Raw genomic sequence first — 105,275 nt, forward strand, 5'->3', positions numbered from 1 at the left:
CACACCCAGAACCAACGAAGCCTGTGGAGTCTTCACCTTAGGTGGCCCATGTCTTACTGAAATTTGGGGTCTCTGTTACTAAAGGAAGAAAGGAGAGAATGGATATTGGAACGGCTAGCCATAGTTGTGTACTTGGTTGCAATACGTCTGAGACTCACACAAAAGTCTGCGTAACTCCAGGCTGTTCTGTACAGCCCTTGACAACTAGCTGGACTGCAACAGCTTGCCTTTAGAAAAACTTCTCAGGGTACATTCCTGTCAGAATTTAATTCCTAGATGTCTCTCCTGACCTGTATATAACTTCCTTTTACTAGAAAATAAAATTATTTAACTCAATGTATTTTTTTTTTGTCGTAGCTATTAGGAAAACTGAGCTAAATTTAAAGACGATAAGCTATAAGCTATTGTTAGTGAACAAGTTTCCAAAGCCTCTTTTAATCCTCCTCTATGACTTCGCTTTCACTTAATTCTCTCTCTCTCTTACCCTCTCCCTCTCTTCCTCCCATCCCCCTGCCTCCTCCCCACCCCACTTTGTCTGTCTCTCCCTGTTTTACCTTCACAAGTGATGGCGCCCTGGTGTTTTCTCTCCGTATCCCCACTGCCCACATTTTGAAGATAAGGACTAAGTAAAGGGGGTGGGGAGGTGGGGAGGATGAGGGCCAAGGTGAGTCACCACATCCCTTTCACTTTTTCATTTTTTTTTAAAACTTTTATTATTAGTTTTTATTACACAAGTAATACATATTCATTGTAGAAAAATTAGAAAACACAGAAAAGCAAAAAGAAAAAATAATCACCCATAATCCCACTACCTATAAATAACTACTATTAACATTTTAGTGTATGTCCTTCTAGCTTTCTTATGCATATATATATACATACATAGATATATTTATATATAATTTTCTTTTTTACAAATATTGTGTCATACTATACATACTGTTTTATAACATGTGTTTTTCATTTAATACATATTGTGAACATTGTTCTTTATTCCCTGAAAAAATTATACAGATACTACATGCTCATTGTGGAAATATCAGAAATTACAGATATGCAAAAAGAAAATATAATTGCTCCAAATCTCACCTCCCAGAGATAAATGCTGTTAACATTTTAGCAAATATCCTTTCCAACTCTAATGCACACGTGTATATATATATATATTTTAAATGAGATCACACTATAGATATTCTGTAACTTCCTTTTTCATTTAACAATATAGCTTGTTCATTTCAATAAATATACATATGGTGCTTATTCTTAACTGGTGCACAGTATTCCATTGAAAGGTTTTACTATATTTAACCAACACTATACTGTAGGCTTATTTACATTTTTTCCATTCCTCCAAATAATGCTGCTGTAAGCTTTCTTTCCTGCATATACTTTTTGAACAATGAATGAAGGTTTCTTAGTTCATTTTTTTCTGATCCGTTTAAAGAGAATTTCCCTAAAGTGGAATTACTTGGCATACACTAAAACTATATTGCCAAAATATTTTCCAGAAGGGTCAAATGAATTTACACTCTTGTTGACTTTGTGAGAGAATGTTTATTTCCACACTTCCTTGCTGTCCCTGGAAACTTTAATTCTTTATACCCTTTGCCTTTCTGATACATAAAAAGGAGTTATCATAATAATTCACATTTTTTGATTACTAGTATTTTCAAATATTTTCATACTTATTATTAGTGCATTATTTTAATTTATGGTACATTGCCAGTCTTTGTTCTTGGCTCAATTTTCTACTGGAAAGTTTGATTCTTTTTGAGTCATAAAATGTCATTTACTCATGCATTCATTACTCACTCATTCAGTAAACATGTTTTCAGTGTTTGCTTTGCATCTAGCACTGTGTTAGATTTGAGGATATGACAGTTAGCAGAATGGGCATGGTTGTGGCCTTCTTGAACTTCCAGTTTAGTGGAGATAGACTATTAAACAAGCAATAATGAAAAAAGCACAATGAGGAAAGAATGAAATGGGAACACTTGGCTGGGAAGGGGGCTGTAGATCATAGAAACTTCCCAAAGGTAATGGAGTTTAAGCTCTTGACATATATCAGAGACCTATACTCTTTGTTGCATGTATTTCAAATTTTGTTTTCTCTTAATTTGGTTTGTTATTTTTTACTGTATAGGAGTTTTGCATTTTTAATTGGTCAAATCCATCCATCTTTTCCATTGTGGTTTCTTCCTTTGGTGTCATGCTTAGAAAGCCTTTTGTCCACAGTAAAATTACATAAACATTCATTAATATTGCCTGCTAGTCCTTTTATATGTTTATTTATGTGCTTTACCATTTAAATCTTTACTTCACCTAGAATTTATTTTGATGAAAGTTATGAGGTATAGATCTAATATTTCCCCCAACAAATGGCTAACCAGTTATTCCAATATAACTTACTTAATAAGCCAGGCTTTCTCCCAGATTTGAAATGTCATCCCAATTCTTCTGTGTTCTTGGGTTTATTTCTGGACTTTATATTCAATTTTAGTGATTTATTCTAGGCTAACAGCATCACTGCTTTTTCTCATCCTATCTATATTTACCTGAAAGTTGAGCATTTTACATTTGGTGATGTTCTAGAACACAAAGAAATGATAGGCATTGCTTAGGTATGTGTATGGGGGTGGGAGTTAGTCTGGATGATATCTTTAATCCTTTCAACTTTGAGACTTCCAGAGTCTGAAATTCCATGTGGGATCATTGTTAATCTGGCATTGTTTGCTGTCTAAAAGAAATTAGATGCTTTTATCCTCTGTGTATTCGTTTTCCCATCTCACTCTAAAGCCCAGCTTTCAGTAGGTGGCAGTATTGCCAAACAGTAAGTATCCCAACTGTTATAAAAGCGCTGAGGAACAAAATGATCTGGCAGGATTTTAGAGCTTCCTCAAGAGCTTTCAGTAGAGGAGGTATCAAGGCCGTGCTAGTTCTAAAGTCCTCTTTGCACCCCTGAACAATGGTGCAACCAGAAGTGTGCAGTGAATCCGTTCCTAGATGTGTGCAAAACATTAGTGGACAGATTTTTTAAAGTGACACCTTGGCCTTGAGGCATTTCTTTACATACTTTATCCAAAAGTGCCTTTGGGCCCAGCCACTAACTGATGTAAAGCCTGGAATTGTGGTTTGAAAGAATATGATTGTGGTGGGATTCAGGTGATTTTTATTTTCTTTATATTTGGTAGTATTTTTCAGATTTCCCACAAAGAACTTATATTGCCTCTACAATCTGAAAAAAAAAATCAACGTGGGGTATTAAAAATATGGTGGTAAAATGGATGATTGTGTGCCAGAAAAAGTTCGCATCCTTTTCTGTTTCACCTCAGGGTTATTGCTAATCTGAGAGCAAACTACCAGCAGGAAGCCAAGACAGTAGAACCAAATGCCATGGAACTACACCTGAGAAAGTCCTTTGGTAGGTGAGAGGAGGGTGGGGTCAGCTCCTAAAGAGATGCATTGGCATATCAAATGGGAGACGGTGAATTACCTATTGCAACCATGAGCCAGTGTAGGTTATTAGACTTTGAGCACTAAATTTAACTTTAGGACCTGCTAGTGAAAGAAGATCTATAAATCTTGGAGTGTGTCCACAGGAACTACAAAACTGATCAAAGGCTGGGAAACAGGCACTATGAATAAAAGATAAGGTGGCTGCATTTATTTACCTTAGCTATGGAAAGCCCAGCAAGGGAATTAGACAAATTCCCATCTCCATGGATAGCTACTATAGCCCTCCCAGACACGGAGGTGAGACCTGAATTTATTAACAGTCTTCAGTTGTACAAAGGACATTGCACAGAAGGTAAGTGTTACTTTCACACTGAGACTAAGGCGAGAGTGAGCACAAATTAACCAAGCAGAAGTGATTTAGCTCAGGCATTAAGAATAACGTGCTGAACACCAAGGTTGGGCTTATCAGTTCATAACTTTGCATGGATTAGTAGGAACTAATTTGAAGCTAAGGGTTCAATATAGTGGAAGGGTGGGAGAGGGCAGAGACAGGAGCTGAGAGCGTGCCAAATTGGGCTGCTTTATAATTTCTAAAACAATGAACCTGAAGTGATTTAACCTCAGGGGATGAAAATGAACCACATTCAGGAAAGGATATTAAGCTTTAATCAAACCTGATTTACAAAAATCAGGGTTTGCAGACCAGGTAAATCTGGAAGTGGTTACCTGCCTTGCAAGGGAATATTTACCCTAGGTGTCTTTAAATAGCATATTCCCACAAACTGTTTTTACAAATATTTGATTTAGAAAATTGTTTTTTTTTTTTCATAAACTTTCAAGGGTACTTCTTATAAAAGTCAAGCATCCCTATAACCATGCATTAGTTAATTACCAGTTCATTGGAACACAACTCTGGACTCCAAGAATAAGGCTAAAAACCAGCTGGTATAATGTAAATAGAGACCTGCATAGCCTTTTGAGATCTCTTCCAACCCTTTAGTCCTTCACTTTCAATCAAAAAAGCCAGAAGACAATTCCAAGTATAATTTCCACAAACATCAGATATTAGGTTGAACTATATGAAATTGTCATTTTTGTAGGTCAAAACAGTCAAATATCAGCAATTTCATATAATTCAACCTAATACAATAATTATTCTGGTAGTTCATTTCTACCTCTCTTCATCTTCACTAAAGCTAAAAGCTTTAACATATTTACTTTTTAGGTCAAAACATTGGTGGGCATATAAACGCCTGTGCATATAAGTACTGAGAAACTATGGGGTTGGGACTAAAGATGCATCCTGGATAAACCACTTATAGGCATCTACCTCATCCTTTTATTGTCCTAGATAGTTGCGCCTCGTGTCTGACTTTAGGATTTTTCAGTTTATGGAAAACAAGAGAAGTCCAAAGGTCTGATTTCTCACCCCATGGGAAATTCTGTCTGGGAAATGGGCCAAAGGAAGAACAAGGGAAAATATAACAAAATTTGTACCATGTTACAAGTTTAGTGGAGGAAGATCACAACAAATCTGTGAGCCAAAAAACAAAGCGTGTGGTTTCCTCCTTTCTAAAATATAGTATTGCTTATGTGTCCTGCTGTCAAGATTCTAAGCATAAGACAAGACACCAAGTACACATTGGAAAAGTCATATCTGCATAGTCATCTAAAATGAGACAAGCTTAGCTTAACTAAAAAGATTTTATTAACAATGTAAAATGTTAAATATTTTTACGATCTGAGCTAATTCCAGCATGCCCTATAAGATTTAACACTACGCTGATGTGCAGACATCATGCTTCAGATTTCAATTAGAACAAAATGTGAGAATATTCAATTTTACATTTGAGGGTAATTGGATATGGTACTACACCATTTCCTAACTGGATTACTTCACTCTTCAAGAAGCTGAAAAAGACAACATTGGATCAAAAGGAAATTAGTTGCCCATATGCATGGTACGAAGGTATTAGGGTTATTGTGTATTTACAAAATTTAAATACTTTTCATATATGGTTTTGTTGCATTATAAATTAAGATATTCTTATGTTGAAGCTGTTAGATTCTGACAGAATGGAAGACTAAATGTAAATGAGTGCAGAGAAAGCAATAGGTGAAGTGGTATATGATTGATTATAATATTATTTCTAATGATATTGATAGATTGGATTTTTGAACACAGTTTTGCAGTTTTAAATAGGTTTCTATGTTTAAAGACTTATTTCATATATGATAAATTGTTAACATGAGATCAGCAAGAGCTATAGATATACTATCATACATGAAATAATTTTTCTCTGTATAATTCATTTAAAAAAAACCTCTAAGTAATTTAAAAATCATAATTCTTGCTTCTGTCATGGTATGGTTTGGAGCAGACATGCACAATGTCAGCTTTAAAAATATTTTTAAAAACAGCCTGCTTTTTGAATCTTTTTTTTTTCTTGACAGCAGCTGCTTTCAAATGTAAAATCATTTAAGAGGGCAGGGGAGGCGGATCAAAGCAATAAGGAAGCATAGAAAACATAGTCAAAACCCAATAACTGTGGTGCGGCTGACTGGAGGTCCTTGGGTTCTGTGATATTTTCAGGTCTTCCCAATGGTGGGTTTCCAGGAGGAATCGCCTAGCTTGAGACGAGACAACACAGCCCAAAGAACCTTCTCTTCCGTCTTCTACCCAGGGGGTAGGGAGTCAGATTTAGAAGGCTGCTGTCATCTGTGACGGGACAGAAAGTACAGATGAGTGAGGTACAGACAAAATCACCTGCTTTTTATGAATTGGCTTTAAAAATGCACCCTTGTTTGAATCAAGGCTTTGTTAACCTCAGCAGTATTGCCATTTTGGACCAAATAATTCTGGGTTGTTTGGGGCTGTCCTGAGCCTTGTAGGATGTTTAGCAGCATGCCTGGCCTCTAGTCACTAGATGCCAGTAGCACTTTCCCACCAGTTGTGACAACCAAGAATGTCCCCAGATGTGGCCAAATGTTCCTTGGAGGAGGGGTAAATAGCCCACAGTTGAGAACTACTGCTTAGAACTAAATTCAAACTGCTTCTGGGCAATCTTTCAGCTGAGAGAAGTATAGCTTCTTAGAAAGAGCCCACGCGTAAGAGTAAGGTGAGCTTCTTTTCTAAACTTGCCTCTGCTATTTACTAGCTCTGTGGCTTTCAACATGGAACTTAAACTCACTAAGCTTCAGTTTCCCCTTCTGTAAAACAGAATTTAATAATACCTTAGATGAGCATTAAATGAAATAATCTATGAAAAACATTTAGCTTGGGTGGTGATGTTGGAGCTTAGTATAGAGGAAGCACTCAGTGAATATAGCTATTATTAACTCTTTTCCTTTACATAGGACCATTGCCTCCACTCACCTACTTTATGCCTCAGGAAGAAGTTTCAACTATTCCTCAATGTGTCCTTCCCTAGCACTTTCCATACATTTCTTTACACAAGGGCATTCAGAGAACATTGCTAGCTGTTGAACTCATAAGTTTTGGTTTGAAATTTTCAGCATGACGACAAGTAGAGGAAGAAATAAACTGGTAAACCACATCTGGTTCAATGAGCTGGGTTTTTAAGAAACAGTACAGTCCAAAAGAGAGGGTAGGTAGAAACAACCTGTTGGAGTAGAACTGGTCAGTCTGTGTGCTAGAGGCTGGAGAAAGACCAGAAGGAAATAACCTGGAAATTGCCAAGTAGGGCAGTGCTAGGACATGGTCAGGCTGGAGCTAGGGGCGACCCTATGGCTGTTGGCTCTGGAAACTGCTGTGGACCTAAATTCTGCCTGGACTAGTTGCACTGCCCTCCTAGAGTGGAGTGAAGAGCCTCCCTCCTTTTCCATCCTAACTTTGAGGATACAAGACCTTGGGAAAGAGCTCAGTATCAGGAGTTAGAGGAAGAGATGGGTATAGAAAAGAACATGCCCCACCTCAATAAGACTGGTTTGTACATGGGGGTTGGTTTTCTTGATTCCTGAGCCTAGACACTCAGGAAACTGTCAGGAACAAAAATGAGTCCCGGCTTTCCAGTCCTCTTACATAAATTGTGTCATCCAAGTGACTGGGCTTTTCCTCCCCTTCCCCAAAGGCTCACATGTGTCATGCTTATTTGTAAATTAGCATCACCCACCAAGTTGACCACGCTCCTTGGAATGGTGCTCTATGTTATACATTCAGATGAAGCAGTGAGTCGGGGCCAGAGAAAAATCAGGTGGCACATCCAATTAATCAAACAGTCCACTCTTCTAGGCTCTACAGATTGAAATTCTCTTTTAAAACTCATATTTTGCTTACATGGAGAAAAAGAGGACTCTCTTTGTCCTTTCATAGTGAAAAGGAATTCACTATAATCTAGATGTCAACATTTTGAGACTAAAAATAGGACATCACTCTTTTATAGTTAAACTTGTCCCAAATAGTTATGACACTGAAAGCAATGTCAGATACTATATATGAGCCTGATTTCTCAGGAGAATCTTTCAGAGCTGGAGCATGATATATTTGGAACAGAAAGAAACGATTACTCACTTTCTCATCATTTTTTAGGACTCATTTGTTTAACCAGCAAATGATCAATGAACTTAACCTAACTGGATAAAAAGGCAAAGATACAGCAGACTCTGAAGTGTAAAGAATTTTACCTCTTGATATCTCTTTGGATGCTGACTACACTTCCTAAAGCCCTGGAATTCAATGCTTCCTTGGAACAGAATCATCAAAACTATGAAGATATTTATAGGAGGAGAAAAATCTTATTTCTATTTCTTTAAGACTTGGAAGATCTATTTCCTCAATTCTCATATATCCTTCTTTTTCCCCAAACATTTAAGAGACTGGGGAAGTGACCTAACTGGTATTTATATATTATAAAATGCAATTCTGATGTGTATTATTCCCACTACTGCAATGTTGTATATTCAAAGGAAGTATGTATGTGTGTGTTGTGGTATGCATATGCTGTGGTGGCATGTTTGCTCCCATTCTCTCTTTTTCGTGTATATTAAAAGCATACAGGTATTATGAGATTTGTATCAAGGCTGACCCTTGTACTTGTGCATTCATTACAGTAAATTAAAAAGTCTTTTGTGCTATTGAAATTCTCCTCACTCAGCCTTCTTTTCACATATATGTGTGTGTGTGTATATATATATATATGTTCACTTGTGAGTGCTGTATGCACACATGCATGCACACACACACAGCATTCTCAAGTGAATAGTGAGTGTTAGAATTGATGAGAAAGTGCTCATATGTTAAGCAAAGGACAGGCTGCCCATTAAGGACTACCGCTGGTTTGAGCCATGTTTGTGAGCTTTTGTGACACCTTTGCCTAGCCCAGAGCTCATCTGATCATCACCTCGGGCTGAGGCGACACAAAAGCTCAAAACTTCTCGGCATAAATTCAGAGCAGCTTTTTACACCACAGGAAGCTGACACCTGCAGTAAATGCCGAAATTCACCCAGCAGTAAATATACCCAGAATGGTTTGAAGTGAATTTTAACTCCAAGGAAAGATGTCTTTCCACATTGATTGAAATCCTTTCTCTGAAGTGATGGGCTGCTGAAAGAATAGGAGCGAAATGGAAATGCGTCCCCAGTCATTCTGAACTTTCTGGGCTAACCCACCTGAACTTGTTGGGAAATCTTTGATTTTTATCGCAAATGTTGGAGATGTTTATAGCATCTTTTCTCCAAAGTGCATACTCTCAGAGAACTGTAACCTAGGACACTTTTAAATGTGAAAATGAAAAGTGAGAAAGGGAAGAGGAGGAAGGAATGCATAGGAGAAAGAGAAAGAAGAGGAGCGTAGGAAATTAGCCATCGGTAAGTTCAAACCTCAGTGATTCCCTGTTTAATTCTTGGATGCTACTACACCCAGTGATGCTTGAGTCCCCTAAAACACAAGAATACCATTTCCCTAGTGTTCAAATTTCTTTTGCTAATAAAAGATTTCTTACATAGATGTTAATAAACAGAAGGACATGGAAATGAGGAAATGAGTTTTCAAATAATGAACAGAGTGTTTGAGTTTAAAGCTCTTCTCAGATAAACTCAAGGGAAGTGCTCATAGTGGAACAGCGGTTGCAAATTTCTATTCCAAAAAAAAAAGAAAAAGAGGAGACCTTCAGCTAACCCAGCGCTTCTCAAACATTAGCTGCATCAGCATCATCTGAGGGCTTGTTAAAGCACAGACTGCTGGCCCCACCTCCAGAGTTTCTGGATCAGTGGGTCTGAGGTGGGACCAGAGAATTTGCATTTCTTACAAGTTCCCAGACCTGTTGATGCTGCTGGTCCTGAGTCCACACTTTGAGAACCACTGAACACCAAAGGCCTGCTAAGTACAAGGCTCTGTGTCAGGTGCTGAAGGTAATACCAGATGGGTCCCAATAGAAAGATGTTTCTTGGCCTCAAGGATCTCTCCTTGAGTAACTAAGGCTTCATTAGGAACACCATAAGAGAGATACTAATACAATGCTACAAGAATTCCCAGACGGGGAAATTATTCCCATCTGGAGGAGAAGGCAGAAGATGTTCACAACAGATTCATGGAGGCCTTGGCATTCATGCTGGGCCACAAGGGTGAGGAAAACTTGGACATTTGGTGAGGAGGGGGAGAGGGGTGGGAAGGTGTTCTGGATGAACAGAGCAGTGTAAACAAAGACATGGAGGTCAAAGGCAGCCTCATTTTGGGTCCAAGTAAACAGTCCAGTCTGGCTGGAATGAAGGGCATATGAAGGAGGGGATAGTACAAAACAGAACTACTTAGAATTCTCTAAATATGGCTATATCTTCTCTTGCCTCCCTGCCTTTACACACACCATTTCTTTTTCCAGAAAAGTCCTTCCTTCTTAGACAAATGCCAGTCCCTCCTTCTTCAAGATTAGCTTAAGCATGTTTTTCCCTGCAAAGTCTTTTCTGACTGCTCCATGCATCTGCATTCCTTTGTGCTTCCATCCCTTCTATAAACAACTGCTATAGTCCTTTGCACATTATTTGGTTCCAACCCTATCTACCATCTGTAAGCAACTCTTTACAAAAGTCTTGATAAATGTACCCTTGCTGCCCCAGCTCTTCATCTCCCACTTACTCCCCAACCCTCCTAACTAGGCTTCCAGGCCCAAAATTCCAAGTAAGCTGCTTTGCCAGCACAACCAGTGACTGCCTTGTTGCCAAATCCCTTGGACAGTTTCAGTTCTTATCTAGTTTGACTGCCCTGAGCTATTAGCCATTCCTTCCTTGCAACTTTCTTTGATATATTTCATAATGCTTCTCTGGTTTTCTCCTCAGTCCCCTTTGTAAACTGCTCTCCTTTTTCCTAAAACTTTAAATTTTGGTATTCCAGGGCTCTTCTCTATGCACACTCTCCTTGGGTCATCTCAACCATTCTTAGGGTTTCAATTGCCATTATGCTGATGATGCTTAAAGCTGTATTCCCAGTCCTCCCAGCTCACATGTCTCACCTCAGCACAAGACTTATATATCCATTATTAATCACTGAGAATGCTCTTGGAGTCCCCTCATGTCCAGAGCTTCAATCATCCTCTACTTCTACTGCTCCTCCTCTGTTCTCTCTAACTTAGTGAATGACACCATGATTTGTTCTGGTTTCCAAGTCTGACCCTGGGTTTCATCTTTGATTCTGCCTTCTCTCTTATGTACTTCATCCGACTGGCCGTATGTTCTTCTCCAACTCCCTGGATTCTGGTCAGATCTTAAGCATTTCTCACCTGGATTATTACATTTGCCTCTTAACTGAATCCCTCCAATGGCTTCAGGATAAAGTCCAAACCTCTTAACATGGTTTACGGGTGCCTTAATGATATAGGGCCAGCTACCTCTCTACTCTCTCTCCTAAGCCTCTTTTCTAACCACTTTTCTAACTAATGAAGTGTTTGTAGTTCATCAAAATGCCCCACTCTTTCATCGCCCCACATGCCTTCACATATCCAGAATCTCCTGCCTAGACTATCTTTTTTCCATCTCTTTCTTTGGCTAACTCTGATTCATCCTAAAAAATCTCAGCTCAGATGCTTCCCAAAAAGCAATTCTCAATACCGCCCCCTCACCTTACAAATCAAATCTGGCTAGGTGAGAATCCAATATGCCCCTGTAGCAACCTGTGTCTAACTATTACAGCACTGTTATATTCTAAGCACTAATTTCTCCGTCTTTCCAATTGTGTATGTGTGTGTGTGTTAGTTGTTTCCAGAATTCACACACCCTACCCTGAAGACCCCATCACAATCTTTGCAAGGGGAGGCATATGTCATTTAAAAAAGCTTCCCAGGTGATTCTTTCAATTTGTTCTGTTGAGATGGAGAGCCTCTAGGGGAGAGATACCCCCAGCACCTGACACAGGACTTGGCACATCATAGGTGACCATCACATGTTGGATGATGGTGGGGACAGTGGATGCTAGGGTGAGAAGTCTATCTTTCCTTCAGTAGACAATGGGTAGACATTTAACATTTGTGAATAGGGGCTCAACATAATCAGAGTAATGCCTTAAGAAACTGGTGTGTGATCAGTGATGTGTGGATTAGACTGGAGGAGAAAGAGGGATTATGTCATAGTGAATCCTAGACAAAAGGCTGCAGAAATTACAAAGGATATGAGGTTGCTGGAGTAAAAACTGCTCAGAGTAACATTCAGACACTAGCCTGAAGCACAGAAAGTTTTATATGAGGCCCTGGGGGAAGGACCTAAAAGCTTGTCTCCAGGTTAGCAGGTGGCATAACCGCCCAGTGTTCTTCAGCCAGATATCGGAGAACTCTTCTGCCTGACGTGGCTAGGCTGGTTCTGGATACGGAGGTCCAGATAGGACCGAATTGGGGGTATGAGTCTGGGGAACTGTTCCTGAACTCAGTTTAGTCTGGAGTAGAATTGTCTACAGGAGGTGACCCATTCTAGAACAGATCCAATTCCTGACTGATCCACTTCAGACTGATGCTAATGCATGGTACAAACAACTGAATTCTAGGCAAGAGTGAATGTGCCAACAGATCCCACAGCATTCATTAAGTCAGAAGTTTGAAAGAGGTGAAACTGTCTTTCAGGCTTATTTTATTTCTGCGGATTTGATTTGTTTGATTACAGCATGCATTTAGAAGAGGCTTGTCCTTCACTTTCCAATCTCCTTTTACCCTTTGTCAGTAACCTTGCGGGCTCTCTACAGGTGGTTCCATTTGTAATCCATTTGACACAGCAAGACTATCATAATTAATGAAGCTCCCTACAGCACCACCAGTGACCCAGAATGTAGGACAGGAGAGGCGCTGGAGCAGTGGAAATAACAGTAGGCTGAGAGCCAGGAGACCCGGACATTGTCGGGAGGCTGCCATGGAGCCGTGGAAGAACAAGGGCGGCTAACTCTTCTTTTGTGCACTTCCTTGTCTCCAGTCTTAAACTGGAAAGATGGAGAAGAAAAGGCCCTGTCTAAAAATGAAAGCATAATCACTAACGATTAAAATTCCTGCTCTTGGCCACCTTCTGTTATTTGCCACTGAAAATCAATTTATAGCAAACTGTTGTTGAGTCAAGTTTTGATTGTGGTAGGAAGAGAGAAGACATGGTTAAATTTTTAAATGCTAAAATAAATGTGGGATAGTTTCTGAGTTGAGGACAAGGATGGAGCCTGGTGAATGGGGGAACATGAGCATTTCCAGTGTAGGCTTCCCCAGCACTTGCCTGGCAGGATTTTCACATGGTCAGTGTTTGAGGTAGGAAAAATGGGGACCAGGTGTGTTATCTTTTCCCTTTTTTCCTCTCTGCTTCAAACACACATGTAAATGGAATAAAAAGAGAAAGGAAATAAGAAGCCAGAAAGAAAACAGATGGCTTTCTATAATGGTTTTCATCCAGTTAGAATTATGTTTTAACTATAAGGTCCTACGGAAAAGAACTGAAATATATTTTTCAGAATTTTACCCCATATCACTTCCATATTAACACAGACCTGTATAACAGATGAGTCACCTGAAAAGAATTCCGGAAGGTCATGGGAAAGCCCTTACAGTCTATCTCAGTATACGCAGTCAGAGAGAGGAATCTGGCTGATTTGTTCATTAAAATGGTACCATACATATCTGCTAACAAATGTTCTGGGAGGGACCCCAAGACCTGCTCTCCTTCCCTCAGGCTTTCTCACACCCTAGGGCCAAGACTCACACCTCCCTGTGTCCACTGGTCAGCTCCTAGTGACATCATGCTGTGGGTACATTAAACATGTAGTGAACAGAGATGTATGGTCACATGGTAATGGTTCCCATTTTTTCCCCCACATGAAGAAACCTGAATTTCCCTCAAAACTTCACCTCAATTTTTTAATTAGTTAAAATCCTACTGCATTACTCCCTCCTGAAGAAGTCCTCGCATCTCTTAGCTTTTTCCTTTTCATTCTCCAAAGGGATTCAGAGTTCAAGTCCTGGGTATCATTTATCTGGATAACCATTCCTTTTCTGCTCATGTTTTTATTCATAGTATCTCTCTTTAATTACTACTATTATACTTTAAAAATGTTTTAAAAATTTTAATTATTTTTTCTGCTTATAGAAGTAATACAAAGTTAGACAAAATATTTTTATCATACTTCATATGATTATAAAAATGTCCTAAGTAAGTAAAATAAAATTTCTGTCTTTCCATTAATGCCTGGTTCAAAACTGTTAGATGAAGTTTCACTAAAGGGAGAGGGAACGTTTGGATGGTTTGATTTAGAATAGAGGCTATGTGGCACACATGAAATTCAGACTGGGGACCCTAGGCAGCCATCCTTCTGTGCAGATGAATGAGCAAGAGGCCCACGTGGTGCTGATGGGGGTAGAGTGTCAAACATAAGAAGCTGAGGATAGCTCCAGACATGAGCCCCAAATTGAAAATCACAGGGACCAATGTTCTTAGCTGGGGGCTCAAGGCCAGTCTTTCCTGGACACTATACACAGTCTGCTTCAGAGTGGGTGGTAGCCGGGATTGTTCTATTTGATGATGATAGGGAGTTTTCCAGAACTAGGTTGGGTGGGACAGCTGGTGAATAACAACAACAACAACAACAACAATACTAAAGCAGTTGTTAGCGTTTGCTCTCTTAAGGTCAGTAGTAGACATATGACATGTGTTGCTTCGTTTAATCCTTACAACAACCCTCTAAGGTAGGTTATACTATTATGTTTTTTTTCAGGGACGAGAAAATGCAAATTTCCCGAAGTTAACTTGTTCTGGGACATAAAGCTGGTAAGTGGCAGAGCCAGCATTTGAACGCAAGGCTAGCCTTAATCCAAAGTCCCTGGTCCTAACCACCATGCTTATTTCTTGCAACAAACTTGCATGGTGTGGTCAAATGGCTCTTGTCACCAGAATGCGCTGCAATAAAACACTGCTTTCTTAAAACACTACAAGGTCTCCAAAACACTATACCCATGGCTCAAGCCAGTTAGTCACCAGGACCTTCAGGGGGTGCCTCAAATTACCTGATGTACCACATCCCCTGCCTCTTATTTTCTGACACCCTGCCTCCATCCCATGCAGCTCAGGCCACACTACAACTCAGCCCTTTCATCTGGTGTTCTCACTTCCACCTCTCCACCTTCTGCCACGCTGCTCCCTGAGCCAAGAGGCGCCAGCTCTGCTGCCAAATCCTCTCCCTCCTCACTCAGAGGCAAACAGCACCCTGTCCTCCCTCCCACCTAGCTTTGTTCTGAGGAAACAAGAGGGGTCTCTTTCTTACTGCTAAAAACACTTTCCCCACCATCTATGTGCCACTCTCTGAAGGTGACACTCCACTTAAGTCTGCTCTGGCCATGTATGCATAGTGAAAGTGCTTATGATTAGTCCTTTGTACATATCTTCAGACCCTGTGGCTGTTACGTTGGGGTACAGTTTTAAGGAACATCTATGGTTCATGCCAGGTGTTATTCTACTAGGTTCCAGGCATTGCTCTAGGTACTAAAGACACTATAGTTCACAGAAGCACGTAAAGCCCCTTCTTTCCTGGAACTTACATTCTAGAGAATATCCCCTTTCCCTTTCTGTGTTAGGGTGGGGACTCCTGAAGGAGAGTTCTGGAGACAGACTGCCTGGGATCACAGCCCAGCCTTTCTACTCAGAGTCTGTGTGACCTCGGCCAAGTTAGTTAACTTCTCCCTGCCTCAATTTCCTGTAAATGGGAAACATTACTAGCATTTCCCTCAAAAGTGTTATTGACATTAAATAATTTAATATAGTTAATATATCCAAAGTACTTAGAATAGTGGCTCTGATATTAGGATTGTGTAATAAGAAATATTTATTTGGTCTTTGACCTCTTTCCTGGCACAGAGCTCCTAAAACTCTTGGAATTTCCTAAGGGATGAGAGGAATAAGGGCGTCTTTTGTTATGTTAAAGAGGTGGTTTTTGGAAAACACCTGAGGATGGGGGCAGGTTGCAAGGAGAACCAACCCTGTTATTAGGCGGAACTTTCAGTCTAATCTCTGGGGGGAGGGGAGAAGGGCTAGAGGTTGAATCAATCGCCAATGGCCGATGATTTAATCAACCATGCCTATGTAATGAAGCCTCCATAAAAACCCAAAAGGACGGGTTGGTGAACATGTGGAGATTTAAGGCGAGTGGGCTCAGAGAAGATGCAAGCTCCCCACCTTTTCCCCATACCCTTCCCTAAGCAGTTCCATCTGGCTGTGCCTGAGATATCCTTTAATAATTAACTGGTGATCTAGTAAGTAAAATGTTTCTGAGTTCTGTGAGCCACTCTAGTAAATTAATCAAACTGAGGGAGGGGGTCATTGGAACCTGCACTCTATGGCCAGTTGGCCAGAAGCATAGGTGACAACCTCACTTGCTGTTGGTGTCTGAGGTGGAGAGGGTGGGCAGTCTTATAGGACTGAACCTTTAACTTGTGGGACCTGATGCTATCTCCAGGTAGTATCAGAATTCAGTTGAATTGTAGGACACCTAGTTGGCATCCGAGAATTGCTTGGTGGTGTGGAAAAACCCCTACACAGTGGAATGGGAGGCAGAATCATAGTGGCACACTATAAGTTCTCAATATATGTTAATTATTACTTCCTTTAGATAACTAAACTAGATGTTAGGGATCAATCTTCCTTTGGAAGTATTCTTAAGTCTCCTCTATTAGGCTGCAAACTTCTTAAAGCCAAGGGCCAAGTCTTCAGTCCTTTTGTGTTTTCCACCCCTGGTATAGCGTTTTCCACTATAGTGTGGGCAACGACTAAATGCTCTTGATTGACAGGGCCAGTGGAGGAGGTGTCTGTTTTGAGGTCTGAGTGTATCCCAGCTCTCCTCACAGCAAAACTGTGTTCACCTGAGGGACTCCATTCTTGTTATCATATCTTCTCAGGAAAAGATAACTGTATGCTCAATGCCTTCTAGTGTTTATGTAAAAAAACTTGCCTTAATTTCTCAAGAAACAAGTCCCAAGGTTATCATGTTAAAAACATCTTCTGCCTCAAAGAGAAATGACAAGACTCACCTTGATTTTTCAATGGTAAAGGCATAGTTTCCCTGAGTTTGCTTAAAAGGTTTTTCATTTCTCGCATGTCTCTGTAAAATGGATAAAAAGAAAAAATAACCAGCTGTAAATTTTTGAAATGCAATCTCAGTCTGTTCTATGAGACAACTGAAGGACAAGAGTCTGTGCCTAATTGTACTAGCTCTAGTTTTCAATGGGCAAGTATTGAATTTATTTTGCTTTTATAAGAAAAAAAAAAAATCTGAGATGGGTTGGCTCTGGAAGGAATGCGAACTACTCTGGCAAACATTTCCGCAGGGCATTCTGCTGCAGGAGCGCTCGTCTCTGTCTTCAGTGGAACCTGACTAGATCAGAGAAGAGTCTCCAGTAATGAGGACAGTTCTTCAGATTTCCAAGGGGAGCTGAAGGACACACAACTAGGATGGCAGGGGTACTCTGGGCAAAGCTGATACCAGGCAATAGTGTTCTCAAGGCTTTCTGGTCAGCCGGCTGTCATGGCTGTGTAGGTTCACTCCCTGTTGACAGCTTGGTTTTAAAAGTTTCTCATTACCCAAATTGGAACTTGCTGTAACACAGGTGTCAAGCATTCACAAGGGCCAATAGTTATTAAACTTACGTGGAATGATGGGAGAGTACGACAAATTCTGAAACTTTCACAGAAGAGCTCTTCACAGTGGATGAAAGAAAGAGAGTGAAGCACCTGCACCAGCTGGGCCTTCCTCTAGCCACTGGCATGTATGAAAGGCACTGCATACCTCTAACATCCTCCGTTGTCTCATATGACCATAAAACCACGGAGCTGCAGAGCAGGAAGCCAGCTCAGTGGGTTTCTATCTGGGGTAAGGGGTGAGTTGGACTTTTCAAGTCCTTGGGACACTTGTTCCCTACGTGTTCAGGTGGCTCTCCACTGAAATTAGCGCTCTTGAAATCCCAGGACAGGTAGATTTCATTTAAAAGAGCAAAAATTAGATACATCTTTTAGTTAACTCTAGAATAGGCAGGCAATTGCAGATACCAAGGCTTTAAGAAAGTTTTTTGGGGAAGATAATCCTAAAGTTGAGGAAAGTCATTTCCACTAACTTATTTTTCTTCTGCTGTTTGAGGAAAGAGAGCCACCTGTATTTTAGATATAAAACCCCTCAGTCCATTTCACAAAATGCAACTGTTCTGTTGAGTATGGTTGAGGACCACTGTCTTAGTGGAGGCTGGAGACCCCATGGGGTCTCCTCCTCAAGGACTGACTAACATGTGAAAAGGAACTCTAGTCTTGGGAATAGCTGACTGGAAAAGGAGTGGAAAGCAGCCTTGTGGATCTGTAGAAATATACCTGTAAAAACACTCAGAATGCTTTCCTACAGGTGTGAGGTTGTGGGAGGTCTGTGGGGTGCTGATAAGCCCCAGAAGGTATTTCTAGAGAGGGAAGGTGAGAGGAGGGGAGGGGGAGTGAGGAGGACAGGGCTCTATAACCAGAAGGGCAGGGGGTACATTCTGTTTTCACATACAGTTCTCAAGGGCAGATGGAATGGGTGGGAGGTGGAACGGGCTAGTGATGCAGTATGTGAGACTGAGGCAAGGTCTCCCTGGAAACCACCAATTCTCAGCCTTCGCCGGGGCACAGGAGAATCACCATATACCCAGCCCACCAGAGTCTGCTTTGGTTGGTTTATGGTGGGCTCCAGGCATCAATGTTTTTTAAAAAAACTCCCCTGGTGATTTTAATGTGCAGCCCAGTTTGAGACCCACTGATCTCTTAGGGCAGAGAGGCAGGGAGAACTGAGGAAGCTGCATTCTCAAACCGGGTCTGCTGTGCCTACTTCTCTCAGTCATTCCCACCACCTCTGACCGCAGTCTGGACTTGCAGCAGAACTGAAACACTGCCAACACTGTGGGCTATGCATTCCTATTGTTATTGCAGCCATAGCTTGCTTTCTTATGAGCTTACAAGGCTTGGATATAGCTGCCGAGCAAGGTTTCTGAAGAGGAAAATGGCTTTGCTGATGGATTATGCCCTGACCAAGGCAGATATTTCTTCCTGGGAATAGAGCAAAACATTTTCTTATTTTATAAATTAAGACAAATCACTCCATCATTTATCTATAGTTCTATCAAACTGTGCCAAACAGCTTTATTGTTTGAATTGTTGGATTTCCAAGCTTATACGAAATCCAAGTTTTATTAATAGCACATAATTACCACATGCTTCAATTTTATATAAACACAGAAATTTGGTAATTAGCTTTAGAATTATATTACAATCTGAAAGTAGAACCACAATGGCTATAAATCCCATTGTGTGCTACATTTCTAAAAATAAAAAAATAAAATGTTCATTATCTTGTGAATGCCTCAACCCCAAACACGCAGAGCACTCCGTGGAAGTGCCCAGTATTCACGTAGCCGCTTCGTGCGGCCCCTGGGGACATTAGTAGCAAAGGCCAAGATGTCAGTGTGAAGGCCAATAAACAGCGTTCTCATCCTTCTGCCTCACAGAATGGCATTTTTAACATCTAGATGAGGCATGGCACTGATTATATTATTATTGCTCCCTTTTCCCAAATGAAAAGGAATCTCATCTTCTCAAGAAAGAAACTCCTCCTCCAGCAGTGAGCTTCTGGTGAAGACAAATGCCTTAACTCACTTTGACCACTAAGGGGCCATCAGCTCCATTGTGGGAGAGAAAAAGGGAGCTCTGGGAATCGCTGTTTGAACTGGACAGAATGCTCAGCCCCTGACTGGCAGCTAAGCAGGCCATTCCATACTCCTGAAATCTGAGAATCTGCTGGAGGCATCTTTGCCCGATTTCACGTTCTTCTCCCTTAAACAAAGGGAAATTTTGGGACCCAGTCCAGTGGGGGAGCTGTGATAGTAGGTAGATCCAACTTTCTCCCTTCCAAGGAAGCGCACTGTTTTCATTTCCATGGAGACACACTGTGGTGGAGGGGTCAGCAGAGGCCTGGGAGCCGGCGTCTGCTGGACGTTTTGCTATGGTTCCACCACAGGGCTTGGACTCCTTACCTTCCCTCGTCTCGGGTTTCTGAGAGTTCTATTTCTGAGTCTGAAAGAGAAAAATCTCGACTCTGTGTAGCCCCTAGGAGTATTAACTGTAGGAGAGTTGGCTGTCTATTTAGGGTAACTTTCCACTTACCTTTCACTGTTCTCAATGTCTGTGGAAACCTGCCAGGAATGTTGCTGAATGTCTACGGGGGATGTTGAGGAGTCCTCTAGAGCAGGTGTTTCAGCGCTTGCCTCAATTTTGCAATCCAAACTCTTGGTTCCCCCTCCAGGCTCCTTTCCTAATGGGGGAGACGGGGGGTGTTGGTAAAGAGAAGGGGTTAAGAAATCATTGCAAAAGTTGGCTGTGCTTTGAGTCGAATGCTCCATTAACCTTAATAACTTTGTGAATACTAAAATAATTTATATATACATGTATACGTGTGTGTGTATGCAGCATTTTCTACAACATTCTGGGAAAGACAGCTTGAGGTCAATGCAACCTGAAGTTCAAGAAAAAAGTAAGGGCCCTGTCTTTGGGTATTGGTGCTTTGTAACCCATTCTAATTTGTAAGTTAGATCAGGTTAGCTTGGGAGCGGGATTCAGCCTGTGAAACCATGCTGCTTTTTGGTCCTCAGATGCAGAGGCAGGTAAGAGGACCAGGAGCAGGTGACGTCCAGATGAAAGAATGGGAGCTCCTGCCTTTCTCTCTGATTCTGACACTGGCTCTCTTGGCCTTTGGGAAGCAAGAGAGATCCCGGACCTGCCTTCCATTTCCTTGGCTCTCCATTCTCCCTGAGTGCATCCTTCTGTGAGGAAAGAGCCTGGCATCAAGATCCAGCCTTACTCTGCTGAGACCATAAAATGCCATCAACTAAAGTGCCGTATACTGGGTAGTCATCCACAACAATACACTGCCAATCCACTAAGACTTGTATTTACCATGACTGATCTCAAGTGAATGAATCAATACTTTCTGGAAACGAATTTCCAAATTCGTTCAGCTATAAATTCATATAAATTAAACGGGAGTTACAGTCTGTGCCCCAGGTATCCTGTGTTAATGTCTTTTATTCTGCCTTGAAAATCTGCACATCTGCTGGGGGGTATCCTGGTATCATGGGAATGGCCTATGAGACCTGAGAACTGGGTTTTAAACCTCGTTTTGTCATTCACTCATTCACTCATTCATTCATTCACTTGCAAATATTTCTTGAGTATCAGCTAAGTATCAGCTACTGGGCTTGAAGCTAGAGATATAGAAATGAAAAAAAGACATAGTCTTTGTCTAATGAAGCTTAAAGTGCAGGAGATAGACAATTTTAAAAAATGATACAAATAATTACAAAGCTGTTGTATAATATTATATAGTCTGGTAAAAAGGGTAGCTATATTGTTTCTTTTACTCTTCCATCTAATTTTGTTTATATTATGTACCTACAGCTTTAGACTAGTTGTTAGGAAATTGTTACAACCCATATCATCAAATATTCATGAGACAGCAGCTACAACAGGTTACCTCTTAGCTCAGTTTCCCTAGTCCTGATGTGATCGTCTTTGCATTTTTTTATTTTTAAAAAAACAAATAAAAAATAAACACACTTGTGAAGAAGATGGATGTTTATGGTAAAATCTAATGTGAAGCTTTTCCCTTGGATTCCTGATCTGAAGGGGACCAACAAAAATCTCCCTGTAATTTCTAACCCATATGGTAGCAACACAAGGAGAAAGAGACAAGCAATTAAATGGTAATTAACTGTACATCATTCACCAGCCTGTAGTAGAAATGGACCTCTGAATGTTCAGCTGAAGCACAAACACAAGTTTGCTGATGAGAACTTTTGATCCTTTAGTGTGTACTTTATGTACATTGATCCTAGGTGATGGAATTGCTTTTCTAATTTTATGTTATGTTGTTGAGTGGAAATTAAGCACCTAATTTAGCATATTACCATTTCATAGTTGGAGGGCATTGACCTCTTAAAAGCACTTGCATTGTGCCTCCTGGTAGAGTGCAACAAACGCAGTCAGTCCATTTGCCACCCACCTCTGAGTAGGGTCAGCCCTCGGATGCGAGTCTGAGCAAGCAGCTAAGGTCTGAGACAGAAGCAAAAGTAGGGTTCCCCAAAATCAGCCTCCTGCTTTTCAAAACTCTGAAGGATAGGGCCATCTGAATGCACACATGGCTCCTATTACACTCCTGTGGGACTGAAATGCCTTGAAGAATGGAGTATAGTTTGGACAGCAGACGGGGGAGGAAGATTCACACAGGGATGGAATTCTCTGCTTTATGGGTTTTGCTCGGCTGGGGGGCACAGTAGCCCCTGACCTGTGGTCAGCGGTATACAGCGCAAAGCTTTCATTCCAATGAGAACAGTGCATGTTCCTTCTTGGAGTCCTCTGTCCACCTCATATGGACACGGTTTACATGCAAAAAAGATAGAATCCAATCCACAGTCACTTCATTTATACTTCCTGCCTGTAATAGTTCTACTGCTTATATAAGACAAATACCATTCTATAACTTTTTCAAAGTAATATAACTAGTCATATATTCCCGAAACATGGCTATGAGCTGTAATGGCAGGTAATATGCTCCTTTCCCTCTTTTTCAGTGACTTCTAGATCTAACTCTGCTAACGTGGATGAACAAGAATGAAAACCTTGGATGTTGGAGTTGGAGTTTAGTGGCTTCTATCAGTTCACAAAAATCTCTGCAGAATTTCATCATATTGTATCTTTTCTGGCTGAAATGTCTTAAAAAACAGAGGAGATCAATATGAATTTAACGGGTTTTCAATTCCAGAATATATAAGGGGGTCAAGTGTACTCTGCAAATAGATAATTGCTCTCATTTATTGATAGCACGGACTATATGCTGGGCCTCCCTTCCCGCTACAGTGCCTGTTATTGCCTTCATAGAGCTTACCACTATTAGAAATTATCTCACCTATGTATTTGCTAACTAGTTTACTATTTGCCCTGCCAAACCCCACCCTCATCTCACATCTCCAAACTAGACATTTAAAGTCTGTGAGGCCAGGAACTTTGTTTTCTTCAATTCTATAAGCCTAGTAGCAAAGACCAAGCCTTACATATAGTAGGATTTCAATAGATATTTAGCATTTAAAAAAATTAATTATATACATATACGTTGTTATACAACTCGCTTTGCCAAGTTCATATGGTTAGAGAGACTTTCATCTTAGCGCATTTTGATTTATTTCATGCTTTGTAATAAATGGGTAGTATTCCATAGTAAGAAATTTAGATGGTAACTGTTCTCTTTTCTTACAGTATGCCAGTATTTGCACAGGACAGATCCTTTGAAGTAGAAAACTGGGACACAGTGCATCTACTCACATTTTATTTCAATATATTGCTAAATTGGTCTCTGAACAGGCTATGCTAATTTACACTTCACTTCCACCAACAATGAATGAGAGGACCCATTTCCCCACCCCTTTGCCAGAACTTCCCGTCATCAATATTTGATTTTTGCTAATCTGAAGGGGGAACATAGAATCTCTCATTACAGTTTAATTTTCATTTCCTTTATTACTACTGAGATTAGATTTATTTTCATATGTTAATTGGCCACTTGTATTTCTTCTTCTCTATATTTTCTATTCATATCATTTGCTCATTTAAACAATAGGGTCGTCTTTCTTGTAGATTTGTAAGGATTCTCTTGGTAAAATGGATGTTGATCATTTGTTATGTATACGGCTTATATCTCTTAATGTATCATGTCTTTTAATTTTGTTTACAATGTATGTTTCCATAAATTAATATTTTTTTAATCAAAGCTGTTCATCTTTTCTTGTATGTCTTTTGGATTTATGTCTCATCTATTCTTATAACACTTACACAGTTTTAAAATGTTCAGCTCTTTAATTCGTCTGTAGTTTATTTTTACATATGGTGTGATGTAAAGATCTAAATTTTTAGTTCAAATGAAGAGCCAATTGCCCCAACACCATTTATTGACTTTTTCTATTGACTTTACTGTTCTTTCTATTTTGAAGTTCCAGTATAAATGTGGGTCTATTTCTGGAAAGACTATTCTACTTAATATTTATTTATTTGTCTATCCTTGTGCCAGTTCTATGATATTTTAATTATTAAGCTTTCAGTATTTGGTAAGGAAAGTTCTCCTACATGGTTCTTTTTCAAAATTTTTTTAATCTACTGCAATTGAAACTATAAATTACTACCTTCTGGGATTTGGATCTTTAATGAGGGATGAATCAATGATTACTTTCTCATTATTGTCCAGGTTTCATGGTTTATTTGAAATTTTTGCTCTTCTTGAGTTAATTTTGATAATTCATTTGTCTTATAAAACCATTTGCCAAACACATTTTTACTAGTATAAAGTAAAATATGATTTTCTCTTGTAACTGTTTCACATCCCTAATGCTGTGTACGCGTGACTTTTGCATACCACTGTTTCTTGGGTTCCATATCTTCCTCTTTCTTGGATTCTGTTTTCATTTTGTTGGAGCACATCCTTGACTGATTATTTCACAGATCTGTGGAATGCAAAATTTCTTAGCCTTTATATGATTGAAAATACTTTTTCTTTTCTCTCCCTTTCTCTCTTTGTGCTCACACTTAAATTCTAGTTGGCTGGATATAGAAATCTCTGTGCAAACTAAGTTTCTCTCAGAACTTGGGTGATATTCTTCCCTCATCTTCTCTCTAAATCCAGGGATGCTTTGTATGTAGCCTGTTTATGGCTGTCTGAAAAACTTTAAGGATGTTATCTTTAAACATTTTAGCTATGAAATGACTCCTAAATTTGCGAGAGTATATATAATTGACACTCAAATCTCTCTCTCATTTATATATATATGTTTTGCATATATTACATATATAAGTTTTTGATGAACCGTTTAAGAACAAGTTGCAGACATTAATGACACTTTATTCTAAATACTTCAGCATACATCTCTAAAGAACAAGGATGTTTTCCCACATAACCTCAAAACAATTTTCACACCAAGAAAAAATTAACTTTGATTAAATATAATTCAATGCAATTTGATACAATACTATAATTTAATATATTGTCTACATTCAAATTTCTCCAATTGTTCCAATGATGTCCCTTGTAGCTTTTTTAAAACCAAAGTTTCCAATTAAGGGTGAAGCACTGCATTTGCTTGTCATGTTTCTTTATTCTCCTTTAATCTAGAATAGCACCCTTGTCTTTTTTCATCCTTCATGTCATTGATATTTTTGAATGAAGAGGCCAGGCCAGTTGTTTCATAGAATGTCTTTCAATTTGGAGTTGTCTTACTTCCACATGTCTAGAATCAGAGTAAATATTTTTGGCAAGAATATTATGGAAGTGATATTGTGTGCTTCCTAGTGTATTATGTCAGAAAGCACACGAGTCAGTTTGTCCCATAACTAATAACATTAGTTAAATCTTATTGATTGCTTGGTTAAGGTGGTTTTGGACAGCTTTTACCAATGTAGATGCAGGCTTTTCCCTTTGTAATTAGTAAGTAATTTATGGAGTGATTCATTGAGATGTTATGGCCTTTCAATTTAAAGATTTTTCTTTAGGTTTGGTAAAGGTTTTTCCATTTTTCTTCATTATCGGCTTCTCTTTATTCTCTCTCTTCTATGAAACAGGAGAGAATTCCTATTTCATGTTGGAGTCTCTAGATCTATTATCCATGTTTCTTAACTATCCCCCAGACTTCTTCTTTTTTTTTTTAAGGAAGATTAGCCCTGAGCTAACATCTGCCGCCAATCCTCCTCTTTTTGCTGAGAAAGACTGGCCCTGAGCTAACATCCGTGTCCATCTTCCTCTACTTTATACATGGACACCTACTCCAGCATGGCTTTTGCCAAGCGGTCCCATGTCCGCACCCGGGATCCGAATCAGCGAACCCCAGGCCACTGAAGCAGAACGTGCGAATTTAACCACTGTGCCACCGGGCTGGCCCCCAGGCTTCATATTTTTGGGGCTAAATTCTAGAAGAATACCTTGACTTGATCTTTCAGTTCACTGTTTTAGGCTCTCAGTATTTCCATTGTAATTGTTAAGAACTGTGAAGGATCTGAGATTTTACTCTACTCGTGAGTTAGCTTGCCACAGTTTCATGGATACTGGAAGAAAACATGAGACTACTGGGTCAGAGACAAAGGCAGTCTATTTCTCATAGAATAGCAGTAGCCAGAGTATCACATTTGTGTTGGTTTCTTGGGTCCTGATTCCCACAGGAAGGCATAAAAAGGGCCAGATCACATCTGCATACATAGAGCGCTGTGTGACAGGAGAGAAACCCTGGGCTTGGGGATCCTGAGTCTCTTAGAAGCATGTCTGCTCTTTGCTCCAGAGGGAAACATTTTCTGAATGTTTATGCTGATACTTTATACTGAATCGTATATACTGAACAGTAAGCATGCCTTGCTTTAGAGGAAGACACTGTCTCTATTTTCCAAGGCATTTGCTGAATAAACATCCTGAAAAGATAGTATAAAACAAAGGGCAGTCAGTGCCTCATTTTGCAAGATGTGCAGAAATGCAAGGACCAATGGAGAATTGTCTCCCAACACAAAGTAACCCATATGTTGAGTTTTTCATTGATAACATTTTTATTTCCAAAAACCCTGATTACTTCCTTTTCATTTCAGACAATTATTGTTTTATGGGTATGACAGATTCATAAATCTCTCTGAGAATATTGATTACAACTACTTTAAATTCTTCATCTGTTTCCAGTTCTTCAAGTATGAATTGTTTGTTTGTTGTGTTTATCTCCCTTTCAGGGTGTTGGTTTTTCTTAAAAATCTGATCACTTCTGGATGTCTATTCAGATTTGTATTTGAGAATTTTTGTTTGCCTATCATTCTTGTTACAGTGTCCTTCTGGTGTTTGTAGAGAAGCAGGATGTGTGGCTGGACAATGTGTGTCTAAAGCTTGTCTTCCAAGAGCTTCCCATCTCCAGTGATGAGTTACCTGGGCACTCTCCTTGTTTTTTGGGGCCTCATGCCTGCTCTGCATTTCTTATTTAGAATTCCTACTCCAATGAGATATGCTGAGCAATTTAGTCTGAGAGAAAAAACTGGAATCGTGCTCGCTTTCTTTTTCTTTTGTAGCTGTCCTTATGGAGGCTCAGAATTACTTATACTCTGCTCTGCTTTGCTGCCCAGTCCTGACACACACCGGGCATCCTCCTGGGGCAAGCAATGATGGTCTCTGTTGCTCAGTGTTGGGCAGTCCAGCTTTTCTGAATGCAATTTCAACATTAATTTCCTTGACAACAGTTCCAGAAATCTTTTCTGTTATTTGTATTTGTTGACTCCAAGTTTGAAGTAGCTCTGAAATTGATTTCATTTTTGTAGCAATTTTCTCCTGCATGAATTTCTTTTGTTTTTTCTCAAGTTTCTTCTCAGCTATGGTTTCCTCTATTCATTTATATCCACCAATCCAATCCAAATTGCTTTCTAGCTTTGAGAAATTCCTCAAAATTTCTAGTTTATTGAAGTCATCTTTCCTTGTTTCTCAGGGGCATGGAAGACTGTGTTTGCCAACTCCTATTTTCTTTTCCTTTTATAATTAGGAGGGGCATGTGACAGAGTGATGGCCAATGGCTTCTGAGCAAGAGTGGTGTATGCCTCTTCCAGACTGGCTCCTGAACATCCTCCCACAGGATCCTCATGCTTTCTTTTCTCGCTGACCACTGGATGGGATGTAGGGAATGGAAAGAACAACACTGCCTACCCCATCTCAGCTCTGGCATTGGACTATGACTTGGGTGAATAATGAATTCCTATTGTTCTAATCCATTGAGATTTGGTGTTGTGTCATGCAATAGCTACCCTAGCCTGATAAATATAAAAATTAATATGGATTTATTCTTTTCATTATATCTTTTTCTCTCATTTCAATGGATTTTCAGTAGGAGGGAAAATATATGCATGAGTTCAGTTCAACATCTCTGGACAAGCTTTTCCTCCAATTACGCTCCTCCTTTTTTGACAACAGATGCAGAATGAAAGCAATTCATTCACTTGTTCAATAATTATTAGTTGAAACTTTACTCTGCTCCCAGGCACTGTGCTAATGCTGGGGTACAATGGTAAACACTCAAGGATCAACTCTAGAGGAGACAACAGATCAGAAACCAAGCAGCTACACCTCAATGGAACATGTGCCATAATCAATGCCATCGAAATGCTTGGGGGACACATTGCGTGGGCATCAGCCCAGCCTTGGAGGGCAAGGAAAAGCTTCCTGCAGGAAGTCCTGTCTAAGCTATGACTCAAAGAAAGGGCAGGGGTGGGCCAGGTGAAAGGGATGGGCACGGGGTGTGATAGGGTGAGTAATATATTCCAGGCAGAGGAAGCAACTGGAAAGAACTTGCAAGTTCAGATCCCTCAAAGTAGTTAAAGATGCCTTGAGTGTGGCAGGGCAGGACACAGAGGGCAGTGAGGTGGGGGTTGCTGGTGAGAGATAAGGCTGGAGAGGTTAGCAGGGTCAGTTCATAGATATTTTTCTCAGCCACATTAAGGAGTCAGCAGAGGACAAATCTGGACAGTGGCCAGTTTGAGTTCATCCTCAGCTTCCCTCCTTTGACCAGTTGTCCTTAGAATGGAGCACCTGTTCTCTACCATCAGGTGGGCTCTCAGGAAAGGGGTCAACCTGCTTCCAAATGGTAACTTCAAGACAATGTTTCACTTCACCCAAGAGAGTGAATATGCATTTAAAACCATTTCTTATTATGAAATGAAAAACCCTGTCCCCTCAAAAATCAATTTCAGGCCTCAGTGAACAAATATTTGCTTGGGGAGAGGATGGAGGTAGGGGAGAAGGAGAGTCTTTAGAGCACCTTGAAATCACACTATGATGGCTTTTTCGCTGTGCAGAACTAGGACATCCAAACGTTGGCCACTTTCCTCAGTGCCTTGCAAAGCTTTTGCCTTCAGCTCCTTGGGGATTTCTATGTATTTTTAGCCTGTTTATGGATAATATAATAATGGAATGTTTTAGGAAAAGTTAAGGGAAAACACCCATGAAGCACATACCAGATTAGAAGGCTGGCTATTCTTATATTCGTGAGAAAAGGTCAGTTGTTTAGGAGGAACAAAAACATCTGATTCTAGGGCAGCCTCCAGAGTCCCACAGAGCACCTCAGCCTCAGAAGCCCTAGGCACTGGCCCTGGGAGACTGGGCTGGGATCATTTATTTAGGATGGGGGTCTTTTATCACACTCCACTCTAGAGACCTCTTTTCATCTCCTGATCTCTTATTTCTCCCATTCTCATTCCCCTCTATTCATATTTTCTCCGTCCATTCTTTCTTGCTTTCCTCCCTGTCTTCAGCCTACCAGTGACAGCAGGAAGTGTTGTCATAGACAGTGTCCCTTTGGAGGCCCAGAGTTTGGCCTCTACCATCCGGCAAAGTCAATTTTCTCCATTTGCGTAAATTTCCCCAGGAATGGAAACAAAACCAACCAATCTTCTCTGAGCTAACAATATATCATTGCACTATCATTTCCTTGAGGGCAGGGCAAATTTCCTATGTCCTTTGGACTTCTGACACATTATCTGCTCTGATGCTATGCACGGGGAAGGATTTCAGGACAGTTTTCATACTGACTGCGAACAACAAATGAACATGGCTTACGTGAGATGGATGGGAGCTTATCCAAATAGTTGTTCTCACTCTTGTGCATTTTCATAGCTGGTAGGTGCTTTTTAACTCCATGCACTGTGAAAAGGGCTGTGGAAACTTGGCTGCTTATTAAGTAACCCACTTTTACTCTTTCACATTTTTATAAAGCATGTAATTTAAATAGAAATAAGTTATATTAATTCAGTTGTTTACCTATATTAAAAAATAGTTTCCAATGCTTTTCTACACTGTGGTAAGATGTTATTCACAGTGCTATAAAATGCATAGTGGAAAATAATAATTATTCCATACACAGAGCTCCATTCTTGCCCAGACACTGGGAAATAAACATTTTCCAGTTCAGAAAAGATGTGGAAGTATCCCCCTCCCCCACTGCCCTACATCCTTCTCTGTGCTTCTTATAGCATTGTAGTCCCATCGCTGCTCCCCGAAAGCAGCCATCCTGGTGGTTCCACATAGCTATGCAAGAAAGCAGAAGCATGGGGCCCCCTTGCAGCATCGGAGAAGAACAGATGATGGGAGATGCCTTTGGAGGAGGTCCCTATGAGGCTGCTCCATTTCCAGGCTCTAAAGTAGGGCAGAATAATGTATAAGATGTATTTGCTGTATAATTAATTAATTCCAACCTTCTCATAATGGGTATCTATGGCTAAATCATGCTCCCTTTGGATCACACAAATGCTGCGTTTTATTTTATTTTACTTTACTAAACATAATCATTTCTTAGAATTAAACTTCTTTACCCAAAGTAAAATATTTTATAAATCATTAAATGATCTATGGAATTAACTTTCCCTCTCATCTTAAAAGTAACTCTCTGAACTTAGCGTTATTTTGGTAAGAAATTAAATATACAATGGATTTTAGCCATTAAACATGGTATTTTGAAATATGCTCACTAATCATTAAATAAATCAACTCTGTGGCTAAAATTCAGCCAATTGTGCTATTATTCTTCATTCCTCCATTTGATATGTTCTCTTGCCCAATGAAGCTTAGTGGAACAATCACAAACTTTGCAGTGGGAGCAATGTACTATGTGACCTTGGGCAAGTTACCTCTTTCAGCCTCAGGTTCTTCATCTGTAAAATGGGGGAAATAATACTTGAGGATAAAATGAAGTAACACGTATAAAGCAGCTCGCAAATGGAAGGTACACAACCCGTGGAAGCTATTATCATTGCTATTATCTACTCCTCAGCTGACATCTACTTTGACAAAAGGTGATGAATATGGTGTCCTACTAACAGTTTGGTATATGAAGACATGAGGATAGAATAATAGATGGTTGTAGATTACCCTTAGACTCCAGAAGTTGGTTATGTTTATATTCTTCAAACAGTTTAAGTTTGTTCTTGAGTCCTTTGCATTGGATACCAGCGTTTATGAGATTGTTTCCTCTTGTCATTCAAATCTCAGATTAAATGCTATCTCCTCAGAGAATTTTGACCATCCTTTCTAAAGTGGCCACCCAATCACTTTCTTTTACATCACCCATTCTATTTTAATCATTGACATTGCATTTAGTATTGGGGGTTTTTAGAACATTTGATTTTTTAAAAATACTACTTCTCGGGGTCGTCCAGTGGCACAGTGGTTAAGTGCGCACGTTCCGCTTCAGCGGCCCGGGGTTTGCCGGTTCAGATCCTGGGTGCGGACATGGCACCACTTGTCAAGCCATGCTGTGGTAGGTGTCCTCGTATAAAGTAGAAGAAGATGGGCATGGATGTTAGCTCAGGGCCAGCCTTCCTCAGCAAAAAGAGGATGGGCAGCTGATGTTAGCTCAGGGCTAATCTTCCTCAAAAAACAAACAAAAATAATAACTACTTTTCTGTGCCAGACTATATACTCTACAAGAACAGGGATCTCTTCAGCCTTGGCCATTGCAGACTCCCAGCCCCTAGACCAGTGCCTTACATATGATAGGTGCTCAATAAATATTTCTTCAAAGAATGAATGCAGGTTTCCACTCAGAATTTGAATCATAGTCTATTTTAAGATTTATTCTGCTTCATTTCTTCTAATCTGCTGTTCTATTTTAGTATCAACTGCCTCATTACATTGGAAAATAAGGTCTTTACTTTTGGCTATATTCTATTTCTGTCTTTATGTTGCTCGTTTCTTTTATTGGTGTGGGTCACTTCCTTTACATTTCTTAATATGACGCTGAACACACTGGAGTCTTTATTGCTCATATTCTATTCTTTGTCTTGAGTTCATCCTGTATTTTGCTGGATGGTGGTTCATTAATTTCTCATTAGAGCATCTTGAGCTCTCGGCTCCCACTAGATTTTGAATTAAGATCTTTCAACTAACATTTCTCTATTCTTTCCCTTTTGTGATTATATTTCCTCTGTATATTTTTGTCTCTGTATATATCATGATGGCACACTTCAGAGGAAGAACCTGTCTTATCTTAGGCGGAGGAAGGGAGGATGGCATACCCTCATATGACCTGGGGACAATTTTGCTGTAAGCTATGGCAGAGAGGTAGAGCAGAATCAGAGAGGGTCACTGACAGAACAAGATGAGTCAAGAAGAAAGATGGGAACAGCAAGCTCACACATGAAGGGGTGCTGCACTGCAGTGTTCTATCATCTCTGCTCCTTTCAGAATGGGAATGCTGCCCAAACTGGTTGAATGGGGAGAGAATGTGAGATAGAGGAAACCCACGGTCGAAATAGCAGAATCATCCAATTTCCTTAGAGACCTGGCTCCACTTTCTGCCAAAGGAGTGAAGGAAACGGGCAATCTCATTTCCTCTGGTGGCAAGAAACAGGCATTAATGGTAAATGTGATACATGGACTCAGTTATGGGAAAAGATTTTCCTACCTAAGTACCTATGAAGAAGTGAGAACAACTATTTTTCATTATAAACATAGAAATTAGACTTTGTCAAGTAATGGTCCAATTTACAACTTCAAGTGTTAAAATATGAAACTACAAAATGACTAAAAGTATTCCCACCTGTCGTCTTCTTGAAACAAACACAGTTTTTCAGAACCACACTCTGCATGGTACAACCCAATAGACTTTATGAAATATGGATTTACCTCACATTACCGTAATTTACTCTAACTTTGTTGGCCATAAAAAAAGAAAATCATTTTAGTCCTTTTTTTTATTTCTTTGGCAATAGCATTATCTTGTAAAGTATAAAAGATTTCCAAGTAGATTGTACCAATCGGATTTATGAGACAGTAAAAATTCAGAAGCATGGTGATTGAAAAAGCATGAAGATCCACCAAAGATATTGTTAAGGACTACGATATTTATAATTTGCTTAATTGGGACAGAAGGACAATCTTCATTACTAAATTCCAGCTCACTGCAGGAGCTTCAAAATGATTTGAGGCTTATTTTTCCCAGAAAGAGACCATTCTCTTCACTCCTGCAGTGACCATGTGTGTCCTTTTTCTCTAGACTAAACTCATAACTACTCAATACAATAGTAAAACTAAATGTGATATACAATACTTGCTGGACTTCTTGTGGCAGCCAGGGAGGTGATTAGAAATAAGAATAAATTCAAAGTACAGATAACTGTGAAACAATTTGGTTTTGGTATCTAATCTCAATGAAAAATTGACCAGAGACTCTCATATAAGCCAAACTTAATGACTCAATTACAAGTCCTTTGTTTTTCTTGATGGAAAAGAAATAGTAAAGAAGAGGGGAATGGCCAACTTGTAACACAGGGAGGGAGAAGAAACACTTAAAAGTTATCAAAATATGTGTTTTTATCATAGCATTAAAAGAAACATACCAGAAAGAGATTCTAAGCAGAAAGAGATTTCAAGTGTTACAGACTAGAATGGGAGTCACTCTTCCCCAGAGACTCTGAGGACTGTTTGATTTCTTGAAGGAAGGGGGACTTAGGAAGGGCTTTAGACAGGCCCCTTTCCTAGCCCAAGGCCACACCAGAGACACCACTGTTTGGATAAAGAGTATATTACCTGGCATCTTAAATCTTGGTAGACAGACTTTTTCTAGTGGATAAATGCTCTTTTTGCTAAGACATGATTTCTATAGCTGTATCTATCTATCCATCTATCTATCTATCTTTCTATCTTGGAGAAAGGGGACTGATTTCTTCATCCATACTTCTCCCTGCCACTTCTATCACCTTGCTTGAAATTTGGAATCACCTGCACTTCAGTTTCCACTCCATTGCTCATTCAGAGTCTATGCATATTTTTCCCTAATCACACATCCTGACTCAGTCCCTGAGGAAGTCATATTAGCAGAACCTTCCTCCCCACCCTTCCCCCCTGTCTTGTCTTCATAAAGACGAGGCATTTGTTTGCCTTCCACTGCAATACTGCAGGAAGGTTTCTCAGGCTTGCTGACTCCTCTCAGTCTACTTTTATGAGTAGGGATCCCATGTTTCCAGGACAAGATACATGTTACATCTCTTAATTTGCCCAACTCTTCTCTTAAAGTTTAATACTCTTGTTCTGGGTCTGTGGACATATTTTTTCCTTGACTGATTTCTGGCAGTCCACGGTCACTGGAGCCGAGTACATCTACTCTTTTCAGCCAGGGCCTCCCAGATCGTCAGCAGCAGGTTTCACATACTTATCATGTATTAGCTGGAGGCTTCTGGACACAGACAGGTTACTCTCTAGTTTCCAATGATACCAAAGACAGAAAGAACAAAATCTAGTGACATCAGCTGACATCTTCTATGCTATCCTGATGATGGGAATATAAACTAGCAAATGGTACAAACAAGCCAGGAGTCCAAAACAATAATTAAACGTTAATCCCTTAGACGTAATGATTAATGGAGAGAACAAAGAAATAAAAAATAAATATAATACAAATATAGGACTAGGAAAACTAAAAATGATTTTTCAAATGGAACTATACCTCTCCCAAGAGCTGGTATTTTATTTGGCATTCCAGAAATTTCCAGGAAATTTGTCAACTATATATTTTAATGCATATGTTTTCTAGTGCTTTATTTTTTCTGGTTTAATGACATTTTCCTTGATACCTACTGCTAGTCACTTATTTCCATCTTCAATGTAGTTTTTTAACCCTAAATATTACTATTTTCTTTACTCCTCATTTGAGAATTTCTCATTAATAAGGAAGTCTACTCCTCATTGCCTTAACTGTACTGGTACCCAGACAAAGGTACAATCCATAAGACAATTAGCTCTTGGACTTGCATTCTGGAAAAAGAAGAGGCTTGCCAGGAGTGGATGGTATACACACATTTCAAAAAAAAGGAGAGATATATGGTTTGCTGACTACAGATGGTGATCAGAAGGTTACAAACATATTCAGTTGAAGAAGTGCCCAAATAAACTGTTCTTTTAACTTTTTCCAGCAGCAAAAGAAGTAAACTTAAAGGAGTTTCTAACTCAGAAGTTCTGGGGTAGGGCCCGAGAATTTGCATTTCTAACAAATGATGCTGATGTTGATGCTGCTCGTTCAGACTACACTTTGAGAACCACAATCTTATTTCAATGGTCATATCAAGGGTTCACGAAGAAAACATGCTGTGTGAGCCATCACAGAGCTCATGCTCATCAGAGGTACTTACCACTTTTGTATTTGCTTTTCCTGGGCTTAGGGGATAAAGAAGAAAGCATGCAGCATAGTTGGAAGCATGTCCTTAGATGAGTGGACAATGGCAAGGTAAAGGCTTGGAAGTTTTAATTTTTATTCATATGGTGGGGTGATTTGTTTTTGTTTCAAAGGGTAGAGCAACAGTTTTCAATCTTCATTGTGCATCAGAATCAGCTGGTGTGCCCCAGAGATTCCGATTCAGTAGATCCTGGAGAGGATCGAGGAATCTACCTATTTATCCAGCATCCTGAATAATTTTGAAGCAGATCTTCTAAGGATTAAACTTTAAGTAATAATGATTTTAGAAGAATAAAATAGAAATCCAAGTGGAGACTTGACAAATCAAAGACACTATCAGGTATATTCTCTTTAGAGTTGTACATAGGTTAAGCACTAGAGCAAGATGCAGGGGTTTATCATTTTTTAAAGAAGAGGCAAGGAAGGAAGCAGATCAGAGACTGACAATGAAGACAGGAAGCAGTGAAGAGCAAATGAGCTGATCAGTTAAGAGGTGATGTGGTTTTGCTTTGTGTGCTCAAGACCAAATACGAGAGGAAGGAATCTGGATGAGGGAATCGCTTCTACTTTTAAACAAAGAGCTAGCAGAGAGGAATATACCTTCCAAAAGTCACGTGTGAAAAGACAAAAATTAGGAGTGGATGGCAAGAGACCAGGCAGCAAACCAAGGAGTTTGAGTGAGAGTGGGGGTGGAGGTCTTGGGGTGTTAAGGGCATGTCATCAACAAGGCAGATTCCAGTGGCAAATGGGCACGAAATACTGCAGGTGTAGCCAATGCAGACCTGGGGAAAAACTACCTGTACCCAGTCTATTCAACTATCCAACCATGATTAAAAAGAACGAAAACACTACTCTGTATGTGTGTTTACGTGTGAATGCACATGAGTGTGTGTGTGGGGGGGGGGCGGGGGGAGAGAGAGAGACAGAGAGAGAGACAGAGAGCGAGAAAGAGAGAGAGAGGACAAGTAAAGACACCAAGCCAACAACAACCTGTTTGGATGTCATCAACATGTCTGAGTATTCAATCTTCTGATGAGGCATCAGGACTGTCAAGGAGCTAATCTCTCCAAACATGTTCACTTGTATTAACAACAGAAGTAAAGATGGAAATTCTTGAAAGTTCAGCCTTTAGAAGGCAAAAGGAAAAATAAATAATATTTGTATATCAAATATTCTCTCTTTGGAGCAGCGTGGCATAATCTTGTTTTTAGTCCTGTTGTGTGCACACATATGTGTGTACACTAGATTTGGTTTTTACAAGTACTTTATCATATCATTTAGTTCCCCCCAAATTGCAGGCTCATTTGATTGCAAATCTCTATTTTAACTATTTCTTCACCTGAAATCTTTTTTTCTTCCCTACCTAAACCCCATCTTCACAACCCAGCTCAAGTCTCACCCTTTCTACAAGATTTTCCCTGACTATTACAGAGTTTACTGAACTTTTCTATTTCTGAATTTAAGTCATAGGCAAGTATTACCTTCTATGTACCCCCCTATTCTCCTGAGCTCAAGCACAAAGTGTTTGCATTTAGAAGGGTCCCAATAAATTACTGTTTGATGAATTAGGAAAAATATAGGTTGAATCCTCCAGTAATGAAAACTTTTGACTTCCTCCCCAGCATACATTCCATTTCACCCTCTCTCATCACATAACAGCCACTCCTCTCCTAGCTCCAGAAATGACCCTTAATTGTCAGTATAACTCCACCCATGTGGCTACAGTGATTGGTTCAAGTGTAGACCCAAGATCTGACCTGGGTCAATCAGAATGAAGCTCAGGACATTTGCTACTCTATAGTGGGGAGAAGTTCTCTCTTATTATGGATCCTGTGGGGTGCAGATGTGATGACTGGAACTGCTGCAATCAGTTTGCTAACGTGGGGGAAGACAGCCTGAGTAAAGCCAATACCCAGGAGAAGACACAGCATCACTCAGAATAGAACTTAGAAGTCTGAGCAAACCATGCAGAAGCCACTGCCACGTCTGGAGGCTTCAGTCATTTGAGCCAATATATCCCCTTTATATATAGTTTAAGCCAGGTAATGAGATTTTCTATTACTAATATGCCTCCCTATTGTTTGCTGAGTTTTCCCTATTTTTAAATCTTTGGGATACAATATGGAATCTGTCTTCTTGCAACCTAATTCATTTACGGAAATAGCAGCAATCTTGGATAGCATTTACTGCCCTCATAAGATCATTATATATTTTTGCTGCCTATGCTGAGTCTAACCAAAGTCATCTTCACAAGCGGTAAAATAAGAAATTTGAGAACTGTTTCTATGACAATTTCTGTTTAAGGTGATCAGTGTTCTCACGCACTTAGATAGTATTGATATAGACTTATTAATTTATATCACACATTTCCTGAACGTTGACATCCATTCTAATTGTGTGTAGATAGACATACAGTGCATAGAGGCCTTTGCAAAAGATGGGCCTTTGTTTAACATCCTCAGTGTTTATGGCAACATATTAAGTGTAGGTACCTTTTCGATGAAACTGAAGAGATCCCAGCAGACATACGGATTTTAGCATCTCTGTGGCGTACATTTCTAAGCAGCACTGCAGCTGGATGTAAAGCCTGCAGATTTCTGGATGAATCTCACCATCTTCTGGGCTGCAACAGAATGAAAGAGAAAAGCTGTGAACATTCTCAAGATTTCACTCATCAGTCATTTGTCTCAGCTCCGAGATGGGAAAATGCTCGATAAAGATTCCTCAAAGCCTGGAGTCTAAAAAATAGGACTTTCTCCTTTCAAACCAGTGACCAAAGTCACAGTTCTTACATAAGTGTCTTTCTGACTAACAGCTCTTAATTTTTTTCCCCTTCAGCAGCAGATTTCTTCTGGGAGCTTAAGATCATAAATGTTTTAAGTAATTGAAAATATCAGACATTTTCAATTTAAGTGTTGGAACAAATTTCCAAAATATATTTAAACCATAAAAATATCTTAGCCTGCAAGAAGAGATTAAAAACTCTTATTTTTAGAGAAACTACCTAAGAGCTCTTCAATTATTAGTTATAAGATAGCTCTTTAATATTAAGGCCCTGGAATAATATGATTAGAGAGCCATTTGATACAAATGGCTTGATACAAATCATCTTTATCAGGGTCTTTTGTCTCAGTCTAAAGGATATCCCTTTATTGTTTGCTATGGTTAATTTATCAAAGGCCAAACGTTTTTAATGAAAAAATAAAAATTTTATGAAGAGAAAAGTAATAAAATTCTAATAATTATGCTTAACAATCTAAAGCTAAATAAACACTGAACTTATGTTCTATAATTTGTACTGAAGTCCCTGAGCCTTTATCTATTAACTATGATAAAATATATAAATGTGAATATGATGAAACACGAAGTGATCACTTTTATCTTTTGATTAAGAAGAGAGGAGTTAGTTGTGACAAGACTCTTTCTTTTATATGCAACTAAAATAGCCTGTGTTGAATAAAGCAAACTAAATAAAAGAGATGATGTTTAGAGATAGATTAGAAATGGAAGAAGCATAAACGTGAACTCTGTCAACTGTCCTAATGTGCTATCTTTACTTCTATCCCCACGCATTTAAAATGCAGTGAAATCTGATTAGATAATGCAGCCTTTGGATTTGATTCCTTTGTAAAGTGGGTCAGTGGCAAAATGTCAGGAGTAATTATCAGGAAAAAAAAATGGTGGCTTCATTTTTATTTAAGTTTTGAAATCACAGTAAAAAGAATTTATATTTACACAGCCCTTTTCCCTGATAGTTTTCATTTTCAATACTTATTTAGTAGATGAGCCAGAGTTGGTCTAACTGTGTGGCTTACACAACACAGGAAAATGCAAGATTCTTTGCCTCAGTACCAGTGTTACCTGCACAGGCATCCTGTCTTTCCTGTGTCAGATAGAACAAAATGCCTTAAAAGAGCTTACGAGCAAAATGTGGCTTCATCTGAAAAATAAAAGTCTACATCACTTTCTCATTGCGTCTCATGGGTCCAGCCTTAGGCCAACATTGGAAGCATGTCTATCCTTGGCAAAAGTCCCAGATTTCCTTTCAGAGCTTTCTCCCACAAGTGCCTTCCACCTTCGAGCTGTCCTCCTGCTACCTGGAGTTCCTCCACACCCCCTCCACCACACACACACACACAGACACACACACACACACAAAGACTCATCATTTCACATCATTGTCAGCCTTTCAAAATGTCTCTGACTGTGTCCTACCCCTCATGGCCCTGGTGGACTCTGAAGGAATAATGGGCATCAATGGTCTGTGTAATAAAAACTGATCCTGGTGTATTAGCTGCTAATACATTGCTTTTGATAGAATAATTTGAAGATAGTGTCTTACCCCAAAGGCAGGCAAGAGGGAAAAGATTTTAAGGCAGCCAGGTCCTTTCTGTGCTGCTCCATCATCCCAATCATAGCTGCCTATTTTCACCTATGCATAACACTGGCCCTGGTGGCTCATATGCAGATTTAAAAAACACCCTATCATAAACCTGCTGTTGAATTGTAAATTTGATGAGTGGGACAATTAGCCAGTACAGTAGCATTCCAAGCCATGGAGTATTCTTATTTTCAGAAGTACAAAATATGTGCCTAATGGCTTAGTTCCAAAAATATGCAAACTTCATATATAGATGACATTTTATGTAACTTAAAGAAATGACTACCATATTAACGTATCTTAAGAGACAGTATATTTTGTTTATTATTTTATAGCTAGACAGAAGGAGATAAAGCAATGTATTAAGTGCTTCTGTAAAAAGGCAAGTGAGAATAGAGATTAAAATGCCTAATTCATAACATTTCCTTGGATGCCATCTCCTTAAGGCCTCTGTAACCAATGGAGGTTCAAGAAACTGTGGAACCATTTCTCCTTTCCTAAATGTTATGGGAAGGAACTGAATCGATGCCATCAGAAATGCAATCCCCTAAACAAAAATTAATTGATGCTAAAGTTGCATTATAAATTTTCTGGTTAAAAAATTCACACATATACTGGCTGATTATCCTTTAATATCTTGGAAAGTTGAAGTATAGAGAAAGAAAGAAACTAGTTAAAGAGCAGTCAGAAAGTTAGGATATCTTTTATATTAGTGTTTCACACTGCCTTAACCAGGTTACACTGGCCTCAGGACTTGTACAGTTCATTTCTCCCATTTTAGAGCTCTGAGCTATATTTCTGCTACTGATTACCAAAAGTTCATTAAAAGACAAATTGTCAAATGAGTTATAATATGTCTAACGTTATAAGCAGTGGACCGAAATACATTTTTGAGAAGCATTAAGAGCATTTAGATTACTTTCATAACAAATGAGCAAGAGTCAGAGCACGGAGAAGGAAGGAGAAGCCAAGAAAACGGCAATTTAAAAGCTTGAGACTTCTCAGGGATAAATTATAAAGCCCAAGGAAACATTTACATTAAAATGAAATTAGGCCTGTGGACTTCCTCCAGGAACTGGAAGCAACTTAACCTGGAGTTATTTATTTATGCTTCTCCTAAAATGATTCGCTCTTTGTAATCAAAGTTTAGTCTAGGAGAGCTGCCCCTGAGGTGATGCTCATTCAATTCAGTCAAAGAAACTTTGAGTTAGTGACTAAGTTGTGATTATTTTTCTATTGAGCTTAAGTCAAGCACTAACCTGATCATTTTGATTAATTTGAAAGTCTTAGTATTAATAGAAAAACACCCTAAAAATTAACTTTAACAATAGTTCAGCAATTTAGACCTCAAGCGGAATTCAAAAACATTTAAAATAAGCACCAAATTATGAGTCTTTCAATCAACTCTTTAAGGATGAGAATTAGGATTTAATATGTTAATCATATGACTTAAGAAATCCAAACTGGTTAGTCCTAGGGGTACATGAATACAGACATTGCCTAAGTTGCCCCTTGATAATGGAAATGCTCTCTCTTGTGGATATTCTGATTTTGCAATTCAAAAAGTGATACACTGAACAACCATCAGAGCGGCTAAAATTAAAAAGACTGACAACACCAAATGTTGACGATGACGTGCCGCAACAGAAATTCTCACACATTGTTGGCTGCAGCGGGGGGGAGGGGGGTGGTGGTGGTGTAAGTATACAATTCCTTTGAAAACAGTTCTGGAAGTTTCTTACAAAACTAAACATACACCTAACCTATGACCCAGCAATTCCAGTTCTAGGTATTTACCCAAGATAAATGAAAACATATTCACAAAAAGATTTCTGTAAGAGTGTTCAGAGTAGTTTTATTTAGAGTAACCCAAAACTGGAAGCAGGCCAGGAGTCTGTCAAGAGAAAGGCGGATAAAGAAACTAGTATATTCCTACAATACAATAATACTCAACAATTAAAAGAAGTAAACTTCTGGTACACAAAACACCATGGATGAATCTCAAAAACATGATGCTGAGTGAGAAAATCCTTACACAGAAGAGTACCTGTTTAGAACAGATAAAACTAATCAATAGTGACAAATTATTAGAACAGGTGGGGAGGGAATTGACTGGCAAGGGGCATGAGGGAAGGATACGTTCTGGGGTGAGGGTAATACTCTATATCTAGAGGGTTGAGTTACATGGGTGTATACATTTGGTAAAACTTATTGAATGGTACACTTAAGATTTGTGCATTGATTATAGGCAAATTTTACTTAAAAAAAAAAAGAAACATAAGCAAACATGGAACCCTAGTAAATGATACGTGTACTGACTGTTTAGGGGTAAAATTTACTACTGTCTGCAACTTCAGAAAAATAAGATGGGTTGCTGGTTGGAGAGAGGGATGGACAGATAGGTAGATATGCGGTAAAGCAACCACAATAAAATGATAACTGTAGAATCTAAGTGATGAGTATTTCCTTATTGCCCAAGCATTTACATTTCCCCAAATAATTACATGACATAAATTGAACAAAACAACTGAGCAGATTTATGACTAGTAAGGTCAAGTTCAGAAGTTAACACACTGGGGATTTTAGTTACAAAATGCCTTGGCCCGCATCTGTCTGCTCTTTTGCCCCGTTTTGCCAAGTTTGGTGTTCTGTGAAGCTGCTAATCGCTTTTTAAAAACCCTCAAAATGTATGTTGTTTTGAAAGTCTGTCCCTAATGGTGATGGTTTATATACTTAGTTGAAGGCAGCAAGACATAATAAAAAAAATGAGTTCTGGACTCAGAAAACTTAGCTCTAAATAGAGACTTTGCTGAGAATTGTGATCTTAGAAAAACCACTTTAATTTCCCCGGGACTCAGTTTCCTCAGCTGTGAAACAGGGATAACACCTATTCACGACGGAAGGATCTCAAGGTTGTTGCAAGGATCAAATGAGATTATGTGGGGAAAACAAGCAAAAACTGTGAAGGGTTGTTAGAAGCTGGCTGTAATCAATCTTAAGACATCAACGTTGTGCTTACTTAGCCTTATGCTTGCATATAGCCTGTAGTTTTAAAAATTATCTGCTAATGTGGTACATATATACAATGGGATACTACTCAGCCACAAAAAAACTGTGAAATTGTCCCATTTGCAACCACATGGATGAACCTTGAGGGCATCATGTTAAGCAAAATAAGCCAGACAGAGAAAGACAAACACCATATGATTTCACTCATATGTGAAATATAAACAAACTTATGGACAAAGAGAATAAATTAGTGGTTACCAGGGGAAGGGCGGTGGGGGCTGGGCACAAGGGGTGAAGGGGCACACTTATATGGTGTATGACAAACAATAATGTACAACTGAAATCTCACTATGTTATAAGCTATTATGACCACAATAAAACATTTTTTTTTAATTTTAAAAAATTATCTGCTATTCTATACATTCTTTATTTTCTTACAGCTCCCAAATATGGCCTTTGGGTAAATAAACATGCCATTAGTCTGAGAAAAGAAGGTGTGACCCCGTTGACAACCACTCAGCATTTCACAGACTTTAGTGATGACAGATAAACACTTGGGGTTTGTCAGCTAGCAGAGATGGAAACCAGAACGCCTGTGGCAGCAAATACATCCCAGTTTCTCTTTTCAGAATCAATTCTGTTGTTGGCTATTAAGCCAAATGGCAAGGAAAGATTCAGGAAGCCAAATGAGATGAGGGAAGGGGATGATATCCACTGCTTTATTTTTCAGAGCAAATAGTTAGGGAGGAAAGGAATTAAATGACTTACCCAAGGATCACGATCTCCAGAATATCTCTTCAAATAACCCTAGTGGTTTCCTTTCAGATGGATTCCATTTACAAGGATATACCCTAATTCTGAGCCAAATTCAGTGCTAGCTTCAGAGTCCAGCCTACATATGGTGTCCGTGAAGGAGACTTCCCAAGGTGGCCCCATGAGTTTACAGAATCAATAGATAGTCAGAGGACACGGAGGGCACAAATGTGTGTTTGTGTTTGTATATGTGTGTGTGTGTCTGTTTGTGTGCCTGTGTGATCAAGATACTATTTTAGGTTTCAAATTCTTAAAGGTAATTACAGGGTCTATCCAAGCTCAAAAATACAGAACAGATGCCAGGTACCTACTAAATGACTACACTTTTTTATACCAAAATAAGCCTGCAATAAAAACAGAAGCCCAGTTAATCAGAAGAAACAGAAACAAGATACTTTTCAAGGTACCTACAGATAGAATAGTTGAGTTTCTCTATCGTCTCCATTTTTTTCGTCATCTTCCTCCAGTGAGTTTTTCTGAAACTTGTGTTTTAGGTGGAAACTTCCTGTATTTTCTTCACAGAGACTCACAGCAAGTTTGGTTCCCCCAGGAGCCTCTGATGAAGTAATTGCAATAATTCCCCTCACTTCACAGCGTGTCATTTGGTGGGAACATATGGCTCAGTGACTTCCTCACCACTGAACACGAGTCGGAATCAAACTCTGCCCTGGAGCTGCTCCGGTTGAGTCAAAAATGAAACTTGACTTTAACAGCAGAGTGAAACCTGAAGTTTCAACTGGATTAGCAACTGGATTAGCTTTTGGTGGTGACTTTGGGTACCTTTATGCAAAGCAATGGGGCTCAGAGGGGGAGCACTTTTTATGATTTAAAGCCATATTCTGGTCTTCATCTCCCTGTTACTTTCAGTTTGCTCTCTGGCAGGAACTTTGACATTTCCCCATGACCCAGTTGGGAGAGTTGATAAATAATGGGTAGCACTACCAAGCACCTTATATTTTTCCATTTAAAGAGTAAAAATTATATTTTAACAGATTTAAACACTTAAAAATCAATAGCCATCAGTTTGCTAACATTAAGTTACTTGCGATGAAGTAAGATTAAAAATACTACTATTGAATTGAAAAATCGTCTTTTATTTATCTTGAAATTTACTGGTTAAGGCATTACTGGTGAGAGTTGGGACTAGGTGGTGACTTTTGTGGCGAATCTGAAGGGGCTCTCTGGGCGTTTCTCAGGGCATTAGAGGTTGAAGTTGTTAATGGGCTGCACATCATGACTTCTTTTTCTTGATTCTTGAAACTCATGCTTATTGACCAGGAGAAAACTAACGCTTACAAGGCAATATTTCTTCATTCTCCCAAATAAAATATCTTTCTTATTCTATCCTGGCCTCTTTCCCCCCTCCCTCCTTTCTCCTCTCATCCTTTTTTTGGCTTGAGAGTCTCTTGGTGTTTTCATTTTTCCCTCTGATTCTCTCAATGTTTTTCTCTTTATGGTCTTTTCTTGGGAGTTCTATGGGGTCTGCAAACAGCTCTTTCGGTCCTGGTCTACCAGTTGCTGTGACTCTTACAGCAGAGAGAGGCCTGCGGCTGATGGAGTCTGAGTCTTAGATTCTTGAATCTCTGCTGGGATGACAATCAGCACCATGGGTTATATGGCTAGAACACAGCCCTTTCCCAGTGACCACAGTTAGGACCAGTTTATTTTAAAAGATATATATATATATGTGTGTGTGTGTGTGTATATATTTATATTTAAATTAAATAAGCATATATCTGTTTCTGTTTAATCTGGAGAATATTTTTTTGCATTGAAAATCAAGATTTTTCAACCTCTGATGCTTACTATTTGTACCTGATACCAAGGATCTTCATAGGTCAATTATCATTCAACTTTCATGTGTTACAAGGGAAAGAATTCAACTCATTAATTTTCATCATATTCAAAGTCTAGGTCATTAATTACAGCAGGTAGTTATTTCCTGCTCTTATCACTGGGATTTTAGGGCTCAATATATTAAACTGTTGGTTTATCTAAATGGTATTTAGCCCTTCATTCTTAATTATGTTACTAAGTTAGGTGATGCTGTATTTCTCTTTAACTAAAGCTATAGCCTTCACACTACTGCTGAAACAATGACACAGCTTTCAAACAACCTGAGATAACCGTGCTGACCAAATTTAACTAAATTAATCCAAAAGAGAGTTTTTGATAAAAAGAGAAATTCTTGCATCTCATTGAACTGTAACAGCACAAAATGTTGATCAACACTTTAATAATTAATTATGACATATCCGCTGTATAGTTATAGAGTAACTAGTCGTCAAATCCATCGTGGCTGCCAAGGCCAATGGCTTCCTCTTACATATGAGAGACTATTTATCTCTAGTGATAGTCCAAGGGATGACAAAGGACCATGAGAGTCCAAAGTATGGCCCACACAGGCCTGAAATTCTATTTTTTAGACTTACAAAGATATTAAACCAGAAAGGCTCTTTGGGGTGGTTTAGGAATAGGGTATGAAGATGTCATCTATTTATCATATTAATAACAATAGCAAATACATGTAGCTTCCACTTTCCCGCAGAGCTTCAGCCCTGCCGATTTAGCTCTCTGGTTCATTCTTTAGTTTATATGAAGGATTTAGAGAAGAGTTAGAACTTTTTAAGCATTTTGCAGTCTACTTTTTCAACTTCAGACTCCTACCCAACACTAGAGGTTCTTTAAGTGTTATATCTAATAGGATTCTGCGGTTCTAGAAATTCTTTCTTTCCATTGGCACACAATGATAATTTGTATTTTTTGCATAACTCTCAAAAGATAACACTTCATGCCAATATGGAAATGTGCATTTCTAGACAGATGTAAGAGCTATTTTCTACAAAAAGGCAAAAGCTTTATGTAAACAGAAGAGGCGAGTATCAATTTATGGAAAATATCATATTCCACCATGAGTTTTTTCACTGGATTATAAATTCCTTGAGGCAGAAAGTTTATCTTATTTATCTTTATAACCTCCAACATTTAACAGATTGTCTGGTACATAGTAGGTTCTCAATTAAACAGTTACCCCAAGCTGGCGTAAAAAAATAGTGCCTATATGATGTGAGGAGCCAGAGGGCTGGGGTTACAGTGCTGGTTCTGCCTTCATCTGCTCTATGTCACCATTAGAGATCGTTTTCTTAAGAGTTTCTTTTCTTGCAGCCCTCTTTTTTTCTTTAAACTATTATATAAAAGTAATATTACCATATTAACAGATAATGCATGCAGATAAGTAAAAAGAGGAAAAGATGACATACTAAGACCAGAAGTATCTATTATTAACATTTTTGTATATTTCCTTCCAGATTAATATCCTCAAGAGCCGGAAGTTTTATCCATTGTTTCTGTTTGCCAAGCACCTAGCATATTGCCTGGCTCACTGAAGGCTCTCAATCCGTGTTTCTTGAAACGAATCAAACTGAACATTCAAGGCTCACCATGTATGTGAGTCCATGTGATACACGCAGACTCCTCAAAGAGGCAAGGCTGGTAATTTCAGAGTCAAGAGAAGGAAAGCAATGGTGGTCTGACTTCAGGAGGAAGAGCCCACCTTACTGCAGTAGTTCACATTTTCTCAGAGAAGGAAAAAAATAGGCCACTTTCCAGCCTCTACATGAAGCATAAGCGGTCTGGAGTCAGAGTTCTGGGTTTATATCTTGATTTCATTACTTTTAACTGCGTGATCTTGGGCAAATTTCTTAACCTCTCAGAGCCTCAAATATTGAATTAAGATAGTAAGACCTACTTCATAGCATTATTGAAAAGATTTAAGTGAAATAATATATGGTCATAACAAGCACAAATGACGGGGAAGTGTTGCAAGGAGGCAATTCTGCACATTCTGTGTAGACATCCTTACATCTCTATTATAGGCTTTCTTCCAACCTAATTATTAATTTGAATAATATTTATTAATTTCTTGCTATTCACAAAGGATTAATTTTGGAAATACAAAAGGAAAGTTTTCCTTTTTCTGGAGTCCTTTTTTAAGAGTTCATGGAAACTCTCATTATTATCCCATAGTGTTTTTATTTGATGATAACATACTGTAAAGACTCCTCTAAGACAAATTACTTTTTCTGAAGAGTGATAGAAAATTTTCAGCCTTTTATTCCTTCCTTGATGTGGTATCATTTTCCTGCCATCGAGTTTTCAACTAAATGGCTCCACCATGGAGATGTACATACAATTTTTTCTTTCATTCTTAATGATGAAGTATAATGTACCATTAGGTGAAACAGAATGAAAAGACTTCTCCTCTGCCAAAAGTTAGCTCAAGAACAGAAATAGCTCTTCAGGCAGACAGACACATAGGCAGGAGGAGACGGTGATTAACAAATGTTTAGTCCGTCTCTCCAACAGAAGCATCACTTTGGATTTTCAAAATGGCATAAATTATGTAAGATCATAACCCTTAGCTAGGAAAAAAAAAGGCTCATGAACTTCACCGACAAAGGACTTGAGGGCAGAAATATGCTCTATTATTTCCTGGCATTCGATTCAGCATTAACAAAATACAATGCAACTAATGTTTACTGGCAGTTTACTATGTGCCGGATACCACACTAAGCACTTACATCTCATTTAATTCTCACAATGAGTCTATGACGTAGTTACTAGCCTTATCCTCAGTTTACAGACTGAAGGAAATGAGGCTTAGGAGAGGTTATGAAACTTGCTCAAGTCACACAAATAGTAGACGGAGTGATAAGACTCAAACCTATATTTATGCTTTTAACTGCTATGTAATATTATCAGAACTGAGTGCTCAGGAACTGAACTATATTGATATCTTTATTCATTTATCCCGTGCACAGTTACTGAAAGCATACTTTCTGCAAAATATTGTGCTAGGAGTGAACTAATTTTACTCTACTTTTTCTTTGTTGAACCCCTAAATTATCATGGCTTAAAAGTCAGCCCTACTCTTGGTTCCTCCATTTATAGAAAGCACACAATACTTTCTGCCCAGCTCAGGGAAAGGCATAACACAAAGGGAGTGTAAGTGTGTAACACAGGAGGCATGTCAGCTAGTGCAAGCTGGCGTATGTGGGGGAGCGGGGAAAACTGCCAATGAGAACAGGGTATACCCTCACCCCACAGGGATCCCTCCATCTGAGCAGAGCAATAAGAATGGGAAAAGGGCATGGTAATGATTGAGTATAAAATCCTGTTTCTAGCTCTCTGTGCCCTTTTCTGCATGCACAAAAATGAAGGCACTGAGGGGGAAGTGGGAAGGTGACATTGATGCTGTTCATGGGTCATCATTATTCTCTCTTCTGCCAAAGGGTCTAGGATGCAATGCAGAGGTCTCTTTTTACCACTTTACTGGGAATGTGAGAGTTCTCTGCACAAGGTAAGAAACAAACACTGTAAATTATTTCCAAAGCATTTTAGAAGTGAGCAGTGAGATAAATATATTAATGTAAATATTAGACATTGTTGGCGGCTAATGGCTCAGTTGGATTTAAGAGTTTTTAAATGTTATACTTAGACAAGTAGTCTTCAAACTTTGTATGTCATGCATCTCTATCCATAAAAAAATCAGGGGGCTGGTCTGGTGGTGCAGCGGTTAAGTTCGCACGTTCCGCTTCTTGGCGGCCCAGGGTTTGCTGGTTCGGATCCTTGGTGTAGACATGGCACCGCTTGTCAGGCCATGCTGTGGTAGGCATCCCACATATAAAGTAGAGGAAGATGGGCACAGATGTTAGCTCAGAGCCAGTCTTCTTCAGCAAAAAGAGGAGGATTGGCAGTAGTTAGCTAAGGGCTAATCTTCCTCAAAAAAAAAAAATCAAACATGTGCTTTTAATATGCAATGTATTTGTTGACAAATTATACATATATAATGACACTAACATATTTGATATATTAAAAATGTACAAAAAGATATGAGAAAAGGAGACTATAAATTATAAAGTTATAATTTTTTTCAGATCACCTTGCACACATCACTTTGAAGCCCATGGGCTCAGGTGGGAGGTTCTCAAACTTTAACGTGCATTAGAATCAGCTGAAAGGCTTGTTAAACCACAGAATGCTGGGCTCCATCCCTAGAGTTTCTAGTTCAGTGGGTCTGGGCTGGGGCCTGATCGTTTGATTTCTAATAAGCTCCCAGCTGATCCAGGAACTGCACTTTGAGAAGCAATGGGTTAGCCTATTACAGCCATACCCCTTAGGGAAGGCATCTAGCATCCAAAGGAAAGAAGCAATAATGTTGGTATGCCGGCGGTGAGGCTTATATTTAAAGCAGCCTCCAAATCATGACACACGGCCACAGAGCTAATTCCATTAAGCGAAAGAGTAACTTCAGTAAACATCCAAGCACATTCCAGGCACTTGAGGAGAAAAATGTTTTCAGATGACATTCAGCATACACATTAGGGAAAATGTACTAAGTAGATCCAAACCCACACTTTAGCTCAAAGTTAAGCAGATGGAAGACCATGGGAGGCTCTAGGACCACAGTGATATGGCATCCTGCATGACAAGCATCCCCAAGAAGCCAAGCATTGCTTGGCAGATTCTTCTGAAAGGCCTCCTGGAGGGTGTGCATTCAAGTTGCAAATCCCATTTGGTTTGCACTCCAGGTTTTACTGGGCAAGGTTTTACCCTAATTTTAAAAACATCTTGTTTTAAAAGTTTTTCTTCATTTTGGCCTTCTTTCATTTCCTGTCCTTGAACTCACATTGCAACACTCTTAATATGAACTGACATCTTATTGCAAATCAAAGGAAATGCAACACCTACTTTACAAATTAGTATAAGAGCTAACAAAGGGCCACAAATGGTGAGACAACTGGAAAGTGACACTGTTCCAGGCAAGGGCAAGAACGATAAACTCAGAGGCTCTCTGCGCCCTGCTCTGAACAAATCATTCACTGGGATGCTAGTTTGGAAGCAAGTGGGAAGGACAGAGAATGAACATTCCGGCTCACACTACTGAAATTCCAGAGATCCGCAACAGATACCCAACATGCCTACAGCTGACAAAAATCGCTTGAAAGATGTGAGGCTGCAGCATCAACTGGGGCCCGCAGCCTCAGCGAAAATGTATAAAGACAACTCCTGTCTGATTTTGTTAAAGGTAAAAATCCTGGTTATGCTTTCTGGACCTGCTGCAAAGATTGCTTGTACCAAGGGTGGGAAACATCATCCAGCAGCATGTAACAGGGAAATTGGAAAAGTTGATCCAGGCAGGAAATGAAAAATTAATAGAAAGAAGCCTGGTTGACAAGACAGAGGGAAAGGACCAATGGGTGTGTGTGGGAACTTAACTACATTTCACTAGTGGAAGGTTACACATGCCGGCTGCTGATGTTGCAGTGAAACTTAGAATAGAGCCCATTCCTTCCCAAGGATTTAAGGGGCAGGAATTAATTTATATTTGATTTTTACACTACCATTTCTCTCTGTCTTGTTTCTGCTTTTGTTTTTTTAAACAGTAGAGTTCAACTTTTTAGAGAATGTCATTCCTTTTCCAAGTTGACTACTTAGACTAGTGTGTGCTTAAGTTACATTTGCAAATATGAACACATGATATCTCCGAGTGATATACACAAATTCATTTCCCTCTACCATGAGTTACGAAAGGCAGTTTCCATTGCAATTTAAACATGTCATCTAATTAAAGATACAAATCTTGAAATGTTTTTCTTCTCTCAGCACTCTATCCTAGCTTTTACACACACACACACTCACACACACAGATTTTTTTTTAGGTCAAGCACACAGTGTTCTACCAGAAAGGAATAATGTCAAGTAAAAATAATAGCAGGCATAAAGAAAAATAATCACTCAGTCTACATGGAGCCAAGAGGAAGACTTAGAAAACAGAGTAAGAAGTTGTAGGGCAATTTTCCCAAACATCAAGCAATATTATACTTGTTGGCTCTTTGAAAATAAGATAACAGTATTACGACAACATTAAATCATTTTTCGATGAAAAGTAAATTACCCCCAAATCCCACATCTTAATGTATCTATGTTAACTTTTGTGACAAATTTTCCAAATTTTGACCATCTGGATATTTATTTTTACTCAGTTAAAATTATTGTAGGCCAATTTTGTGTTTTTTTTTAACATCACTTTATGATAAACATTTTCCCATTTTAAATAATTTCAACATGGTAATAGGGGGAAAAACAGGAAACTCACTGAAGAGGAAATATGAAAGGATAATAATTACAGGAAAAAATACTCAGCTTCATTAGTAATCAAGGATATGCAAATTTAAATCAGTAAGATACATCATTTCATATCCATTAGATCAGAAAAATAAAAGTCTGAAAATACCAAGTGCTTAAGAGGAGCTAGAGCAAGGCACCAATGGAAAGGTCAATTGATACAATCATTGGAGAACAATTTGAAGTATCAAGTACAATGGAAATTGTGCATATGCAACCACCCATCAATTCTACTCCTATGTCTGTTGTCTAGAGCAGCCCTGTTCAACAGAACTTCCTGTGATGATGGAGATAGTCCTCTGTGCTCAGCAGTATGATTAGCCACAAGCTTCATGTGGCTATTGAGCACTTGACATAGGCTAACACGCCTGAGGAACTGAAGTTTTTGTTTTAATTATATAAATTTAAATGTCTATGTCTCTAGCAATATATAAGTGTACCAATTTTACCATAGAATTACCAGAATTGGATGTAATCATTCTTTGACATTTTGCTAATTTACAGTGTGTAAACTTCTATATATTGTTTACCCTGTGGTTTTTCAACTATTAATATAGTTGAATATTTTCCCTCATGTTTGCTTATTCCAATTACGTGTCCATACGCTTTGTCCAGTTTCAGCTGAGGTCTTTGCTATAAACCCCATGCAATATTTTTCCTTTTTTCTGGCAGTAGTTCCTACCAACTGTAAATACTCCTTAGTTCCTCTCTAATTTGTATCCCCTAGAAGTTCAGTATAATTTTTCCCCATTGTATTTTTTAGTAAGCTTAAAATGTTTCTGCATTTTCACTTACAGTTTCTTGTTTGAAGGTTAAAACAACTTTAGTTAAGACTAACAGTTTCAACTACATAAAAACTAAGCTACTATTAAAACAAAAGAAAGATGCAAACACTGGATTGCATTGAGTAAAAGAGACAAATATGTTTGTATGAAATATGAAGAGCTCATTCAGTTCATAAGGAAACAATCAGCTGAAAGGTGTAGCAAAGTTTATTGCTCATTTCCTGAGCCTCTCCAGGGAAGCCATTGGATCAGTGCATGCTGCCTACCATCTCAATTTTGTTCTCTCTTCATTTGTGACTCTGGAGATTTCTCTTACTTTTTTGTGAGCTCAGTTACACCTTTAAAAGGGTGTTTGTCACATTTTATCCAACTTATCGGTCTTGTATGTTTTAGAGTTATCTAACCCAGTGTATTACCAGAAATAGAAGACACAAGTTATCTCACCCACTCTTACACAGACTCTCTGATGTAGATATTATTAACATTTTAAAGATGAAGAAAGTGAGGCTGGGTTACTTTCTCAGGGATCACAGAACTGTTAAGCCTGATATTGGAACACTGCCTCCAAAGTCTGGGCTCTTTCTACTAAATGTTGGATGCAGGCATGCTGCCATTTTGAAAAAGAGAAATGAAGGAAGGAAGGAAAGAAGGCAGGCTAGCCAGCCTACAGATTTAAGTAATACTAGGTCACCTGTAAGATTAACTGGAAAGCTCCAAAAAGAAAAGATAAATAGGACAAAAAACAAGAACCCCAGAAATTCCTTCATATAAGAACTAGCATTAAATTTTTATAGGTTGAAAGTGTGAATCTGACATTGATTCTTCCACAGAAGCCATCATTAAGGGAGGAAAAAAGGTAAATCCTGATAATTTGTTTTCCTTTGGCCAAGGCAAGCCTAGGAAATAAAATTATCCTGATTTCAGATTATCTGAGCATTTACAACTGAATCATGATCATGTTACTTCAAAACAGAATCAAAAGCATCCAAATAAACAAAACAGTCAACAGACACCATGGAAAGAAAAAAAGTAACAGCTAAAAGTCCAGAAATCCCTCAACTTAAATTCAGACCCAGGTGTTAGGAGTTGATGTAGAGCACAAAGAAGAAATGATTCCAGATTATGTTGAATCAGGTCAAATAAATGCTTCACGTGTAGAAGAAATTAAAAATGAAGATAGGTTAGGTATATTGAGTCAATTATATTTTGAAGCTTTTGTTTTGCAAAAGCAAAGAAAAATTCTGCTTTGTTAAGAAAATAATGCAAAAGAGCAAAACACAAAAGAAAAAGGAAAAAATCCTGGAATAGAGTAATATACATTCTACTTGAAAGGCTAAATAATTTTTTTAAATGTCAGGAGTGACGTCAGCATCATAGTGGAGTGAGCTCTTCTTTAGTCTCTCTCCCCCATGAATGAAAAGGATATTCATAAACCAACAGAGGAAACTCATACAACACAAAAGATGTCTGAGAGACCCATGCAGCCACACATCTGAAGGTGGAGGTGCTGAACCCCTAGGAAGAAATGGAAGGAGGTAAGCGGATCTCCTCTACTTCCCCCAGTGGCAGTGACTCAGGGTGCAATACCCCCACAGCTCTGAGAAAAGAGGAGGGGGAGCTCTCTGCAGGAACACCTTCATTCCCCGAATTCCCTTGCAGCCCATGGGAAAGCCCCACACAGAGGTGGCTAAGCTATTACAGGGATGTCTTCATCAAGCCAGCATCCCAGGGGAGCAGATAGTGAGGGCAGAGCAAGAACATCCTCAGGTTTGCACACATGAAAGAAAGTACCCCTCTCCCTACCTGGCACTCCAGCTCAGCTGGTCAGCAAGAGTGTCCAAACATACATTAGAAAAGCAGCAGCTGTGAGTGAGCTAGCCTGCAATCACAGACGGGCCCCATCAACATAGATTCTAAATGACAGGCACAGATGCCAGGGATTGCAGCAGGCTCAGAATACACATCTCCCCACCCCCCAAGTGGTAGCAGGTGGAAGCTGCAACCAGATACTATCACTATGTGAAGGCACAAATCCATGCCATCAAATAGCATGAAGAACTATATTAATACACCAGATCAGAAGGAAAATGAAAAGGACCCAGAAGTCAACCCTAAAGGCACAGAAATTTACAACCTAAATGATAGAGAATTCAAAATAGCTATCATAAAAAAACTCAGCAAGTTACAAGAAAGTACAAATAGACAGTTCAATGAAATTGGGAACAAAATTAATGAACAGAGGGAATTCTTCACTAAAGAGATTACAACTATAAAGAAAAACCAATCAGAAATGTAGATGAAAAATACAATGATGAGTTAAAGAAAAATCTGGAGTCCCTGAATAACAGAGCTGATATAAGGGAGGGCACAATTAGCAGTGTGGAGGGCAGAAATATAGAAATGCTTCAGATAGATGAGAAGAGAGAACTAAGATTAAAAAGAAGTGAAGAAATTCTCTGAGAAATATCTGACTCAATTAGGAAATGCAACATAAGGAGTATAGGTATGCCAGGGGAGAAGAGAGGGAGAATAGATCAGAAAGCTTGTTCAAAGAAATAATAGCTGAGAACTTCCAAAACCTGGGGAAGGAGCTGGGAATACAAGTAAAAGAAGCTAATATAACTCCCAACTATATCAATGTAAAAAGAATTCTCCAAGGCATATAGTAGAAAAACTGGCAAAAATCAATGAGAAAAAAAAATATTAAGGGCAGCAAGGCAGAAGATAATAACTTATAAAGGGACCCCTATCAGGCTTTCAATAGATTTCTCAGTAAAAAGCTTACAGCCTAGGAGAGAGTGGAATGATATATTCAAAATTCTGAAGGACAAAATTTTCAGCCAAGAATACTCTATACTGCAAAAATATCCTTCACATATGATGGAGAAATAAAAACTTGCACAGATAAACAAAAGCTGAGGCAGTTCATTGCCACAAGACAACCCTCCCCCCAACAAGAAATGATCAAAATGCTCTTATACCTTGAAAATAAAAAGAAAGGAAAGGTGTACAAAGCTTTGAGCAAGGAGATAAATAGGCAGACAAAATCAAATCAGAAAATTGCAGCTCTCTATCAGAACGGGTTAGCAAACACTTAATTATAACATTAAAGATAAAAGGAAGGAAAACATCAAAAATAAATATAGTCTTGTCATTTTCACCACAAACTCACAAGACAAGATGGAATGAAATGTGACAACAACAACCTAGAAGGGGAAGAGGAAAAGGACGGAATTGGCTTAGACTAAGTAAATAAGAGGCTATCAGAAACTGGACTATCTTATCTATGAGATTTTTTTATACAAACCTCATGGTAACCACTAAACAAACAATCAGAAAAGAGACACAAATGATAAGTAATGAGAAAACCATCATAAAGAACCACCAAACTGAATTGGTAGCCCAAAATACATGGGACGAGAAACAAAGGAAATGCAGGAGAACTGGAAAATGAGTGATAAAATGGCAGCATTAGGCCCCCACATTTCAATAATCACTCTAAATGTAAATGGATTGAATTCTCCAGTCAAAAGACAGAGTGTAGCAGCATGGATTAAAAAACAAGACCCAACAATATTCTGCCATCAGGAAACACTTCTCAGCTCTAAAGACAAACACAGGTTCAGAGTGAAGGCATGGAAGATGGTACTCCAAGCTAACAGCAAACAAAAGAAAGCAGGTGTTGCCATACTTATATCAGACAAAGTAGACTACAAGATGAAACAGGTAAGGAGAGACAAAGGGGGCAGTATATAATGATAAAAAGGACACTCCACCAAGAAGACACAACATGTATGTCTATGCACCCAACACAGGAGCACCAAAGTACATAAAGCAACTATTAACAAACCTAAAAGGAGATATTCACAACAACACAATAATAGTGGGGGACCTCAACACTCCACTCACATCAATGGATAGATCATCCAGACAGAAAGTCCACAAGGAAACAGTGGGATTAAATGAAAATCTAGACCAGATGGACTTAATTGATATATTTGGAATACTCCATCCAAGAACAGCAGAATACACATTCTTCTCAAGTGCGCATGGGACATTCTCAAGGACAGAGACCGTATGTAGGGAAACAAGGCACGCCTCAATAAATTTAAGAAGATTGAAATAATAACAAGCATCTTTTCTGACCACAATGCTATGAAATTAGAAGTTAACTACAAGAAAAATGCCAAGAAAGGGACAAAGATGTGGAGATGAGACATGCTACTGAACAACCAATGGATCATTGAAGAAATTAAAGGAGAAATCGAAAAATATCTGGAGACAAATGAAAATGAAAACATACCATACCAACTCATATGGGACACAGCAAAAGTGGTACTAAGAGGGAAATTCATCACAATACAGGCTCATCTCAACAAACAAGAAAAATCCCAAATAAGCAATCTCAAATTACACCTAACAGAATTAGAAAAAGAAGAACAAACAAAGCCCAAAGTCAGCAGAAGGAGGGAAATTGTAAGAATCAGAGCAGAAATAAATGAAATTGAAACAAAAAGACAGTAGAAAGGATCAATGAAACAAAGAGCTGGATCTTTGAGGAGATAAAACTGACAACCCCCTAGCAAGACTTACAAAGAAAAAAAGAGAGAAAGCGCAAATAAATAAAATTAGAAATGATAGGGGAGAAATTACAATGAATAATACAGAAATACAAAAGATTGTAAGAGAATACTATGAAAAGCTATATGCCACCAAATGGGGCAATCTAGAAGAAACAGATAAAGTTTTAGACTCTTACAACCTCCCAAAGCTGAATGAAAGAAATAGAGAATCTGAATAGACCAATCACAAGTAAAGAGATTGAAACACTAATCAAAAACCTCCCAAAAAAGAAAAGTCAGGACCAGATGGCTTCCCTGGAGAATTCTACCAAATATTCAAAGAAGATTTAATACCTATCCTTCTCAAACTATTCCAAAAAATTGAAGAAGATTGAACACTTCATAACACATTTTATGAGGCCAACATCACCCTGATCCCAAAGCCAGACAAGGAAAACACAAAGAAGGAAAATTACAGGCCAATATCACTGATGAACATAGACGCAAAAATCCTCAACAAAATATTGGCAAACTGAATACAGCAAACTGAATGATCAAGTGGGATTTCTACCAGGGACACAGGGATGGTTCAACATCCACAAATCAATCAATGTGATACACCACATTAACAAAATGAGGAATAAAACCCACATGGTCATCTCAATAAACACAGAGAAAGCATTTGACAAGATCCAACATCCACTTATGATGAAAAATCTCAGTAAAATGGATATAGAAGGAAACTACCTCAAGATAATAAAGGCCATATATGAAAAACACACAGCCAATATCATACTCAATGGGGAAAAAACTCAAAGCCATCTCTTTGAGAACAGAAACAAGGCTAGGGTGCCCACTGTCACCAGTTTTATTCAACATAGTACTGGAGGTTTTGGCTAGAGCAATTAGGCAAGAAAAAGAAATAAAAGGAATCCAAATAGAAAATGAAGAAGTGAAACTCTTGCTGTTTGCAGACAACATGATTTTACACATAGCAAACCCTAAAGAATTCATTGGAAAACTACTAGAAATAATCAACAACTACAGCAAAGTTTCAAGGTACAAAATCAACTTACAACAATCGGTTGCATTTCTATACTCTAATAACAAACTAACAGAAAGCGAACTCAAGAATACAATCCCATTTACAATCACAACAAAAAGAATAAAATATCTAGGAATAAATTTAACCAAGGAGGTGAAAGATATACACAATGAAAACTACAAGACATTATTGAAAGAAATCAATGATGACATAAAGAAATGGAAAGATATTCCATGCACGTGGATTGGAAGAATAAAAATGGTTAAAATGTCCATGCTAGCCAAAGCAATCTACAGATTCAATGCAATCCCAATCAGAATCCCAATGACATTCTTCACAGAAATAGAATAAAGACTCTTAAAATTCACATGGGGCAAGAAAAGACCCTGAATAACTAAAGCCATCCTGAGAAAAAAAGAACAAAGCTGGTGGCATCACAATCCCTGACTTCAAAATATACTACAAAGCTATGGTAATCAAAACTGGATGGTACTGGTACAAAAGCAGACACACAGATCAACAGAACAGAACTGAAACTCCAGAAATAAAACCACACACATACGGACAGCTAATCTTCAACAAAGAAGCTAAGAACATACAATGGAGAAAGGAAAGTGTCTTCAATAAAGTGTTGGTAAAACTGAACAGCCACATGTAAAAAAATGAAAGTAGACCATTATCTTTCGCCACACACAAAAATTAACTCAAAATGGATCAAAGACTTGAAGGTAAGACCTGAAACTACAAAACTCCTAGAATAAAATACAGGCAGTACACTCTTTGACATCAGTCTTAGAACGATCTTTTTGAATACCATGTCTATCAGACAAGGGAAACGAAAGAAAAAATAAACAAATGGGACTTCATCAGACTAAAGAGCTTCTGCAAGGCAAAGGAAACCAGGAACAAAATGAAAAGACAACCCATCAAGTGGGAGAAAATATTTGCAAACCATATATCTGGGTTAATCTCCAAAATATATAAAGAACTCACACAACTCAACAACAAAAAACCAAAGAACCCAATCAGAAAACGGGCAGAGGATATAAACAGACATTTTTCCAAGGAAGATATACAGACGGCCAACAGGCACATGAAAAGATGTTCAACATCACTAATCATCAGGGAAATGCAAATCAAAACTACACTAAGATATCACCTTACACCTGTTAGAATGGCTATAAACACCAAGAAAAACATAACAAGTGTTGAAGAGGATGTGGAGAAAAGGGAACCCTCATACATTACTGGTGGGAATGAAAACTGGTACAGCCACTATGGAAAACAGTACAGAGATTTCTCAAAAAATTAAAAATAGAAATAGCATATGACCCAGCTATCCTACTACTGGGTATTTATCCAAAGAACTTGAAATCAACAATTCAAAGAGATTTATGCACCCCTATGTTCATTGCAGCATTATTCACAATAGCCAAGATGTGGAAGCAACCCAAGCGCCCATCAACCATAGACTGAATAAATAAGATGTGGTGTATATATATATATAATGGCATACTGCTCAGCCATAAACAAGACAAAATTGTCCCATTCGCAACAACATGGATGGACCTTGAGGGTATTATGTTAAGTGAAATAAGCCAGACAGAGAAAGACAAACACTTTATGATTTGACTCATATGTGGAAGATAAACAAACACATGGACAAAGAGAACAGTTTAGTGGTGACCAGAGGGGAAGAGGGCTAGGGGCTGGGCATAAGGGGTAAAGGGGCACATTTATATGCTGACTGACAAATAATAATGTACAACTGAAATATCACAATGTTATAAACTATTGTGACCTCAATAAGATTTTTTAAAATGTCAGAAGTAGCTAATATAGTCTAGAAACTGGATAAATTTTGGAAAGACAATCAGAAAATAACACTTTGGAAGAAATAATCAGAATTGGTAGAAGAAAAGGGAAGAAAAAAAGACAATTTTCCTAATATGTACGTTTTAAAACATGCGGGTAAACTTCTCTAGACTATTTCCATTAGACCACATTATCAACATTCTGGAATCATCAAAAGCATATTTTATTGAGTGTGGAGGTAATTTGCTAAAGCAATATATACCTTGAAAACAAAAATGAATTCCCTACATAAGAAATGATGAGAGGTTTTAATTTTTCAAAAGTATTTGAAAAAGGTGCAGATCTAGATTCTGATTAATGAGCATAGGTCAAGGCTGCAAGATATCAAACATAGAGATGGTAAACTAACCTGAAACTGTTTGGGGTATACTGGTAAGCCTAATATGAGGACGTCAGGTTAACAAATACATATATTTTTTAAACCTGTATGTGAACCAGATGATACCTAATCAGAACAATTGAAATATTTTCTTAAAATTTAAAAAGTGAAAGTTTTTAGATTAACTCTAAAGAATAGTGCCAGCCCTGGTGGTCTAGTGGTTAAGATTCGGTGCTCTCACCACCATGGCTCAGGCTGCTTTGCAGTCAGGGAACCATGCCACCTGTCTGTCAGTTGTCACACTGTGCTGGCTGTATTCTACTGCGATACTAAAAGCTATGACACTGGTGTTTCGAATACCAGCAGGGTCACCCATGGTGGACAGGTTTGAGCAGAGCTTCCAGATCGGACAGACTAGGAAAAAGGACCTGGTCACTCACTTCCCAAAAAACTGGCCATGGAAACCCTCTGAACAGCAGTGGAACATGGTCTGAGATAACGCCGGAAGGTGAGAGGATGGCGCAAAAAGACCAGGCAGGGTTCTGCTCTGCTGCACACAGGGTCGCTGGGAGTCAGAATCGACTCAACGGCACTAACAACAAATAAAGAATAGTATACTAATATGTAATGAACTAATTAATTTAACATCAATAACTGCTTAAAACATAATGAAAGGAAAGAAATGCAATATTTCAACAAAGAGCAGCAAAAACATATGGCATCATGGTGATTTAAAAAGGAAGATCAGAAGCTGCAGGGAAAAATCCCTTTAGTCTTATTAGCCGAGTGCTGATCTGAAATACCTTTTCTGAATACTTGTCTAAAAATGAATTGAAGCACATTCTATGGTTCTGATATAGGCTGACTCCCATAAAAATCCTTAAGACACAGTGAGGTTCTGTAGAGAGTAACCTTTGTCTATTTTAATACTGTGTTGGCAGAAGGGGGCACATTCTTGAATGACGGTGACACATAAATGGAAAGCCCAATACAGAGACTAGGTGGTAATGACTGAGGTTTCAATGAAATAAAATATCAGTTCAGTGAGCATTCAGTGTGGGAAATTGCTGTTATGACTTTATTCTGGTTTAATGGCTTTAGAAAAATAATATTTTAATAGGTTTAGACCACTTCATTTTTAATATATTTAAAAGTGCATTTGTTTTACAAAATGAGGAATGTTCTTTGTTATTGACTGAATGGTTATGTCTCCTCAAAATTTATATGTTGAAGCCCTAACCCCCAAGGAGATGTGATCTGGAGATGTGGCCTTTGGGAGATAATTACGGTTAGATAGGTCATGAGTGCAGTCCCTGCTCTGAGGAGACTAGTACCCTTATAAGAAGAGTCTCCAGAGAGCTTGTTCTGTCTCCCTTTCTCTCTGCCATGAAAGAACCCAGTGAGAAGGGAGCCATATGCAAGCCAGGTAGAGGGTTCTCACCAGAACCCAACTGTGCTAGCACCCTGATCTTGACTTCCGCCTCCAGAACTGCGAAAAACTTAGTTTCTGTTGTTTCCGCATCCTGCTTATGGTACCCTGTTATGGCAGCCTGAGCAGACTAAGACATTCTATTAAAAAGGGAAGGCTGTATTCTTCAAAAATGCCAATGTCATAAAAGATAAAAAAAAGTCTGAAGAAATATCCCAGATTAATGGAAGCTAAAAAAACATGACAACTAAACAACTAAATGCAATACCTGACCTAGAGTGGAGCCTACACTGGAAGGAGGGAAAAATGCTATAAAGGACAGCATTCAGTCAGCTGACAAAAACGGAATATGGATGGCAGATTCGATGATTATGATTTCAGTGCACGTTTATGAAGCTGGTAACTGTACTGTGGTTACATAAGAGAACATTCCTATTCTTAGGAAATATTCACTGAAATATTCAGGCATAAAGGGCCATGATGTATGCAACTTACTCGCAAATGATTCAGAAAACAAGCATATATATATATAATGATATATACTTAAAAAATCATAAAGCAAATAGGGTAAAATATTTACAATAAGTGAATAAAATATTCACAGTAAGTATGCAGGTATTCTTTGCCCTACCTTTATTTCTGCAACCTTTTTGTAAGTCTGAAATTACGTCTAAAGAAAAAAATTCATAAAAATTCTTTCATTTTGAAATCCACTTAAGCAATATTTAGGTTCTATTCAAGATGATGTTCAGTAAACAGTACAGTCATACCGGTTTCATGAGTCAATCCCCGAAAAGAAAAAATCAGTAAAAACTGGCTCTGTTAGCGTGCTGTCCTCCACTGATAACTGCTTCAAAAACAACTCCTAAGGGTCGATGGAACAAGTCAGGAGGCCCGGGCCCCCCTTCACCACGACTCCCCTGTGACAGAAGGAAAGGAGCCGGTTCATCACTATGACCTTCTCTTTGTTTAATTATAAAACTAAGACATAAGACTTATTTCGAATGCCTTCATAGCGTTTTGTGGAGATAGTATGTAGAAGAGTACTTCATATCTCCCAGGATAGATTTAAATCAGACAGAAATATAGCAGGAGCTACAATTAGGTTGGTTCTGAACACTTTTCTGTGTGGCAAAGGGAAGCAGAAAACAAACTCTTCTCAAAAGACCAGCAAAGCTGCCTAAGAGATCACTCTCTTTTAAGGGTAACATTGTTTCCTTAATAAGGAATTAATAGATGCTTATCATAGAATCTTTGGAAAATAACCTTAGAAAGAGGAAGACAAAAAAGGCACCCATAATTCCATGCAGTCATTATTTACTTTCATTCTATTTTTCCGATGTTTTCTTAAGTGAATATATAATACACAAAATTCACAAGTTTAGGAAGAATGGGATATATCATAGTGTTTTGTAACCTGCTTTTAGAATAATGCTCCATTGTGAACACTTTTCCTGGTTAGTATACCCAAAGAATTCCATTTTAAGGAAAACATCCACAAATCTTTGCAAAATGCGTGATTACTTCCTCAGGATAAATCATTACAATTGGAATTTCCAAATCAAAGGTGGGAATATTTTTTTGCAGCTTTATTGAGGTATAATTGGCAAGAATTGTATATATTTAAGGTGTACAATGTGAAGTTTTGATACACGTATACATTTGTGAAATGATTACCACAATCAAGCTAATTAACACAACCATCACCTCACACAGTTACCTTTTTGTACATGTGTGTGGTGGGAACCCTTAAGACCTACTCTCTTAGCAAATTTCAAATACACAACACAATACTTTTAACTATAGTCACCATGCTGTATGTTAGACCTTCAGAACTTATTCACCTTGCATAACTACAGCTTTGTACCCTTTGACCAGCATCATCCCATTTCCCTCACTCTCCAGCCTCAGGTAACTACCATTCTATACTCTCCTTTTCTGACTTCGACTGTTTTGGATTCCACATATAAGTGAGATCGTGCTGTATTTGTCTTTCGGTGGCTGGCTTATTTTACTTAGCATAACGTCTTCCAGGTTATCCATGTTGTTGCAAATGGCAAAATTTCCTTCGTTTTAAATGCTGAATAATATCCCATTTTATATACAGATCTTCCTCAGTTTATGACGGGGTTATGTTCTGATAAATCCATCAAAAGTTGAAAATGTCATATGTCAAAAATGTATTCAATACACCTAACCTATGGAACATCATAGCTTACCCGAGCCTACCTGAAATGTGCTTAGAACACTTACATTAGCCCACAGTTGGGCAAAATCATCTAACAGAAAGCCCATTTTATAATGAAGTGTTGCATGTCTCATGTAAGTTATTAAATACTGCATTGAAAGGGAAAAACAGAGTGGTTGTATGGGTACAGAATGGTTGTCAGTGTATTGGTTGTTCACCCTCTTGATTGTGTGGCTGACTGGGAGCTGTGGCTCTCTGACACTGCCCGGCCTCACAGGAGAGTGTCCTACTGCATTCGTGAGCCCAAGAAAAGATCCACATTCAAAATCTGAAGTACAGTTTCTATTGAATGTATATTGCTTTTGCACCACTGTAAAGGAAAAATTGTAAGTTGAACCATCGTAAGTCAGGGACTGCCTATATATACCACATTTTCTTTATCTGTTCATCCATCCATGGACACTTAGGTTGTTTCCATATCTTGGTTGTTGCGAATAATGCTGCAATGAACATGGGAGTGCAGATATCTCTTTGAGATATTTATTTCATTTCTTTTGGCTATATACTCAGAAGTGAGATTGCTGGATCATATGGTAGTTCTATGTTTAACATTTTTTTTTTTTTTTTGGTGAGGAAGATTGGCCCTGAGCTAACATCTATTGGCAGTCTTCCTCTTTTTGCTTGAGGAAGATTGTAGCTGAGCTAACATCTATACCGATCTTCCTCTATTTTGTATGTGAGATGCTGCTACAACATGAGTTGATGAGCGGTGTGGAGTTCTGTGCCTGGGATCCGAACCCACGAACCCCAGGCAGGCAAAGTGGAGTGCACAAATGTAACCACTACACTACCAGACCTGCTCCTATGTTTAAATTTTGGGGGAACCTCCATGACTGTCGTAATTGCTGTACCAATTTACATTCCTACCAACAGTGTACAAGGGTTCCTTTTTTCCATATCCTTGTCAACACTTGCTATGTTTTGTTTTTTGATAAGAGCCATCCTGATAGGTGTGAGCTGGTATCTCATTGTGGTTTTGATTTGCGTTTCCTGATCATTAGTGATGTTGAAACATTTCTCAAAAGAAGACACAAATAGCCAACAGGTATATGAAAAGCAGGAATATTTTTAAGGCTTTTCATAAATGTTTCTAAATATTCATCAAATTTAAACTAATTTATGTCCTCTACCAGTCATTTCTGAGAATATATAGATTCCATCATTTTTTTTCAATCTTTGGCAATATAATTTGCATTTCTTTGATTACTAGTGAGCTAGGGAGTTTTTCCATAAGTTTTCAGATCATTTTGTTTCTTCTTTCATGATTTGGCATTTCATATCCTTTGCTTATTTTATTCATGAAGTATTTGTCTCTTTTACTAATTTGTAAAAATTTTTAAAGTGAGTTACTCATTTCTGTCTGAAACATTTGTTGAAGATATTTTTCTTAGTTATGTTTGTCATTAAGTTGTTAAATAAGTAAATAGGTACAGAAATTAATGAATAAATATATTAATTATATAATTAATACAGAAAACATTCTTAATACTACCTAATATGTTTTCAAATTTTCTCAATTGTCCCTAAATCTCTTTTTTGTGTGTGTCAGGAGGATTGGCCGTGAACTAACATCTGTTGCCAATCTTCCTCTTTTTGTTTGAGGAAGATTGTCACTGAGCTAACCACTGTGCCAGTCTTCCTCTATTTTATGTGGATGCTGCCACAGGGTAGGTTGACTAGCAGTGTTAGGTCTGCACCCAGGATCTGAACCTGCGCACCCCGGGCCACTGAAGCTGAGTGCACAACTTAACCACTAGACCACCAGGCCGACCTCTCTCTTTTTTTTAAATTTCTAAAACCAGGAGTCAGTCAATGCACACACAAGGCTGTTAAGTCTCTTTCACCTCTTTTTAATCTAGAACAGTCCCTTGCCTTTTTTGAAGAGACCAGGTCAGTTGTCCGATAAAATGTTTCACATGCTGAATTTATCTGTTTCTATGTGGTCTTTACTTGCATATAGCAATTTTAAATTTTCATACAGTCAAATGTGTCAAACATTTTATTTATGGTCACTGGCTTTGGGTGTCATTTTTAGAAAGGCCTTTCCCAACTCAATTATATAAACATGTTTCTCTATTATTTTCCAGTACTTTTATCACTTCAGGTTTGACACTTAAATCTGTAACCCATCTTATTTGGTAAAACGTGTGAACAGATTTCTAAATAGATTTACCATGACACTTGTGAAAAATAAATAATTAGGTGACGATGTTGACAACCAATTTTGTGGGTAATGTTAACATAAATATTTATTTCATGCAACAATAAATCATACAAATTAGATTGTTTGAATGTCATATATTTATTTTCTTTGTCAGGTTTCAGATATTGCGTTAAACAGAAACCACATCAAAGCAAGGGAAAGACTGTGAGTCAAATTACAAAATAATCAGTATTCAATTTTATGTCAATACTTTATTTTTTTCATTATTTTCCCCCAAAAGACTCACTAGCATTCCTCAAAATAGTGGATTCTATAATTCTGGTCATAGTGAATGATGATTTCAAATATAGTTCATTAAAATGAAAATGAGAAGAGGAAATAGAGCCATCATCTCCAAGCTCACTACTTATACAGAATGCAAATTGGAATAGATGTATCAATGAAGAATTTCCATCATCATATAAGCCACTTGATTCTTACTAGTACACTGGATGGTAATATTTCCTACATCTTCATAATTAGGAGTGAGACTCTTTCTGTCAGGATTTGCCTGATCATTATGTTATAATTTAGCTAACTTTAAGGAGTATTAAATTACCTCTTTCTCATGAAACATCCTGAATCATGTTTACATGTTTTTAATACTAGATTTGATTTGATGGAGAGCAGTAGCCAACAGTGGAGATGCTTAAGGTAGAAAGCTTTGAAATTTTTCTAAGTGCCAACACAGAAGGTGTGGTTTATAATCTCAGAAAACCAGACTTTCAAAATGTCTGCTCCCCAGGAAGCTAAAATTAAAAAGACAGACAATATCAAGTTTTGGTGAGAAGAATCTTCACACATTGATATTGAGAGAGTAATTGGTACTACTCCTTTTAAAAAATTGTGGCTATATTTACTCAAGCTAAATATATACCTGTCCTATGATCCAGCATTTTACTCCTGGGCGTTTACCCAAGAGAACTGAAGACCTATGAAAACCACTCAAAGATGTCTGTATTCACTCTCTTTATTTCTAATCTTCCAATCTTCCTTCAACTACTGTCCTCTTCCCTCCTCAAAACAGTCCTATCCAAGATATCTATGAAGCTTGCTATTAAATCTAATGGATAATTTTCAGTTATTTTATGACCTCTCTGGAGCATTCCACACTCTTGACTTCTCCCTCCTCCTTGACAATCTCTCTTCCTTGATTCAGCGGCACTGCCTTTCTTGATTTTACTCCTACCTCTCAGGGTGTTGCTGCTGAGTCTCCTCTACTGGCTCCTTTATTTCTGTCTGTTCTTAATCTCAGTATTCCTCAGGGTTCTGCCCTGGCATTCTTCATCTCACTTTACATGCTCTCTCTCAGCCATCTTATCCCTTCCCATTACTTCCATTAAGACTTGCAAGTTTACTTCCAGCCCAAACCACTTTACAAAAGTCCAGATCCATTTATCGAGCAGCCTTCTAGGCATTTCTACTTCAATTTCCCAAAGTCAATGTAATAATCCTGCCCAAATCTTCTCCTCTTGAATTCCCTGCCTTAATGAATAGTACCCCCATTCCCTCAGATAACCAAGGCAGAATTGTATGCGTTATCCTTAATTTATTCCTCTCTTTCTTTCCTCAAGTACAATTAACTCCTTTAATTCAACCTTCTGAATTATGCTCAATTCCTTCCGCTTTTTTCTGTTCTCACTACACTAACCAAGTTCAGGTTAACATCACTGCCCACATAAATTACACCAACATCCTCCTAAGTTTTGACCCCTTCCAACTCATTCTTCAAGGTATAGCCAGAGTAAACTTTCCAAAATGCAAATACAAATTTTCAAATGCAAATTTGTTCACGTCAGTCCTTTGTTAAAAGCCACTGAAGTGGCTCCCCATTGCCCTCAGAATAAAAGCCAACTGTTTAATATGACTTCCAACATGGCTCCTGGGTACCTCTCCAGCCTAATCTCTCTCTTCTGCTTATTGATTAGTGCAGCCTTATATTAAAATCACTTTCAGTTCTAAAATGTGCCGTTATTTCTGGCAACCCAAGGCCTTTGCACCAACTCTTCTTTACACTTTTCTCAACTCCTTTGTCCTCTCCAACTCCTACACATTCTTAAGTAGATGTCAACATCACTTTCTTTGGGAAATTCTCCCTAAAATCCCTAACCTGCATCAGGTGCTCTCCCTATGCAGTACCAGTACCCCTAGACTTATCCACAGGATGCCATGTATCACACTGAATTATCATTGCCTCTTTGCTTCTCTGTCACCACTGCAGTGTAAGCTTGATGAAGGCAGGGACTATCTTATTCACTTTGTGCCCTGTGGCTAATACAGTGCCTGATACATTGGCTCAGTATTTGTTAAATGAAGAATAAGCCAACCATCTCTAAAGTACTATGTATATTAAATATCATTAGTGTACTTTATGTATAACTATGCTACTAACAGAAAGTAGTGAATGAGGGGCAACCAAAGCATCTTCATTTTAGCATTTCTGGAAAGGGGACCCTATTCAAAAGTTTTTTTAAGTACTCAAACTTACTATTGTACAGATACCAGGGACTTTATTTTGGCCACAGAAACTAGAACTTGGGTCTTAAAGTTCATGATTGAAGACCATGGCTTACAGGCCCCTGCCCTTCTCCTTTCTATTTGTTCTTTACAGGGAGAATAGAGTAGGTACCCTTTGCTTCTGCCCTACACACCTCCACGTTGTCTGAGCACAGATCCCCCGGGAACAACTCCTCTCCCTGCTCCACTCGTGCAGCTCCTATAGATCTGTCATTTTCTTTGATGACCCTGCTTCCCCAGACCCGGGTTAGAGGTAGACACTGGACCTAAGCTGTATCACTATAATGCCCACTCCTTGCCTCTAACTGATTAGTCTAGAGATGGAAGGAAATCTGTTCCTTTTCTGGGATTTTTTTTTTAAACTTTTCTCTCCAGGTGAATGAAGCCAGTCTTGAGTGAGAGAGGATGAACTGTCACAGAGATGACAAACAGAGACTCCCCATGGTGTTTAAGTTCTGGATTCGGTTATTCTGAAAGGACAAGGACTTCCCTATACTTCTCACAGCTGGTTTCAATACTTTCATGGAGTTTTTGTACCAATAATTCTCTTTTTGGCCTGAGCTAGTTCAACACTGGTTTCTGCCACTTGAAACTGAAAGAATCTTGTCTAATTCAGAGTACAATGTTTCTGTCTTTGCTGACACCAGCATTAGAAAGTTCCCCAAACATCCAACAGTCTTGTAGGACTATGGTTGTGTCCTACCAGCAGACGTCTTTCCTGGTGTAAACCTTGTATATGTATCTACAGATTGACTCCTCCACAAGGAGGAGTGAAGAACTCCACTCCACTCCTTCAGGAATGACTCCTTTACTTACTCAGGGGGCGAGTCTGTGTGTGAAAAATTCTTGTCATTACCCTATTTACAACTCTAAAATTATGATTGTTTTCAATGCAGTTTTCTAATGTATGTTAACTCTCTTCATCAGTCTAGTGCTTTTATATTAAGGCTTCTTAAGCAAATTGAATAGGATGGGGAATCTTTTGCTTAGAGTTCTAAAGGTTTTTTGAGAACTTCTTCACACTTAAGTAGATCTTCTGTGTTTAAGACAAGCTCTGTTGAAAGAGTTATATATTTTCCTGCATATATCATGTGTACTCTAAACATTTTCCATTTAAGTATTATGAAATATCAATGTTATACCATCTTTAAAATGGAGATACGCCTCCTGTTATGGTTCAAAAGGTCAGAAATATGACACTAATGAGGCTAGTTCCACGTGGAAGAAAGTATCTAGAATGACGTAGAGGAGTTCTCCCTCAACACTGACTTCAGCACTGTATGAGGTCAAAAGGGGATGATGCATGTACGAGAGACAAGCATCATATGTGTAATAATTTTGTATGTATTTATCTATTCATTCTAGTGATGAAAATGTGGGACCATAAAATGCTGATGAATTCTAGACACACAACTGCTATTATTCAATTCATGGTGCTGGAAGGGACATGGAAAACAGACACAAAATAAATCATGCATGTTTCCTTTTTTTGGTAAATCAAGTGATGCCTACATGGGAAGTAAAGAGTTAACAGGAGGCCTGAGACTTCCTCCCTACCCACTAGGGGAAAATGATTGGTCTGAACCAGAGCTCCTCATTAATGCAAAGGTACCAGAGAGTCCCTATCTAAAATAACGCTTTTTGGCAGCATAGACCTGGTCTGTCTAGACTGTGTATTGTAAGTAAACCTGCAGTTTATGGATTTATGGGGCATGGCTGACTGGAGATTAGGAAGTCATCATGTAAGCATTTTCTGTCTGTCTAACAAAAGGAGTATAAAACTTGGAACCCCAAAACCAAAATGACTTTTTTTTGAGTGCAACATGTTCATATAAATTGTTCAGAAATAGGCTGTTAATTTGAAGCCAGAACATGCTAACGTAGGAGAAAGGGAGAATTTTGGGAAGCTGTGTCTGACAGACTCAAGCTCCTCCAGAAAAGAAGGCCTCATCTGTGTTGGGTTCTTGCCAGTATCCTTTGTAAAGCTGGGTTTTGGGTAAGATGTATGATACTCATGAGTCTACTTTTACTTTTCAACTCTTTGGTTAATACATCATGTATATATGAGCAATAAGCTAATAAATGTGTCATTTCAGAATAGAGACAGAGGATAGATTATTTATAAAATAGCACTGTGAAAATTAGTTAATATTTAGAAATAAATGGATTCCCTTTTCAGATTATATACTAGAACAAAAAATAAAAAGAAAGGAAAATCATAAAAAACTAGAATAAAATAGAAAATGTATGAAAATATTTCTCATTTTGACTTAGGGAAGCTCTTTGTAAGAAGAAAAATAAATAAATAAAAATAGAAAGAACTAATAGAGAAAGGAGTGGCAGACAAAGAACAAACTGAAGAAATGTTTTTGTACCACATTTGACTAAGGTGGATTTAGTATAGCAGGAGTCAAAAAATGCCTGAAAAAATAACACCACAGAAAAAAAGCAAAGGTGATGAACAAGTAATTGCCAAATTCATACATATTGACTTACGTCAATGAACGTAAGTACAACTACATTACTAATTAAGAAAACTCAAAATAAATGAAAAGAAAGAGATACTAGGTTTTGTCCATTACATTGGCCACTCCTAAGAATAATGTTAATACCCTATGATGATGAGGAGGATTCTGGGATTGACTACAAAGGGGCAGCACGGGAGAATATTTTTGGGGTGATGGAGGTGTTCTGTATCTTGATGTTGCTGGTGCTTATACAACTCTATGCCCTCATCAAAACTCAGAGAAATGTACAACAAAAAAGTGAATTTTACTATGTGAAAGTTAAATAAATTTTAAAACAATAAAAAATAAAATAAAGTAGGGGGACTAAAAGGGAAAAGTTTGAGAAATGACTGTTGAAGCTGAAATAAGTTTTATAGACATTCAAAACTTTGATATAATATTAATTAAAATTAGCTATGTATATGGTTTAGGTCAAGTGGATAAAATAATGCATATTTACTAAGTCTATCAACTTTTAAGATTCATAAATCCACAAGAAAACATGTTAAAGCAGAGGGGAAAAGGAGCTTTATATTTAATTGGTTGTGACAGTTATGTCTGAGGCTATGATTTCTCTCCTCATCCTTCCCTCTCTTTCCCACTCTTCCCATGTGGCTACGTTCAGGAATTTAACACTGAGTCAAGTTTTTTTTTTTTAAAATATGGTTTTGAACTTCTCATTTTATTTATTTTTTATTTTTTTTATTTTTTTAAGATTTTATTTTTTCCTTTTTCTCCCCAAAGCCCCCCGGTACATAGTTGTGTATTCTTCGTGGTGGGTTCTTCTAGTTGTGGCACGTGGGACGCCGCCTCAGCGTGGTCTGATGAGCAGTGCCATGTCCGCGCCCAGGATTCGAACCAACGAAACACTGGGCCGCCTGCAGCGCAGCGCGCAAACTCAACCACTCGGCCACGGGGCCAGCCCCTACACTGAGTCAAGTTTATCACGTGGTTCTTCATGTCCCAGGCTTTGAACAGTATATCAGAAAGCTTAGATAGCAGTTTGACAGACCAAGCAGGTATTCTTCCTATGATCATCTCCTTTATGGATCCTCAATAAAAGTCAAAAGTCTAACACTACAATCATATTGCTATGAAGGAATTTCCATCATAATCTAGAGCAAAATGGTCAGTGACGTAGCTTTCTGGGGATATGACTTGACCCAGGGATAGAACTTAGAGAAGCTCATGGCTAACATATTCCTAGGATATCTTTCTGGAATATAAATGATTTTAGCCTAGCTTCTAGTAGGACCTAAAGCTCAGAGACTCCAAAATGAACATCTCTAGCAGGCACAGCAGCAACTCTCTTACTCAGTGTTACAGAGACTGGTAATTAGGTGGCTAATGAGTAAGCTATAACTCTATGTCTTACACTGTTATTTTAAGCTGAGACATAATTACACACTCATCCACAAGTCTTTTGGTGAAAGGCTAAGGTCTTTTCTTTGACAGTGGATCCACTGATTGGCATCAGCCATTTGGCAAAACCACATCCATAATACATCATCTCCAATTCTAGTCGCAATTTCTTGAAAGTGCAGCAAGAACTTAAAGTCTCTTGAGATGCATGGCAAGTGCAGAATCCTCCCGGAATTTTATGAGTCTTGTTCATAGCCTTTTACAGTTATCTTGTCCACATCTAATTTGATTGCAATTTTTTTTCTTACCAGCTCACTTTTACGGTCACTTTCTGAAGTATTCAACTACTTAGTTTGTATACTAACCACTCTTTTTGCCCCTTCTCTGTCATTGGGTTACCTAATCAGAATTACAGCATAAACATAAACAGGTTTGGAAACCAACGTAACTGACTCTTGATAAGCATACATGTCACCTGGTGGGGCAGAAATCCATGGCAGGCATTAGAAGATGCTTGCTAACAGGGGCATTAATCAGTAGGTTTTACTGAGGGACTGGGGCACTCTCTTAATCCGTGACTCATGTAAGTGAAGGTCACTTAAAATAATCTCTATAGTACCAGAAAAGTAGGCATTCTGTGTTGTTGATTAACAGACTACATGTATGCTTTATCTACATTTTGTTTTGAAAAGTAAAGGGTGTGATACGCATTCTTTGCCTCGATGAAAATCCACCCACCTGCACAAAGACGAGTTGCAGGATGAGGTGCAAATAGTATCAAGATTTTCATCCTACAAGTACTCCCACTACTGCTACTACTAAACATATTTGGGTTTTTTTGTTGTACATGTATGTGGCAATAAACACCAGAAGAAACATAATCACCCTGGTTAACACAGTTTCTTTTCCCCACGCTGCCACCACACCCCTACCCAGGATATCTGATGCCCACTGGATTCTTCACACGGTCCCTCTCAGAATTTTCTATAGATTCTCTACTTCCTCATCATGATCACCACCTCTTGCTCTCAGCCAAGGTTTGCCCACAGAAATCAGAAAGATCAGAAAGATCGTCCTTTGACTGCTATGGCTACAGGCTTCTGTCTTCAAACTCAGCCCTGCTCCAAGATTATGAGCCACTTTTTGGCTGTTACTTGATATCTAATAAGGATATTACCTATGTGAAGAGACTTCTGGACTCCAGTTCTGAAAACCCTACCATGAAGGGCAAGACTATTTTGACTTTGAGAGTTACAAATTTTCCTTCTCTGCAAAACAGAGGCTTAAATTGGCACCTCTATAGTAATTTATTTCAATCATGAGTGTACCCGAAAGGGCTTGTATATATGCATACGCCACACAACTAGGACTCTTTGAGTCTTTCGTGTGTTAACCATTTTGATTCCCAAGACTTTCTTCCAAGAAACTAGATTTTTGCCTTTTTTAAAACTGATATTAAGCTGTTCCACTGACAGTAATGGTCAAACACATTTAGTTGCTTCTTGAGGCCACAACCTCAAAGACGCTGGTAGGACCATTTAATATCCATAAAGGACAATGTGTGACTTCCTATCTGCTATGGAAGGAAGGTGAAAATCTAGTTCAGCTAAAAGCCATACAACTTTATTCAAGTTTCAAGTGGAAATGAATCGGAATGTGAGGAAGTCTTACTTAAGGCTATTTAAGATCAAAGCTCTCTATGTTGGTCTTTCCTGTTCTTTAATAATCAACTTTTACTTGTAGTTTTTTAAGCTGACCACATATTTTGCTCTTTGATTATGATGGTTAGCTGGAGAGGTGGGCCTGGTAGGAAGAAGCTTTTCAAAAGTTATTCATACATGGGGTGAGAGCAGAACCAATCCCACCCCAAGCACTCATTCAAGTTTCTTGCAGCCATTATTCCAACCAGGGATGGATATATGACATTCAAACTGGGGCCAGGCATCTAATGTATCCACTTGTGCCCCCTCAAGAGAAATGTGCACATTGTAATGGGTCTGTCTATTCAGTGGTCTCAATCAGGATAGGGAAGAAGTATATGCTTCCAGGAACAGCAAAAGTTGTTGGTACACTTGTCAGTAGCCACTGTTTCCATCTCCCATTGTCTCTTTAACTTTCCAGTCTGGATTTCTGTCCCTACTGTACCACCGGCTGCTCATAGCAAGGTCAGTAAGAACTTTTCTCTCGAGAAGTCCACTGGTCCTTCTGTTCTCCTTATTTGATAATTCAGCAGCATTTGGCGCAACTATCACACTTTCCACTTTGAGACACTTTTTCTTTTGACTTCCAGGGCCCTATAACCCTAAATCCCTGGCCCCTTCTCAGTCTCCTTTACTGGATCTCTCTTTTCTTCCTACACTTTAAGAGTATCTCAGTGTTCAGTCCTTCACTGTCTTCTGTTTTCTATCTACTTGTCTCCCTGAATGAACTCATCCAGTCCCAAAATTTTAAATAACACTTCCATGCCAAAGACTTCCAAATTTAAATTTACAGCCCTGACCTTTCATCTGAGCTCCAGACTTGTCCTGATGGACATTAGCATCTAATGGATATTAATGGATGCCTAAAGGAATCTCTAAGTTATTATATCCAAACAGAGCTTTTCAGTTTTGTTCTCTCATCCCTGAAAGTGTGCCTCACCTAGACTTTCCTGTCTCATGATAGAACACTACGTACAGTCAGTTGCTCAGACCAAAAATGAAGGATTCATTTTTGATTCTTCCTTTTCCTCATCCCCCTACCCAACCCTCTGCAACCCTCAATCCATCTGGAAGTCCTTCTGGCCTTACCTCTAAAAGAATACCATGAGAAAAAGTCACTATCACCTGAGCAACTGATTTATTTCTTGCCCTCACACATTTTAAAAACGTAAATCTCATCCTTCAACGGCTTTTCACTGCATTTTGAATCAAATCCACTCTTCCCTGTGACCTAATAAGACCCTGCCGGGCCAGCATCTAACTCCCTCCTTGACCTTGTCTTGTCCTGCTCTCCCACTCTCTCACCACACTCCAGTCTGTCAGGTTCTGGAACTCGCCAAGTTGTCCTGCCTCAGGGTCTTGGCACTTGCTCCTCCTGCCTGGAATGCTGTGCCCCAGATCTCCACATGGCTAGTTTCTTTTACCATTCAGGTCTTATCTCAAATGTCAGCCCCTCTGAGAAGACTTCCCTAGCCACCTAAATCAGCAGGCTTTCCCCTGCCCATGGATATGACACGTTATCCTTTTATATTGTTGTCTTTACGCATACCACTTTTGTAATTATCCCATTTATTTCTTTTCTTATTTAGCATATGTGTTCTCTAGCAGATACAAATTCCCATGAGGGCACACCATGTCTGCTTTATTTCCTAGGGTACCCCCAGTGCCTTGTACATAGTTAGTGCTCAATAAATCTTTGCAGAAAGAGTAACTGTAGCCCAGAATCAGACAGGAGGAAAAAAAGATTGGAGTAACCTCCAACCTTTAGTTGGAACACAGTTTCACCTCAATGTGTCTAAATACAAAGAGGCATAAAGCTTTGAACGTGTGTGAAATTGTTCTGAAAATCCAGGTATTTTGTAGGCACATAAGTTCATTTTTGGAAGATAAAATACCAGGTGATGATCTTTATGTTTAATTCTTAATCCTGCCACTTTCCAGGGCAGTGGTTCTCAACTTTGGTTGCCCATTGGAATCACCTGGGTAGCTCAGGTCCCACCCCTAGAGATGCTGATGTAATTGATGTGGGTTGTGGTCCAAGCATGAGGAGGTGTAAAAGCTTTCCAGGTGATTCTAATATGCATCCAAAGTTGAGAACGCCTGTTCTAGGGGATATTTTTCAACCTTATGAAATATGATTTCCAAAGCCCATGAAATCTAGAAAATAGAGCTATTTGTCTTAGAATCTAGTGTTAGACATTTCTACAGCTTCTTATACATAATACAACCAGGGTTGGAAAGGCCTACTTTATCCTGGCTGAATATCAGCATCACCAACCACATCAGTATCTCTAAAGCTGGGAAGGCAACAAAAGGCTCATGACGTTTCAGGAGCAACGAAGAGAACTGAATGCAGGTGAGGGATGATGGTCCACTTAAGAGGAAAGAAACGAAGGCGCTACATGGGTGGTTCAGTGGAGAGACTGGTATGGTTATGACCTGGACCGTATCAATAGACGGGATTGTTCTCAGGGATGGCATCCAGGGGGTGCTTGGGCAGGAGGGGAGATTAACTGGTCACAGCAGCTCTATGTTAGCAGGGCCTTGGGAAATAAAGGCACAGGACCGGTAGTCCAGATTTCAATCAGTGTGTATGGGATGAAGCTGTGAGGAAAGAGATCCAGAGACACAAGAGGCAAGAGCAATACTGAAGGGGGTGGTCTGGTAACATCAGTGACCCAGGCTGCAGCATGGGCTCACTCAGCAGTGAGTGTAGGACACAACCCTCTGCTACCCAAATGTACCAGAACAGAATGGCCTGGCAAGGGAGTGTGTGGGGCACAGGGAATACTAGACCCCTCAAGAATGTCGGATGGGGACTGAGGGTAAGAGTAGTCCCCCAGGGACTGAGAATGTAGAAAAACTTTGTTTCATTATTTATAGAGGTATTTGAGCAGCTGGTGCGTTTACTTTGTGAAGTGGGAGACTAGAGCATCATCCTTTCAACTTGTTTCTAAGTGGATGTGGCCTTCTAAAAACCTACAAAAGCAAACATAGGTGCTCTAACATTCAACTTCCAGAAACAAAAGGTTATTATTTTGACACTTGAAAAGGTATTTACACAATTTCTCATAAGAGTAACTGCTCTTTATAAAGCCCATTCTGCCCCTCTCTGCTTTGCAGATTAAGGCTCATTGTTCTAAGAGCTCTTTCTGGTTCAGTTATGAAAACAGACACTGAGCTGATACAACCTAGGCACAGCTTCGAAAAAACAGGATATTACAACACATTGTGGTGGTGCTTGTACTGCTTAGAAAAAGATTTAAACAATGATGGCATTAAGTACTTGTTCAGCTCTTCTCATATAGAACTCCAGCTCTGGATTTATCACCTAAATTAGCCTGACTTTAAGCATAAACCTGTCTCTGGTGAGCTCCTCCTTTTTACCTTTCTGAAAGACAGTAAGCATGCCAAAAAGATTTATGAAACCAAATCTTTCAAGATCTCAGATTCTCTCTAAAAATAGTACTTACCAATAAGGAATTTTTGTTCTCTGGTTGTGCATGTATGCATGTAGCAAAAAAGAGGGGGAAACCTAGCAGGGAGAAAACCCAGAGGATAGAAGAGGAGGTGAATTTCCAAGATGATGAAAAATTTTAACACTGTCTAAACATACTGGTTTCTCTGCTACTCCAATGTTATTAATAAAGGGGTTCTCTAAATTACCTAAATCCCCTATGTAGTTTGAAAATTAGATTACCTTTAATTTTTGCATGGTAACATACATACACTGAAAATCATACATCTAAGGACAAGCCAACCACACATGCACAAACCAGATTTTTTTCCAGGATCTATGAATTTTTGTTTTTGTATTCCCAGAACCAGGTACTGAAAACCTCAGTGCCTAGCACATGGAAGAGTGCATAATAAGCGTAGGCTGAATGAAGGAACAAACAAGGAGTATGTTTCCAGAATCTGGCTTAGAGCAGCTGTGACCTACTGTATGGGGCGACTTCCTCATGCACTGGAGGTGGATTAGACAGCAAGTGAGAGCGCAACCCCGCAGATGCCCCAAGCAAACTCCCCAGGTGCAGAGTTTTGTTTTCTTCTCAATCTGCAAATTGACTGATGTCTCCAATGATTTTGAGTGATTAACCACAGGGCTTTTTAAATTAAAAGAATGAATAAAGATAGTCTCTTCTTTATAGTTTGCTGTTGTTGTTAGTGCCGTCCAATTGATTCCAGCCCTGGGTACAGCAGAGCTGAACCCTGTCTGGTCTTTTTGCTCCAGCCTCTTACTTTCCAGCTCCATGTCAGACAATGCTCTGCTGCTCTTCATGGGTTTTCATAGCCAATTTTTTTCTGAAGTGAGTGGCCAGGTCCTTCTTCCTGGTCTGTCTTAGTCTGGAAGCTCTGCTGAAACCTGTCCACCATGGGTGAGTCTGCTGGTATTTGAAACACTGGTAGCATGACTTTTAGCATCACAGCAACACACAGCGGCCACAGTAAGATACCAACAGACAGGTGGTGTGGTTCTCTGATGAGGAAACGAACCCAGGCCACTGTGGTGAGAGCGTCAAATCTTAACTACTACACTACTAGGATTGGTTCTTCTTATAGTAGCTTGTAATTTTCCTTAGAATCCTCTCTTTTAGATTCGGTTTTCTAATACTGCAGGGAAATAGAAAAATATGTATATATTTTTTAAACCAGTGTTGTTCTGCAGGAGACAACTGTCATTTCTTTGGTCATACAACATTCAACCCTTCTTCCTGTTGGGAGATTCCCCATTATCAATGGTACTGACAGGGTCACAATGTCCTGCTTCCCACTATGGAAAGTGACAGGAGGAGAGCCTCTCTCCCCCTACCTGCAGCCAGGATGCTGCACATGACCCCCTGCGCATTCCTACAGGGATTTGAAGCTGCAGTGTGTCACCTAGGAGGAAGAGATGGTTAGGACTCATTTGGGGCAGCAGTGTCCATCTTGGCCAGCCAGTTTCTGCCAGGTAGCCTGTGTAATCTCCTTGATCTGTGTGCATTTTCCCAGCCCTCCCTCACGTTCCCCATTTGATTGTATGATCTCCCCATAACCTTTCAGTAAATTCTATTTGCTTAAGATATCTAGAGCAAGCTACTCTTGCTTGCAAAAAAAGCCCTAATTCATACATCTCCTCAATTACTGACCAATAACAGGGCTAAATCAACTCCTGGCAGTTATAAATAAAAAAGGGGGAAAGCAAAACGTCATAAATTATCTAACAAATTTGAGTCACATTCAGACATTATTTGTGCTTTTCCAGTCATGACACAGTGGAAAGTCTAGTGGCCTTTGAGTCAAGAGGTTATGAGTTCAAGTACCGACCCTACCATTTATTGACTTTGTGACCTTGGGCAAGACACTTAATTTCTATGAGCTTCCATTCCCTCACCTACAGCACAAGAATAAAAATATCACACAAGTGTATTCTAAGGACAATATGAGATTATTTTTATCATGGAAGCTCTTTTAAAGCTATTTTTATCATTCCAGGCCAAGAAAATCTCTTCTATATAATCTCATTTTGTACATAATCCACACCTGCCATATATTTCCTAGTTTATTTTTTGCATATAGCCTGGGAGGTAAAATACTAGTGGCTTCAAAATCTAGTTTAAAAAAGTACCTCATATCATTACTTCCAATGTAAGCAGTAAAGCTTAAACTATGTTGAAAAGATGAGTAGACGACTTCGTTGCTTCTCAATCCAAAAGCTAAGTTTATATTTGACCCATCTTATCTAATTCCTCTACAGACACACACACGTAGAGCATAGCTCAAACCATAGCTCATTTGCCTGTTGATCACTTTCAAAGCTACCATCTGAACTTTGGCTTCAAGTTTAAAATTAATGTGGTTGAAATGTTTTCCTGGTGTATTGATGTCATTTAGTGCAGAATTAAAGTCCTGCCTGTGGAGGCTCTCAAGTGGACATAAGTGGAAGTTTTCTGGTCATGCGATGCAGGCACAGCTAAAGGAAGGTTGTGAAAACTGAGGCGGAGATGCAGTGGAAGGGAGGTGGATGATGCTGGCACAGAAAGGGTTACAATCTGAAATCCAGTCATGATGTAACATAAACTGTTTCTGGGCAGTTGAGGTAACTCTTCCAGCAGAGGGCAGGAAAAAGAAGGGGAAAGACAGAGGGTCCTGTGTGGGGGCTGCATTCCATTGCCATGCCCTAGGAACATCCCTTTGAGGGAAGAAGAGAGATACTAGGAGCCTTGTCTGCTCAGATGGATCCTTTGGCTACGCCAGTGGTTTTCCAACTGGTCTATGCATCAGAATCACCTGGGAATCTTCAATAAATTCTGGAGCCCAGGTCACACCCCATACCATGTAAAGCAGAATCTCTGAGGGTGGGATCCAGGCACTAGCAGTTTTTGAAGCCCCCAAGGTGATTCCAAGGGCATCACAAGTTTGGGAACCGCTGGTCTCTGGTATTCTCATACCCAAATTTATTTCAATAAAGCTTGCGAATTGAAACCATCAACGTCAAAGGTGTTTTTTCCCCATTCCTCTACCTGGTTCTGGTTCTCTTGAACATCGAGCCTGACAACAAAAGTCAAGATACATTGGTTATATCATATGCATAGACTGTGTTGTTCTGAAAACATTTCCAAAGGCCCAGTCACTTTTATAAGAGAAAAGTACTTGTCTTAAACTCATAGTCACTTTCTAGCATAATTGCCTTTATCGGTGGTTTGTCATTTCTCGAAGGCATTCTTTCTGAAATGAAATATTCTATTCCTGGTGTTAAACCACAGAGGGATTATTCTTGAGCACTTGAAATAATACCCTTTTTTTAGTACTGAAATGGTGAAAAAATACATTTTTCTAATCAAAATATAATTTTCCAAACTATGTTTATCATTCCCATCCCAAACTATTAAAGCTATAAGCTTGTACAATTCTCTTCTTCTGGATTATAATGAAAACCTCATCAATACCGAAAAGTTGTTTTCATTAAGGAATATTAGCGTAAGGTGTAATGATGAGAGCTGGTATGTATTGAGCACTTATGATGTGCTTGATGTTTTCCTTAGTGCTTTACCTACATCACGTCATTTAATTCTCACAGCAGCCCAGTGAGATTGATGCTATCATTGCCCTCACTTTTTCAGGGGTGGAAACTGAGGCTCGCAGGGGATGAGAACACTCTGAGGTCACACCCTGGGTAAGTAGCTAAGTTATTCCCGTCAGAAGCATGCGTGAATGAACAGAAATTCAGTGAGCGACTGTGTGCCTAACTGTGTGCTAGGTCCTTTCACTGACGTCTCTCATTTCATCTTCAGAACCACCAACACACCAGGAAAAAAGTATGACAGCAGGCTGTAAGGAAGAAAACAGATCAAAAGGCCTCTCTGCTGGCTCTCTGTCCTCCTGACTTTCTCCCTCCTGTTTCCTTTCTAATTATTCTCTCCAATGAAATGGGGGCAGCCCCGCCAGGACCCAGAACAAGTACTGCGGCAGAAATGCTCGCGCTCATTTTTTCTCTAGATCCGTAGTTCTAAATCAGGAAGATGAACACGTCTAAGGCAAGTACATTTTTGTAGGTAACCTAGAGGACAAGCATGAGGTTTTTGCATATAGCTGCCTAATAAATATAGGAGCTGCATAGAACTCTACATATACCAGTATAATTATTTTTGAGATTCTACAACTGTATTCAAGACTGATATTCACGGCTTGGCATGTGTGAGTAGGTTTTCCTTCTTAATAGTTAATACAGAATATTCAGTGTTACTGAGAGTATAGAAGACGCAGACGTATAAAAAGAAGAAAATGAAAGTCACTTATCTAGAAAGGAAAAACTAAAGATTCTGGTATATATCCTTGCAATTATTTCTATTTACATAATTTTCATTTTGTTTCAAAAATGGGGTCACACTGTAAAACTGTTTTATAATCTGCTTTTTTCACTTAATGCCATTTTAAATATCTGCATAATATTCTAGCACCTAAGTACATTATTTAATTAATCTTAAATTAGATATTTAGAGCATTCCTCATTTTTCACTGTTACAAGTGATGCTGTAATGTACATATACATTTTGGCAGCTTAAAGGCAACTTAGAAATGATATGATCACTACAGCCCAGAGTAGTCAAGGGAATTGATGCAAATTACTCAGTTGAAAGCTTGGCTGAAACTCTGAACCAATTATCAGTCCAGGCCTCTTTCGTCTAGACCAGTGGTTCTCAACCCCTGCTGCAGGTACTCAAACCACCTGCAGAGATTTTTAAAAACAGCACGTCCTGCCTCCCCCCAGACGTTCTGGTTTAAGTGATCTGGGGTGTGGAGCCCAGGTATCGGTATTTTCAAAAACTCCAGGGGCTCGAATGTGCAGCAGAGTTGGGACCAGAGCTCTACACCAGGGGCTTCTGGAATCAGGACTCACAGAGAGATGTCCTGGGATCCTCTCAGCTTTTGGTTCTGCAAGTTAAGGGGGGAACTCGAAACATCCTACAATTACTCTTTCTTGAGCTAACACCCAAGTATGTTACTCTGGTGACTTCTCAGTCAATTTTCGTGGGGGATTTGGTCTTGAAAGTTGAAAGAGAAGTGCATATTCTAGTAACTGCTCAGGTTTTAGAGAGCTTTGAACGTTTGCTTGAGTGCTAGCACAGGGGAAGGGCTGGAGGGCAAATGAGCTGCAGCTTGAGGAAAATCTGAGTGTCTTGGATTTTTCACTTGTACTCACAGCTACAAAGCCTTTTAGCATTAGTGTCAGGTCTCAAAGGCTCTGAGCCCCCTCTGCTTGATGGCAGCCAGCCTCCCCAGGCATCTCCAAAAACCCTGGGGTTGTGTTTCTGTAAAATACTGGTAGGTGTCTAAATAGTCCCATTAGTTGCTCACTGCCACAGTAAGCTGGCCTGAGCTTCTGCAGCCTCAGGCCCCAACTGTCCCTTGGAGGTGCCAATCAGACTAGAACTTGGCTGTCACTGCCACTGCCCCTTCCTGGCTGCAGTGTAGCTGGAAATTGATGGCACCCTGAGGCTGGGGGAAGTGGAGCTTACCCATTACTCCTCCAGGTCAGAGACTGCAAGTTAGAAAAAAGACTGCTCGCTGTGTCTTCCATTTATTTGAAGAAGCACCTGGAAGCAAAGTTAATTGGACTGCAATACTCTAGCATTTAGTGATTTAGCTTTCAGTTCAAAGGCACAAGTTCCATCCCAGAGCCTGGGCTGGGAAGAGTTAAGGGGCCATGCTATACTCAGAACACCACTCTCTTAGAAATTATTGCAAAGTGGTAGATTCCTTCTTCCTTATGGTGGATTTGCCCCTGGGAACTCCCTGCTGTTCCTCCTATGATCGGGATTCTTCAGATCTGTATAATTCCTCAGAACACCAACTGAAGGTAAAGGAGGGAATACAAATAGGGAACATTGTGTACATTTACAAGCGATAGAAGAATCTGCGTAGGCTCAGCTCTGATTAGCCAGAAATTCCTTAAAGACAAATACCAAGGAATGGTTGGAAAACAGTGCCTGTGGGGCAGTGGACAGAGCTGTGGGCTAGAAGTCAGGAGACCTGGTTCTCATTCCAACTTTGTCACTCCCAGGCTGTGTGGCAGAAGGCAAGTCACTGCACATCTCAGAGCTTCAGTTTCCACATATGTAAAACAGGAATAATAATTCCCAGCTCATAGAGGTATAGAAAGGATTAAATGACATCATATTTATGCAAGCACTCTGCATCCTGTAAAGCACTAGAACATCCATGGTGATAGTGGGTTTTATTTACTCAGTAAAGGGTAAGTGTACTTCCCAGGGTCCTTTGAGGCTCCAAGCAATCATGGAATGGTACGCAGCACCCACTTTAGCTCTCAAGCTCTAGGCCCCAAAGAACCCCAGCAGTGGTAGGAAGAGTTAAGGGTCTTTACGAGACCTCCTGCGAAGGAATATGAACCCCAGTAACTGTTCTTCCAGTTGTTTACTTGACCTTTTTAGACTGCTAAACTAGGTTGGGGATGTCTCCACATCAAGAATATCCTCCCTTATCTCTTGCTTATTTGCTATCCCCATCTCCACCTCCATCATCAGTATTTGCATCTGTGGTTATGCCTGGAGGCATCTCTTTGATCCCTGGAGGAAGTAGATTTGAGTGGGAAATAGACCCAGGCAGAAGGAAGAAGAAGTGGTGGGTTGAATGGTGTCTGTTCATCACCTGGACTCTAGAATAAATTTGAACCTCTGTGAAGAGATGAAGTAGAGGCAGAAGCTTCAATAAATATGTCAAAAGTTTACGAACAGGGCTTTTTCAAGCCCCAGATGAGCAAGTGTGATAGAGAGTTGGATAAGAGGCCATTCTCCGTCTTCAGTATGGAACCCAGTACCACACTGCCAATCTGGGGCTGGGAGCTGTCAGAGCACCTCAGGACAGTTCCTTCAACTAGTTTCTCAAGATGATGGCATGGAAGCTGTGCTAAGGGGCCTTTGGGCAGTGGGCATGGACAAGTGGCAGGTGAAGCAGGACAGGGAGAGCAGGGCTAGAAGAGCACGGTGCCTGTGATGACAGACTTTTTACGGGGCTCATGTGCACCATCTCTTTGGGTACTAATATAGTAATAAACAACAAAATGTTTTAAAGCACTCTGAAAGCTTAGGAGTTGGGACCTTACTGACTCAAAAACCCCAGCAGGTATAACTGCATCAGCAATATAATACTGATGTTTGAAATGTTGATGTTGAATCATGAACATAGATGCTGAATCTATAACTAGAAAGAACTATCAAGAAAAAGTTAAATTATTACAGAACCCCAGGATCTTAGAGTTTTCAAGAATTTATAGGTCAGTCATTTGATCCAGCTTCTCTACAAATGCATAAATTTCCTCTCTAAACTCTTTTCCCTCCGTGGGTGCCGCTTATGCCTTTTTAGCCACAATCCCCTTCACCTTGGTCTCATTTCACCTGAATACTTTATTGAGAGAGGGAGGGATAGGCAGGAGGAAGGGCAAGGAAAGAATGGATGACCCCCTGGGCCACATTAAATCTTGAGACTTGGAACAGGGACACTGAGTATTGGAAAGGAAATGTTTGATGCAGGTTCCACACTTGTAAGCAGAAAAAACTGATCATAGAATGAAGACTCTTTACTGAGAGAATTCAGAAATAGCTATCTAGAGATAACCATGAACTCTTTTGTGAAAATTGACATGTGTCAGTATTTCACATATGGTATTCTGTCTCAGTTAAATCCTACCAGCTACTAAATCATATAAATAACAAGAAATCAGGATAAGAGAGTATTTTTCCCCTTTGGGATTTCATTTAGATAAAGTAAAACATGCATGCCCAATATTCAAAATTCATGTGGACCCTGAGCTCTGTTATATATTTGACAGGCTATTTGTCTTGATCTTGATGATGATAAGATCAGTGACTCCTGTTTGATACAAGAGAGTAATGTGTGAGCTACATGATAATTTAAATAATTGTCTTCTTAACAAAAGAGAGGGTCAGCTTGCCTTTGGGACAAATGTACAAATATAAGAATTTCTTTCCTTAGGTTCAATTCCAGAAATGTTTAACATGTTCCTAAGGCTAATTAAATATGGTTGGGCTTAATTAACTAACAATTCAAGGCCAAAATATGTTTTTTCATTTTTTTATATTTGGAAGATTTTTTTTTAAATGAGGTGACAAGTATTGATAAGTTTTAATACTCCACAATGTGCCATTCTGAAAGCAACAAGGAAATTAAGAAGGTGATACAGGTCACAGTTACTAATATAAACACAAAATGATAAGACATCCTGGCATTTCTCTTATTGTTCACATCCAACAAGCTGCAAATATTCTGTGCAAGCAAGCAAGTGACAATTAACTAGGTAGACAGTAAGAGCTGAGGGCCACTTTTAGTGGGCAGAATTTTCCTGGTGGGCAACATTTAAAAATCGTGATATTTCACACACAAACGTGAGTTCGCAGGTTCTCTTAAGGAAAAAGCCACAAATATGGCACATTTGGCCCACATTTCCACATGGGAGTCAGCAATCAATGAACCCCGGGTGGCAGCCGCCTGCTTCAGATCTCCAAGCACGTGCTCTCCAGCTCACCACCGCCCCACCTTGCCCACTTCACTTTTCCACAGTGCCTCTTTGGGCCCCTGACAGACCTGTGTGGAGAGCTTGAATTGCACACTGCCTCCAACCACTAACCCTACTACTGCATATTCCCTTTTTTTCCCCTTCAACTTTATTCCTTTGTCTCTTGGCAGTACCAACTCTTTAATCAGCATGGTTCCCAAAGAGCTAATTAGTTCCTCTTTCCCCACTTTCTCTCTTCTTTTTCAGCTAAACCATTCTCCTTTCCTGCCTCTTTCCCTTTCGCATCCCACAAAATTTCCTTCTCAGAAGTTGGAGAACTCCTTTGTCTGCTGAAGCATGAAGCGAGACTTTCCCAGAATGAACTGTGATGGCACTTCTTTTGGAAAGATTACATCTAAACAGATAATCTGGGTTTGTTTCACATTTTCACATCAGATCTACAATGGTGCCTGTACAATCACCTAACACTAAAATTCAGAGAATAATTTAAAGCCACTCTGAGTCTGAACAGACTTGGTAGCTTCAAACATATTTCATCCTCAGAAAACAAAAGATTGAATCTATGAATATAAAAACAGTTGATAAGGCTTGTTTTATGGAGGGAACATTTGCCGAATGAATTTGCATTATGGTGCCTGCTGTGGCCTAAAATAATCTGAGCAGTTTCCTCATTATTCAGTGATGGTACAGTACTCAAACAGATGCAGCCATTTGAGTTCAGATTTCAGATAGTAAGAAAACATGATTTATGGTGAAAAATGTTCACGGGAGTCATCCAGTTTGAAAGATACAATAATCTCCATAGCCTGTTGCTCTGCATGTAGTACTCTCAGGTGAGGGGTGAATGAGTCTTGATTCCTGATTGTGTGCTGACTGGCAGGAGCTACTTCAACTCTCCCCTCTTGCTACGCACACAGAGAAGGTTTCTTAAATGTCCACAGGTGATCCCCACACAGCTACACTCTGAGAATTATGAATTCAGCCATCTGCTGTGGTCAAGGGAACTGACCCAGTGTGATGGTTAATTTAATGTGTCAACTTGACTGGGCCACGGGACACCCAGACAGCTGGTTAAACACTATTTCTGGATGCGTTTGTGAACGTGTTTCTGGAAGAGATTAGTACTTGAATTGGTGGACTGAGTAAAGCAGATGGCCTTCCCCAATGTGGGTGGGCATCATCCAATCTGTTGAGGGCCTGAAAAGAACAAAAAGGTGAAGGAAGGTTGAATTCTCTCTCCCTGCCTGACAGCCTGAGCTGGGACATCAGTCTCCTGCCCTCGCACTGGGGCTTATACCATTGGCTCCCGTGGTTCTCAGGCCTTTGGACTCTGACTGGACTATACCACCTGCTTTCCTGGGTCTCCAGCTTGAAGACAGCAAATTGTGGGACTACTTAGCATCCATAATTGCATGAGCCAATTCCTCATTTTACAAACACACACACACACACTTCCAATTGGTTCTGATTCTCTGGAGAACCCTTACTAATACACTCAGTTTGGGAGAGACCTTCCACTCATCTCTCAGTAGCGTATTTCTCTCTTCCATAGAGGGGACAGCTGTACTCATATTAACTATGCATTCTCAAATTGCAACCACAGAAAGAGTGTGACCATTTATATTTGCCTCATCTAGCTCATTTTGGGGGGTGGGGAAACTCTGTTGTGGTCCTCAGAGGGAAGGCCTTTCTACACCAGCCATGATGTTTGAACAGGACCCAGATGAGGATGATCATGAAACCAAAACAAATAATTTTCATAAAAGTTAATAAAGTGCTAGTAAGAACAAGAGTGTTAAGGTGATTGATTGTTGACTCACTTTCCCATTATTCATTTCTTATCCCACCTGCTTCTTGTTATAGCAGAACAGGACAGACAGGAGTAGCATTTTTTTAAAAAAAATAATTCCTCTTCAAAAAGAAATAATGACACAAAACCCCAAATGTTTGAAGTGTATAATTCAAGAGTCATGAATTATACATGATTATACACCAGGGATAATTTTAGGAATTTCTATTTTCTACCTAAATTTTTTCCACATCAGAAATATTTTAGTGAGGATAAGGGGGAATGGTTTATTCTTTAATTCTAAGATAAATAGGAATTTTCCCAGTCATAGAATAATAGGAATATGACATTGAAGACGAAAAGTCAGAAATTATCTGTTTAGTGATAATGAACATCTGAGAGAGAAAAAAACCATGAGCTTCACATAATTCCTCAATTTAGTGAGTGGATGGCAAGAATGGAAATGAGAATTCCAAATCAAATTGGAATGCTTCAAAATTAGACCCACTAAGGGAATAAAAGAGTCTAACACTCAGAGCCTCAAGATTTAACAAGCCATCATTCTGGCCAAAAACTGGAAATACCATGAGGGGGGCAATTCAGATAATTACTATTATGATTTTAAACTCCATTTGCTGGGAAAGTAGGAGCTCTTGTGGGTTTATTGACAAAGGAATAGGGTATTTTAAGAAGTGGTGCTTTGAGATTGGTCTAGTAATCTCTTCCCAATCTCATTCCTTATGGGTTCCTCCCATCTTTTCACCCAATTTCTAATGTAACTTTCTTGAGTGTTCCCATTACCCCAGTGGGAAGCTGTCTCTCCTTTGAACCCCTCCAGCACTTGGTACCATTTTTCACTCTCACCTCCATTTCTCTTTTCACCCCTTTACTCATCGACATCCTGAGTGGTATTGGGTGGCCAATATCACTGTGGTAATGGGGTGTCCCACTCTTCTTCAAATGTCCTCTGCTAGGAAGAAGCAGGTCAGTTCTTGAAACTCAGAATTCAGCCTAACTAGACCTAGGTCAACGTCTGATCTGACACTGTCATTTCTAGGACTTGCATAGGGAAATGAATAAGAAAAATGGTGCCCAAGAATGGAGCAATTTGAGTAGAGATAGCATGGAGGAAGAAAATCTGAAAAATTCAGATCCCAGAGAGAAATGCTGAGGACTCAAGAATGCAGAGCCAAGAACAGTTCACATTCCACTGGCAGCTTCGGTAAGGCCATAATTTTGTTATTTTTCCTGTCTGCCGTTTTCCTCTTACCAGCTTAGGAAACTTTAAAAACCCTCAAATCAGCTGTGTGCTGGCTGAAGAGGTCCTTGTCCTGAAGTGTGTCCAGAGGAGGAGAGAGACTGAGTGGAAATAATACTTTGTGGCAGTGAAAGGGAAGGAAAGCAGGTAGGCGTATCCTGGGCTACTCCAAGAATGAGGATGTCCAGGGAAACAGCCCAGCATAGTTTCAAGAATAAAGACCTGGCACCAGACAGACCAGGGTTCAAACCCCAGGCCCACCAAGAATCTTAACCGAATATCTCAACTTTCTGAACCTAAGTTTACTACAAAATGAAGCTTTATAAAATATCTAGCATTCTGGGCGCCTGGAAAGCTTCCAGGTGTGCCTCATCTAGAATCAAGGGAAAGCCCTGGAGCCTCATTTGCTTTGGATGGGACCACCATCTTGGAACCATAAGGGAAAAGTCAAAAGAATCATAAGGACCATTGTCCTGACATGCTCAAACTGATGAAATAATCCCACCTCCCCCTCTTCTACATTCTTTGCTCTCTGATTAGGCCACTGTAGGCTTGCCTCTGTTCCCTACAGGTAAATGCATCTCCTAGCCAACATGGCAGCCTTTAAAAAGGCCATTATCCCGCTGGGATAATAAAGATGAAGTCAGGGTACAACACGCAGTTGGTTCTCAGCACATTTAAACTCCTATTTCTGTTTCCCCTTGGTTCAAGACAGACAAATAGTGTCCCCTAAGGTTTACTCATGGCAGGAGGCCTAAGGCCACATAAATGACCAAGAAAGGACATTGCTACTTGCTTTTCAAAGCTCAGTCCAAACAGCATCATCCCCTCTGTGAAGTCTTCTTTCCCAGCTACACCCACTCAAGCAGAGCTGATCGCTGCCTCCTTTGTGCCTCCACTCTATCATCTACATATTTCTATTGCAGCATTGATCACTCTCTTTTGCAGTGATTTGTTTACATGTTGATCTAGGCAGTATGCTCCTCAAAGGCAGGGACTGTGTTTTATTTATCTTTATACCTCCAGAGTCTACAACAGTATCTGGCCCATAGTAGGTGATCAATGTTTAACAGAAAAATGAACAAACAAACCAAGAAGGAAATGAGCAGGAAGGGGAGGTGGATACTGACATCCTTCTACTTCTTTCTCCCCACTGCAGGACTCTTTCCTCAATTCTCACATCCAAGCTCCCTACCCTTCCTGTCTCCCCAGTCCTGGGCCTCAGGAAACATCACTTTGGCTTATGGATTGGAAAATTTTTGTCCTCACTAAACAGCTAGTATGGAGAGAGATGTATAGAAATCAGATCATGAAACTTTATCCAGGAAAGCCACATGACATGGTCTTGGCCAAAGAGATGTTCATGGAAGTTTCCGTGAGGCATCTGAGAAAGTCCTTTAAAGACAGACACACTTAATTGTCTTATGTGTTTGCCTTTTGTTCTCTGTCCTTCCTACCTGCTGGGAACATGGACATGATTTCCGGAACTAAAGCAGCAATCTTGGGACCTCAAGGAAAATGCTTGGCATACTACAGAAATCTCCATCTCGATGTCTTTAAATCATGAACCAATACTTGCAACCCCCTACCCCTGGGTTTTTAACTATGTGAGAAAAATAAACTCTTACGTGTTTAAGTCACTGAAATCTAGCCTATGTTACTTGCAGCTGAAGACAATTCCAAACTGATAATCTGGTCTTCTTTCTTTTTCTCAGACATGCCACGGTCGGTTCATCTTAGGACCTTGCACTTGCTATTCCCTCTGCCTGAAATTCTTTTCTGTCAGATCATCACATGACTAGTTCCTTCTCAAAGTCAGATATCAAGTTAGAATGTCACCTCCTTAGAGGTGCCTTTCTGAATAGCCTATCTGAAAATAACTACCCCCAGTGTACCTACCATTCTTTAATAATGTCATCCTATTTTGTTTTCTTCATTGCACTTATCACTATCGGAAGTGTTCTCCCTTTTGCTTGTTTCTTTTTGTCTTAGTTCATTCAGGTGCTATAAAAAAATACCACAGACCGGGTGGCTTATAAACAACAGAAATTTATTGCTCACAGTACTGGAGGCTTGGAAGTCCAAGATCAAGGCACCACTGTGGTTGTGTTTGGTGAGGGCCCTCTTCCTGGTTCATAGCTGGTGCCTTCTCACTGCGTCCTCACATGGTGGAAGAGGCCAGGGATCTTTCTGGAGCCTCTTTTATAAGGCACTAGCCCCATTCATAAGGGCTCCACCTTCATGGCTTAAGCACCTCCCAAAGGCCCCACCTACCAATACCATCACATCGGGCATGAGGATTTCAACATGTGAATTTTGCAGGAACACAAACATTCAGACCATAGCGCTTCTTGATCCCCCCCACTGTGAATGCAGGTAGATAGTCTCTATTTTGTTCAGAACCACTGTATCTCTAGCACATAGAAAAGCATGTGGCATATGGTAAGTGCTCTATGAATAGGTTCCCAGAAAGGGAATGACTTTTAAAGGTGGAAATGAATGTATTTCCCCATAGGAAATACTGTCAAATACGTTGAATAGGTTTATAATTTAGGGAGGTATGGGTTAAATACCGTTTATGACCTAACTACTATATGTAACATTGCTTATGTGAGATAATGAGTTTCGAGTTCAATTTCTCTTAATGAACTCATTATAATCTTGATCATAGACCATCTTGCAGCTTATCCCCATATCCAGAAAACCCTGCCTCCCTGCCTATTATTCCTAATAGCTCATTGGATTTTAACTCCTTCATAAAATTTCTTCTTTGATTTATTAAAGGAAGTTTAAACAGTTTTTAAAAAGAGTCCCACTCAATCTCAAGTAGATTTATTTTTTTCAAATTGATTTCTTGAGTGCCACTACTTATACTCCTTGCAGGTCCTATCCCATTTCACATCCTGTCTTGTGAAAATTACACTCGAGCCCTTTCAAAGGCACCTTGCCTAACTTCCTGACCTCCCAAGTGGCTCCTGAACCTCTTGTCTTTCCCATGGGTTCATTGAAAAGCAGCAAAATCTTCTTAATCCTTTTGGGACCCTTCTTTCTGTTCCAGTTATCACGTGAGGAGCATCGTGGACTATGTATGATGAGTCTGCAAGGGAAACCCTGACATTCAGGAGAAAATTATTTCTTTTAATAGCTAAAGAGTATGCTTTACATATAGAAGCCATATATGTAGGCTAATAGGATAGAGCCATCCTGTTACACACACTGAAGAAATAAAATACAGACCAGTTTGAGTAAGTAAGGAGTTTCCAAGTTAAGTGGTAAAAGCTAAGTCCAGAAATACAGGTTGGGAACTGTGGCAGAGATTCTCAGTTGTTTCTCAATATTCATTCTCTCTCTTTTCCTTGGTAACAAAGTCTTCCTTTTATTTAAGGTGGCGATGACTACAAAGATGCATTTCCCAGTCTCCCTTGTAGTTAGGTGGCCATGTGATACAGTTCTGGAAGAAGTTTTGTCTGGGTGTGCTTAAAGAGAGCTGACTCAGCTGGGGAGTGTGGCCTTTACCCTTCCTCTTTTCTTCTAGTCTGGAACTTGGAGGATGGCTGAAGCTCCTGTAGTGACCTTCCATCATAAAGTGACGTTGAGGATGGAAGCCGGAAACTAAGAATGGGCGACAGAATGATGATTTCATGGAGCCACTACACCAGCTCTGAGGTGCCCATTCTAGGGCTGCTTTTCTGTCAGAGAATAAACCCTAGTGTCTTTAAGCAACTGCTACTTTGAATTTTTTGTTAAATTAGCCAAATATAATCCATTTTGATACAGATGCTCCCTTGGGGAGCTTTAAAATACATCCCAACGCCCAGGAAGCATCCCAGATCATTTAAATCAGAAACTCTGGGGATAGAATTCAAGCATCAACAGTTTTTCTAAGCTTCCCAAGTGATTCTAATGTGCAGCCCAGGTTGAGAATCGCTGCTTCAGACCGACAGGCCTTATATTTAGCACGTTCAAGAATCTCCCAGGAGATGGGGTGGTGCTTGTTAAAAAGTTGGATTTCCAGGCCTCACTCCCCAGAGATTTTGGTTCTTTAGGTCTGAGGGCAACACAGGTGATTCTGAGACAGGCCACCCAGGGACCACATTTGAAGGAACATGCTTAGGCAGTAGAGAACCTTTGGAAGTTTTAAAGCAAAGAAATGACAAGATCAGAGGAGAGTTTTAGGAGGATTAGGCTGGATCTAGTGAGTAAATTGAAAAGAAGAGGTGAAAGATGGAAGGTAAGGAGACCAACGGGGAGGCACTACAGTAGTTGGTGGCCGGATGGGACACAATTCTGACCTAAGAGGGTGGCCAGAGAAATGGGGAAAGAAGGAGAGAAATAGAAAACTGAAATAGGTAAAACACTGCGGGACTTGGTAACCAACAGAATAGGGAGGAGGGGGACTTCACTCTTCATTCCTAATGACTGCAGGATACACTAGGGGTCTGACTTCCGGGTTAGTATGTATTTTCCCCTTTTGCTCAAACTTGGCTAAATTGGTATAGGTTATCAGTTTACTATGTATCCACACCTGCAGATGTTAAGTTGATTTTTGTTGACTTGATTGTATCTAGAGCTTCCCATTAGATTGGAAACCTTTATTTGCTAAATCAGCTCTTCTATTTAAAGGCTCAGACACTATATCCTAACAGGAGTCTATTTCACAAATAAGTTTAGTATCTATCTATCTATCTATCTATATATATACACACACACACACATATATATGCTTAGTTTATATATACATATATGTATACAGACAAGTAATGTACATATGTGTATATGTATGTATATAGACAAGCAATTAAATGTTTTTCATGAGATTTTATTTTCTTTTTAAGACATGTCCTGTAGAGCCGAGAGACTAAATGATCTGAGTGGCAGTACAGTTACTGCTCTGGAGCTGTGCTTTATGTAGATATCTTTTTGGATGAGACCTAAGAGTTTAAAAAGTAGTTTTAAAAGGTGATCTCAAAGGTAAATGATTATTCAACTATTCAATACAAAGTCACCAAGCTGACAGATGTTAGGGAGACATTTCATCAAATAACCTCAATTAAACATAATTACTTTATGAGTAATTCTAAAATACACACTGCCCGCTGATTCATTGTAATGAAGAACACCTATGTATGCCTCAGAAATCGATCTCAGGTGTGCCCTTCAAGCCCTCTGTTATTTAAAAACCAATATATTGGTTTCACAGTTACAAACCAGAAAAAAATAACACTCAAATGTAATAGAAATATCATACATTGTAAGCTAATCTAATTTCTCGATTCTTACTAAAATCTGTGTAAAGACACAGTTTCTTTTAAGAATAGATTTTTAAATACCAAATAAACTTAATAAACTAATGAGACACACATATCCTCGCTGAGCTTGCCACTCACAGATGAAACACAGCCCCGCTCTCTTGTACCTCACAGTATAAATATAAAGGGACGATGACTTTTCCAAAAGTTCGTTTTAGATTTAATTTTCTCTCTAATTGGAACATCTATTAAGAAGGCTCTAACAAGGTGAAAGTCATTCAATCTGTTCAAGACATAAAAAGGCTAAACTTCAACAGGCAATGGCAGAGCACTCATCTAGATTCCACGTCACATTTAGTTTCGTTGCTAATAATAGCCCTCTGCTTTGGTCTGGAGTGAGTCAGTATTTCGTCCCTGGCTCCAGAGTACGCTCATGCTTCTTAAGCCACAGTATGAGCACCACTGAGGGACCCTACCCGCTCAGCTCTCCCGCGCACACCGGAGAAAGTGAACACTCTACATGTGAACTGTCAGATGCCTCTCTGATTCCCCCTAGTATTCTCTCCGACAGTTGGAACTTTTGTTCCACCTTCAGATATTAGTCACTAAATTGGTTAAGTAAAGGGTTAACCATACGGGGGATTCAATACCTTCGTGAACACGTCCGTTTCATACAGAAAGTATTCTATTCCATGATCACAAACCCCATCCCTCATATGAGCTACAATCTTGCAAATAACAAAACATTGGGCATTGGGAAGTCTTTGTGTGAAAGTGTTGAGGGAGTCTGTGGATAGTCCCAGGCAAAACTCCATCCCCACCAGGCAAAACGATCCCAAGTGTGCATTCTGCTGCAGGTGAGTCAAGGGAATTTGCTCTGGGTTGAACTGTGTCTCCTTCACCCCCCAAACTCATGTGTCAAAGCACTAACCCCCAGTACCTTAGAATGTGGCCCTATTTGGAGATAGGTTTTACAAGTATAATCAGTTAAGTTAGCACGAGGTCTTACTAGAGTAGGGTGGGCCTCTAATCGGATATGACTGGTGTCCTTATAAAAGGGGCAATTTGGACACAGACACACATACACAGGGAAAGGGACACGTGAAGATGAAGGCAGAGATGCTTCAACACGCCAAGGAACACTAAAGATTGCCAGCAAACCACCAGAAGCTAGGGAACAGAAGCAGGTTCTTCCTCCTAGCCTCAGAAGAAACCAACCCTGCCACAGCTTGATCTTGGACTTCTAGCCTCTAGAACTGTGAGACAAGAAATTTTGTCATTTAAGCCACCCAGTGTGTGGTACTTTGTGATAGCAGCCCTAGCAAACTAATACAGAACTGTTCTCCCATCATCATCTCTGGTGAATAGTATATTCTTTTGGAGTAGATATAACTGGCCTTTCACTATTTGACCAGTGAGAATTAAAAATTTAAAAGCAAAAGCTTTTAAATGATAGGAAGGTAACAGAAAGGATAGAGTGAGTGGCTTGGCAGGCCTGCCAACCAGGCCTCTTTTACTAACCCCAAAGGCCTCCTCCACCATGTGGATCAAAGAAAGCTGAGGGAGTTGGCTGCATGGGCACCGAGCACTTCTGCACTCCACCACCCCACGTAATTGCTGCCGTCTCGGCCAGTGTGGAACAGGAGCATACCCACTAAGCTGCAGCTCTCTGTCATCCCTCTCCTCACTCTCCCAACTTCCTCGCAAACAGCAGGGAACCGACTAGAACCAGCTAGAAGTGGGAATGGAAAAAATAGAGCAGAGAAGTCAAATGGGAATCAAACAAAACTAAAATAGGCCAAAAAAAGAAAAAAATAGAAGAAAGACTATGAGGAGAAATGGAAGGAGAAAAGGAGAGAAACATAGGCATGGCTGGTCAGGAAAATAATTGCTGGAGGGAAAAACCTGAAATCTGTGGATATGGATCTCTAGGATATGCATTATATTGTTCCAGAAGGCCGTTAGGAAATTAAGATTCTTCTTGTGATCATTGTATGTCGCAGCTCGACAAATTATTTCTGGAATTCAATCACCTAACTTCCTGCAGAGTGCTTATTTTCATAGCTCAGTTCTGTAAACAAAGTCTATGTGATGCTACATGAATTGACAGAGAACACTGAGTGATGGAGCCAGAAGACTCAGAAGCCATTTAAGTCAACCTTCTCAGCGAGCTGTACCGAGAATTGAACAGACTTATCCAACATCACACAGCCTATACCAGAACTAGGCCAAAAGATTTTGTAAATATTATTTGATTTATGAAGAATCCAGGCTGATTTATACAAAGAAAATATTTCAAACTACTTTCGAGCCCTCACATCTCCCTATGATTTTTAAGGTATTCAAGAAAAAGCCTTTTGATAGCCATCTGGGAAACTTCAAGGCAGAAAATTCTTCAGAACATAAGGTAAGAAACTAAGGTAGACAAAAATTTATTCCGGCCAAAATATTTATTTGAAAAATATTTGATGGATTAATCTTTTTAATATAGACGGATCTGGACCACCTGAATTTTAAATGTCTTATTAATAATTACACCGACACCAATCTACACTTAATAGCATTTATTGTACTAGATAGGCTTCTAAGTGCTGGACGTATACTAACCACTCAGTCCTCCAGTAACATATGATTTGGTCTCTTTATTTATTAACCCCTTTTTGCCGATTAAGCAGCTGAGGCAGAGAGGGACAATGACTTTGTAAAAGGACACACTGTTTGTGAGAGGCAGCACTGAGATGTGAACACTGGCAGTCTGGCTCCAAAGTCTATGTACTTAACCACTGTACCAGACTGTTAGTTACCACTTGGAAGCAATTTGTATATCAATACATATGTATCCCTAGTAAGTGGCAAAGCCAGGATTTTATCCAAGTCTAATGTGATTTAGAGTCAATGCTCTTTTCCATCACACCATACTGCCTCTCACATTATCATCCTGAAACTTCACTTTGACCTTCTTGAGCAGCCCCTGACAGAAGGTAGTGATATGAAGATCCTGTCCAACAAGACACCATAGAAGCAGAATAGAAAAGACAATCCTAAACCACCAGCCATAGCATGATCTCCGTCCAGGGTTTGCTGGAGGATATTGGCTCCACTAGGTCACACCTAGCTTGTGTGTTGTGCTCCTCTCTCTTCATTATCAGGAGGTGGTGTGGTTGGTGGAACAGGCACTAACCACGGAGCGACAGACCTGGGTTCCAGTCGTAGACCAGCTTGGGACTGGCAGAGTGCCATCGACAGGCAGGGCATTGTGCTCCCTGCTTCATGTACCTGGCTCCCTTAATCCTCTCAACTACCCCATGAGTGAGCATGACAACAAGTGTACAGATGAGGGAAGTGAGATTCAAAGAGTTAAGCAATTCCATCAAGGTCACAAAGGAGGGTATTCAGCCCAGGTCTGCCTGACTGCAAAATCTGTACGTATTCCAGGCAAGTTGCCTCTAACGTCACTTTAAATCCTCTGAATCTCAGACTTCTCAAATAGAAAACAAGGAAACTGTGCCAAATCAGTACTCTTCGTGCCATGGAGCCCTAGGGATTCTTCAAAGGTGTCTTAGAAGTCATTTTGGGAAGGAAGTCCAAGGAGACAGGGCCCAGACAGCCACTTACACCTGATGTGTGTGTGCGCACGTGCATGTGTTCAGAGCAACGCCACTTGACCTGCCTTGTAAATATGGCTTTCCACACTTAGAGTGAAGGGCGGATTTGGCTGCTAAAACAAATTTGGGGACCACTCTATAAGTGACCTTTAAGGCTCCTCTGAGCTTTAATACCCAGGAAGGGATCAGTGTTGAAAAGGTGCAATAACTATGGTAAATCAAGCCAGGCAGAGGAGACTTCAGATTCACCTGGCTAGTTCTGTCCAGAAAACATGCAATGGCTTTGAAATAAAAGGCTGTGCCCAAACTTCCACTGATCTAAACACAATTTGAGAAAGTGTTTCAGTTGCGTCTGTGAAAATGGCCTTCTTACCCAGGGCCAACTAGTGAGAAACACAGTCTGAGTTTTCTTCTCTTGTGATTGCCGTTCCTTGAGGGTTTCAACTAGTCAGGGATGAAAGTGATGCGGTGGTTGTGGCTTAATTCTCACTCATTGCTTTTTGTCTTCCTCTCTATTTATCTTGCCTCATCCTCTTTTCATCCCGCCCACCTTCAATCTTGTCTCCCTCCTCTGGCCCCAAAGCCAGGTGGTAGACAGCAAAGGAGTGGGCTGTGTTGGTAAGAAATGAGATAATTCATTTATTTCATCAAGTCCTGCTTTTCCCCCATCTGTATTCCTACACAGAGCAAAGCACTGGTGCTTGGATGCTGGCTATGGGGCAGGCATCTTGATGAATGCATGGAGAGCCTATGCATTCATTCCTACAGCTCATACCCCTTTCACTAAAAGCTGCATTTGTAGAAGAGAATAAAGCCAACGAAAGGCAAGTGTTAATCACAGTGATGGTGATCACACCTTTTTAAAAAACACTTATTGAGGTGTACTTTACATACCATAAAATTCACTTATTTTAAGCATGCAATTCAATGATTTTTAGTAAATGTACAGTTGTACAACCATCACCCCAGCTCAATTTTGGCACACTTCCATTACCCCAAAAAGTTCCCCCAAGCTCATCTGCAGTCACACCCTGTTCCCACCCCGGCCCTCGGCAACCACTAATCTACTTTCTGGTTTTTATAGATTTGTTTTTTCTGAGCATATGCATGGAATCATATAATATGTGGTATTTTGTGACTGGCTTCTTTCATGTAGTATACTCTTTTTGAAGTTCACCCACATGTTAGCATGTCTCAGTACTTTGTTCCTTTTTACATAACATTTTTTGAATGGCAGCATTACATAGAGGAAAGATCATGGATTTCAAAAGCATGGAAACACGGGGCTGATCAAAGTTATACCAGTTCTTAGTTACGTGACTTTGGGCAAGTTCCCTAACCTCTATGAGACCGATTTGTGGAATAAGGATAACAACCCCCCTCTCAGAGGATTATTCTATGAACTAGCTGGATTGTGCCAGTAAATAATGGGCAGTCAAGAAATCCAGTCTTTTTCTCTATGAATTCCCCCAAGAACCTTTGCTTTTCTCCCTCTGCTTCAAATTTTAAAATGAATCCTACAGCCTCCCTACCATCTTTCGCATCAGGTTGAAATGACAGTGCACATAACTAGCAGTATCAGGAACAGAATTCCGCCAAGGGGAATCACATCCTTCATTAACGGATCCCAGATGGTGAGGAGCTAAAGGGATTTCCTCCAATTATGTTGCTGTCATTTGTTAGAAAGAAGGTCAAACTGTATTTAATTATTATTTTAAGGAGGAAAGTGTTTCAAATTTTACCCTACAACATTTTATAGAGTTGGTCTCACCTTTGAAAGGTTCTAAGAACAACATATTTTCCCACTAATTCTTATAAACCTTCATGAGAAACATCATATAAAACCTATGAACATCAATCTTCAGATATCATGCAAACAAATAGCAAAGGCTACAAACCTCTGAGTAAACAAAATCCACCTCAAATCTTTGAAACTCAACTTTTAGCCAGTAGTTTTGGGCTTTTTATTTCTCAGACCTTTAGAAGAACCTGAATTTCATGTGTGTAGCAAAGCAGACTAAATCGAACTCCTTGTCCATTTCTTCGGTCCACTTTCTCCGATTAGAACATGTCACCAATTTGAGTTCCGACTTAAAGGGATCCTGCATATAACCCCATCGTACACTCCTGGATGCAAAGTTTATAAAGACGCTGTTCCCTGAGCATGAAATTCTCCGTTCTAAACCTGCTTTTCCTCCTAAATGACTGTTTCACTACAGTTTATAATCGATCACTATTCCCCTTCTTGTTTCGGATTGTTTGTCTTCCCTTTTTCCTGGGATTTATCACAGCTTCATTTCTTCCCCAAATTCCTGAAACACTGAATTCCCTTCCACCTCCGAGATTCACTTCCTAAGTACAATTTAACAGTTAAAATAGAAAAAGATGTCCTCTCAATATTTCTACTAAACAAAATTGTTTTGTAACATTTCTTATTTATCCCTCACTTCCAGGAAATTAGCATGGTATACCTTTTTTCATGATATAAAATGCCTGTTGTCAAAAGTAAACTAGTTACTAAGAGAGGCAATCTTTATATCAACCAATAGTCACTCTACATATTTCTGGTGTTAAAGATGGCAAAGAGTGATTCTTTCAAGTAAATTAGATATCATTCTTACAAGTGATCAGTCTGCAACATTATCAGGTGAGTCTGACTAATTTGAACTTCTGTGATAAAGCCACACTCACACAGATAAATAGATAAAGGGCCATATCCAGATGGAATCAAACGCTTTAATGTATTTATGTAGGGATTCCTATGTTTCCTTGCTCTATATACTTATCTGAAAATAGCAATTGTTAACAAAATCCAAGATTGAGAGATCAGTAAGAAGTGGTTAGAGTTCCAGGAGAGTTTTCACTCACCTAAAAGAGGCTTGGGAATCCATAAATGGGGTAAAAATAAATAAAAATAATTTGGGAGGGGGCATAAACAGCTGAGGTTTAGTTAGGTTTGTGAATTCTTCCAATCTTTAAAAAGCTATTCTTATGTTAAAACTTCCCTTTCGCATACTACAGTGAAGACGGTAATTTATATCCAAGACTTTATTTTAGGGATTTCATTTTAAATGGCATCATAGGAATTTATCTCATGGTATAAATAGTTTAGTAAATCTGGGATTTAGCAAAGATTTTTCTCTCCACTGCACAGGCCTTTTGTGCAGAAGACGTTTAGAACCAGATGACAAAATAATCTTGAGGCATGACGGTTTAACTTCAGTTTGATGCCCAAACATCCTGCAAAAAAGTCTTAAGCCCCAAATTCCAGTATATGACCAACACATGGAAATTATATGTTTTTAAAACATCACTTAATGACCCAAATCTTCAATACATATACGAAAATCACACAACCTTCAGATTATAATTTTGCCTATAGTTTGTTTATAGCTCTCTAGAGAATCCTGATCTCAGGGTGACTGGTGAAAACTTCAGTTTTGCAGACATCATCTCTGAGGCCTTGGCCACCATAAGTATCTATCAGCATCCATGCATCAAATAATGCCAAGAGACTCCTACCCTGAGATGGCAGCGAGTTTTTGGTGTGCCTGTCGGGCCATTTCACAGCCTTTGGTTCTTGTCTTGTGCATTTCTGCCCGGAGCGAGGGGCAGCTGACCGAGACGTCCCCAATAGAAATGACCAACTCTCGGTACAGGGCCACTTGCGTGTTGAACTCTTGGACAAGCTGGAAAAGAAGTGTTTCTTTTACTAAACACTGAACGGAAAGTTTCCTATTCTAGCGTACGTAAACCCGAGCTCTCACTGACCCCTGAGCCACTTCCCTGGCTCTCCAGTTTAAGGAGCCTACACATTATTTAAAGATTAAGACACAAAGATGGTAAGTTCTCTTTGTCCAAGGCAAGTGTTTGTTTTTCATCTCGGTCAAGTCTGGTCATGGAAGCTCTCTTTCCAGACCTACTTGCCCCTACCCGTTCAGACTCAGTTTCTGAAGAGCAAGAGTGTATTTGGGGAGCTACCATGCCACTCCCAGGTCACTGGAGACTGATGGTGGGAACTCTCGCATAGAATGCTCCCCTCTACTACCACTAGGATACGAATTTGAAGTTGCATGGGGATAAAGGCCAAAGGTAGGTTGTAATAGGCAAACCATTCACCTCCTGCGGGCTCTGGAGCCTGACAGGAAGACTGGTCACAGCTTCTGCGTTGGAACCTTCGTCCCTTCCGCAGAGCCCTGTGAGGTCCGTTTGGGTTTGTTTGCTACTGTCTCCCCACAGAGCAGCACCCCCACCTCTCCATTCCCTCCTTCCTTTAGTAAGCAAGTCAGTTCACCGCGTCTTTCGCGTCCACCATTCTCCGAGGGGGTAGAGGCGCGACCTACAGCCGCTGACCCCAAGACCTTTGCCGTGGCACTTCTTTGCGGGGCCATTACGACCCGGTATCACCCGGAATCTGGGGGACTGCAGATTTTAAAATAGTACATGTGCACGTGATCGGCATGGAGGCGCTGAGGGTGGGGGAGTGGCTGGCGTTCAAGTAAACGATTAATACATGCAGTTCTCCCACCTCCAAAAAAGAAAAAAAAAAAAATAGAGGCATAGTTTTCACCTACCATCTTGCAGTCGTCCAGGGCTCGTTGGGTTTTGTGGGCGCTCTCGGAGCCGCTGCCCCTGCGCTCCCAATCCCCGCTCTGCAGCGGGGGCTTGCTGATCTGGAAGATCGAAGAGCGGGTGGACCGGCTGGGGCGCTTTTTGCGCCCATTCGGTGCAGAACTCATGCATACACATCCACCAAGCCGAAGCCGCTGGTGCAGTGCGCCCCGGCGCGGGCGGCCCGGTGGTTACCCTGCGCGCCGCCGCCAAGCAGCAGGAGCCGGGACCGGAGGCGCGGCGCTCACAGGGTTGGGGCTGGCTGCGCGGGCGGGTAACCTTCAGCTTGAAGGAGAGCCGGGGAAGCGCTGGCTGTGCCGTGCAGCATCTCTTCCACTAGCAGCGAGGAAGGGGCTCGGTCAAGTTCTGCTCAGCAGCATTGCCGGCCCTGTCCCAGGAGCTGGAAGCTGGTGTGGGCTCGCACCGCCTTCCCCTCGGCATGGATTGCAAGGCTGGGTGAGAAGGAACGCGCCGCCCGGTGGTTCCGAGTTTCCATTCAGATGGGGGAGCAGCTTTCAAAGCCTCTGCTGCAAGGGGGGTGGGGGGTGGGGGGCGAGTGTCGCTCTTGCCTCAGTGTCTTCCCGCAGCAGCGCTCGTTTGTCTTTCCCCTCCCTCCCCCGTCACCAGACCTGGAAGGCTGGCAGTCCCCGAAGCAGGCAATTGGCTCTGATGGGCTGCCTTGATCCCTCGTCGTTACGGGCTCGTCTGTTTGAGGATCCCAGATGAATCCGTGGCGGGACTGGCAGACGCAGGGAATCGGTCCGGCTGACGTTGTCCGCGGCCCCGCACATTGATAGGACGGGAATACTAATGTGATCCGTCCATGCAACCCCCTTCTACCTCCACAGTTTATGCACTTATCCAATCAAATCCCCAGGAACATCAATTGCAATATTACTTCATCTGCTCTATTATTAGAAAGGAAAAGTGTCATCAGAGTGGAGCACATTGCCACATGCTGGGACCTAAATACGGATTTCAAATCTACCAGTGTGGGCTTGAGGCCCTCACCATCTGAGACTCGGGTGCAGAGTATCAAAGCCCAAACCAAGGAGGGAGTCAGGTTTTTGCTTCAAAAGGAAGATCTCTTAATAACATAACAGAAAAGCTTTGTTTCCTGAGGTTTTTGTTGTTGTGTTTCTGTTTTCTGTCCTGTTGAGTGTGTGCAGGGACAGGGATGGCCAGCCAGTGGGGCAGAATACACAGAGGCCTGCTGGCAAATTGATCCTCAACCCATCCCATTTTAACTAGTAAAGCTCCTGGTCTTGGCCCCCAGAGTCTCAGGACCCAGCTCTGAGAGTTTCCCCACAGAGAGTTGAAGAAGTCAGAGCCAACAGGCCTCCCTGGACGCTCAGATGGATCCAGTTCTCCTTTATGGGATGTCAGTGACCCAGAGACCAATGGAGGTGGCCCCCAAAGTGGAGAGGATGCCTGCATGAAATGGGCTGCAGTGAGTTCCTGGGCCATTTAAGTCCACCCTTATGGCTGACATCCTAAGATTCTTCTGAGCGGAAGAGAGTCGGGTGGGCCTTAACTCCAGTGCTCTGAGAATGCTTGTTCCCATGAATGATTTATTTGGAGGGGAGCTTGTTAAAAAGGTCTGCCACAGGGGAACTAATTATATGTTGAAAAGCCTAATGAAGAATAACACGAGGTTCCTGGTCAATCTCTTACAGGAATATGGAGAGTACACACAGAGGGGGAGCCAGAAAGAGCCAGGAGGGCTCAGAGGAGGCCTCTAAGGAGGATGTCTCTAGAAGGGTTTTAAAAGACAGGGAAACATGGCAAGGTGATGTGGTATAATAAGAAAGATGTTTGGTCTTTGCTCCCAGTTCCTGACACAGAGCTCCTAAAACTCTTGGAATTTCCTGAGTGATAAGGGTGATAAGAACCTCTTGTCACCAGAAACACCAAGCCTCGATTAGAGGTTTGAACTTTCGGTCCCATCCCCCAACTTCTGGGGAGCAGAGGGGTCTGGAGATTGACAAATAGCCAATGACTTAATCAATCACGCCTACATAAGGAAACCTCCCTAAAAACCCCTAAACAATGGATTCAGGGAGCTTCTGAGTTGAAGACATGGAGTTGCTGGGAGGGTGGCACACCCAGAGAAGGCATGGAAGCTCTGCGCACCCCCCCCCCCCCCCCATTCCTTGCCCTGTGCATCTCTTCCATTTGGCTGTTTCTGAGTTGCGTCCTTTATAACACAGGTAAGTAAAGCACTTTCCCAAGTTTCGTGAGTCACTCTAGCAAATTATCTAATCTGAGGGGGACTTATGGGAACCCCAAAATTTGTAACCTAGTCAGAGAAAAGAGCAGATAACCTGGGGACTTGATGCCTGTGACTGGTCTGTGAAGTGAGGGCAGTCTCTTGGAACTGAGCCCTCAAACCTGTGGAGTCTGATGCTGACTCTCGGTAGTTAGTGTCTGAATTGAACTGAGTTGTAGGATGCGTTGGTGTTGGATATTTGGAGAAGTACTGTTGAAAAGGACTCCAGGTATTTGGTTGGGGAGGAAAAAAACCTAACAGGTGAATATCTGAGTGGATACTCAGCTGCATTTGCATAGTACTTCACAGAACATTGAGAGTCAGTTTT

The 105,275-nt window shown here is 39.8% G+C and overlaps 1 protein-coding gene and 1 long non-coding RNA gene across 5 annotated transcripts; one reads left to right on the forward strand and one right to left on the reverse strand.

Moving 5' to 3' along the window:
• Nucleotides 1–2,078: 2,078 nt before the first annotated feature.
• RGS7BP (regulator of G protein signaling 7 binding protein) lies at nt 2,079–103,553 on the reverse strand. Of its 4 annotated transcripts, XM_014848512.3 has the most exons (6): nt 102,642–103,553; nt 101,590–101,756; nt 37,683–37,813; nt 20,087–20,234; nt 16,942–17,012; nt 2,079–6,175 (listed from the first exon to the last, which is right to left on the reverse strand). In XM_014848512.3, the coding sequence occupies exons 1-6, from the start codon at nt 102,804–102,806 to the stop codon at nt 6,084–6,086; spliced, it is 774 nt and encodes a 257-aa protein (XP_014703998.1). In that variant the 5' UTR covers nt 102,807–103,553; the 3' UTR covers nt 2,079–6,083. The 4 variants fall into 4 exon arrangements, with proteins under 4 accessions (XP_014703998.1, XP_070375697.1, XP_070375698.1 ...); XM_070519596.1 differs by lacking the exon at nt 101,590–101,756 and having other exon boundaries at nt 102,642–103,384; XM_070519597.1 differs by lacking the exons at nt 101,590–101,756; nt 102,642–103,553 and adding an exon at nt 54,169–54,274.
• LOC123286553 (uncharacterized) lies at nt 60,475–93,587 on the forward strand. The gene is made up of 3 exons (XR_011506440.1): nt 60,475–60,674; nt 81,236–81,288; nt 92,749–93,587. It is a non-coding gene; the product is annotated as an uncharacterized lncRNA (long non-coding RNA).
• Nucleotides 103,554–105,275: the final 1,722 nt, after the last annotated feature.

Source organism: Equus asinus, chromosome 10 (genome assembly GCF_041296235.1).
Source record: "Equus asinus isolate D_3611 breed Donkey chromosome 10, EquAss-T2T_v2, whole genome shotgun sequence".
NCBI lineage: Eukaryota > Metazoa > Chordata > Mammalia > Perissodactyla > Equidae > Equus > Equus asinus.

Coding starts and splice junctions, on each gene's coding strand:
- RGS7BP (XM_014848512.3), bottom strand. CDS start 102,806: ATGAGTTCTGCACCGAATGGGCGCAAAAAGCGCCCCAGCCGGTCCACC. Junction 17,013..20,086: donor GACATTGAGAACAGTGAAAG/GTAAGTGGAAAG, acceptor TCCATTTTACAG/AGACATGCGAGAAATGAAAA. Junction 6,176..16,941: donor TTTACCATTGAAAAATCAAG/GTGAGTCTTGTC, acceptor GTCCCGTCACAG/ATGACAGCAGCCTTCTAAAT.